The sequence below is a fragment of the Myxocyprinus asiaticus genome, chromosome 47 (genome assembly GCF_019703515.2).
Source record: "Myxocyprinus asiaticus isolate MX2 ecotype Aquarium Trade chromosome 47, UBuf_Myxa_2, whole genome shotgun sequence".
In the NCBI taxonomy this organism is placed as follows: Eukaryota; Metazoa; Chordata; class Actinopteri; order Cypriniformes; family Catostomidae; genus Myxocyprinus; species Myxocyprinus asiaticus.
Genome location: NC_059390.1, coordinates 7,234,072 through 7,351,869, shown reverse-complemented (window position 1 = coordinate 7,351,869; position 117,798 = coordinate 7,234,072). Strand labels below are relative to the sequence as shown.

The 117,798-nt window shown below is 38.2% G+C and overlaps 3 protein-coding genes and 2 long non-coding RNA genes across 13 annotated transcripts; 3 read left to right on the top strand and 2 right to left on the bottom strand.

Annotated features, from left to right (window-relative positions):
* Window positions 1-395: 395 nt before the first annotated feature.
* LOC127436664 (ETS domain-containing protein Elk-3-like) lies at window positions 396-26,626 on the bottom strand. 2 transcript variants are annotated; one of them, XM_051690951.1, is made up of 5 exons: window positions 26,323-26,622; window positions 16,419-16,627; window positions 12,916-13,680; window positions 9,039-9,161; window positions 396-4,061 (listed from the first exon to the last, which is right to left on the bottom strand). In XM_051690951.1, the coding sequence occupies exons 2-5, from the start codon at window positions 16,623-16,625 to the stop codon at window positions 3,957-3,959; spliced, it is 1,200 nt and encodes a 399-aa protein (XP_051546911.1). In that variant the 5' UTR covers window positions 16,626-16,627; window positions 26,323-26,622; the 3' UTR covers window positions 396-3,956. The 2 variants fall into 2 exon arrangements, with proteins under 2 accessions (XP_051546911.1, XP_051546912.1); XM_051690952.1 differs by lacking the exon at window positions 9,039-9,161 and having other exon boundaries at window positions 26,323-26,626.
* Window positions 26,627-31,162: 4,536 nt separating this feature from the next.
* Window positions 31,163-43,043, top strand: LOC127436656 (leukotriene A-4 hydrolase-like). The gene is given in 20 exon segments (XM_051690934.1): window positions 31,163-31,355; window positions 32,302-32,432; window positions 33,683-33,803; window positions 34,387-34,455; window positions 34,601-34,646; window positions 34,649-34,704; window positions 34,798-34,850; window positions 36,652-36,724; window positions 36,909-37,049; window positions 37,227-37,250; window positions 37,408-37,478; window positions 38,329-38,440; window positions 38,574-38,718; window positions 39,040-39,143; window positions 39,577-39,647; window positions 39,931-39,985; window positions 40,130-40,225; window positions 41,483-41,565; window positions 41,687-41,791; window positions 42,102-43,043. Coding segments are annotated over 20 exon segments (1,833 nt in total). The 5' UTR covers window positions 31,163-31,199; the 3' UTR covers window positions 42,223-43,043.
* A 203-nt stretch (window positions 43,044-43,246) lies between these two features.
* On the top strand, window positions 43,247-51,794 carry LOC127436678 (uncharacterized). Its single transcript, XR_007896445.1, has 6 exons — window positions 43,247-43,711; window positions 45,697-46,589; window positions 46,839-47,017; window positions 47,740-47,871; window positions 47,987-48,094; window positions 51,280-51,794. It is a non-coding gene; the product is annotated as an uncharacterized LOC127436678 (long non-coding RNA).
* A 1,740-nt stretch (window positions 51,795-53,534) lies between these two features.
* Window positions 53,535-113,221, top strand: LOC127436659 (transcription factor EC-like). 8 transcript variants are annotated; one of them, XM_051690939.1, is made up of 9 exons: window positions 53,535-53,598; window positions 65,500-65,699; window positions 95,679-95,924; window positions 97,191-97,292; window positions 100,138-100,258; window positions 107,366-107,422; window positions 107,968-108,043; window positions 108,841-108,988; window positions 111,383-113,221. In XM_051690939.1, the coding sequence occupies exons 2-9, from the start codon at window positions 65,523-65,525 to the stop codon at window positions 111,860-111,862; spliced, it is 1,407 nt and encodes a 468-aa protein (XP_051546899.1). In that variant the 5' UTR covers window positions 53,535-53,598; window positions 65,500-65,522; the 3' UTR covers window positions 111,863-113,221. The 8 variants fall into 8 exon arrangements, with proteins under 8 accessions (XP_051546899.1, XP_051546902.1, XP_051546900.1 ...); XM_051690942.1 differs by having other exon boundaries at window positions 100,138-100,183; window positions 111,383-113,219; XM_051690940.1 differs by lacking the exon at window positions 53,535-53,598 and adding an exon at window positions 58,048-58,143.
* On the bottom strand, window positions 78,418-91,895 carry LOC127436680 (uncharacterized). Its single transcript, XR_007896447.1, has 5 exons — window positions 91,809-91,895; window positions 87,785-87,871; window positions 82,461-82,568; window positions 79,502-79,680; window positions 78,418-79,322 (listed from the first exon to the last, which is right to left on the bottom strand). It is a non-coding gene; the product is annotated as an uncharacterized LOC127436680 (long non-coding RNA).
* Window positions 113,222-117,798: the final 4,577 nt, after the last annotated feature.

Below are 117,798 nucleotides of genomic sequence, written 5' to 3'. Positions count from 1 at the left end.
TAGTTTATTTTCTACTGACCGATGTTAATATTGGAGTTGTTTCTGTGCGTGCGTGTGCGCGTGACGCATGGAACTTGTTGTCCTTTAAGCTCCGCCTCCTAGACGCTCTCAGTCCCAGCTGTCGGCTGAATTGACCGTTTAACTCTTTGTACTGGAGATATTTATTTCTCTAAATCAGTGAAGTAAACATGGTCTGTTTCATACAGAAAATGCTCTGTCCTTTGTTATATTTCTGTGTTGTGTGCGTGTTTGTGTTTTAAATTTTTTCTTTTAGAAATATGGAGGTGTTTATTATTTTCAGATGGAAGTCCTTGAATCGCATTCAATGCTTCTTTTATTTTAAAAACACAAGGCACATTTTCTTGACACTTGGAAAGCAAAAAATATACAATTAATACCAGAATACATTTTTTAATCAATTCCTTAATGAAAATAATAATAAGCATAAGCTATAACAAAGCTTTTCTTTCCAATATTGAAATGGAATTTCGTCTATTACTGGAAAATAATACAAATACACAATTCTTATACAAAAAGGCACAGCCGGTAGTACATTTGAAGCACAGTGCATACAAAATGCAATAAAACAATACAAAACAATACCAGACAAACAAACAAATAGAAACCCGGTTCACAGCCTCAAATATATATAAAAAAAAAACTTAAATGAATGTTACGAGTTCAATACAAGTTAAAGGGATAGTTCACCCAAAAATGAAAATTCTCTCATCATTTACTCACCCTCATGCCATCGCAGATGTGTATGACTTTTTGTCTTCCGCAGAACACAAATTAAGATTTTTAGAAGAATATTAATTAATTTAATTAATTAATTTTCTTTATTTATCACACATTATACATTTTGCACATATATGGTGAAATTCTTCTTTTTCACATATCCCAGCTAGGCTGGGGTCAGAGTGCAGGGTCAGCTATGATACAGCGCCCCTGGAGCAGATAGGGTCAAGGGCCTTGCTCAAGGGCCCAACAGTGGCATCTTGGCAGTGCTGGGGCTTGAACCCCCGACCTTCTGATCAGTAACCCAGAGCCTTAACCGCTGAGCTACCACTGCCCCCCATATTTCAGCTCTTTAGGTCCTCACAATGCAAGTGAATGGGTGCCAAAAATGTTAAGCTCCAAAATCCACAAAGGAAGCATAAAAGTAATCCATATGACTCCAGTGGTTAAATCCATGTGTTCAGACATGATATGACAGTTGTGGGTGAGAAACAGATCAATATTTAAGACAGTTTTTACCTCCCTGGCCAACAGGGCGCAATATGTATGAAGAATGATGAATCACCAAAAACAGAAGAAGAATGTGAAAGTTAAAGTGGAGATCGACTGAGCAGGGAGGAGAATTTATAGTAAAAAATGACTTAAATATCTATCTGTTTCTCACCCACAACTGTCATATCGTGTCTGAACACATGGATTTAACCACCAGAATCGCCTGGAGTACTTTTATGTTGCCCTTATATGGATTTTGGAGCTTCAATATTTTGGCACCCATTCACTTGCATTTTATGAACCTACAGAGCTGAGAAATTCTTCTAAAAAAAATCTTTATTTGTGTTCTGCAGAACAAAGAAAGTCACACACATCTGGTATGGCATGAGGGTGAGTATTAAAGATTTTAAATGTTTGGGTGAACTAACCCTTTAAGGTCTATCGACAGCATTAATATCCATTACCACAGAAAATAATTTCAACTCGTCCCTCAGTTTTTTTATTAAGCAAGAATTGTGGTTACACTAAGACATTTAAAATTGAAGTACACTGGGCAGGACAAAGTTTAAAGAGCAAAATTTCTCTCCTCATTTACTCACTCTCCTGCCATCCCAGATGTGTATGACTTTCTTCTGCAAAACACAAACACATTTTAGGAAGAATATCTCAGTTATGCAAGTATATACAATACAAGTCAATGGGGTCCAAAACTTTGAAACTAAAAAAAAAAAAAAACATATAAAGGCAGCATTAAAAATAATCCAGGTCTTCATGAGTGATCTGATAGATGTTTAAGAGAAACAGCTCAATTGTCCTTTTTTTTCCTATTAATTCTCCTCCCTAAAGAAACAAAAGAAAAATAACTTAGGAGGGAAGAGTGCTTAGAAGGGCTGTTTGAATGTGGAGATTTATAGTATAAAAAAGGACATATTGATCTGTTTCTCACCCACACTTATATTGCTTCTTGACAACTTGAGTCATTTATCCTGCCTTTGTGCTTTTTGGAGCTTCAAAGTTTTGGCCACCATTTGCTTGCTTTGTAAGAACCTACAGAGCTGAGATAATCTAAAAAATCTTAATTTGTGTTCAGCAGAAGAAAGAAATTCATACACATCTGGGATGGCACGAGGGTGAGTAAATGATGAGAGAATTTTCATTTTTGGGAGAACTATCCCAACTATCCTTTATACGTTAAACTACAGTGATTAGAATTGCTTGCTGACCTTGTCGGTGTAAAGTTATAGCCTATCCAGTCTTTCAACTTCGTTGTCATGATGATGTAATGCCATCAGAGCCAGTAACGTGTACGATACGTGCAAGGATATGATTGCAAACTCCACCTACAGAATACGTTGGTGACGGATAATTAGAAGATCATGCACCTAGAAAAGTAGTCCCACTTAAACAACTTTTACATCTCAACAGTAAACAGGGTTTTACTGTATAATTCATTTAAGTGCTTTAACAAAAATATGAATTTTTGCACATTTTTGCATTTAAACCCTCCGGAATGCAGGCCCTTTTTACTTCCATTGTAAGTAAATTACTGTAACCGTATTTTTTTATTTTATTGATTTATTTTGAGGGACGTGTCAAAAATAATTTATGTTGTAATAAACATTGTGCCAGAAATGCTGTCGATAAAGCTTAACTTGTACTGAACCCAGAACATTACTATTTAAAAATGCTAATGAGATTCCTATAACATTGTTTAAACTTCTCTTTGGAATATTAACTCCAGGTGTTACTGTACTGGTCAAAAATAAGGAGAACATTCCAGTTGGAGCACCTTATTTGTTGTTAATGGAGAACCGTTGGGAACACATCAGAAGTTTTGCTTGAAGAATTATTGGGCCGTTTTGTGAGGTTATGGAGAGAGTTCTGTGTTGAAAGTACGAGCACTGCATTTTGAATGTGTTTTTACATTGATCACAATCCAGAAAGGTCCTGCATTGCAGTTCGTTTCTATCTGCCAATGTCGTTAAAGAGACATTAAAAGTAACTTGCCAAAAAGGCAAGTCTCAGACGTGTTTTCCAATAAAATGAGACTACAGATTCTAAGACTGCTTTTCCAGTGACTCACCATGTCCTCAGAAGGACACTTCGTGTTCTTTGGCCTTATGTCATAATAATTCCCTATTAAAAAGCTTTAGAGAGGAACTTGGTGAGCTGTTTGGATTGCAGCCAGAGTTAAAAATTGTTTTTTTTTAAATCACACAGTTTGCTGGTCCGTTTCAATATTTTACAGTACATACCTTATTCACGCTAGCGCCATCTTGGATTTTTAATGGGAATGACAACGAGGCTGTGAGGGATAGACTTCCAGTCTCTTCAATGGGCTGTACTGCACTTTAAAGTGTTTTTGGATCATTCCGCGGACAAAACATTAATAAAATATCTGTATGAGAACATTCAGTATACAAAGAACTCATAAGCTGTGGAAAATCAGATGCGATATAGGAGCTTTATACAGCTTTACACCGTTCCATTGAAGAGATGGTAAGTCTATCCCTTACAGCCTTGTTGTCATTCCCATTAAAAAACAAAGATGGCGCTAGCGTGAATAAGGTTAATAAAGAATCTTACATTCAAGGGCGCAATAGGCGTAGGTGGCCACAAGGGGGCGAAGTGAGTAGAGTCGGGCTCAAAATGACTTGAAGGTCCATAATTCCTTAGTGTAAAAGTATAGGTATAACTGAGGAAATACAGGACGAACTGTCCATTAATCAGGATTTCTGGGAGCTGGAGGACAGGAGAAGAGAAGAGGACGATGAAGATGAGTCCAGGTTGGGGAGAGGCATCGGAAGCGGTCCGTTCAGCAGGGTGGGGAACTGTGAAGAGCAGAAAGTAAACAAACTACTGAGGTAATGCTGCCACGACAGTCTTCAAACACTGATATCAGGTAACTGCAGAGCTAATGTTTTATAAAGTAAATAAACATGCTAATTAATTTATGAGGGAGCAGGGCCGTAGCTAGTGGGGTGAAAGGTGGAAAATATTCAAAGGGCCCAAAGGTCCAGGGGGGCCCACAACAAATTTGAAACTGTATTATTTTAATAAGTAAGGGGCCCAGAGCAATATATAGTAAGGAGGCCCAGAATTCCTCACCACGGCCCTGTGAGGGAGTATAGGCAACTGTAGTGCTAAATGGAAGGTCATATCAGGCAAACAGATGTCATTTGTCCTGATCACAATTACAATAGATTTAATCTGACCTAGTGCACTCATGAAGAAATGTCTGAGGCATATTTTACCTTTTTTTTTTTTTTTTTTTGTGCTTAAAGCAAAATTCGACAATTTTTAAGGACCATTCAAGGAATATTCTGAGTTCAATACAAGTTGAGCTCAATCAACAGCATTTGTAGCATAATGCTGAATACCACAAAAAATTTATTTTGATGCGTCCCTCCTTTTATTTAAAAAAAAAAAAAAGAAGAAGCAAAAATCGAGGTTACAGTGAGGCACTTAGAATGGGGACAATTTTTGAAGGGTTTAAAGGCAGAAATGTGAAGCCTATAATTTTATAAAAGCATGTACATTAATTATTCTGTTAAAACTTGTGTATTATTTGAGCTGTAAATTGTTTAAATCAGTGTTTATATGGTCATCATGGCAAAGATGTAAAATTGGATATAACTGCACACAGAAAGAAGTGATTTTATCACACTAATATCATGTTACCACGCATGTTGTTTACGTCTTGTGGCTATACTTTTGAAACAGCGAGTATTTTAATGTTTACAGATTTGCCCCATTCACTTTCATTGTAAGTGCCCCATTGTAACCCAGATTTGTGCTTTTTTTATTTTTATTTAAAGAAAATGATGGGTTCAAGTCTAAACTAATTTGTGGAAATCAACATTATGCCACAAATTCTGTCAATTGAACTTTACTTGTACTGAACTCGGAATATTCTTTTAAGTGTTTTTTTTTTTTTTTTTTTTTCATCGTGACATTATTAATATTATGACAGCTGAACACATTTCCCTTCCAAATTTTCATTACTGTAGTGCAAAGAAAATAAATAAATAATAATAACAAAAAAATCTTATTACAGTAATGAAAATCATCCTTTCTGATTTTCTTAAATCAGCATAACAAATTCAGTACAACAAATCCATGCCACTTGTAACTGTAAACGTAGCAACTTTACCATTTAAATAGCCTAATATATATAAAAAAATATTACATTACAGTAATCAAAATTTCCTTAATTGCCTTGATGATAATGGCAAAAACCTTAATTGGTCCTAAAATAGGCTTCATTTTCTTGAAGCACAATATAATTGCTTAACTCTTTTAATTATTATTATTATTATTTTGCCGTGAAATATGACCCGGACATTACACTTACGCCTTAGTTAAATCTGCCCACACAAGTCTCTCTCTTTGTGCTTCAGCATACGTTCACACAAAACAAACACGCTCGTAGTCACCACTAAGTCATCATGGTAATGCTTGGAGAGGAACTTCCTGTTACGTGAGAGCTGACTACACTGAGTCTTTTTCAGTTATCACCCCCTCCCTTTTTTAACAGGAAGCTGCCCCCCCCACCTATATCCAAAGCAGAGGGGAAACATCTGTAGCTTATTTCCAAACCCTAACACACACTCATACACCAGTAAATCCATTACCTGGAGCGGCCAAAAAACTTGATACAGATGAATTACAAAAATAACCATGCATGATCCTTGCATTTTTTTTTTTTCCAGAGCCTGTATAGAAATCAGCAATAACTGCGGGATCGACAACCATGTGACCAACCAGAAAACTCCCACTATGGTCGCCCAGGGAGGAAGTGAAAGTGAGGGAGTTAGTGTATGACTGTGTGTGTGTGTGTATATACAGCAGCACAGTAAATGTGCACATCACAAACTGTCACTGTTCAAGTGAAGGCAGAGCCAAGCAGTCGCCGTGGTTACCTTAATCGTTTCCTGCAGGGGAACGATGTTTACAGTAAAGACTGGACCCTCCCCTCAAAAAGCAAGATGAGCATAAATATATATTTTGCTCTCTGTCTTTTACTCAGTCACACACACACACACACACACACCTCGCTACACACTCTTCCCCTGGGCCAGAACAGGAAGTATCCACAGGATTTCCCCTCTCGCTCACATAAAGACTGAAACACAACACCAAACACAAACACGCTCACTGAGAAAAGACAAGCTATCACTTACTTTTGCAAGCACACTTATGTATGTCAACGCTAAAATGAAAAACATATTTAAAGTGACATAAACAGTCTTTGTTCCTTTGCTGGCCATGATAGGAAACAAAGATAAACAGATGGAATCTACAGACTTTTTGCATTTTCTATACTAATATTAGGGTAAAATCTGCAGATTTATATGGAATGGATGTAAACAGTCAAATATGATACATTGAGTACTACACTCTTATTGATAATCTCCACCCAAAGCCTATTGGCCTTTTGATGCATATTGCAGACAAAATTGGAACATTCTGTCGACTGGCTGGCTTAACACAGCTTCAGAGAAAAAGGGTACATCAGTTTTATATCAGTCTGCTGGGAAACAAAGTCGTGAACTGAGTTGACATAACCACTGTTGAAGATGAAATAATTAGTGGATTTGACTAAGTTTCTACATAAAATCTTTAAAAGATATTTGGAATTTTGTTTGAGGCAGTTAGAAGAAAGTAAACTAGATATCTACATGCCGATCTGTATATTCTGCTTTGTCTTAGTTAAATCTGAGAAAGTCTGAACTTATTTTCTGTCGTGTAGTGTACTGTTTTTCCATGTGTTTTCTGTACAATTGTTAAGAGAGACTTCTGTACTATTATTTAAATAGTTTTTCCCCCCATGCTGATCTGTTATTGATGTATATCCCCTATAAACCCACCCCTCAACGGCACCCAAGAACAAAATGAACCGTGACTGATCGCTTTACATGTCAGTCACATGGTCTCTTCCTATCTAAGTGGGCAGTTCTTGGCCAGAATAAGCTGCTATGTGGACCAGTCTTTTAACTGTTTAGTCAAAGGTCTGGCTATGCGAGACAAAATGTGTGAAACTTTGTAAATGTCTGGCATTCTGCACAGAAAACCGCCTAACAGCACAAAACATTTCCCCACCTTCAAACACACACGCTGCCTAACATATTAACTGTGTATCTTCTCTTAACTTCCAGATTCCTTTTTTTTATTGTACAGGTGCATCTCAATAAATTAGAATGTCGTGGAAAAGTTCATTTATTTCAGTAATTCAACTCAAATTGTGAAACTCGTGTATTAAATAAATTCAATACACACAGACTGAGGTAGTTTAAGTCTTTGGTTCTTTTAATTGTGATGATTTTGGCTCACATTTAACAAAAACCCACCAATTCACTATCTCAAAAAATTAGAATACATCATAAGACCAATAAAAAAAACATTTTTAGTGAATTGTTGGGCTTCTGGAAAGTATGTTCATTTACTGTATATGTACTCAATACTTGGTAGGGGCTCCTTTTGCTTTAATTACTGGATCAATTCGGCGTGGTATGGAGGTGATCAGTTTGTGGCACTGCTGAGATGGTATGGAAGCCCAGGTTTCTTTGACAGTGGCCTTCAGCTCATCTGCATTTTTTGGTCTCTTGTTTCTCATTTTCCTCTTGACAATACCCCATAGATTCTGTATGGGGTTCAGGTCTGGTGAGTTTGCTGGCCAGTCAAGCACACCAACACCATGGTCATTTAACCAACTTTTGGTGCTTTTGGCAGTGTGGGCAGGTGCCAAATCCTGCTGGAAAATGAAATCAGCATCTTTAAAAAGCTGGTCAGCAGAAGGAAGCATGAAGTGCTCCAAAATTTCTTGGTAAACGGGTGCAGTGACTTTGGTTTTCAAAAAACACAATGGACCAACACCAGCAGATGACATTACACACCAAATCATCACAAACTGTAGAAACTTAACACTGGACTTCAAGCAACTTGGGCTATGAGCTTCTCCACCCTTCCTCCAGACTCTAGGACCTTGGTTTCTAAATGAAATACAAAACTTGCTCTCATCTGAAAAGAGGACTTTGGACCACTGGGCAACAGTCCAGTTCTTCTTCTCCTTAGCCCAGGTAAGACGCCTCTGACGTTGTCTGTGGTTCAGGAGTGGCTTAACAAGAGGAATACGACAACTGTAGCCAAATTCCTTGACATGTCTGTGTGTGGTGGCTCTTGATGCCTTGACCCCAGCCTCAGTCCATTCCTTGTGAAGTTCACCCAAATTCTTGGATCGATTTTGCTTGACAATCATAAGGCTGCAGTTCTCTTGGTTGGTTGTGCATCTTTTTCTTCCACACTTTTTCCTTCCACTCAACTTTCTGTTAACATGCTTGGATACTGCACTCTGTGAACAGCCAGCTTCTTTGGCAATGAATGTTTGTGGCTTACCCTCCTTGTGAAGGGTGTCAATGATTGTCTTCTGGACAACTGTCAGATCAGCAGTCTTCCCCATGATTGTGTAGCCTAGTGAACCAAACTGAGAGACCATTTTGAAGGCTCAGGAAACCTTTGCAGGTGCTTTGAGTTGATTAGCTGATTGGCATGTCACCATATTCGAATTTTTTGAGATAGTGAATTGGTGGGTTTTTGTTAAATGTGAGCAAAAATCACCACTTTTAAAAGAACCAAAGACTTAAACTACTTCAGTCTGTGTGCATTGAATTTATTTAATACACGAGTTTCACAATTTGAGTTGAATTACTGAAATAAATGAACTTTTCCACGACATTCTAATTTATTGAGATGCACCTGTAGCTGTTAAACCTAAAGTTTTTGCGTATTTGGGAGTGTTTTGTGCGTACCTGAAAGAGTGAACCGTGTCCCTGTAGTCTCGCCGGACTGAGAGGGGCTACGGGGCTCAGGCTGCTCCAAAAATGAATGGAGGACAAGAGAGGACTGGGTGTCAACAGCAGACCAGAGGGAGTCTGGAGAGAGACAGGGGCAGAACATAAGATGTTTTTTTGTATTAATCATGGAGGACATGGATCATGAAATCTCAATGTCTTTTTGAAATTTGAAAAGACGAATATGAGTTTCTGCATGTTTGGGCACGTCTGAGTCTGTTTTTGCTTTGGTTAGCTGGCAATAGCTTGTAAAGCATGTCATGCAGAAATAAAGTCTGAGAAGCCCTTTAAAAAATTATTTAAAAAACAATGTTTTGAGTAGCAAATTCTTTTCACCCTAACAGGACAAATCTGGACTGCAAACTTGAAGGGTATGTAGTGCAAAGGAATTGCCTGTAAGTGGTAGCATATCTGACTCCAACTCAAAGTTGATATTTTATAAATATCTGTGCTAGCAGATGGAGCATTTTGCTCAAGGCCCAAAACGCACATAAAAGTAGTCCATAGAACTTATGCACTATATTCCAAGTCATTTGAGGGCATATAGCTTTGTGTGAGGAACACACAAAAATTTGAGTCATAAAGTCTGATTTACATTTTGGCACATTCAAGTCTAGAACACGAAGACATCAAACGTCATTGGTTCTTGCATTAGGTTTGAATTTGCGTAAGAGTGAATGAGATTTGCAGAGGAGAGGTTTTACTGTTCAATGTATTTAACCCTTAGGACATTTTTGTATTTTTCGTTTTGGCTGTGTTAATGCCAACGGCATTAATTTAGCTAAAGGTGTGTATTTTTGGGGGAATTTTGATATTTCAACCTCAGTTCCTAAAATACATCTATAATACACTGTGTACACAAAATAGTTACACTCAGGACCTTCGGGACAAAAATGTCCCCATTGAAACCGCAATATTTTATCCCAGTGCCATTAAAGCATAAAATCATGAATTCTATGATATTATGCTTTCATTCTGGAACACTGGCGTCAAAATTAATTTTTAATATTTTCCACCAGATGGCGCCATTTTTCTCATGTTTAGCCTATGGAGCAAATACATGCTTTTTTCCTATTTTCTGTTTGCTGTATTATATAGCACTGTAGGCCAATTTAATAAACGGTGCAGCTAAAATTGTGTTGGTATGGATGCCAGAGTGTGTATTGTATGTGTGTATTGAGCAGTGTGTGTGTGTGTAAAAAAACAACAGTGGCATTATATACACAAATATTTGGTAGTTATGATCAGGACTGATGTTGATGTAAATTAGATCATTGAAAGTGGAAAATAATATTAATGTACAATATTATTATGGCAGTTTTTTGACGTGGACATTTTGTCCACGAAGGACCTCTGAGTAACTTTTTTATTGACGCACAAGTGTTAAAAGAGCTGTGTAAACATTCTGTCACACTTCTGTTTTTGTGTTTTACTGAAGAAAGAAGGTCATACAGTTAGGAATGACATCAGAGTGAGTAAATGACAGAATTTTCATTTTTGGGTGAACTAGCCCTGAAAGAGAGAAGTCTATATGAGTGTGTTGCTTCTCATGGGTCATGGACTGTGGATCACTAGGTTACAGGGCAGCATATGAAATCAATTTACCTCTCGTGCTGTTTTTCTGTCCTGTGTCACTATGCTGTAGTGTGCAAGATTATAGACATAAGGCTTTTCTTACAAGTCTCTCTTCTCTCTCTTATGCCCTGCTGTCTGTCTTTTCCTTCTCCCTGTCTCACACTCTACCACTTTTTAAAAAACTGTCTGCCTGCCATACATTTCTCCTTACATGCCCAGCAAAGACTGATACGCTTAGTTTTGCTGTAATACCAGTACAGGTGTGTTTCTTGTGTATTTGTTTCCCGTTACAGGTTTTAAGCAGTGCTGGAGAGGGTGTTTTTGTGTTAAACTGTAGCTCTATTCCTAAACCTAGTGAGCTACCTATATAGGCAGTTGCCTTCTAAGGCAGCATCCTAACTGATATTAAACCTTGTAAGTAACTTATTTGAAACACTCTACATAAGCAGCAACTCTGCACCACAAAAAAATAGTACTCTGCATGTAAAGCACACAGGAGTTTTGACAGAGTTTAACGATAACATGTTGCTAAGCTAAAAATGCAAAACTCTAATGAATTCTTAAAATACATAGCACAAATAATACACATTATATTAAATATATATATATATATATATATATATATATATATATATATATATATATATATATATATAAAATTAAATTGAATGAAGTATACTTAGAATGTTACAGTATAAGATTATATCAACTCATCCGGCATCTTAAATGATTTTTTCAGTGAGCTAGTCACAATGCATTCTACATGAAGGACACATATGAAGCTGCCTTTAGATTTGGCCAAAATAAGATATCTTAGACCTTTTGGAACAACCTTTGTGCCAGGAGTGTGCCTATGATGCCTTAAAGGGATAGTTCACCCAAAAAGGAAAAATCTCTCATTATGTACTCACCCTCATGCTATTACAGATGTGTATGACTTTCTTACTTCTGCAGAACAGAAATTATGATTTTTAGAACAATATCTCAGCTCTGTAGGTTCATACAATGCAGGTGAATGGGTGCCAAAATTTTGACGCTCCAAAAAACACATAAAGGCATCATAAAAGTAATCCATACGAAGTGATTTGATATGTGTGGGTGAGAAACAGATCACTATTTAAGTCCTTTTTTGCTTGAAATGCTTCTTCCTGCCCAGTAGGGGGCAGTATGCATGAATAATGTGAATCACCAAAAACACAAGAAGAATGTAAAAGTGATCCACACCTATCATATAGCTTCTGAAGATGAAGATTTAACCACTGGAGTTATGGATTACTTTTATGCTGACTTGTGTGATTTTTGGAGCTGTTGGCACCCATTCGCTTGCATTGTATGGACCAAAAGAGCTGAGAAATTCTTCTAAAAATCTTCATTTGAGTTCAGCAGATGAAACAAAGTCATGCACATCTAGGATGGCATAAGGGTGAGTAAATGATGATGTAATTAAAATTTTTGGGTGAACTATTCCTTTAAATCAAATTTCCTTTAAGCTAAATTAGGTCACTCGACAGCCTTTGTAGCACTTCCGGGCAGCTATTTTCTGTCTCTCTACTGGATACAAGCGGGACACACATACAGCTCCTATCTACTTGAATGGGGTTAGAATGAAATCTCTAAAACTTTTGGTCAAGATTACAAACAAATAACACATTTCAAGTCAGCCATAAATACTGACAATGGTATCACAATTTTTGCTTCTATAGCTCAAAGCAAGCTAAAAACGCTAATTTTCAGACCAGTCTAGCTAATGTGCATGCCTGTTCTTGATGAAAATGTACAGGTGATCCCTCTATAATATAGGTGATTGCCTATAAAAAAGGTGATTGGCTTTTTTAACTGTAGAGCCAAAAGTATACTTTGATTTTGACGTGAACGCTCAGCGTCTGTATAGGTGAACGCACACCTGTCAAATTATTCTTCATTTGACAGTGCACGTATACACAGGCGGTTGGCGCATGTGCTACGACTGTATGAGACGTGCGTATTCAGTGCTCAAGCACTCTGTTGATGACGACAATTGCGTCACGCATCTTGTAATGTTTGACTGAAGTATACTTTGGGTTTAAGGTGGGACTTCCACTTCTAGAGCTCCCATGTTTGGCATTATGATTTCTCTCATTCAGCTATACCAGTGACTCATCTAAGATTGTACAGTCCATACTTAAATGCTGGCTTGGTAGGCAGCTCACTTAAGTTTTCTAATGTATATGTGTTAGGCTGTGTGGCAGTACATGTTTGTACTAGTGATGTTGCATCATACCTGTGCAGTGAAGAAAGCTGGTGTAAGAGACCCTGAGGGCAGTGCTGGGCTGTTGAGGGCGATGGAGCCCAAGTCACTTCCTGAAAGCAGTATGGAAGGGGCGGAGATTTCCAGCCCTTTGGGTTTCCGGGCTTTGGGAGGAAGTCCATTGCTACTGGTCCTCCTCTCGTGGGGCATTGCCTGGTTCTGGGCTCGCTCCCTGTGGCCGGATGATAAGTTCAGAGGCTGAGCGCTCTGCTCTAATTCGTCTATGTGAGCCTCTTGGCTCCGCCCCGGTCGCAGCGTATAGGTGGGACTATAAGAGGGGGAGGGGCTACGAGAAGAGCAGGGGGAGGGTTTTGATGTGAAGAAGACCTCCGCAGAGGTGGGTGGCGGTGAGGAGGGTATCACCTTCTCTGACCGATTTGTGACAAACCGTATCACCGTTGGTCCCTCTTCCCCTCGCTCATCCCCTCGCTGTTTCTCAACTTTGATTGGACGCAGCAGCGGAGGTGGGCTTTGGAGGGAACTGACTGTGAAAGATGAGTATAGACCTGAGTGAAGATACTCGTTCCTACAGGCGGGGCTTCTAAGCGATGACAGCGACAGCTTCGGAGACTCCTCCCCCTCACCAGAATCAGACTCAACCTCCTGCAACATGACGCCCCCTGCGACATGACCCCCATCCCGACCGAGCTCGACTGCTTGAGGATCCATTTTCAAAATGTCAGGGAACGAGACGAATTTATAAACAAACTTCTGACCAATCACTTTCTTGATGATATTCTGCAAAAAAGAAAACATAAGGCGGATTTGGTTGATCAGGCACTTGGCAGGTACTACTATTATTAGTGATAAACCGATATGGGATTAAATGCTGTTATCGATATTTTAGAGAGCAGGGTTGCCAAAGGCGATAATAATAATAATACAATATAAAACTGATATACATACATATACACACACACACACACTGACAGCCAAAAGTTTGGAATAATGTACAGGTTTTGCTCTTATGGAAAGATATTGGTACTTTTATTCACCAAAATGGCATTCAGCTGATCACAATGTATAGTCAGGACATTAATAACATGAAAAATTACTATTACAATTAGAAATTTTCTTTTTCGGAACTTCCTAAACTACTTCAAAGAGTTCTCATCAAAAAATCCTCCATGTGCAGCAATGACAGCTTTGCAGATCCTTGGCATTCTAGCTGTCAGTTTGTCCAGATACTCAGGAGACATTTCACCCCACGCTTCCTGTAGCACTTGCCATAGATGTGGCTCTCTAGTCGGGCACTTCTCATGCACCTTACAGTCTAGCTGATCCCACAAATGCTCAATGTGGTTAAATGCATAACACTCTCTTCCAATTATCTGTTGTCCAATGTCTGTGTTTCTTTGCCCACTCAAAGTGTTTTTTTCTTTGCAATTCTTCCCATAAGGTCTGCACCCCTGAGTCTTCTCTTTACTGTTGTACATGAAACTGGTGTTGAGCGGGTAGAATTCAATGAAGCTGTCAGCTGAGGACATGTGAGGCCTCTATTTCTCTACTAGAGACTCTGATGTACTTATCCTCTTGTTTAGTTGTACATCTGGCCTTCCACATCTCTTTCTGTACTTGTTAGAGCCAGATGTCCTTTGTCTTTGAAGACTGTAGTGTACACCTTTGTATGAAATCTTCAGTTTTTTGGCAGTTTCAAGCATTGTATAGCCTTCATTCCTCAAAACAATGATTGACTGATGAGTTTCTAGAGAAAGCTGTTTCTTTTTTGCCATTTTTGACTTAATATTGACCTTAAGACATGCCAGTCTATTGCATACTGTGGCAACTCAAAAACAAACACAAAGACAATGTTAAGCTTCATTTAATGAACCAAATAGCTTTCAGCTGTGTTTGATATAATGGCAAGTGATTTTCTAGTACCAAATTAGTAATTTAGCATGATTACTCAAGGATAAGGTGTTGGAGTGATGGCTGCTGGAAATGGGGCCTGTCTAGGTTTGATCAAAAATGACTTTTTCAAATAGTGATAGTGCTGTTTTTTACATCAGTAATGTCCTGACTATACTTTGTGATCAGTTGAATGCCACTTTGGTGAATTAAAATATCAATTTCCTTGCAAAACAGCAAAGACTTTTGGCTGCCAGTGTATATATACAGTGGATATAAAAAGTCTACACACCCCTGTTAAAACAGCAGGTTTTTGTGATGTAAAAAAATTAAACAAAGATAAATCATATCAGAATTGTTGCACCTTTAATGTAAAAATGACAACCTGTGCAATGCCACTGAAAACCAAAGTGACACATTTCAGAAAAAACAAAAAACAAAAAACAGAATAACCTAACTGCATAATTGTGCACATCCCTGAACTAATACTTAGTTGAAGCACCCTTTGATTTTAATACACACAAAGAGCTTTATCTGTTTGGATAAGAGTCTATTAGCTTGGCACATCTTGACTTGGGAATATTTTCCCACTCTTCTTTGCAAAAACATTCCAGATCCGTCAAATTGCATACGGCCCTCTTCAGGTCCCCCCACAGATTTTCTATAGGCTTCAGGTCTGGGCTCTGGCTGGGCCATTCCAAATATTAATCTTTTTTTGCTGAAGCTATTCTTTGTGGCCCATGGCTCTTATAGCAGCATGCAACCAAGAAGATATCAGAAAAATTCTACAAGAACAGCTGAGATTTATTTGGAGTTAATCAGAGACACTTCAGGTGAAGACAGGTGTGTACTATTTCACATGAGCTTGACGATTGGTTGATTCTAAACAGCCACATACCCAATAATAAAAGGGTGTGCACACTTATGCAGTTAAGTTATTCTAAGTTTTTTATTTGTATTTTTCTCCCCCTGAAATGTGTCACTTTGGTTTTCATTGGCATTGCATAGGTTGTAATTTTTACATTAAAGGTGAAAAAGTCTGATATGATTTATCTTTGTTTAATGTTTTACATCACAAATACCTGCTGTTTTAACAGGGGTGTGTAGACTTTTTATATGCACTGTATATGTATATATATATATATATATATATATATATATATATATATATATATATATATATATATATACACACAAACTATATATATATATATATATATATATATATATATATTATACAATTTACATTTAACATAAAAAGTACATAAAACACACAAAATTGCTGAATTTAAAAACACTTATTTTACAAAAAATTATATTTGAAAACAGAAAATGTGCTAGATGGTGCTTGTGTAATGACAACTTTTGATAGGAGCAGTTCATGCCGCATCCATCTGCGCTGTTTTTTAATAGTTTTTCTAAGTAAACATACACTAGATGGGTATCTTTGACCATTGTGCTGCATCTTTGTTCAGGCCTTGACACTATTTAAATTTAAAAGAACTTGAATGTTTAAAATGTGTTTCTAGACACCTGCATTCTGTGTCTAGGTTTTTTTTATTTGGTCTGACGATATATCGGTCTGTCACTAGCAGTCATACAGTATGTGATATTTGAGGGCTAGTAACCTTGTCATAATAGTAGCGTAGTGCTCGGCTTAGTTTATCGTAGTTCATGTTGGTCTTGTTCTTGCGAAGTCCCCAGAGTTTGGCCACCTCTTCGGACTTGAGTAGCTTGAACTCGCCATCATTGGACGTCCAGCAAATCAGGTGCTTGTGACTTTGGTCCAGCAGCAACTGCAGCAGAAACTGCCACAGCGTGATTGCACTCTCCATATCTGTCGTACAAGAAAGATGAAAGAGCTGAAATTCTGTTTAATACCCTTTTCGTAACATAATCAGGCTAGCATTAGCTCTGTTCCAAAACCTAGAGAGCTGCCTTGCTGTTTACTAACTACATTTGCAGCTGCCTCCTAAGACAGCATCCTGCCTCAAATGCACCTCAGAAGTGACTAATTCAAATGCTCTATAGGCAGCAACTCAAATCACCACACAAACATAGACAAACAACTGTTTTCTTTGAAATAAGACTAATTTTTTACAACAAAGAACAAAGTAAATAGGGTTGAATTTAAAGTGGTCTGTATCATTTGGTCCGTTCATGTGATTTCTGTGGTGTAAGTTTTGTACCACTGCTCCAGAGCTTCGTCTGATTCAAATTAGCCAAGGTTACACTGTGTGAGCCGTATGCTGTGTGTTTATTGGGCGAGTAAAGGTAGCATGAGGACATCATCTAATGATCCTAACAAGGTTTAAGGATCTGTAGGAAGATCCTGTGGTACTACAAAACCAAATTTAGTTTGTGTGTGCATATGTGTGGACTGGAGCTTTGTTTCTGTTGATCTAATATTCAGACACATATCCTTCCAGGAAGAGCCATGTGTAATTTGTTCAATGCAATCTTCCAGCTCAGAATTCTTTCAAAAGTTCATCAAATGTTTTTGCAAAAGCTTAAAATAATAGTTCACCCAAAAATGAAAATTCTGTCATCATTTACTCACCCTGATGTTGTCCCATATGTTTATTTTTTTCATGGAACATGCCATACAAGACCATGTCTTTTTGAATTCTGTATGCGAACGTGGGATAGACGCAAGCTTCGGCAGAGGTGAAGATTTTTGGTGAATAATAACTTGAATATCAGGATGTTTCTCACACATAACTATCATATGGCTTCAGAAGACTTTTTGGAGCTTGACAGCTGTTGTCACCATAAACTGTCATTGTAAGAGCTGCACAAAGAGTCTTTCAAATATTCTCCTTTTGTCTTCCACAAAACAAAATAACAGCACACGGGTTTGGCACAACATGAGAGAGTAAATTATGACAGAATTTGAACTTTTGCGCAAACTATCCCTTTAACATTTGCCAGAGCAGCATCCGTGCAGGTTTCTAACAGGAAGTGGTTGCGGGAGAGGCAAGAGCACCAGTCCACTAAACACTACCACATTAAAGAACACCTCGTTTGTGCCCCTGATCCGGCCTTAAAATCTAGCATACGATGAGTATGAATCCATCCTTTTAATTCCCTTTTCTCTCTCAACTTTTCCTGTCTCTCCATGAGCAAAAACTTAATTCCTGGGTGCCCTCCCACAAACTCAGCAAGCACTTCCTGTCCTATTGTACATTAACGCACAGGCTCATAAACAACAAAGAGCTTTGAGCCAGAAGCCAAACGCTGACACAGGAACGGCTTCACCTCCTGTAAACAAGCACTGTACTGCAGCATTGGCCTTCTTACTGACCTCAGGTCAGCTTACATGCTGAGCCGACTCGTACTGAAAAGTGGTCCAGAGGTTTGCAGAGATAAGGTTTTTTATCTGGGATAGAGGTGTCCACTCAAAGGTAAGCAAATACACCCACACTTGGACAGAGATTACTACTTCTGCAAATATGGAGTTTGTCCATTTGTAGTGAGACCCTGTTTGTGAACATGAAGTAAAGAGACCAGGAAGAGATAAGGAGGTTTAAGGGGTTCAAAATAGTTCTCTCAGATGTCCCAAACCAACATAAATGATAACTTAAATGGTACGACTTGAAGCGTGGTGTGATTTCGCTTTATAAGCAATCAAACTTACGATTTGTGCTTGGCGGACCATAAAACTAGTAAAAAGAAACCCATAGACTTACACTGAAAAAGAGACCCAAGCAATATCTAGGGACAAGGTTATCATAGAGACTTGGAGGTGAGCTCTTTTGACATGGGCCAGTAAACAACCACCTTGTAATATCCTAGAAAGTGTATAACAAAACACTTAAAGTCCCTCAGAACACCTTCACTATCACATAGAACCCTTGCATCTGTTAGCAGGATTTGCATGGGCAAGTAAAAATCTAGTTTATAGTAACTTCTTTTATAACACACACAAACAGATCTAAATCTGAGCTGATCATTTACTTTTATTTTTATTTTTATAAAAAAGTACCTGCTGATCCAGAATAAAATGGCAATATAACATGAAGTCAAACACTTCCCTTGATACTGTCTGTTGCTAATACCGTGAAACTTCACCCAGTCATGATCATACCCTAATACTGACAAAAGTTGTCTTAACACACTTTACACACTGGCTAATAGCCCACCTTGAAGTTAAGCCTAGCAAGATTTGTGAATGAATCTCTGAACAGGGAACTGCATAAAACTGCATAAAAATGTTCTTTATACTCTCGCACTGAGATCAGACACAGACAGGAAACCACAATCTCACAAAACAGGATTTCCACAAAGGTATCTACTTACATTCCATTGTAGCGCTAAGAAACCTTAAACATAACCAATATGTGACCTGTATACCACTCCCCCACCCCAAATAAAACATTTCCATTTGTTTTCTCCAGCTCACAAACTCACACAGTTGTAGACAACAGAGTCGCCACTCCAATCAACCAGTATTTTCATTGTCTGCCATAGCAGTCAATATGGAAGTGGATCCATTGAGTGTAAGATAAGGATTGTCCAGCAAATAGGAAAAGTTCCTTCATGCATGGGATCTGGGATTGACTCCAACAGGAAGGAGCAGTGGTTCAAAGTTTAAAGCCCTAAAGTACAGGAAGACCCCAGTTTAAATCTACCTGTGTCTACTGTCGTCATGCCCTTGAGCCAAACACTTAACCTTCATTTACTCTTATGACCTTTTCTTTCCATCCCTGGTTAAAATTCAAAATGTTGCCAAGACATGGAATGTGAGTTTGTAGAAGAGAGATTGAGAGCAGGAAGACCTTGGTAGAAGACAGAAAGGACCTCAGGTTGAGGTCTGACAGCTTTCTAATATACATGAGGAAACCAAAATTCAAAGCTGTCAAATATTTGAGCACACTCCTTAGTTTTAACTAGCATTAAATCATGCCCTTTGGTAACTGTTAGTTAGTCAAACAGTTTGGGTTGGCTTTTACTGCAGCTTTCCTGCTGTCTGAGACACAACTCCCCTGAGAAGGAGCGCTGGATGGAGGGAAAGAACAAGGCAACTGTTGAAGATGGGGAAAAGACACAGGCTAACTCACTAGTGTGGATAGTTCTGACAGTTAACATGTTTTATTGGCCAAGAGGAACACCCTGATTGCAGACGGGCTTATTTTAATTAAATCATGTCATAATTCTGACAATGAAGCACAAGCTCACACTTTCACCAGTGAATGTCTTCACTACTATTTCGCTCATCAAACTGACAGCTATGGGTGACTGAAAGAATGACTGCCCAGGACTGTCAACTAAATCAGAATCAGAATCAGCTTTATTGCCAAGTATGCTTTCACATACAAGGAATTTGTCTTGGTGACAAAAACAGCAGCAAAAACAGCAGCAAGACATAGATAATAATACAAAATAAAAAATAAAACTAATTATACACATACATACAGACACAAACACACGGGTAGTGCACATCTAATAAAATCTGTTATGTACAGTGCAAATGTTTTTTTTTTTTTCAGAGGAATGAAATGGCAGAAGAGGTTGGATGTGTTGGATAAGTATAAAAAAGACTAAACTGTGTATTGCACATAGTTATTGCTCAGTGGGGCAGTTTTAACTGTTCATGAGATGGATAGCCTGAGGGAAAAAACTGTTCCTGTGCCTGACGGTTCTGGTGCTCAGAGCTCTGAAGCGTCGGCCAGAAAGCAACAGTTCAAAAAGGTAATGGGCAGGGTGAGTGGGGTCCAGAGTGATTTTTCCGGCCTTTTTCCTCACTCTGGAAGTGTATAGTTCTTGAAGGGGGGGGCAGGGGGCAACCAATAACCCGCTCAGCAGTCTGAACTGTCCTTTTGTAGTCTTCTGATGTCTGATTTCGTAGCTGAACCAAACCAGACAGTTATTGAAGTGCAGAGGACAGACTCAATGATTGCTGAGTAGAACTGTATCAGCAGCGCCTGTGACATGTTGAATTTCCTCAGCTGGCGAAGGAAGTACAACCTCTGCTGGGCCTTTTAAAAGAGCAGATGAGAAATGATTTCTGATGCCAAAGTCCAGTAGGAGAGGTGATGATCTACACTATCTGCTTTTAAAGGGCTCTTGATAATTTAAGTTTTTTTTAGTTGTTGTTTCTTTTTGGGTGAATCTCATGAAGAAATGTTTGGGTTATATTTAACCACAAAATCAAAAGACAAAAATTGAAAGAAAGTGAAGCCTATTTTCAGGACCATTCAACACACTCTCATGACGAAATCGTCAGGATTCATTTGACATTTCTAAATTTGGCTAATTCGTATGATATCATGCGACTGCACTCGTTTGAATTCCTACGACTATCACTACAGCCAATGACATCGCCGAACATCGTTTCCATCAAATATGCGACAATTACTTGCTTCTGTCACACACAACAGCTTTCTATCATGTTTACACACTCTAATGAATGTTTAAATTTAGATAAGGGGTTTGGGTAAGGTCATAATATTAATAAATATGTCCTTAACGTGCACGGAACTTGCGCTTACTTCCACATAAGACATCCAGGAATTTGTCGTACGAGTTTATGCGAACAACATCGTGCGAGACCATACGAAATGGCCAACTCGTAAATTATGTACGATTTTTAATGAGATCGCTCTCGGACCATTACAGGACATTACTTTTAAGATTACTTTTGCATTTTTACAATTATTTTCATGACAATTAAGCACATTTAGCCTCAAATTCACTCTGCTGCAACACATAAATAATTATTATTAATATACAATAATGAAAGTCCTATCCAGACAATTTTTTTATAGAAATCAGCATGAATTAAAGTCAGTACCTAGAACCCTAACCCCCTGAATATCTTCTTCTTTTTTTTTTTATTTGTTTTTAGGGTGAAAAAATGACTGACATTTTCTTGACAGTTTTTGTTCTGAGATTCATATATATATATATATATACACACACACATACTACTGGTCAAAAGTTTTGAAACACTTACTCATTCTTTATTATAATTTTTTTTTTTTCACATTTAGAATAATAGTAAATCATCAAAACTATGGAATAACATAAATGGAGCTATGGGAATTATGTTGTGACTAAACAAAATCCAAAATAAATCAAAACTGTGTTATATTTTAGCATCTTCAAAGTAGTCACCCTTTGCCTAGATTTTGCAGACATGTACTCTTGACATTTTCTCAACCAACTTCTTGAGGTATCACCCTGGGATGCTTTTTAAACAGTATTGAAGGAGTTTCCATCTATGTTGGGAACTTATTGCTTTTCTTTATTATTTGGTCCAAGTCATCCATTTCAAAAACTTTTTTTTATTTTTTATTACATTTTAGTTTTTATAATGAAATAAATTAATATGGTGGCACAATTATATTTTTGTCTACAAAACTAATTTCAAACATACGCCTTCAGATCAAAAGATTTTTGAGATCATGAGAAACATTTCAGTCAAGTGTTTCAAAACTTTTGACCGGTAGTGTGTATTTATATATATATATATATATATTGTGTGTGTGTGTGTGTGTGTGTGTGTGTGGAAACTCTGAGTGTAAGTGACACAAACAGCCAGATACACTCAGGCCAGACCTGTGGTGACAAAGGAGGATGTGCTCCGAAAACATTGTCAATACAGACTGCAGATATTTATCAGGAAGTACTGTGCAAACACATACTTTATATCTCAAAATATATACACATTTTTACCTCTATAGAAATTCGCACCTCCGCTCTACTCTACAGTACTGGTAAAACACTGTCCCTATGTTTTTTTTTTTTTTTTTAAATGTCAAACCCTGAAAGAAGTGATATTTATTTATTTATTTTTAGCGACATGTCAGCAACAAGGCTATCCACAGGGCGAGAACAGATTAAATATTAAAAAACATAACAATTGAAAGAAGTGAAATAAAACCATTTCCTGCTACAGCATCCTCTGAGCAGAGCATCTGCATTAAACGACTGTAAAACTGTCTATATCAGGACTTCCTCCAATTCTCCTTTGAAGGGCGTCTTCCTGAGAATGCCGATCCTGAACTGAAAGGTAGGAATTCCTGCTGTGGGGAGCAACATGGGAATGTGGGTACCACATGGCACAAATGGGAGGTTTCCTCTTCTTTTTTGTGCTGGTACCAACACCACCTCCCTCAGCAACCCCATTCTAAGACAGCTGGACTAAAAACTCCATTTAGGCACTTAAAGAGAACGGAACAACACTGAATCTTTCACCAGCAGAATGACCTCCGTCTCATGACACACAAATGAATAATAGACAGTGTGCACTAAAAAGACACACTATAGAGTCATCTCAAACATAGCAAAGCCTTGGCTCTGTTCTTACAGTGATGTCTGGCATGGATCACCTTCATGATCACAGACTTTGTGAAATGCAAATTGAGCTTAAAAATAGTTCAAAACATTTTAATATACAGCAAAAATAATGGATAACTGTTTAGTAAATTTTTAGAACCAAGCATAGTGTACGATTGGACAATATTGGAATTATCTGTTCAAAAATATTGCCCAAATCAGACCAGCCGTGATAATAATAATAAAAAAAAAATGTTACGGATAGCCGAAACTGATAAAGTCTCTCATATATTGTGCATCCCTAATAATAATGCAGCATAATGTAGATGATTATCCAGAAGTTTGTATAATTCTTTGATGAGGCTACAGGGCATCAGGAAATACTGCAGGGCATATTTTCAGATCCCCTTTAGCAGAGAGCTGCATCAAGCAATCGGCCTCTTATACAAGGATGCAGTCTCACCACCACATGCTTGGAATGAATCGAGGTAGATAGTTATGACTTCAGAGGACGAACAGATGCAAACTCCAACTGTAAGACATCGGATACTTCATATGCCACTGACTGAACCTTGGATTTAGGATGAACCCCACCGAACCTCACCGAAATGACCTGCAGTTTGAACTGCGATGGATCTCATTAAGCCTGGTTTCTCCCAAGGTTATTTGTCTCCATTAACCAACATCTTATGGAGTTTTGTGTTCCTTGCCACAGTCGCCTTTAGCTTGCTCACAGGGGTTCTAAATACAATTATTATTTATTTATTTTCTATACGCATTTTACAATCATATTTAATCAAACTACACAATGATCACTGTAAGACTTTATAGATATTACAGTTTCATTTTCTGTTAATGCATGATTTCCTGTAAAGCTGCTTTGAAATGATGTGTGTTGTGAAAGGTGCTCTACAAATAAAAATTACTTGACTAGATTGGAACTTATCTCCAAACAATGTCACAGGTAAACATCAAGAAACATGCATACCAGCAAATCTACCCAAAAAAATCTAACCATACAGGAAGTAGATAAGAGGAACATGAACTTCTGTGAAAGTGCCTGTGACCATGGCAGTGAAGGGCTTCACAGACAGCAGTGTTTGTGTGAAGGCATCTCTTGAGAAAACTGGCTGCAGGCCAGCTTCCAAGGTGCCTTGATGCCTTCCTACCTCTAGGTACTGTCAGTTGAGGCTGCATTTTTAAGGTTTCGGACACAACCAGTGTGTGTGTGCGTGCGTATGGGTGGGGAAAGACGAGGTTCTCTAAGGTGAGTAGTAAGGTATGCATACGGTGTGCTCCAGGTACAAAGTGAAGGCTCCCACCCTTCTAGACTCATGCAACTGACATGCATGGACAGTTTGGAAAGCAGAACCCGCAGCACAGTGTTTTGAATGTCCCCCTGGCACCTTTTAAATGCCAAACTTGCCACTGTGTGCACAAACCTCTCCACTGTAGTGCCAGCGGAAACTCGTAATGAGATTAGTTGGTGTGCGCAGACATTACTTCGCCATGACTAAATGTGCGCTCTTCCTGTGCTTAGACTGCAGCAGTGGAAAATTCAGGGAGCTCCGGCAAAGGAGACTCCTTCCACAACCACATCTCTCCTGAGAGAGCAACAGTGCTTGAAATTGCAGACGGATCCGGGAATGTCTGTGGACGTTCTGACCTGCAGAGTGGCTCCAAAAAGTATTTGGACAGTTTATCCATGCTTAAAACTATTTTATTATTGCAAAATAATAATATTATTGCAGCTCTGAGAAAGAAGCTAGCATCATTTGTTTGCAGATGCTACTTGGTTTGTAGCATCTGCATTTTGTTCTCTAATACAGTGACATTTGTACATTGTCCAAATAGCAGAGGTTGTACTTCCTTTGCCAGCTGAGGAAGTTCAACCTTCCACAGGAGCTGCTGACTCAGTTCTACTTAGCCATCATTGAGTCTGTCTTGACTCGTGTGTACATCTATAACTGTCTAGTTTGGTTCAGCCACCAAATCAGACGGAAGGAAACTACAACGGACAGTAAGGACTGCTGAGAGGATTATTGGTGCTCCCCTGCCCACCCTCCAAGACCTGTACGTCTCCAGAGTGAGGAAACGTGCAGGTAGAGTCACTCTGGACCCCACACACCCTGCCCACTCCCTCTTTGAACTGTTGCCCTCTGGCCGGTGCTACAGAGCACTCAGCGCCAGGACATCCAGGCACAAGAACATTTTTTACCCTCAGGCCATTTACCACATGAAAAATTAAACTGCCTTCAGGACTCCCCCATAGTGCAATAATGTAAATACATATCTCATGCACATATGTAAATGTACTCATATTTAACAAAATAACTGTACATACCCCTACCTTGCACATACCTTACCACTTGCCAGGGGCGGACTGGCCATCGGGAGAACCGGGACTTTTTCCGAAGGGCCGGCCGCCATAAGCTGAAATGGGCCGCCGCGTTCTGCAGAACGGGCCACAAAACGGCGCCGCGATATGCCGAAGGGGGCAGCGACACCCCGCCCCAAAATTCCTTGTGTATGTGAGAACACTTGATTCTGAAATACATTTTGGGGCCACTGTATATCACCCCAAATATCGATCTTCCCCAATCACAAGAAAAATCCAGATTCACGGGTAACACCATCTCTAAGACTGAACTGAAGTTTCTTTGTTTGCCCCAATGACTCATTTTCAAGATGCTGTGCTGCCAAATTCAATCCGGAAAAGCATGTCAATTAGTCTGCTGCTGTTTCCAGACAAACCAGAAACTCTACTAGTGCGTTTAAAGAGCCAGGAGCCAAATTTCAGCCTTGCTTGTCAAGCAGCCTTGCTTTCAATGTAAAATCACCAAATGTTTATGAATATATATATATGATAAAACAATATATATAATAAAACATCAGGAGCTCAACAGGTATCCAAACGTTCATCTACAGTGCGTGCGTAAATTGCGCATAAATAACTGGAACTTTAGTGTGTCTTGTGTCTTAATTACTGATAGAACAGACTCTTTCATTTCTGTACATTAAGTTATTGATGTTACCTGTAGAATTTAATCATTTTAAGACTTAAAAATAATTACTGAACATTTCAGACAGCTCGTTCCTTTGGATAGGTCCATTGTGATGACCGACTTTTTGGGATATCAAGTTTCACTCCTGTACTTTGGAAGCGTTCTTTTTTAAGGTTATTAACAACTACATCTGTATTTATAAACATGTATAAAACATTCAGATAGAATCGATAGGTTATTCACATACCTGTGCGTAATGGTCGGGCGTTTTTTGGTTCCTTTTTCACTTTTCTAAAAAGAATTCCGTACAATGTGCTGTTTTTCCATGCTGTCGGCCGTCTCGGCAGCTCTCAGTCGGACTGTAATGGGATCCCGACTGTTTTCTCTCTCTCTCTGTCTCTCTCTCTCTCTCTCTCTCTCTGAGCAGGAAGTTAGTGCAGGCAGACAGCGAGCCGGCTCACTTCCTCTCGCCGCGCGTTATTCCCCAGGCGCTCGGCCCGTCAGTGTAAACACGCTTTTCCTCCTCCAGCCACCATCCGCGGATGCGCGACATTCAAGAACACGCGCACGCACGCGGATACGGGCGCGCGCACTCGCTAATATACTGTAACCTGAATCTCCTGCTAGGGAGTATACTGACGTCACCACCTTCCTGCCCGGGACCCGTCGGGAGGAGTCCGGGTTCCTTCCTCCACACACATTTTGTTTGTGTGGGTGTGCGTTTCTAACCACTTTTGGGACCAAATTGCTAAATGTACTAAATTTGGAAAAACAATGCATTTGTGAAAAAATTGTGCATAAAAAGAAGAAATGTTTTTGTTTACTACCAAAAAAATTAAATAAATAAATAAAATGTATTTTTGTGTCTGGTTAGGGGTTGTGTCTATTCTAATGACAATTACTTTAATTTAATAACAGTAAAAGTTAGGTAATGTCTGTTATTTTAATGTGATTTATAGTTACGATTAATTAGATTTTTATGTGATAACTGCTTAACAAACAACTTATTGGCAGGATGCAGAAAATCATAATGAGCGAAACTGCTTAAATGCAATTGAGGGATGGTAATAAAGTTATGAGCCGTTTTAGGGCTTTAACATGTTTCATCCAAAAACCAATGAATGGGCTGCAACTTAAATTTGATTTAAGGTAGTTTTAGTTTATGATTGATATGGGGTTCCACAGTGGGGTGGAACCATCTTGCGATTTCCTGGAGGGATATCCACTGACAGGAAGCTATATCCTTCAAAACACACACACACACACACACACACACACACACACACACACACACACACACACACACACACACACACACACACAGGCATAAGAAAAGCTTTAAAAAGCTGCTTCATTTAAATATCTCATCTGCACAATATGTTTAATTTTGTGTTTAAGTTTTAAATTAATGCTGATATTAACGAATATGTTTAGATGTGTCCACTTGCAACAGTATATGAGGGAACATATGAAATCAATTAAAAATCTCAGCATTCCCAGCATTTCTTTTCGTTCTCTGTCCTCTTGTGGCAAGAGAGGGTATTACAACAAGCGTCAATGAAGCGCCCTCTTGTGGCAAGAGAGGGTATTACAACAAGCGTCAATGAAGCGCCCTCTTGTGGCAAGAGAAGGTATTATAACAAGCGCCAATGACACCAATATGTTTAATTTTGTGTTTACGTTTTAAATTAGTGTTGATATTAACGAATATGTTTAGATGTGTCCACTTGCAACAGTATATGAGGGAACATATGAAATCAATTAAAAATCTCAGCATTCCCAGCATTTCTTTTCGTTCTCTGTCCTCTTGTGGCAAGAGAGGGTATTACAACAAGCGTCAATGAAGCGCCCTCTTGTGGCAAGAGAAGGTATTATAACAAGCGCCAATGACACCAATATGTTTAATTTTGTGTTTACGTTTTAAATTAGTGTTGATATTAACGAATATGTTTAGATGTGTCCACTCGCAACAGTATCTGAGGGAACATATGAAATCAATTAAAAATCTCAGCATCCCCAGCATTTCTTTTCGTTCTCTGTCCTCTTGTGGCGAGAGACGGCATTACAACAAGCGCCAATGAATCGCCCTCTTGTGGCAAGAGAGGATATTAAAACAAGCGCCAATGAATCGCCCTCTTGTGGCAAGAGAGGATATTAAAACAAGCGCCAATGAAGCGCCCTCTTGTGACAAGAGAGGGTATTAAAACAAGCGCCAATGATGCGCCCTCTTGTGGCAAGAGAGGGTATTACAACAAGCGCCAATGATGCGCCTTCTTGTGGCAAGAGAGGGTATTACAACAAGCGCCAATGAAGCGCCCTCTTGTGGCAAGAGAGGGTATTACAACAAGCGCCAATGAAGCGCCCTCTTGTGGCAAGAGAGGGTATTACAACAAGCGCCATTGAAATGCTCTCTAGTGGAGGTAGAACGCAGTCCTGGTTCCTTCCTCCACACACATTTTGTTTGTGTGCGGGTGTGCGTTTCTGAAAAAAAGTTCTCAAACGTTTAACTTTGTAAAAGCATTACAGCACTGTGCTTGTCTAAAAGCGCTACAGAAAGCTAGAGAGATGCTTAGCTAATTTTGATAATTGAAATACAAGCATTCGCAAGTAAACAATGGAATATAAAAAATGTCCGTATTGAATATAGAGTTTTATGTCAGTAATTGGGCAGTTCCTCTAAAACCATTTTAAACATTTAGCTTATTCTTGTATAATTATTAAACCTATAATTGTAACGTATAATAAACGTATAAGATATAATTATTATGAGCAGATATTATTAGAGAGACTACACAGAATATTTATTATATATATAAAAAAATCTTCACACCGCAGGACTTCTGAAGTGAACTGCAAAAATGAAAAAGAAAAAAATGGGAAAAGTGGTTAAATGGTGATGGTGAAATGATAAGAAGTGAAACTATCACACAACTACCACTTTTCCATAATAATAATAATAATAATATAAGCATAATGGTCTAATATAAGTTACAGATGCTAAAACTACTACAAATTAATGTTAAATATGTATACACCTCTGGAAAAAATTAAGAGACCACTGCAAAATGATCAGTTTCTCTGGATTTACTAGTTATAGGTATGTGTTTGAGTAAAATGAAAAAAAAAAAAAAAAAAATGTATTCTATAAAGTACTGACAACATTTCTCCCAAATTCCAAATGAAAATATTGTCATTTAGAGCATTTATTTGCATAAAATGAAAACTGGTCAAAATAACAAAAAAGATGCTGTGCTTTCAAACCTCCAATAATGCAAAGAAAACAAGTTCATATTCATTTTTAAACAACACAATACTAATGTTTTAACTTAGGAAGAGTTCAGAAATCAATATTTGGTGGAATATCCCTGATTTTCAATCACAGCTTTCATGCGTCTTGGCATGCTCTCTACCAGTCTTTCACATTGCTACAAAGACAAATCTGCTCAATTCCAGCCTTGCTGAAGCACCCCCAGATCATCACTGATCCTCCAGCAAATTTTGCAGTGGGTGCGAGACACTGTGGCTTGAAGGCCTCTCCAGATCTCTGTCTAACCATTAGACGACCAGGTGGATGATCGGTGATGATCTGGGAGTGCTTCAGCAAGGCTGGAATTGAGCAGATTCGTCTTTGTGAAGGACACATGAATTAAGCCACGTACAAGGTTATCCTGGAAGAAAACTTGCTTTCTTGTTCTGACAATGTTCCCCAACTCTGAGGATTGGTTTTTCCAGCAGGACAACGCTCCATGCCACACAGCCATATCAATCAAGGTGTGGATGGAGGACCACCCAATCAAGACCCTGTCATGGCCAGCCCAATCTCCAGACCTGAACCCCATTGAAAACCTCTGGAATGTGATCAAGAGGAAGATGGATGGCCACAAACCACCAAACAAAGCTGAGCTGCTTGAATTTTTGCACCAGGAGTGGCATAAAGTCACTCAACAGCAATGTGAAAGACTGATAGAGAGCATGCCAAGACACACGAAAGCTATGATTGAAAATCAGGGTTATTCCACCAAATATTGATTTCTGAACTCTTCCTAAGTTAAAACATTAGTATTGTATTAATAATACATTAATGTACAGTACAATATTAAAACTTGATATTAAATATCTATTTAAATTAATAGGTTTGATTAACTGTTCTTTTAATTAACTGTAAAACGGGTAACACTTTATACTTTAATTAATCAACTAGACTGCTGGCATGTCAGCATTTCACTGTGATGCTAGAAATGTCCCGCCCCTTATTAAAACGGAAGATATGATTGGTTAAAAAATATCTACTCGCGTCTAAAACGAACGTTCTGATTGGTAGCTCAGCTGAGTCGACCTGTCAATTCTGACTGTGCCAACGGTTGCGGTCCCGCCTCCCGCTGCTCCGTGTGCGGTTAGAGAGAATCTCTGTACACTAAAAAAAAAAAAAAGAAATGAATAATAATCACAATTCCCTCAACGATGCTGCGGCATCACCTCAGTATAATTAAAAATGATGGGTCAAAAGCGTTCTCGCTGTTCTGGCGGCCATACGTATCATAACTCATTTTAGGTGGGCATACGCAAAATCCTTTGAAAGATAGGCGGGCTTACGGCGTATGCTTGCGTATGAGCTAGACTATACTACTGTCTAGAACTAATAAAGGCATGTACAAGTCTTTCTGCATCAGGCAACGAGAGAAAGGGCCTGATCCTGGCAATAAAAGGCGATTTTAGAAACACTCTTGATGTGTGCATCTAATGTTATCTGTGCATCAAAGATAAAGCCAAGGTTTCGTGCTTGATTGGTGGGAAGTACCAGGCTATTATCAACTGTCAGTTTAAAATGATTACTCTTCTGAGTAGCTGCTGGTGTACCAATGATTAGAACCTCGGTCTTAGAACAATTTAGTTTCTAAAAGTTGCATCCATGTTTTTATTTCATGCAAAAAGTCAGTAAGAACTGTATACAGTATATAAACGAAACACGAAACACAATAACAGCCGCAAAAGTGCAGTAATACATCGTTTTCGGGAATTCCCATGTTGCAATGTACCTGCCGGTGTCACGTGACTCACATGTCTCGCTTAAAATCCAAGCTCAGCGCGAGCCGACTATTCGTTCTCTCTTTCTCTCCCTCAACCATGGTTCCTGTTTCAGACCCGAGCTCATTCTCGTCTCCTTCTAGATGCTCTACCAAGCATTTACATCTCATTTATCATGTCGATTTTGACAGGCATGTGCTCAAAGGGAAGGTCGCCCTGACTGTGGAAGTTCTGGAAGATAAATTCTCTTCTCTGGTATAGTTTTCATTTGGTTCATCAAAACTGTCAATGTCCATGCTTTTCTGTTTCATTCTAGTGCATAGACATAAGTGTGCCGTGCGTTTGTATTGCTTTGATTTGGACTGAAATGAAACTGACACAGTAAGAGTAGTTTGAACAGTAGATCAGGACTGGGTTACATATTCACCTGAACTTGATACAGTTATGATGATAACCAACAGATTATTGGATGACTTCTCATAATATTTGAAGCCTATTGTTCATGAATTGGATACAATAATCTGTCATTTTATATGCAATTTGCATTGATTGTCATATTGATTTGCAAGGAAGTCTGATCATTAATGACATTTATTTGTCATGGACCGTGTACCTGGTTTAATGCACCAGACATGAACTTTGATTTCAGGAGCTGACAAATCACATTAATGAACTTTTTACCTGAACTTGACAGACAGGCGTACAAAGTCAAGAAGATTTCAGAGAAATGTGCATTTCCATTTATGGCTTTTGCATATCAGGTGGTGCACAGTGCAATTAAATATGTGAAGAATATGATTACTTTACATCACGACAAGATGTAATTTGCACTATCAAGTGAAATCACCCCTGTTGACTGGAACAGTGCAGTTGTATGGTGTCAAATAATAGACAATAAATGAATATTTTCTTGTTCAAATGTATTTATTATTTGAATTAGAGAGCATCTTTATCTTAAGAATAATTATTGTGTATAATTATTCCTTGTATTCCCATCTAATAAAAACTAATAATGTCTTTTGATGTGGGCATCTCTGTTGCATTTTCATTTAGATTTATTCATTCATTCATCCACAGTGACTTTAACAATGAGGAATGCCACAACATAAGCAATAAGTACTCTTAGTAGTGCATGAAACAGATCCTTAACAGATAAACTTAATGTTTGAGACTTAATATTCTTTTCTTTCCTTCTCTCTAGACTCTGGACTCCAAGGACCTAAAGATCTTCAAGGTTTCTGCAAATGGCCAGGCGGCTCAGTTTGCTCTGGGGGCTCAGCACAAATTTAAGGGAACCCCTCTGGAGATCACTCTGCCTTTTCAGCTCTCACGGTACTGCCGCAAACTTCATGCTGTTAGTGTTGCAAACTAAAATTTGGCTTTAGAACCAGATAGTCCTGCTGTCACTAACTTTTAAAGGAATGTTCCAGGTTCAATACAGGTGATGCTCTATTGATGGCATTGCTTGCATTATATTGATTACCACAAAAAAATCATTTTGACTCGTCCCTTGTTTCTTAAAAAAAGAGAGGCAAAAATCAGGGTAAGAAAAAAGGACTTGTAATGGAAGCAAGAGCATTTGGAGGGTTTAAAATCAAAAATATTTTTGCAGATATTTTTGTTAAAGCACTTATGCGCATTATATTGTAAAATTATTATTATTATTATTTTGTGTGTGTGTGTGTGTGTGTGGCATTAATGTGATTAATCTCAGATTCTGATTTTGCTCTTTTCTTGAAAAATGTGGTGCATCCTGTTTAAATATCAATTTTGATGCATTTATTTCAGTTTGAGGCATTCAGAAAGAACTTAAGTAACAAAGATTTTCAGACTGTGGCAAAAGTTTTGCAAAATGATATTACGATGTTTCTTAAAGGGTTAGTTCACCCCAAAATGAAAATTTTCTCATCATTTACTCACCCTCATGCCACCCCAGATGTGAATTACTTTCTGTCTTCTGCAGAGCACAAATGAAGAATTTTAGAAGAATATTTCAGCTCTGTAGGGCCACACAATGCAAGTAAATGGTGATCAGATCTTTGTAGCTACAAAAATCACATAAAGGCAGCATAAAAGTAATCCATGTGATTCCAGTGGTTACGTCCATGTCTTCAGAAGCGATTTGATAGGTGTGGGTGAGAAACGGATCAATATTTAAGTCCTTTTTTACTGTAAATCTCCACTTTCACTACCACATTCTTTCTAATTTGCATTCATCGTGCAAATCGCCACCTACTGGTCAGGGCTGTTCAAAGGTGGAGTTTAATAGTAAAAAGACTTAAATATTGATCTGTTTCTCACGCACACCTATCAAAGCGTTTTACTCGTGATTTGTGTAAAAGTGAATAAAAGTAATTGTTGTTTTAGTGCCTCTAGTGTTCAGTTTACCAGAAAAATGCTGCGATACGTACAAAAAGCCACATAAAAATCACTTTACAAAAATATAGGTGCAGTAATATGATTCTATCAGACCAGATCGAAGACTTTTGCCATTTAACACCTCAACTTTGGCTGCCAAATTTAAATGTTCTGTTTTTCATTTTGTTTAAGGCTGTGTTTAAGTTGACTTTGTATGCTTTTAGTGGGCAGCATGTGATTGTGGAGATTGAACATGAAACCTCGCCTAGTGCCACAGCACTGCAGTGGCTGACTCCCGTGCAGACTGCTGGAAAGAAACATCCCTACCTTTTCAGCCAGTGCCAGGTATCTCCTTACCATCTCACAGATCATTTCACAATCATAGTCTGTGTATGCGTGTGTTCATATGTGCAAAGAGTGTGGTTACAGTGCAGTTTCCTTGAAATATAAAAATTTGAGTAACCTTGCAGCAGAGACCACAGTGCTACACACTCATTCTATGCCAGTCTCCTTATAAGGTGCTCATTACATCCAGACTGTCTGCATTTTCAGCCTGTGTCTGCACGTTAGGGACAGAGACATTCTAACAGTATTGACGTCCTCAATTGGAATAAACAGTTCAGAAATAAAATAGATAATTTATATAGTTATTTGCAAATTATAAAAATGCATAAAAGAAAAATGCATGTTAAGGTTAAGGTTTGTGTTAATATGTAGTCATTATAATTAGCTTTATATAAAAGCAATAGGAGTCTTTGTCCTCATTTATATAATTTGTGTAAGTTTCCTTCTCCCTCTCTCTCTTTCTCTAATTACGTAAATGTGTGCATGCATACTTTTGTTTTCAAATTGTGGACCTGAAACAATATCAACTTGGTATTTGACCACTGAGAGAGAGAAGATCATGTTATATGTTTTGTTAAAACAGGCCACTCACTGTAGGACCATGGTGCCCTGCCAAGACACTCCATCAGTGAAACACACTTACTATGCGCAGGTAACATGCATGAACAGAACAAATTACTAATTAAACATTCAATGATGTGAACCCCAAGATAAACACTTAAACAACACACTAATTAAAATTGACAGTTGTTCTGCATGAGCACTGAATATATTTTCTGTTTGTGTGTTTGTTTCAGGTGTCTGTCCCCAGAGAGCTGGTGGCGTTAATGAGTGCATTGCGTGATGCCAGGAACCAGATCCAGACGACAGCAGCAGAGTTATATATCGTTTCAGGCAGCCGGTTCGTTTCTCTTCCTCTTTCACAATTAAAAGTTTAAAGACCGAAGCATTCTGTCTTTAAACAGCACAGATTGCTCTTTTTGCTTTCTTTCAGGTCCCCATGCCCTCTTACTTGATCGCCATAGTAGTTGGTGCTTTGGAGAGCAGGTGATCTTTCATCTCTTTAAAACTTGCTTCACTTTTCCCTCTTTTTCTCTGTCTCAGTTTATTTCTCACTTAGTTTATCCTGGTGTCTTAAACATGGAAAACCATTTTTTTTTTCTTGTACTTTTGAAATAAGAGTTTGATTCACTACTTGGACATGTTCTAAAGTTCACAATGCAGAGTTCTGAAAATCGTCAGAGACATGTCACGTATTAACGCCTGTTCAGTATTCAGCAACTTGTTGTTTTTGCTGCTCATTTTACATGCAAAGAAGTTAGTCAATCATAACAGGTCATTTACAAATAAAAGTCTTTAAGTTACAGGATCAAAAACAGGCTTGTTGATCCTAAAGCCCAAAGTATACTTCGGTTTTGTTAGCGTCTACGTACAGTCGAACCCTAGCCTTTCAAAGTATAGTTCGTTTGACTGCGCGCACATATACAGGCAGATGGCACATGCACGCTACGGCTGCAATGGAACACCGGACGACTTCTGTTCAGGAGTTTAGACCTATAAAGATGTCCTTCAGACTTGAGTTATACAAATGGTGTCTCCTGACCTCTTTACACATGCGCTCTTGATGTGCACATCCACTGTTGTTGTTTTCACCTTCATCACTTGTTGTTTAGCAGCTATTACATCATCTTCTAGTGCTTCTTAGTGACAGCAATGGCTAAACTGTGAGTGTTGCCACCTTGTGGACCCACTAATTAGTGCATATAATTCCAGGCGCATGCGCATTCTGCATGTTCAGAGTACGCGTGTTTAAGAAATCGAGAAAGGTCTGTCTGTGTCCTGCAAGACTACAAGTTCCAAGACCCACGACAAGGCACGCCCACTACAAGTTACACCCCCTCCAAATACCCAGCAAAATGTGAAGGATTGGAACCGTTGGATTCCACATTCTTATACTGTGAATGTTGTGTCCCGCAGCAACCCTACACCTACACCTATCCATAACTCTAAACTAACTACCATTAACACAAAGATTAAAAAAAAGAAAAAAAGTTTGTAAAATCATTAAATATACCGCACATTAAAAGTTCTTTTGAATACAGTCATACCGCCATATCAATGAAGAGAAGAAGCTAGCAGTATGCTAAGCTAATAGGCTAATCGATTAGCTTGTGAGCTAACTGGAGAAAACGGAACAGAGAAATTATTATTTTAACATTTATATATTTTTTACATTATTGAAAAAGCAGAAATTGTACAAATACCTTCAGGAATACAATAAAGAGCACTTCCACAACATTTCACATTAAACAAGGTAGTTTTCCATTTACATCTTCAGTTTAATAATATATATGACATATAATTACAAATGTATTCCTTGTCATATTTAAAGAGTTGAGCGATTGCATAGGATTTTAAAAGTTCTTGTAGCCAATAGAATCGTTTTATGATCCAAGGGGGGCGTTACGTGTAGTGGGCGTGTCGTGAAGTGGGTGTTCCATGTAGTCTTGTAGGACGCAGACAGATACACTTGGAGAAATCGAGCAACACACGTTCAGTGCTCGAGCACTGCTGATGATCAAATTTGCATCACGGGTCCTGTACACAGATGCCTAGCATTCGCGTCTGACCGAACGCTTTTTTTTTTTTTAAATAAAGTGCTACGAAAAGTGCAAAATAGGACCCTTTTAATGCATCTTGCAACCATGGGTTCAGTATGAAAGACTATCACACCTTGTGGAAACCAGTAACTTCTCAAAAACTCATTATTTTCTCACTCATTCTTTCTCTTATAAATTCACAACATTTACATTTTAGTCTATATGTGATGGACGTGTTATGTTTTCAGGGAAATTGGCCCTCGGTCCAGAGTTTGGTCTGAGAAGGAGTATGTGGATGAGGCAGCCTTTGAGTTCTCAGAGGTGAGATGGTTCTTTTATACTCTAGACTCTTATCTCGATGGTGAGTATGTAGACATTTCAGATATGTGTGATTAATCTGGTTATCCACAGACTTTCACAACTACTAACTACTATCTGTCACTAACTGATGTGACTGGCAGATAAAGATATCACTCTTTTCTCTCTTCCATTCTCTCTTCCTCAGACTGAAACCATGTTGAAGACAGCTGAGAGTCTGGCCGGGCCGTACGTGTGGGGCCAGTATGATTTACTGGTGCTGCCTCCATCTTTTCCATACGGAGGCATGGAGAACCCCTGCCTCACATTTGTCACCCCGACTGTCTTGGTCGGTAGTATAATCCAACACTCACATGCATTCTTTTTATCTGTTTCTTGCTTAAAATCAACTCAAGGCACCAAATAGACATTACTGTAGTATTTACGTTTATGGTCGCCATAAAAAATAATCAGAATCAAAATTTCAGCAATGCTGTGAAATAAACTGTTTATTTCTGTCTTTCAGGCTGGAGACCGGTCACTCGCTGGTGTAAGTTATCTGTGTGCATTTACAAGGAATGCTAAAAACAATTGTTTAGTTTATGTGCACGAAGAGTATTTTATTTGTTCTAAACCAGATACTGTATATTGTGCTGATGTAAAATTGCTTCATGCTCATTATCTTACGTGCACCTGTCCCACTACAGGTAATTGCTCATGAGATTTCTCACAGTTGGACAGGGAACCTGGTGACCAATAGGACCTGGGAGCATTTCTGGTCAGTTCGCACATATTGAGCTTTCAACCAATATGCAAATGAGACACCCAGACTCCACATCTTTTGCTGTTCTGTTGGTTGCAATGGTCATTATGCCTGAAATAGAAGTTGCATACTGGGTGGGAACTTAGAGGGGAATGTTCTCCACTTTTCTCCCCATGAAGTCCATGTAACACAGCCCTTTGTAGGTGTAGAAAGCAGGAAGCGGGAGCCATTTTATTTATTACATTATTCACTCTGAACAATTAAACTCTGTTTGGGCTTTTCAGCCGTAGCACACACACAGGCTCAGTTCTCTTCCCCCTCTGGGCTTCTCGTCTCCCCTTTATCTCCCCAACGCCGCTCACTGAAACACAGAACAGCTGTTAGAGAAATTATACACGGGTGCGAGTCCTTCCCATTCATTCCTCTGGCCTCGCTTTCCATTCACAAAGCAGCGCTCGGCCACACCCCCATCACCACAGTCCATTTTCTTGCACCTTGTCTTAATTTAGTTTTTCATGACCATTTCCACCCTTTCTCTGACTCCTAAAATGTAATTGGCTGTTTTTGCTACTGTACCTACTACCTTTAAGATATCTTTTTCTAAATGACCACTGTTGAATGACTAACCACAACATGCTATATTGGCATAGTTCACACTGTTGTTCTTCTGGGCGGCCAATAGCAGAAAACCGTATATGCTTTGAAATGTAATGTGGCTGGACTGGGGAGGGAGCTTTGCATTGTGAATGAATGTTAGAGCTTGTCTACATAATACAGTTAACTCTTTATTTCAGAAGAGCAACAGAAATGTTGTTTTCCATAATATGACCCCTTTAATGTGTAACAACTCTTTCTGTGTCTCCAGGTTGAATGAGGGTCATACGGTGTATATTGAGAGAATGATTGCCAGGTGCATGGAGAGTGAACAACTCCGGCAGTTTAAAGGCATAGGAGGATGGAAAGAACTTCAGGAATCTGTAAGATCAACATGCACAAAAACAACAAATATTCATCTTTTCCAATTATGCACTAAACTGCTGTATCTACACATTTTCTGATGCAGTTTCATTGTAAAAAATAAGTTACTGTGGCATTGTTGTTGTACTGTAGGTGAAACAGTTTGGAGCAAATAATGTCCTCACAAACCTCGTCCCAAACCTGCATGAGGTGGACACGGATGAGGCATTCTCATCTGTGCCCTACGAGAAGGGATTCGCTCTGCTGTATCATCTCGAGGAACTTATGGGAGGTCCAGGTATGTAATAGTGATGCTTCATGGATCATCTTTTGTGGGGTTTGAATCTACAAACTTTTCGTTACCAGCCCAGATCTTGTACCACTAGGTTAAACCACCTGTGCACATGTGTAACACCATTTTACGTGTGTGTGTGTGTGTGTGTGTGTGTGTGTGTGTGTGTGTGTGTGTGTGTGTGTGTGTATATATATATATATATATATATATATATAATAATGGTAGACCCTGTCTGTGAATTGCTAAGATTTGCTATTGCTATTTGATGCCCATGCAGGAAAAAATGAATAAATACATAAGTCTTTCAACTCTTGTATGAATTAGAGGTCTTCATGGGATTCGTAAAGTCCTACATTCAGCTGTTTGCCTATGGCAGCGCAACCACAGAAGAATGGAAGAACTATCTATTCACTTACTTTAAAGATAAGGTGAGGACCACTACAATATGTATACATGTATGAATAAATATATACACATGCATGTATCATTCTGTATGCAATAAGCTCAATAAGATTTGGAAATGTAAGAATTGTCTGTAAGGACTTTATTGATTCCAGACCCTTGTCAAATAATCGTAAAGCATTTCTGATGGAATTTCATGATTTCATAATCATGATTTGTTACCAATGGGTTCAAATGAGATTAATTTAATCCTCTTGTAAAGATTAAATTAGATTCCACAAGGTAAACTGAAATTCTAAAGTTTAGTTTCAAATAGGTCAGAAGGATAGTTTTTCTAGTTGTGAATCGGTTATTTGGAAACTGTTTATGAAGTTGTAACTAGTGCAATTCAACAAGTTTAAGGTTTTCTTTATGCTCTGTTTACCGTGTAACTGATCTCTCTTTGATTCTCTGCATCAGGTGGACATCTTGAATAAAGTGGACTGGAATGCATGGATGCACACTCCAGGAATGCCTCCCGTCAAGCCACAGTGAGCTCTTGTTTGGAGTGTGTGTGTGCGTGTGGGTTTACTTAGCTATACTTTGGGAACAAATTTGTCCAGCTCAATTTGACAAAAACTGCCATTGAGGACATTAAGGACGTCCTCATTTGGGAAAATGATTCATTAGTAAATGTATTTATTTATTTTATTATTATTTTTTTTCTGAAAATGCAAGTCCTTTTTAGGGGTAGGGTTATAATTAGCTTTATATAAAAACAATGAAACGATGTATTTCCAAGGTAACTCACTTGAACTCTGCCTTTGTGCACAGGTATGACACCACCATGGCTGACGCCTGCACTTCTTTGTGTCAGAGATGGGTAAAGGTGAGGCTTTCTTAAAAAACAAAACAAAAAAAAAACTGTTCTTTTAAACAATACCAGTGCTTCAACATAAGAGCTTCTTTTCAGATACGTAAAGTTTGAGACAAAGCTCTCTCTTCCTTTTTCCCTCTGTATGTGTGTCTTCAGGCAAAAGAAGGAGATCTTGCAAGTTTCAGTGAGGCAGATGTGAAGAAATTAAACTCTCCTCAGCTTATCGAGTTCATGGCTTTACTACTGCAAGAGGTACTTAATTAGTTGCTAACGGAAGCATCACTATTACTACTGCTCATACTTAAGGTTAGGGATTAACCCTAACCTTAAGTATTAAGGCCCAGGTATATTTCGTTTTTGCGTGTTCCAGATCGCCTCGCACCTGGTCGATCGTGTTGCCTTTGTAAGTATACCTTTCTGACCACGAACAAATAGGAACGCGTTCGAGGCATGCACACTACAACTGCATTGTGACACTTTTAGTACAGTCAATGGCCAGCACATGCGCAGATGATGTGCACAACCGAGGTCAAGCCACATACTGTGCACGGAGCATACCGCAACACGCACACCCGAAGTATACTTTGGCCTTTAAGCTTTGGCACATACCATGTCCTGCACCTTTGTACTATGAAAATAAATGATACCTCAAATCATGCAGCTTGTTAAGGAGAGGTGAGCTATTACTAATAAAGTTTCTAATAAATAAAACATTTGAAAAGAACCTGATGAACAGACAATAATGGAAGGACTCCAATGCCTAGTTGCAACAACCCTTTAGGTTAAGAACATCCTTAGTTATGTTAGCTTGAAAAAGCCAACATACTGTTCTACACTTTAGGCTGTCTAGGGTTTTCTCAAAATTCCCAAACGCAGACCAAAATTTCCAATTGTAACCTTTCTCAAGCTTTCAAGCTAAATCCACCAAATTTGGCACAGACCTACAGACTGTTCTGAATTGGGTTGCTTTGACTTTTCTTTCTGATCTGACATAAAAATTTCCCTGTAACGAATAATCAAAAATCCCATAGACTTGGAATGTTCAAACATGCCAAAGAATGTTCGTGATTTCAAAATCCAATTGTCAAACAATTCAAATGTAAATAGACCGTCCATCCATCTATCCATCCATCCAGTAAAACCTTCAAATATTAAGCTTTTAAAACTATTTTAAACTTCAGCACTCAAGGCTTTTTCAAGTCAACATCAAAGTGTTTGTCTTGATAAACTTTTCCTATCTAGGTATAACTTTAAAGATATTATAATTAAGGGTTGCCTTAAGGGGTTTGTTGCAACTGGCTCTTTTGACTTGGATGGAGACATTTTTGTCTATGCCAAATGTAAATGGAATTGCATACCCAATCAGTAATACAACTGATCATGACGCATGAAGTGGCTAAGTATAAGTAAGCTTTTAGAACTACAAATGTATACTATAAAGGTAACGAAAGCAGAAGTAGTCTTGAAATGTGTCTGTCTGTCTTCTCTACATGTGTGGTTTTGCATCAGGAACCCCTTTCTCTGTTCCACATGAAGAGGATGCAGGAGGTATACCAGCTGAACAGTGTTAAAAACGCAGAGGTCCGCTTCAGGTAAGCAGGACCACTTGCTTTGATTATTTGACTTTGAAGTGTCATGCTATTAAAATAACAGTGAATGATCATTTACATGCATCTGTGACCTCAAATTGTGTTTGTGTATGTATTTATACAGGTGGTTGCGCTTGTGTGTCAGGGCACATTGGGAGGAAGCTGTTTCACTGGCACTGAAGATGGCTACTGAACAGGGCAGGATGAAATTCACCCGTCCTCTCTTTAAGTAAATTATCAGTTTCTGACAATTCATGATTTGACCAGAAAAATTGGTCACTTGTATAAAAAAAAAAAAAAAAATGTAGGCAGAAAATTCACTAAAGAAGAATACTAGGAACAGGATATTACAGACCAATTGAGAGTCTTGTAATTTCCTTGTTGCAGTGATCAACATAGCATTTGCTTGTTTGCAGTCTTGGATACACTTCTTTTTTTCAAGAGTCCAGTTTGTTGTTGCATATACAGTAGGTGCTCAGCAATTTCAAAGTACTTGCTAACTTTCTGTCTCTCCCCCTCTCCCCTCTTCTCTCTTTTAGGGAAGTTTACAACTTCCCAAAGTACAGTGATGAGGCAGTGAAGACTTTTAAGAAGCACCGTGGAGCATTGCACCCCGTCACAGCAATGCTGGTGGCCAAGGATCTGAAAATCGATAGTTAAAACATTGGATTCTGACCATCTCAAATACCAGCAGTATTCAATGTGCAAAATTGGCCTTCAGATATTATAACTAGGTAAATGTGCATAACCGTTTTCTCCTGATTATTCAAAGCTTGCACTTTTTATATATATCTTGATGTTTCAGTCTCAGGGTTTTTGAAAGGAAAGTGAAGAATATTTAATTTTTCACTTTTTCAATTTCCAGTTGTTCAATGTTTAAAAAAAAAAAAAAAAAAAAAAAAAAACCATACCTTTTAGTATGAATGATCAACTATAGCCTTTTATATGACCTCCTATGTAATACTCTGTAATAAACATATTGTCCAACAAAAAATACCCAAACAACTTAAGTTTGCTTATATCTGGCTGAACATCCATGTTCACCACCCACCTTGTCCCTACCATCTAAAGTTGGTATTGAATAGACACTTGCTTAGTCAAAGCATCTTAAAAGACATCTACTCTGAAAGGAATCGGTGCTCTTGGGATTTGTACTTGGAAACTTTAGATTACAAGTCTGGATGAATGTCCACCTCCCATCTCTTCGTCGCCCTGAAACAGACCTTTGGTACGCAAGTCAGGAGTGGGCCCACCATCCTATTATCCTCTCTGTCCCTGCCGACTAAATTCGGTATGTTTCCAGACAAATACATATCCAAGGAGTCTTACAGTTTTTCCTCAATCGATTTGGCATATTTACTGAAACAAACTTACAATTGTCAAAACTCTAGTACAAGCAACAACTAATACAATCCTCACATCACATGGTACATTCAGCACACCACTCTGTGACCTGCAAAAGGTGATTACGCAAAGAAATTAACTCTTGTTTCAAATGTGATGGATTTATTTAATGAATAAATCATTGTCATCAAAACAAAATTTCCTTTATCATTGCTTAGACCAAGACAGTCAAAATGCAAAGACATCTTGTCAAATGACAGTGTACTCTGAAAGTGTGATAGTTACCTACTATGTAATATTGTCCAATTGCTAACATTGTATACTTAGGCTGCTGAATAGTATTGATTTCAAGAATTCATGGCACACACTATACTTTAAACATTTATTCAAACATTTCTCATCATTGTATGTACACACTTTACAGCCAACCGAAAATACGTTAAGAAAGCTTGCACAGGAAAAAAAATAAAATAATAATTCAGGAACTACAATATGTGCAAGAAAAAATGCAAGTTAATCAGCCTCATGGGTGTTCCAATCTCTCTCTGTCTGGCCACAACATTTCATCTACATCATAGCTGATATCCTCCCTTGCAATGCAATGCGGGAAAAATCTTTTGGCATGACGCAGCCACTCCCTACAACAATCTGCTGGGATGTCCTCACAACCATCCATTGCACCCAGTAAGGACAACTGGTCATGAGGACGGTGATCATAGACCTTCCATCTCCACGCAGAAATGAACTCCTCAATGGGATTTAGGAATGGAGAGTATGGTGGGAGAAACTCCATCAAAAAACGTAGGTGAGCAACAAACAACTCCCTGACTGTATTTGAACAATGGAAACTTACATTGTCCCAAACTATAACATACGTTAGCAAGTCATTTCTTATCAACCCCCTCTCATTCTCAGGAATGAGATCCCTGTTAAGAGTTTCCAGGAAATTGAGAATTGTGTGTTATAGGGGCCAATGATGGGAATGTGGCATGTGAGAATACCATGCACACATTGTAATGTTCCCTCCACGCTGGCCTGGCACTTCAACAGTGGCTGGTATTTAGCAGGACATTTTCCCTAAAATCCACATTTGGCTGTGATAGAGGTAGACATACATGCTCTATGAACTGAGCAAACTCAGTGGTTTATTAGATAAACAACCATCTTTTCATCTACTGGATTTACTCTACTGTGTCAGAGGCCAACCCAGATGTTTGACTAAATTCACACACTCATCCAGCCTCTTTCAGCAGATAAGACAACTGATTTGATCAGATGCTCCTTCAACCTTCATGATCAGGCTAGGTTTCAAACAGGGATCCTCCACACAAGGAGAACATGCTCATACCACTGAGCCATTTGCATGTGCTTGTTTTTTTTTTTTTTACAACAGGGCTGTACTTACACTACTGAGCCATTTACAAGGATGTGTGGTTTTTGGAGTTTGTGTCAAACATTTTCAAACAATTTTTTTCCTTGACTTGAATGAGAAACAAACTAAGGTTTTCTGCACAAGAGACAAGCACTTTTATCACTGAGCCACTGTCACAGTTTAGAGGTTTATTTTAGAAAGGTTTGTCTCAATCATGTACAAATCAAAGAAATGAAGTTCACCATGTTTTTTTATTTTTATTATTTTCTCCCCTTTTTCAAATGCCCAATTCCCAATGCGCTCTAAGTCTTCATAGTGGCATAGTGACTCACTTGAATCCAGGTGGCAGAGGACAAATCTCAGTTGCCTCTGCATCTGAGACCATCAATCCACACATCTTATCATGTGGCTGTTGAGCATGTTACCATGGAGATGTAGTGTGTGAGGAGGCCCACGTTATTCTCTGCAGCATCCACGCACAACTCACCACGTGCCCCACCAAGAACCACACATTATAGCAACCATGAGGAGGTTACCCCATAGGACTCTACCCTCCCTAGCAACCAGGCCAATTTGGTTGCTTAGGAGACCTGGCTGGACTCACTCAGCACACCCTGGATTCGAACTCACGACTCCAGGGGTGGTAATCAGTGTCAATACTTGCTGAGCTACCTAGACAACCACAAATTTACCATGTTTTGACAGGGATTCGAAATGAGGCATTACACACAAGACAACAAAATGTATACCACTGAGCCACTGGCATTTACATGCATTTGTTCATTTTTTTTTTTTTTTTGGGAGGTTTGCCTTAATAATTTGGCTGCTATTTGAACTATGGTTTTCCATGGAAGCTGACCATGCATATACCACTGAGACTATCATACATGTACTGAACATGTTTATGGGAGTGGTTTCTCAATCATTTACAAACAGAAGAGATAGTGCAAATTCACCATGTTTTGACTGGGAGTCAAACCAAGGTTTTCTTGTGTGGACAGGCCTTGGTTTTCATTCCAGTCTGGACATGGAAAGTTTGTAAATTTGTAAATTAAGGTTTGTTGCTTGCTATTGGAGACAAGCTATATATACACAACCCCCCCCCCCCCCCAAAAAAAAACATGGCATTGAGTAGAAGTACCAGTGGCTCAGTGGTAAAGGTGGGGTTTTTATGTTTAGGATCCTGGTTTGAATACCCATTTTGATTTTTTGAGTTTGTAAATGATTGAGACAAAGTCCTCAATAAAACAATCAGAAGATTGCAGATGAGCATGTGGCTTAGTAGTACAGGTGCTGTCTTGTGGTGTAAAAAGCCACAGTTCAATTCCCAGTCTCAACAGGAAAATTGTGCTTTATTTCTTCGGTTTGTAAATTTTTGACACAACTTTCTCTTTCTTTCTTCCTCTTCTGACTCCCAGATTGGTACATCGGACGTCCTCTTCATGATTCCTGCATCCCGCTCTTACTTGAATTAGTAGCTAAAGGGATGGGGGCCCCTCAAGTTTTTTTTTTCCAAAAATGTCATTGTAGTCTGCTAAGCATTGCCAATCATTGGGTGAATCTCGATGTGCGTTCTTTTGTGTTCTTAAGTTCTCGTGGACTTGTTCTATGTCATCATCCACTGCCGAAGTTTGATTCCAATCTTTAAGAATGCAAGTACTGAGAACGCAGGAAATTACCCGGATGTGCCCTTGAAATCAAGGATGCATCGGACGGTGACTTGTGGGCAAGAACTCGGTACTATGGTGGCAGACGAAGGACATTTATCGTTTTGTTTTTCCTCAAGAGTTTCCACTGTAATCTTGCTAAAGTCTGACGGCACGTGAGAGTACTCCATCAACATTTGTTGTTTTTTGGGCATCATTTTAATACAGTTATAGACATGTAGAGAACGAGTGTTTACAGACTTTATTCTTTTAACGTGTCACTAGTCCTGCAAAACCTCACTGGTGTGATGATATTAATGCTGTCACTGGTGTGATAATGCCATTAGTTCTCTCACTGGATTCAAATGTGCTGTGACAGTTAATTGCGCAACAGGAAGATCGCAGCATATCTCAAAGCTCGCAATAGATGCGTTCTACGTCCTCCTGTCCTCCCGAGTTCGTTCTTCCAAGGATGCTTGGCAAGACTGGTCTTCATAAGAACACAAGTCTGTTCACAGCGTTTTTTGAATTGAGATTCACCCATTGGTTTCAAGTGTCGTTGCAGTAAACTACTGTTGTTGCCGCCCGCGGGGGTTCCCCAGCTTTGGGCCCCAGGCAACTGGGCCTGTCCCGTAGGACCGCCTCTGCACAAGACGCATGTTAAGGTGATTTAAGTGTAATAAAACAGCTTTTCTTTTTCTACTTTGTTGTCATGACGACGTAACATTGTAGGCTAAACACTGTAATTCTGCAAAAACTATTTAAACAACATAGCTCAAATAATACACCAGTTTTTAAAGAATCATTCACTTTAGTGCTTTTATAAAATTGTAAGCTTCACATTTCTACTTCTAAATACTCAAAAATGGGCCCCATTCACTTCACTGTAACTTTTTTTTCTTCTTCTTTTTTAGAAAAGGATGGACAAAACTAAATTGTTCGCTGTTTGTCGTGATCAACATTATCCCACAAATGCTGTTGACTGAGCTGAACTTGTACTGAACCTGGAATATTTCATTAAAAGATATTGAGAGATATAACTGTAATTTTACTCTCCAGTGTGAAACATATTCTATACCACAATATTTTTATGGTGAGATGTTCCACTTGCTGACTACTTATAAAAGTTTAAAACAATGAGCATTTTGCACAGCACTGTAGATCTTTTGTGTCAACCACTAGAGGGAGACATTACATCACAGGAACCCTGTATTGTTTTTGCAGTACAGATATCACTGGTTCACTGGTTTCAAGGATATAATTCTGAATGGAATAAATGAAATGCAATATTTCAAGACATTTTTAGAAAACACAACACACAACACACATAAATGAACAATATAAACCAAAATAAACAAACGAATAAAGCCATGAAGCCAGATTTAATAAAAGGCCTACAAATGCATTTGAGTATATTAACTAGTCAGAGGTTTGTAAGATGTAAATGTAAATGTAAAAACATTAATAAGCAAACACTATGACCAGGGCTATTTTTTATATTTAAATGATATTATTCTTGTCTAGTGTGTATGTCTAAAGCCAGTCCACCAGACTAAACCAGCAGTGTTAAACTGCTGGTTTAGGCCAAATGGAGTGACAGTGTTTAACTAGATCTGGCTCTCCAGGATGAGGCAGAAAAAAACATACCTCTTCTGTCAAAGCCAGACAAAGCCCTACAGACCTTTAAGTGGGCAATTCAAAATTCTAAAGGGGAAGTTTTCAGAAGAAAAAACGGGAGGAAAAAAGTTATCTAAGCCATTACGTTCCTTCACAATAGCTCTGGTTGAAGTTTTGCCTCTTCTGATCTTCTCTCAGCTGGACTTCTGCTTTCCAGCCTGTCTCCTCTGATCTCCAGTCATCCGAAAGGCCTCTGCCAGCCTGCGAGCTGTCAAAGTAGCGCTGGAATCAAACGCCACTCCATGCTCAGCTATGATCAAAGCAACACAGGTAAGGCAGCCACAGAGACACATACAATTGCCATCTAAATAAGTAAGCTGTCCCCCCCACTCACCCCTCCTTCCCTTTTCATTTTTTATCTCTTGACTACCCTGACACCGAGTAGAAGCATGGAGCACACTGATCAGTATAAAACAAAGTGATAAGGTTTTGAAGAGGTGGGGGAAGTTTGTTCTCGCCAAAACTTTTGGACAAAGGGAATGTTGGAATAGAGGTGAGGTTGGTGTGTAAAGGGATATTTAGAGGCATGAGATTTCACAGCAAACTTTGAACATTTTTTTTAACCAATCTTCTAAACAGCAAGGCGTCTGTCTTGTGTCAAACACATCAGTTTTTCTTGGTGAAATAACCACACGCACAAAATACAGGGCCCCAAAAAGTCTTTGTAATGAATGACATTAATTATGGATATGATTCCAGAAGTGTGCAAATTCTTGATTATCTTAATTATGAACAGTGTATTGTGCATCTTCGGCGAAAGTGTGCTTGTGTTATCTTTCTTTAAAATAAATGTCACTTGGTTTAATATTTGGTTATGCAAAACAAATGCAATGCCATCTTTACATTTTAAATGTGACTTAAAAAGACAAATTTACCATGGTGGTACTTGATGTGTTGCTGCCCATTACTATATTTTCAACTCAGTTTTAAAAATGATGGTGCTTTGTAGTTTTATTGGTGCTATTAGTATCCATGAAATCCATCTGTAAATCAATAGCCTATATAAACACTTGAGATTCATAAATATAGTATTAATATAATACAACTTGATGTTACTTGATGTAATTTACTTGAATTTTAACATAAATATACATTAACACTAATATTTTTATGTATTGGAATTGGAGAATAAAGTAGTGGTCAAGTGTTCATTAATCTACTTGGTACTTGGTCTGCGTGGCAGTGCACTATAAGAACACAAAAGGTTAAACAGAAGGCCAAATGAAATGTCTAATCTGGCATTTAAGGACATTTAATATCATATTAGTAATGATGACTCATTTGACATTTCGAGTAGCCACAGCCAATAGGCAGAACATAAACTAATATGAACAGTATGTGGTTTGGCGTACACCAGCAAGACTAGCAGGAAATACACATGGCACAGTGAACATTTAATAAGTGATAAAATACACCCTGAATGACAATATGACAATATTACTGAATGACAAATATAGTATAATGTAGGCTAATATCCTCCAATAGGACAGTCACACAGGGACACGGAACTGGAATTTGTTTTTGTTTTTTAACTCACAAAAAACAACAACAACATAATATTAGAGATATTTACCATACTTAAAGGGATATTCACCCAAAAATGAAAATTCTCTCATCATTTACTCACCCCCACGGCATCCCAGACATGCACAGAACAGGGTCTACAGGGGCGCAAGCCCCTGCCCCTTTCATTCTGAAGGGGTGAATTTTCGAAATCCTTTTATTTTTACAAGTTATACCTTATCTTTTATTGTCCTCACTTATTCTTATTATATTAATCTATGTTATGTTCTCTTTTCCTAAAAGGTACAAGTAATATATATGTGATCTGAGAGATGACTGAGGGTTTGGCCGATGCCAGGAGTGCAGTAACAGTTATTACTCATTTAGCCCGGCTTCTGGAGAATATACATTTATTGTATCTCGTATTTATTCACAAACATATGTATATGTTATAATTATTATATATAGTGCATCCGGAAAGTATTCAAAGCGCTACACTTTTTTCCACATTTTGTTATGTTACAGCCTTATTCCAAAATTGATTAAATTCATTATTTTCCTCAAAATTCTACAAACAATACCTCATAATGACAACGTGAAAGAAGTTTGTTTGAAATCTTTGCAAATTTATTAAAAATAAAAAACGAAAAAAAAAAAAATCACATGTACATAAGTACTCACAGCCTTTGCCATGACACTCAAAATTGAGCTCAGGTGCATCCTGTTTCCACTGATCATCCTTGAGATGTTTCTACAACTTGATTGGAGTCCACCTGTGGTAAATTCAGTTGATTGGACATGATTTGGAAAGGCACACACCTGTCTATATAAGGTCCCACAGTTAACAGTGCATGCCAGAGCACAAACCAAGTTATGAAGTCCAAGGAATTGTCTGTAGACCTCCGAGACAGGATTGTATCATGCACAGATCTGGGGAAGGGTACAGAAACATTTCTGCAGTATTGAAGGTCCCAATGAGCACAGTGGCCTCCATCATCCATAAATGGAAGAAGTTTGGAACCACCAGGACTCTTCCTAGAGCTGGCTGCCTGGCCAAACTGAGCGATCGGGGGAGAAGGGCCTTAGTCAGGGAGGTGACCAAGAACCCGATGGTCACTCTGACAGAGCTCCAGCATTTCTCTGTGGAGAGAGGAGAACCTTCCAGAAGAACAACCAGCTCTGCAGCACTCCACCAATCAGGCCTGTATGGTTGAGTGGCCAGATGGAAGCCACTCCTCAGTAAAAGGCACATGACAGAGATTGAACTCTTTGGCCTGAATGGCAAGCGTCATGCCTGGAGGAAATCAGGCACCGCTCATCACCTGGCCAATACCATCCCTACAGTGAAGCATGGTGGTGGCAGCATCATGCTGTGGGGATGTTTTTCAGCGGCAGGAACTGGGAGACTAGTCAGGATCGAGGGAAAGATGAATGCAGCAATGTACAGAGACATCCTTGATGAAAACCTGCTCCAGAGCACTCTGGACCTCAGACTTGGTTCATCTTCCAACAGGACAACGACCCTAAGCACACAGCCAAGATAACAAAGGAGTGGCTCCGGGACAACTCTGTGAATGTCCTTGAGTGGCTCAGCCAGAGCCCAGAATTGAACCCGATTGAACATCTCTGGAGAGATCTGAAAATGGCTGTGCACCGACGCTCCCCTTCCAACCTGATGGAGCTTGAGAGGTCCTGCAAAGAAGAATGGGAGAAACTGCCCAAAAATAGGTGTGCCAAGCTTGTAGCATCATACTCAAAAAGACTTGAGGCTGTAATTGGTGCCAAAGGTGCTTCAACAAAGTATTGAGCAAAGGCTGTGAATACTTATGTACATGTGTTTTTTTTGTTTTTTTTTAAATCAATTTGCAAAGATTTCAAACAGACTTTCACGTTGTCATTATGGGGTATTGTTTGTGGAATTGAGGAAAATAATTAATTTAATCCATTTTGGAATAAGGCTGTAACATAACAAAATGTGGAAAAAGTGAAGCGCTGTGAATACTTTCCGGATACACTGTACATAATTATCTATTCTATAACCATTTGATTCTATTTTATTCAATCATTATTAATTGTATGCGAGCGAGAGATTTTAGTTTCTTTAATGTGATATTATACTATGTTTTGTTTGGCCTTGTGTATGTTTTCTATGTGCTCTGTCTTAATGTTCCACAGATGATGAGGCCCGACATTTCAGCAAGTCTTAGGAGTAGGCCTCTATTCTGGAGGAGAAGATAGCACCGATACATTAAATGTCTAGATAACTTCTGTCTATGAATTATTTACGGTTTTTGTGCCTTCTCAAACATGACTTTGCCATAGTCGAAAAACAACTTCCAAGGATTTTAATTGCTGTCCTTGGTACCCCTTTGATGTAAAGAAATGAGTAGCCATAACTGATAGCTAACCTCTGATATCTGATCATAAGTTTGTCTCAACCAAGGATGGGACCTCGATTCATGTTGTGTCTAACAATTATTGTTTGCACGAAGACGGAAACAGTCCATATTTGTAATATGTTAAAATGTTTGAAGCTGTTGACCTACCAGAATGCTAGAAAGTGTGGTACGATGACACCCTTAATGTAATTTGCATATGACTATAATTGCTTTGGAAAGTTTGTAAAACTGCACTTCAACTTCCTGTCTTTCTAACTGTTGTATCTCATCGACTCGTGTTGCCTACTGAACCTGCAGAGAGCAATCAGTAAAATATCTCTCATTTGATTATTGCAAAACCTGACTCTTGAGTTTTATTCTTCAGTACACATGTTGAGGACCCAGCTGTTACAGTTCACAGATGTAAATGTGCCCTTTTAAGCAGAGGTGCCTTTAAGAGCACAAAGATTTAAGATGAGGTCTTTTTACTACAGACAACCCCCCCCCCCCCCCCGCCCCCCTTTCAAACATAGTCTCCTCTTCTCTTCTCTTTTCCTCTCAGCTCGTCACGTCTCTTCTCATGAATCTCAGTCTCTCAGATAGCTGGAAACAAGAATAAAGAAGTGCTTTTGAATTCTCGTCACTGAGTGCCGTGGTGATGATGACATGTTCATGATATTGATGGTTTGAATATTTTTAGGGCGTCTGTTTGTTTCCATCTCATTATCTTTAAGCACTAAGTGGATATTCAGCCTCCTCTATCATCATGAGAAAGCCATGAAGATGTATATGAAATTGTGCTCTTCCTCTGACAGCACAGATAGGTTCATTCTTTTTTCTTTTCTTTTTTTTTTGTCCCCTTTTCTCCCCAATTTGGATTGCTCTAAGTCCTCGTGGTGACGTAGTGACTCGCCTCAATCCGGGTGGCGGAAGACGAATCTCATTTGCCTCCGCGTCTGAGACTGTCAGTCTGCGCATCTTATCACGTGGCTTGTTGAGCGTGTTACTGTGGAGACGTAGTGCGTGTGGAGGCCCACGCTATTCTCCGCGGCATCCACGCACAACTTGCCACGCACCCCACCGAGAGCGAGAACCACATTATAGTGACCACGAAGGTTACCCCATGTGACTCTACCCTCCCTAGCAACCAGGCTAATTTGGTTGCTTAGGAGACCTGGCTGGAGTCACTCAGCACGCCCTGGATTCGAACTTGCAACTCCAGGGGAGGTAGTCAGCATCAACACTCGCTGAGCTACCCAGCCCCCCCGATAGTTTCATTCTTAATCATACAGATGTAAATAGAGGCATAGATGTTTCATTTCTGTGCTGGACACTGTGAGGTCTCTCTGATGTTTATGTTTTGAAGAGTTCACTTGTACTTGAATCATCTTTTCTTCTACTGATGATCTGATCAACCATTCTTGGCCCTTGCTTACCATGTGTCCAAGCAGAACGTTATTTGGGGAAACGTTTTTTTTGTAATGGTGTTACAGAGGATGTTTTTGAGGGCGGGACAGAGATAAAGAGGATAAAGTACCTCCAGATAATCACCAGAGAAAAATGAGCAAATAAAAAAATCCCAACAGTTTGGTTGCATCCAATAAGAAAACACTTACAGTCAGACAAAAGAGCATCTCTATCATGTACTTCAAGCTGATGTAACAAACTCAAATGCTGTAGAAGGACTGCTTGGAAAAAAGATCAACTACTGTATATAACAACAACCTATTTTACAGGCATTTCTTCACAATAATAATATAAACTGAAACAAGAAAAATATACCATAATGCCACTGTGTATTTCAGAGGACAAAGAACAAACTCCATGCATCAAAACGAATTTCATGAGAACCACATAATCATGCAATATTTCATTTCATCAGGTTATATTGCATAAAAACTTCTTGCTTTCTATGTTTAAGATTTCTGTGAGGATATGTAGTAGGTCATAGCATATAGACTTCCCATTTGCACCCGGTTCCATTGACGAAGAAAAGAGGAAATAAATAAAGATTTATATAGGACAGAGTCTTGCCGGCAAAGTCTAAAAGCAAGAAGGCAATCGCTGACTTCACAGAAAAGAATCTGACCTCCAGGCCTGCAGCCACCAATCACAGGTAACCTATGTCTTTCATTCAACTAGACACAGTGACTATTAAGGTAACACTTTACAATAAGGTTCCATCTGTTAACATTAGTTAACAACATTAATTAACATGAACTAACAATGAACAATACTTTAACAGCATTTATTAATCTTAGTTATTTTCAACAATCAAATCAAAAGTTGTATTTGTTAATGTTAGTTAATACACTATGAACTAACAATGAACAATTGTATTCTTATTAACAAATAACAACAAAGATTAACAAATGATGTAAAAAATGTATTGTTAATTGTTTGTTCATGATACCTATTGCATTAACTTATGTTATTGAACGGAACCTTATTGTCACGGACAATTAATATTGGTGGCAATAACTGTCATGCTTGCTTATCATTAGAAAATATTACATGACATGACGTTTCTGTCCTGTCAGCAAATGGTTTTAGAATGCTTGTGCATATTTTAGTTAGGTGATGTTCAGCGAGACCTGAGCAATACTAAACAGCACTCTTTTATGCTCTTATGGCCTCTTTTACATTATGAGATTCAGTCTCTGGTGTAACGTTTAAAAAAAAAAAAAACATTAATTCAGTATCAAGATCTGCGATTTAACTGATATCATACAGATCCAAACCAGCAGGAACATTAATCAATGCTGAATGATGAACAATTCTAACACAACTAAACAGTGAGTTGGCCAAAAAAGTAATTGGACACATAAGCCACACTTAAATTTAACTGCATTAGAAACAACATAAATTAAGTGGCATCTGCATACAAATGATGCAAGACTTTTTCTCAGAATGAACTTAACTTTTCTTGCCATTTTTGCAGTTACTTTAAAGGAACTGGTCATTTTTAGTGGATGTAGTGAAGTCAGTTTTTCGGTGGTATCCAAACAGAGTAATAGGGGCATTTTCATCACATTAACTATGGACATGTTTCAGTAAGTTTAACCAGAAAATGTCCAAATACATTTTAAACATAATTTTACACTTACAGTATATAGATAGGTGATAGGTTAAAATTGTATAGCTATAGTTTAATCATTTTGAACCTTTGTGCGAAATGTGTTGCTTAAAAATGTGTGCTAGTATGGGGGCCTGGGTAGCTCAGCAAGTAAATACGCTGACTACCACCCCTGGAGTCACAAGTTTGAATCCAGGGTGTGCTGAGTGACTCCAGCCAGGTCTCCTAAGCAACCAAATTGGCCCAGTTGCTAGGGAGGGTAGAGTCACATGGGATAACTTCCTCGTGGTCACTATAATGCGGTTCACTCTCCATGGTGAGTTGTGCATGGATACCGCTGAGAATAGCGTGAAGCCTCCACATGCACTACATCTCCGTGGTAACACACTCAGCAAGCCACGTGATAAGATGCACGGATTGATGGTCTCACACACGGAGGCAACTGAGATTTGTCCACCTGGATTGAGGCGAGTTTCACTACGCCACCACAATGACTTAGAGCGCATTGGGAATTGGGCATTCCAAATTGGGGAGAAAGATTTTAATATATTTATATAAAAACAAAAAAAAAAATAAATAAAAAAAATAATAATATGTGCTAGTGTTATCATTCTTTAAAATAAATGTCACTTAGTTTGATATTTTGAAATGTAATAGAATTCACAAATTTTTAAGGGCAACTGTAGACTTAATTCCATAAAAGTCATTTAATTCTTATCTTTTACTTCTTATCTGGTGAACTGGGTAATTTAAAAAGTATGACATTTCCATTATAATAATTACTACCGTCTTTTATCCTTGAATTCATTCTAAAGACATATTCATCAGAATTTTAATGTTAATTCATGAGAGCAAAATATCCCATAATTAATAAATAAAGTTGTTGGAAGGCAAAGCACATAAATAGTTAACTAAAAATGTTTGTTGATATGATGTCTTCATATAAGATATCTACATTTATGCATTAGATATACGTTTTTGTTCCAGTAGTTTAACTGTTAGATAATGGCGCAAGCAATGCCAATGTCATGAGTTTGATTCCCACATAAATGCAGTAAATGCATAGTAAATGCAGATATGTTCTTCATATTTGGTGTTTATGTTGTTAAACTGCTCTATGGGGATTTAAGACATTATAACACTACAGTATGATTTTCTGTAAAGCTGCTTTGAAACAATGTGTATTGTGATAAGCACAATAAAAATGACTTATCAGGCCTTAAGTAATGCATTTCAAGTACTGTGACTCTGTTAACTAAACTTAGATGTCTACAGTGACAAAGTGACATAGCAAAAAAGGAAAACTATAAAAATAAAATAAAAATAGAGAGAAAAAAACGAAGTAGCGGCATCCACCACATTCTCAACAAAAACTTCCTCTATTTGGGTCCCAATGCATATTTTGTTTTATGTATTCAGGAAACTCCATCTATCATGGGATTTTTGCACCCATTTGTTGAGGATGTGGTTTCTTTCGCACTAATTTTAAAGGGTGCCAGTTATGGGGGCGGGGGCATTTTCAATAGAGCACATGAGCGACTGTCACAATCACAACACGAGGTATGACTTTGCAAAAACAGCATGTTCATTTTGTATTTGTTTGTCAAAATGGTCGTTCAAGATGACAATCTCTCTGCAAAGAGTGACGGATTAGCATATGCCTACATACAGTAAATAATACACTACATGTCCAAAAAAGTATGTGGGCATCTAAACCACGCCCATATGGAATTATTAAATGAATTATAAAAAAGGAATTATTAGAAACATCTGTTAATTAGAAGGGGTTGTCCACATACTCATAGCTACTCCAGATATTACACATTGTAGCATGACAAGAGTGATATAACCTAAAGGAGAAGTGAAGAACAGTCGACTGGCATTAGTGCTGAGCATTTGAAACAGCTGCATATAGGAATCTCTCATTAGACCACAAACATGATGTGGCTTGAGAAACGCAGACAGGAAATACTCTTACCGGAAACGGTGCGAATGAACAGAACACACAAGGAAATAGAGAAAGAGAAGAGTGCCTCAGAGTAGGGAGCCAATCAAAAGATTCATGTAATTTATATGGAGAGAGAGAATGAGTGAGAAAATGAGACAGAGAGACATTCACAGGTGTTGATCAATGTTAGGTGGAGTGAGGGTCATTTGTGTGGTGGCACGCAGAGGAGAGGACAGGTGATCTGGAGATAGACAAAATGCAAATTGAGAGGGAAAGATATCCAACATTTGAATGACAACGAGATAACGGATTGACAGATGTGAAAAATCAGCAGACACTAGATGTAGGAGAAGAAATTAGGAAAAGTGTGCATAAAGCAGAGCAGTACAGACCTCCAACATGAAAAGGGTCAGCTGCCATGACAGAGGTTCTGATTTTACTGTAAATATTCTGTAACTTTTAGATTCATCTATTGAAACTAAGCTCCCTTTACTGTTGCATATCCTTCCAATATTAGGAAAGAGAAGAAGGTCCCAGTTTGTGTGGCCCATTTCAGTACAGAATGTTTTGTCATAATGTGATGCAGGCTTTGTAAAGCTTGTTTAAAGGAATAGTTCATCCCAAAATAAAAATGATCTCATCATTTACTCACCCTCATGTCACCCCAGATGTGTATGACTTTCTTTCATCTGAAGAACACAAATGAAGATTTTTAGAAGAATATTTCAGCTTTGTAGGTCAATACAATGCAAGTGAATGGTGGGCAGAACTTCAAAGCTCCAAAAAGCACATAAAGGCCACATAAAAGTAATCCATATGACTCCAGTGGTTAAATCCATGTCTTCAGAAGTGATAGGTGTGGTGTGGGTGAGAAACAAATCAATATTTATAAATCTACACCTTTGACCAGCCCGACCAGTATGTGGCGATTTGCATGAAGAATGTGAATTGCCAAAAAACAAAAGAAGAATGTGGAAGTGAAAGTGGTGATTTATAGTAAAAAAGAACTTAAATAATGATCTGTTATTCAACCACATCTATCATATCGCTTCAGAATGCTCTTATGAGTCTTATGGATTACTTTTATGCTGTCTTTATTTGCCACCATTCACTTGCATTGAATGGACCAATCGAGCTGAAATATTCTTCTAAAAATCTTTGTTTGTGTTCTGCAGAAGAAACAAAGTCTTACACATCTAGGACAGCCTGAGAGTAAATGATCAAGGAATTTTTAATTTTGGGAGAAACTATTCCTTTAAAAGCATTAGAAATGGTCACGAAAAAAACAACAACTAAAATTTCACTTTTTGTAGTGCAAAAACTTGACTGGCATCATAATTGGACATTGTGAAGAAAATGATTAAAAAAAAAAAAAAAAAAAAAACATAACATGACCTCTGTCAAAACAACATCAAATGTCACAGAACTAATGAGGGATGTGTGCAATTCATGGAGGGATGTGTGCAAGATTGTGAGAGATAGAGAACGAGAGAGAGTGAGTGCCGTGTGTTTTGTGTTCAGAGGAAGAAGGGCAGTGTGCCAAGGACGGCCAGCGGGCTGTGCTCACCTCTGATTCAGCCCTAATTCACAAGACTGCAGTTTCTCAATATCTGACGATCACCACCCATCTCTGAAAGGTCAGTCACATGATCACAGCAGCAGCCTTGTTGGAGCAATGAGACAGAGAGGCGTGGAAAGATGCAGAATTATCTGTTTTAGCTAGTATATGAGATATGAAAATGAATATCAAGCCAGCTATTTCAACAAACAATGTTTATCAACAGTTATAACAGTACTACAGTAATTAACAGTTAACTATACAGTTTTCCAATTACTAAGACACATTTCATGAAAAGCTTCAGCATGGTATAGGATAGGATAGGACAGGATAGGACTTGATTAATCCCCTTTATTTATTTTTTTTGAAAATTATATGATGGTTTAGGATGTTTTTGTGCAAGCAACTGAGAAAAACTTTACAACAGTCCAAACAGTGACCTCTTGTGGGCGTACAATGAACTACACTTGAAGCTGCAATACCCTAGGTTCCTCACCAACAGTCAAGTCTAATAAATTCACCCAGTCCAGATAGGTTCATAAGGGTAGGAGTTGAAGATCTCAGCATTCGCATTCCAGACTTCATATTGCTTAATGACAGGGAAAGAGTCTGAATTGTCTCGTCGAGGAGAGGCGGTTTTTGGCACTCTCATGAGTAGTGCTATCTTGCCAGTATAGTGATGAAGGAGCTCTCCAAGTTCTCTAAAGCCAAGTGATGGTTTGAGGGCCCTTGAAACCAAGCTCACCCTCCCTGAGACAATCACTCTCTGCATGTCCCACATCTGCGTGGTCCACAGAGCGACTCTCGTATCATACAACCAGCGTCTCACCCAAAGCAGGGTTCAGTTACAAGTGAGGCTTGGCTCACCTCGTCCAATCAGTCACTGCGGAGGGGTTCAGCCGAAGGTGAGGCGCTGCTCAACCTTGGCCAATCAGAGATGACATTGAATGGCTGCTCTCTCCCCTGCCCCTGGCTCTTGGGGGTGACGGAGGCTCCATGTCTGCTGTTTTTTAGTGAGGAGATTGGCTCAAGAGGAGCACTGGCTAGACAGACACAAACACAAGACTGTCTGTCTCTGTTAGACCATCTAGGAAAAGATGCAAACCTACAGTAGCCCAAAAAAGTATTTGGACACTCAAGCCACACGTAACTGTGTATGATGTCATCAGTGCTGGGCAAATTACTTCTGAATTGTAATCTGGTACTGATGAAAAATCACATGACTAAAATTGAAGCCAGTAACGTTATCTCTCAGATTACAGTTTTAAGGTAATCTAATCTGATTGTTTTTGGATTAATTTTGGATACTCTTGTTTCTTTGATGTCACATGCAAAAAAACTGAGAAAAAAAAAAAAAAAAGTCTAAAAAAGCACATTCATGTTTATTTACAAAAGTACAAAAGCAATTTTGCGAAACTAAAACTAACTTAACCGTACTAATGCAATCGTTAGGCAACCCCCCACCACCCTTCATTCGAAAACACTCAAAAACTTGCCAAACACTAAGAATGAAAATTTTTTTATAAATAAAATAAATAAATTAAAAAAGAAGAATAATTTGAGGGATCAGTAAATAATAATTTACTGCCTTTGCCTGATTAATATGTAATCATGCAATCTATAAAAAGTAACTGTAATCTGATTATGAGTATTTTAAAATGTAATTTGATTTAATTACAAGTATTGGAATTTGTAATTTTATTATATAATCCAGATTACATGCAATCCGTTTCTACCCAGCACTGGATGCCATTGCATTATATTATGAAATATTAAAACAACTGTTTAAGTACATAAAATGAATACAAAATATATAATAAAGTACTGTATTTATAACAAAATTCGTAAAATGTTTAGACAAACTTTGATATTGTCTTAAAAAAAGCCTGGCCAGAAAGTTTAAAAATAAATTAAAACTTGAGGTTTGAAGGTTTAACAGACCTTACAGTAATACCTGTCAGATAGAAAGAAAAGTATTTTTAGAAGAATATTTCAGCTCTGTAGTTCCATCTAATGCAAGTGAATGGTGACAGGAACCTTGAAGGTCCAAAAAGGACATAAAGGCAGGATAAAAGTAATCCATAAGACTCCAGTGCTTAAATCCAGGCCATCTGAAGCTATATGATAGGTGTGGGTGAGAAACAGATCAATATTTAAGTCCCTTTTCCTACAAATCTACACTTTCACTTTCACTTCCACATTCTGGTGTGGAAATGACTTTCACTTTCACATTCCGCCACCAACTGGTTGGGGCTGGTCAAAGGTGGAGATTGATAGACACAAAGGACTTAAATATGGATTTGTTTCTCACCCACACCTATCATAACGCTTCAGAAGATATGGATTTCACCACTAACATTAGGTCAATGTAAGACTATGGGATTTTTTTATTTTTGATCACCTGCTACGGGAAAACCATATGTACGATTAGTTAGAAAGTCAGAACAATCTGAAGGTCTGTACCAAGTTTAGTGGATGTAACTTGAAAGCTCTATGAGTTACATTTGATTATTTTGGTCTTTAAGATTGGGATTTTAGAAAACCCTAATAAACCCAAAGTGTTGAACCGTATGTTGTCTTTTTCAAGCCAAGATAATTAAGACAAAAGGTATTTGGACACTTTGTAGTTGTCAAACTTAGTTACTCTCCAACACTGGAGCACATACACTAAACACCATTCTAGGTCTGTCTGTTATCCAGACTCAGTGATTCAGGACCTGAGCACAGGCAGAAGACCACCTCAGCCCTGCTCGGCATCTGAGGGGAGCCAGCGAGAACAGAAAGCTAAGAATTAGCCGTGAAAAGAGCAAATAAATATGAGCTACTACTTGGAAGATCTGCAACAAAGCCTTTTGAGGACTTGAGAAACAACATGCGAAAGAAAGGGGGAGTGAAAGAGAGGAAACAAGTGTTTTGTCTTTCGGCCCCAAGCTGAAAGGCTGCTCGTGGAGGAGCAAAGCGCCACACAGGGCTGCTTCTGAAGGAAAGCTTTTAATGAGGCCTGGGGGAAAGGAGAGCTCATCAGACTGAAACACATCCTCTGAAATCTCTCTCTCACACACACAAGATTCACATCACTTAGATACACATACATACAGTCAAACTGTTCTTCCTCAAGACTTACAAACTTATAACAACAGTAGAGCTGGATTTATACTACTACTCCTCCAGTCTACCCGAGGCTATGATTCTGAAGTATTTCCTATACATCCTTGTCTCCACACAACCAGCTAACCATCCCTGCAAAGACTCATAAGCCTGAAGGCTTTTATACACTGCAAATCACAAGTTAAATCTTGACAGTGTCTTGTTGACCCTGTTGACCCTATCCTGACCCTGATGTCACCCACAAATAATCCTAAAAGTGCTGCCAAAATTATCCCTTTGCAAATCACATATCAACCTTTAGGGGAAAAGCTATATTGTTCTATCATGAAAAACTAGATTTCTGAAGAAAACTTGTGAAAATTGCATTGTAGGTGGTTTTCAGGGCATTACTATGCAGTTGTTAAGGTGTTCTGAGTGGTTTATAGCATGTTGTGTTGTGGTTTCCAGGGTTCTGGGTGGTTGCTTGTTACTTTATACAGTTATTAATACTGAATGACAAATTTTTTATGGAAACATTGTATATTGCTATACGGTTGGTATGGTGCTTTGGGTGGTTGCTACTTGGTTACATTAAGTCAAAAATCAAATCCAAAAGTCCCTTCTCAAGTTTGTATGATATTGTAGTCCCTAGATTTGGCTCTGGTCCCTCCTTTAATGCAAGTCTGATTAGGTTTTTAAGATTAATGCTCTATCGAGTTTTAAATAATCAAAACAGACATCCCTACCCAAAAACCTTAAACCTAAACTCAACCAATAGTGTCATATAAAGCAAATGTGACATGAAAAACCCCATTGTTGAAGAAACCACATCATTTTGCGGTGCTTTTATGACGCTTTCGGCTCATGTGTTGACTGGCGTGCTCTTGAAACCTTCGTACCCTGGTCGGTTGAGCTGCTGCGCAATTTGATCGCACTCAAACAAGCTTGTAAATATAGTTGGTTCTGTAATGCAAACATTAAAATGTATCGCCTTACTAGTCATCACCGTAAAAGTGTTTTGATGTGATATGATAGCACTGTGTGAGGAACACTTTGAAAAGTAAGTGTTTATTAACTGATAACCTGCCCTTTCACTCAAACAAAGTTGTTGTTTTAGCACCTCTAATGTTCATTGCACCAAGAAACTGCCATACAACAAGCCACGTAAAAATGTAGGTATAGTAACTAGTTTCTATGAGACCTGGTTGGTAACAGCACACCTCTCCTCAACAAAGCTGCAAAATTTGTATGAGCAAAACAAGCAATCATAGCAATAATGTACAAATCAATGTGAGCCAAAGGAGAAATAATAAAAAGTAAAAGCAAGCACATTTTAAAAAAAAGCAACACACTAAAGATATGACAAGAATGCCAAATGCTGCAGGTTGCAGCATAAAACATACCCGTTCAGCATGCATTCCCCTTGCATCCCGATGAACTCCAAATATAGGCTCTTACTGTTCGGTAAATTGCAGTAAATGGAAAATGGCTTGGGATTTTTTTTTACCTCTGAATGTGTCAAACAGTGCCATTGGTACCGCCTGTGACAAAAGCCCTGGTTTAGTGTTATTACCTAACAGAAAGATGCCTCATTATGGTATCAGCACTATAAAATGCCCCTGTTGTTAGGGAGGAATACTTACTAGCCTCATAATGGAAAGGCTCACACACAAATAGTGGCCCAGTGTGGACAGAGACCCAAGTGAAGCGTAAACAGAGACAATTGTCTTGAATAAAGGAAGCTTAAACCAGCTCTGTCCTTGGAATGCTGACTGATGGACAGGAACATTGCTTTAGCAGCATTTCGGTCAATCTCAAAATCTGACTTGTGTCTAGGATAGGACATTCTACAGTAGCACTGTTCTGCAATGCTGCTGACAGGAAACAAGACATAATGAGAGAGAGAGAGAGAAAGTTAGAGAGAGGCAATTTAACATCACTTGCACCATGCATGGAGGTAGAGAGGTGTGGGGAAGAGGAGAAAGACTTGTCAATTATGTTATTCTCAACCTCCTGCTCCTCCATAATGAAGCTCTTCCCTTTCATAGTGTGGTCTGGCCCTGTGATTATGAGGGGCCGTTACTATCTCAATGATCTGTCTCAGTGGTTCCAAACCCTGCTCCTGGAGGCCCCCCAACACTGCACTTTTTGTATATCTCCCTTTTCTGACATATCCAATTCAGGTCTTGGCTGATGAGCTGATGAGTTGAGCTGATGAGTTGAATCAGGTGTTTGATTAGGGAGATATCCAAAATGTGTAGTGTTGGGGGGCCTCCAGAAACAGGGATGGGAACCACAGATCTGTCTGATGAAAATAAAAAAATAAAATAAAAAACTCTACACTTTACTGACATGCTGTATTGTATAGGTATCTGAAATAAATGTATATAGTAGGTTCATACAGTACATACTAAGAAAATTAATTCATGCATCATATGCAATGTGGTAAAAAAATGCTATTCATTGAAATCTAGTTTTATAAGGTGTAGCTAAGTTAGAGATCTGGTAGACAGGTTAAGAAGGTAGGCACAAAAGGAAGGAAGGAAGGAAGGAAGGGAGGATTGACCAACCGACCGACCGACAGACAGACAGAGAGACAGACAGATAGATAGGTAGATTAACATTACTGACCTCAATAGAGTAATACCTAACAATTTTCCTCTGTCTGGGTCTTTATTGTCTCTTGGTGTGATGTTCTTGTCCAGTCAGTTGTGAGGACCCCTGTTTAGCCCTTTAGTTCTCCCAGAGTTCTGGCACATGGCCTAATCTCCCTGACTCTTCCTCTGGTCCTCTTTGCACTGTCATTGTGTCTGTCAGGTTCATTAGCCCAACATTATTCAGGAGAAATGGTCCAAATCACCATCTTCGCTAGCAGAAAATACATGTTCTCAAAAGCTCATTATGAGATCCCAGAGAACTGAGAGACATCCACCAGCAACAGTCATGCCACAATCTCAGGAATAAAGTCCTCTCCTCAGGGCCAGTTTTGATTTAGAACAGGATCAGTGTGAAACCAGCACTGAAGAACAACAGGCTATTTGCAGCCATTTTCCAGCTTGGTGATACAAGTGCCAAGTCTAAAGGCCTGTTCACACCAAATTTGATGTGACTAAACGAAATGATTCACAAACACATTGTATGATGCAGAATTTTAGACTTTCTCTGAAAAAACTTTGCATTTCTGAATGAGTTGCTTGACTTCAGAACGACTTCAAATTTTTAGCACAAAAAACTCTGCCAAGCTGTAAATTGACCAAAAGGTTCATTCACCTGATAATAATAATAATGCTATTATTTACTCACCATCATGTTGTTCCCATATGATTTTTTTTCCTTTGTTTAACACCAAAAGAGATATTGTGATGAATATTAAATTTTTTTTTTCTTTTCCATACAATAAGAGTGAACTGTGTTTGGCAATTTTTTTTTAATGTCGTATGGACTACTTTTTTATAATGCTATGTTTTCCATGTTGGACCTTAGCAGTAAAATCACCATTCACTTTCATTGTATGGAAAACAGCAGCTTGGGCATTCAGCAAAATTTCTTCTTTTGTGTTCCATGGAAGAATAAAGCCATCTGGGTTGGTAATCAAATGAGGGTGAGTAAATGTTGACAAAATATTTGGGTGAAGTGTCCTTTAATTATTCATCATTCTGTACAAAGTTGAAATGGACAAATTTCAGTTATTCAGTTAGGCTGGAAAAATGTTACATAAAGGAAAGCCACAGAAATGTATGAAAATTCAGTCACGCTGCAACACTAAAAGCGTGTTAAAAACATTTTCATACCATCTGTTACTTTCAGCTGGGGAACTGATGCTATTAAGAGAAGATAACATTGCAAAGGGGAATTATCTCATGAGTTTGTACACTAAAATCATTGATTGGGTTGCATGTCAACTAATAGTGTGTGACAGCTGAACTGAGACACTTTATCAGAGGCACGCTGCCCTTCATTATTTCAGCTCTGTTTTAATAATTTCATACAGCATTACTATTAGTCTGAACAAAGACACATTATAAAATCTGATCACTGGCTAAAAGAAAACCACTTAAATGCGATATGAAATTACCCTTATGGACAATACATTCAACCAACAACTTGCAATGCTGTTCATTTATTATAAATTGGCTTGAAAATCATAAATGATTCTGACTCTACAAATTCCAGTGTCACATTGGTTTATTCAAGATGCAAATCTAAGTGACAAGTCATGATGATGGCTAAATTTTAATTAAGCGTGTAGTTCTAAAATGTTATCCTAAATAACAACTGAATGAATGAGTGTGAATAGAGTGACATATCACATTTCACTGTTCTCCTATCTCTGATGTTGTGTTTTCAGTGTGCAGCATTAAGAATCCAGCGATGTTCCAGCCATTCTCTGGTGTTCAAATGGCCTCCATGATTAATGGAGCAAACCAGCAGAATCAGTGGGCCCCGGGGTCCTCATTCTCTTCCTGCCCATACTCTTACCACACCAACCCAAACCCAGGCACCTACCACAGCAATCAGCCCTCCACGTGGCCATGCAACCGATGGAAGGTAGGTTCAATTTCTGCCATATCAGTATTATTTAAATAAATATCATATGAAAAACAGCCAGGAATACATTCGCACATGCTTTTTGCCTAATGGCAAAAAGAATCGGGTGACTACTAAGGTATCAATACAATTCTGATGTGACAACTGTTAATGTGAAATGGCATTCACAGCCCACTGTGAGTTCCCATTGTACTTCCGTAATATGACCTTTTTTTAATGAGTTAAACAGGATATTCAACAAGAAAAAAAAAAAAACAACAAAAAAAAAACAATTGGCTGGGACTTTTATGGATTGCAATCTGATCATGAGTATTGGGTCTCCCATACCAGGATGGCACTAGTTGGTTGGAAGGTAGAGGTTGAAAAAGAAGAGACTGTAATGTTGACTTGAAGTCAGTCTTCATTCACAGTGTTTAGCAGAGCAACTGAGTTGAGAGTTGTTAGGGTACTTACAAGAGTGTTGGCAGTATCATTAGCGCTGGTCTTAATTTAGTTACATGCACCATAACACAAATTAAATGGACCTCTTGGTGGGGAGGGGGGCACTTGCACATGATCTGAGAGAGAGAGAGAGAGAGAGAGAGAGAGAGAGAGAGAGAAACAAGTGATATGTACAGTATATGACTGCTATTGAATTAATTAATTAATGAAATAAGGCTTTGATCCATTTCAGGTTGATGTACATATTAAAATATTTGAAAATTCATTTTTAAAGACATGAGTCACACCAAGCACCAATTTCATGCACTTTCTTTATACTAAATAAAATAATACAATTCCACCAAATACAACAAATACATTTAAAATAAATGTACAAATCTTAAATAACTGTAAAAAAAATAAATACATGTAAAAAAATAAATTATATGAATGAACATTAAACCATTTATCATAATTATTTTATCATAATCATAATAATTTTATTCTCCTTTCTGCCGCATCGACTAAACCCCATAATGTGATTATAGATGCATGCAGATGTCCGCACATTTGAGCCAGAAACCACCCAAACAGCACTCTGTGTCCCAGGGCTCATTTGTCTGGAATTCCGACGCTGTGGATTTGGTGGAGGCATTGTTTCAGAGAATAATTACATACTATGTGCTGACAGAACACAAGACCTATGCTACTGTAATACTAGACACATTCGACAAGTGTTTATTTTGGCTGTAAAAAGCACAAGGTCCTGATCTAGGGTGAGAGTCTATTTCTATATTTGATCCACACCGTCTTATTTTTATTCTTTTTGGCAAAGAATTAAGAGATTTTAGCCTGTTTTGTGAGTTCTAGGACAAACAAATTTGCTCAGATGTAGCTTTTTCATAGCTCAGGAGACATAATGGAGCCCCCATTTATTTTTCATTACATAATCAACTTTGTCTCAGATGTTTCTCCTAAATTTCCTTAAGGGAAAGAAACAAATAAATGTTGAAATACAATAAGAGTTTAAAGCTCTTAAAATATATAAAATGCTACATATAAATAAGTACCATATAAAATATACATAGCATAGCTCAGAAAATTTGGTCTTGGAAGAATTTAACGCAAATGCTTGAGTTCATATAAAACTATGGACTGATGTCTGTGGTTTCTAAATCTCTATTTAATCTTATTGTTTTTTGGGGGAAAAAAGAGGTGGAAGAAAAATAGATATTGCAGCTTCCCTTAAAGACAACTGTCAAACAAGAAAGAAAGAAATCAGACTGAGAAGGGGCGGGGGTAATAGCATTTGGGGGTGCTGAGGCAAGAACTAGAGGCTAGAAGACATCAAAGCTGCCTTGTGTTTGCTCTGGTCCACAAGAGGCATATCATGTGATAATGTGTGCGCGTCTGTGTTTTGGAGTCAGTCTGTGTATTTCAAACAACTGAATAAGAATGCTGCACTACCGATGTTTGGAAGAGAGGCTTGCCTCTGAGAAGCGTGCTGTCCCCTGAGGCTACGGCCGACATACAAACACACTTTCACTCAAGAAGAAATAGATCTATAACTGTGTATCTACACACCCCCTACCTATCAAGCTGGTCCATTGAGTGTGTCTGAGACAGGTAGGATAGAGTTGGGGGGTTAAAGGAAGAGGTATTGGGCGGAAGGGTGGGAGGGTGCTGTTTGGAACCCGACTGGCTTATGAGACCAAAGCGGACAGCGAGGGAGACCACCCACTCTGTTTGGCTCAGAGCCAAACTCAGTCTGACAACCTGAGGCCCACTGGACTGATGGGAGGGTGGGCAGGTCAAAAGATGTGTAATGGGGACAGACAGTTGTAGCATACACTGGCATGGGTGTCCATAGCTGTGCATACATGGGAAAGGCACAATTAAAATTCTCTGAACAGAGCTGGGCATGCGAGAGTGTGGGTCAGTGTGTTTCTGAAGTATGCATGGGTAAAAGGGAACATAGTGCTCTATGCTCAATATAGTCTAACAGCAAAATGATTGATCCACATTTCAGCTTATTCTGGAAAAGAACTGCCAGCTTAGACAGGAAAAGTCTGCCTGACAATTGAATGTAAAGTGACCAATTACAGTTTGTTTGTTTGTACATTACATTTAAATGAATGCAAATCTCTCATTAAAAACTAATTAAAATAATGGAGCAGCAATCTTTGTGAAAAGACAACACAAGAAAATAGCAGAAAATCTCCCACCAGCTATGAAACCAGCTATTAGGTCTTCCGTGATAGAAAGAAAGAAAGAAAGAAAGAAAGAAAAAAAGAAAAAATGAAAGAAAAAAGTAAGGAAAGAGGGAAGAAGTGGTGTTCTGATCAGGAAATTCGATACCAATCACTGATTTTTTTAACACTAAGGTCGGCCGATACCGATTTTTAAAAAAAGTGCCTGTGACAGGTATCTTGCTCTCTTTATTAAGGAGGAAGCAGGAGCTGGGTAAACAATCCACACAGTCTTTCATTGAGAGCACTTTTCAGTGTAAAACAAAGTATTGGCTTTTCAGCACAGCATGCACCCACAAAACGAACTCGGCTGCGTGCGTCTCTTTCTCTCCCCTCCAGCAGTCTGGACACCCTTTTTATCCCCCTCCAGCTCTCACTGAAACACAGAACAGCTGTTAGAGGTAATTTCCCACAGGCGTCAATCCTTACCGTTCTCCTTCTCTCGGCCTCGCTCTCCACAGACATCGCTCGGCCACATCACCACAGTGCCCTTAGTCACACTTTTGCAAGTTATATTCTGCAGTTATGTTTATGCCCCACACAGTAAAATTACATTTATTGTGAATTGCTAACATTTATTTGTATTGAAAACAGTTATTAATAGTTCTGTTGTCAATATCAAAACGTCATTGTGATATACTGGCAACCAGTAAAAACCATGAGGGCATCACACACAGCAGAGATATGTTCAAAAATAAGAAAGTTGTCTATTAATAGCTCCAAAACTGATCCTGTGAGGAATCATTAGTATTTATGATTTATTAACCGCCTTTGGTGCTTTGTTGCATGCAAATCACAAATTATTAAGCAAATGCATGAAGACGCAGTGCTGTTATTTAAGGTTAAACAATTGTATCTGTTATTAGTGGCATTGGGACCAACATCAGTCTGATTTAAATTGGGATTCTCAATTAAATTGGTAATAGCGTTGAGATGAGAGACTGATGAGATATTGAGAGCACCTGAAGAGCGCGCATGTTTGATTGACACCGAGAGCGCTCATGTTGAAGGGGGAGAAGCTAATAGCACTCATGATCGCTCAAACAGTCTCTATCGCTCCACACACCGTCTGATTGTCATGACTCACGATACATCACGTATACTCAGATTTGTATTCACATGTTTGTTGTATAATTTGTTTTTAAGCCCATTTGCAGTCTCTTTATCCTCTCCATGCTCACAGTGCAGCGAGTCAGAATAACTACCATACTGACTCTAGAAAATGGGCAGCTTAATATTCATACACATGTTATTCTTACATGTTTTAAAACAAACCGGCATATTCATCTAAATTACAGCATGTCTGAAAGTTTAAATTTGTGAATGCTTAGAAATGCCACCAACTCACCCTCCAGTGGCCACACTGTATGCTTCAAGGGCTGAGCAAGCGCTCATTCATTAGAGTAGCAGTGTATGCATGCTGCAAAAAAGAATAGCCCTGAATCTAGGCACGATCGGCCAATTGCCGATCATGGATTTAAGATGAAAATTGGGTGATTTAGCGAAATCGTAAGGATTCGTATGACTTTTCTAAATTTGGCTAATTCGTATGATATCGTATGACTGCACTCAAATGAATTCGTACGACTTTACAGCCAATGATGCCGCTGGACATCGTTTCCATCCAATATGTGACAATTACTTGCTTCTGTCACACACAACAGCTACCTATCATGTTTTCACACTCTATTAATCAGTTAAGTTTAAATAAGGGGTTTGGGTTAGGGCATAACATTAATAAGCATGTCCTTAACATCTCATGTGCGGAACTTGCACTTTCTTCCGCATTAGACATCCGGGCATTTGCAGGTGATTAAATCATACAAATAAAACAAAGGGCAATAAAAGGAAAGAAAGAAAGAAAGAAATAGAGAAGGAAAGAAAAGAAGAAATGAAGGAATAAAGAAAAAGCAAGAAATGGATGAGACAAAAGGAAAGAAAGGAAGGAAGGAAGGAAGGTAGAAAAAGACAGGTAGGAAGGAAACGAAAGGAAAGAAAAGAAGAAAGGAAGAAAAAGCAAGAAAAGGAAGGAAGGAAAGGACTGATGGAAGTAAGGAAGGAAGGGAGGAAAGAAAGAAAGAAAGAAAGAAAGATAGAAAGGGGTGTGTGAGATATGTAAACAATGTAAACCAGCAGTGAAAGGAAACTTGATTAGCAGCACTGATTATGACAAACTGCCTGCCATCAATTCCAGCATGAGCGGTGTTTTTTCAGGACAGCAGAGTGACCCAGTGCTTGTGATGTGCTTCTTTTCGGTCAGATGATTCAAACCCTGATCCAGTCATCAGAACACTTGATTAGGCATCAAGCAGAACATTCCAGGATGTACCACAAGGACTGATTTGGACCTAAAAGGCTGTTCCTGTTGTTTTACAACCCTGCTGTTTGGTGGCTTGTGTTATGTTGCTCACTCCTTCTATCTCGTCTCTTTGATCCATGAGGGTCATTCCCTGTTAATAGGATTAAACCAGCAGTCTTTTTAATTCTATATTGTGGGTAAAAACTCATTGTGGGTTGGAAACCTGTTTATCTGTCTGACCTCTCTTGATTACCCTCTGTCCAGATGCTCCAGACATTCCTTCCTCTTTTCCCAGGAAAACAAAAAGGAAGGAATTCAGGGGCAAGACTACATACGATTCCAAGAAAAGGTCAAAAGAATAATGTCCCATTTGCAGATTATGTTAATGCTTTTTCAAAGGATGTGAGTGAAACAACCAGGCAGACACATACCCCCTTTTGACCAACACGGAGTCACCAATCTGGCACCATTCCATGTGTTTCGACTAAAGAAAAGGCAGTTCTAGGCCGAACAAATTTGCTCCACATCAGGCCCTTGAACCTACTTAATAATGTCCTCACTACTTACAGTTTTCAAAACAACAATAATAGACTGATGTGACAAAATTAAACTGCTCCCATTGTAAAAGTGAAGTCTACATTGCAAGTGGCCCAAGTGGTGCAAATTTTGTTGCTTAAATTTTAATGCAACTAATTTTGTGCCAACTTGATGCCCCACAAAGAGTTCTAAATAAAAGAGAAAGTGATTTTGCGTTCGGGTTCAGTCTATAAATTTGACAGTACCATTTGAGTCAGGAAGGGCCATGTGGACTAATTTGCAGTCTCATTTACTGTACCTCTAGTACTAATACAGAACTATTAGTAGCTACTCCAGAGTTTCACATTTAATTTAATCTACAGCCAACAATAAACACCATTATGACCCTGCACACGATAGGCTAACCTGAGCTATAAAACTGAAATGTCAGTTATAAAACAGCCACATGAAATAGTTCACCCAAATATTAAAATTCTCTCATGATTTACTCACCCTCCTGGCATCCCATGTTTGTGATTTTCTTTCTTCAGCAGAACACAAATTAAGATTTTTAGAAGAATATTTCAGCTCTGTAGGTCCATACAATGCAAGTGAATGGGTGTCAAAATTTTGAAGGTCCAAAATCCACAAAGGGAGCATAACAGTAATCCAGTGGTTAAATCCATGTGTTCAGACACGATATAATAAATTAGGTGTGGGTAAAAAACAGATCAATATTTAAGTAATTTTTTGTCATAAATTCTCCTCCCTGCCCTGCAGGGGGCGATATGCATGGAGAATGTGAATAACCAAACACAGAAGAAGGAGAAAGTGAAAGTGAAGGAAAAAAGGACTTAAATATTGTTCTGTTTCTATCCAACAACTATTATATCACTTCAGAAGATATGGATTGTCTGTAGTACTTTTATGTTGCTAATATGTGGATTTTGGAGCTTCAAAATGTTGGCACCCATTCACTTGCATTGTATGTACCTACAGAGCTGAGATATTCTTCTAAAAATCTTTGTTTGTGTTCTGCTGAAGAAAGAAAGTCATACACATCTGAGATGGCATGAGGGTGAGTAAATTGTGAGAGAATTTTCATTTTTGGGTGAACTATCCCTTTAAGGATAAATGCTACTCAGTTTGATATTTCAATATTTAATGCAATGACATGCCTAAATTATTAAGCGTGGCTTACATGTCCAAACACAGAAAGGCACTGTACACACTGATATAATGATTGATATATTGCCAAATAGCAGGGGACATACAGTATGGCAACAAATAAGGCCGGACCTAAGCAATAGCAATAAGTCATTTTACCACAAGCTTCATTCTTGCCCCAACAAAGATGGCAAATGAAGTCCTGGCATGTGCAGCCCCCTAACAAGCCCACATATTCTCCTTTATAAGATTAATGCAGTACATGCAGCAGGTGTCTGCCAAAATTCCTGTCTTATTTAAACCGCCCAGCCCATACCAGCTCTGTAATCCTATTAGGTCTAATTGAGTGAAGTCGGCAGTCTTTTTCAGTTAAAACTAGTTCAGCCACTAATAGGATTCAAAGTACTGTAGAAAGGTTCAATGCATGTAATATATGCTAGTGTGGGCTGTAGCCTTGAGCAGAGCATATCGCTGTGCCCCGAGGGCACCTGTGGGGCTTGATCTGGCCAGAGGGCCAGACAGGGGATGTGAGGAAGATGGGAAGGGTCTGTTTGGGTATGCAGGAATTATTAAGCAGTAAAGGTTTAACCTTTAATATTTTAATAAGACAATCTCACTAAACTTCACAATTTGTACTTCTATTAAAATCTCCCTTGCTGTTTTTGCTTAGTTATGAATGTGAGCGAAAGTTTATTTCTTTATCATGTTCAGGCCACATTTCACGGCAAGTTATAACAAATAAAAATAAATAAATATATTGCATGAAGAAAATGAAGCAATCTAACGATTTAGATTTTTTTTAACAAGACTTTAATTTAATGACAGCTAAGCAAATTTCTCCACCCAAAAATTCTCATTACTGTAATAATAATAATAATAATGATAAACATTGTAATCATTTTTATTTATTTAAATCAGCATAAATTAAAGGCAGTACAAACAAACACTACTATGATGTATAAATATTTTACTATTTAAATTTATTTTCGCATTACAATAATTTGAATGAGTTTTTTTGCATTATAATGATAATGGGGGAAAAGATTTGCATTTGCACAATGCAAACAAATTTATTTGGTCGTCTAAATAAATAAGTAAATCTTTAAAATGTTCTAAAATAAATAAATAAATAAATAAATTCTTGACAGGTTTCGTGAGTTTTGATTTCCATCTATAAATTTATAGGAAAAAAGGAGTGACATCTTTTAATTATTTACTTTCTAAATAAAGCATCAGAGCTGAAAAACTGATTGTATGAAAGGTGCTAAATAAAAATTATTCTTATCATTATTAATGATAATATAATATAAATATTATAACTTTTTTTATAACTTCTATAATTTTTTGACAATACAAGCATTTTAGGTCCAATGAATATACATTAATTTGTGGAAGGTAACTATGAAAACATAGTCGTCTGTTGTAATGAGAGAGAACTTGCACATGCTTTTTCCAATACATAAAGCCTCTTTGATTGTATTGATAAAATGCTTGAAGAAACGACTTCACAGAACCAGGCCTACTAGACTCTTCCTGTCTTTAAAACTCTATCTGCCTGTCCTGATTGACCTTTGGCTTCTGATCAGAGTGAGCCCATTTCTGCGTTTGATGAGACTTGTGTCAAACAGTGCCACTGTGGCCCTTAATGTGATGTATCACCAGGGGCCCTCACAAACCCCCCAGGCCAACATCTCAGCATCATGGCTTGGCTGCACTGATTAAGAGCTGGCGTCTTTTGGTCAGAGTGCCTGAAAGAGATGTTCTTTACTCAGGAGTTCCTCTCCAGTCAGGGTATGCGACTCTCTTGTAAAGATAATCGACCATGAAGATCGACTTTGATATATCTTTATCATGCCACATACATTCCACTGAGGGCACTGTGGGTGTATTCCAAGATTGACATGGACTGCTTGTATTATGTAGAGTAATACAAGACAAGCCGCTGTTGATAGAACTTTTCTTAATGGTGATTATTGAAAAAATGACTTTAATTCAGTGACTTTAAAATGCAACAAATACAGGGGGCCTGGGTAACTCAGCAAGTAAAGACACTGATTACCACCCCTGGAGTCACGAGTTCAAATCCAGGGCGAGCTGAGTGACTCCAGCCAGGTCTCCTAAGCAACCAAATAGGCCTGGTTGCTTGGGAGGGTAGAGTCACACGGGGTAACCTCCTTGTGGTCGCCATAATGTGGTTCGCTCTCGGTGGGGTGCGTGGTGAGTTGTGCGTGGATGCCGCGGAGAATAGCGTGAAGCCTTCACACGCGCTACATCTCCGCGGTAACACACTCAACAAGCCACGTGATAAGATGCGTGGACTGACGGTCTCAGACACGGAGGCAACTGAGATTTATCCTCTGCCACCTGGATCGAGGCAAGCCACTACACCACCATGAGGACTTAGAGCACACTGGGAATTGGGTATTCCAAATTGGGGAGAAAAAAATAAATAAAAATGCAACAAATACTATACATGACATATACATGATGTATAAATTCAGTACGAATTACACATTATAATGTTAAAGCAGGATTATACTTAATTGCCATGAAAATAATGTTACAATGCAAAAAATCTTAAAGGTCCCAAAGCTTTCATTATCGTTGAGCAAAATATACTGTTTTATCTTTTGATTTTGTGGTGAAATACAACCTGGAAATTTTCTTAAAAGGTTTTTGAGACTAACCCTAACCTTAGCTGTAATGCACCTAAAAAGCTTACATTTACAGTATCTAAAAAGATCCATTGTAAGTACTGAGCTAATAATGAGCCACATAATCTAATGCTGTAGGTTTTTAAAGCAGATTGACTTTGTCTGGTCAGTTCAGTAAAACATTAAAGAGGCAAAAAGTCTGTTACATTCCATTCTCTACACATACCAGTTCCCCGATAGATTCTGATACCATTTACATCAAAAGCAGGGCAGGGGATAGAATAAGCCATTAAGGACAACCAATTCTTCCAATAGGAAGTCAGATAAATGTCAATCAAGATCAGAGGAAAACTTCATTAGTTGCGTAGCATTCCCTAATCTCATTCAGATTACTCTTTTCCTCCCATTGAAGAAATGTAATCTCTAGAATAACATTTCTTTTGTTTTCTAAATCCTTGGGGATTGTGGAGTCCTCTGAAGTGTCAATGAGTGGGGTTTCTCCTCTACCCTATTTTATTTATAAATCAATTTGTTTAGACCAATTTGCTTACATCTACTGCCTTTAATGGGCCTTCTGGTGGCAGAGATCTCTATTTCTGCTGATCTACATGATGATGCCATAGATATTAAGTCCAAAACATTTAATGGGAAGTATCCTGGTGAGAAGGAAGTCCCTTTTACAGCTGTAATGGGGGGTGAATCAATTCTAATAGGTACGCTTAACTGGCTCACACTGTGAAAAAGCAATTTGGTGGTCAGGACTTTGTTGTGGGAAAAAATACAGCCAGGATGAAAACATAGAGGCAGGGTAGAAGAGAAGCCCAATGACATGGGTCTAAAAACGAATGAGCAATTAACAGAATGAACTCTCAGTTCTGTTCCACTGCTCTCTTGTTGGCTTTTCACACTTTAAATTGTCAACCCAGGCTCACTTTAACCCTAGGTTATAACTTGTTTCATGTTTTACACTTTTCATGCTTTACCAAGGGTTTGTAATCACCGTATACCTATGGCAATGCAATTCGGGGGTAACTTACCCCATCCTAACCCCTCCTGCCATTCAACCCCAACTTAAAGCACCTCTGCTACTATGACTCCATATCAAAATTAAAAGCTGCTTAACCAAGTGTAATAGTTAGGTACTCTAAATAGCATGTATACGGATTCATTAAATCTCTCAGTACCTTAACTCGCACCTCACTGGCAAATCGTGAGCCACAAAAAAAAAAAAAAAAAAAAAAAAAAAATTTCTAGATTAGTTCAGTGAGAAAAACAGAGAAGACAAAACACTCAAATGAAAGTGATAGGAGAAATTGGAGCACTCAATATAGTGGATGTAGAAATGAAAGTTCTGCCTGTCAGTAAACATTGAATCACCTTATTGAAAGAGTTAATTTACTCTAACATATGCATACATTTTAACTGGACCAGCCTGAAAAATTCAGTTTTTTAGTGTGATTTGCGCTTAAGAAGAAAAATTATTCCATTGCCAGATTCTATTGCTTATTTGAAGCATATTATTGAATCGTAATCTTGACAAACAGTTTTGGAGATTTCTGTCTTTCCATATTAATCAAGATAGGAGCTGTACTTGTCTATTATCAACATAGAAACTGCTTGTCCGGGGGCGTTACATAGATGGCCGATGAGCAAACTGATTTACTTCTCTTGAAGGGACTTTGAACATGGTCAGTTACGTCATCAAATAGCTTTTAAGTGGAAACGCAAGCCAGTTTCAGCACCAGCACAATTTTGGTGAAAAAAAATAATAAAATGGGTACATGGCACCTGCACACTGAACCATAAGTTACTCTTGTGGCCCTACAGTCTCCCAACCAGTCCAAGACCCCCAACAACTCTTGGAGCTACAGAGATTATAAATCACAAAGGGAGAGACAGAAAGAGAATTGAACAAGAGAGGAAGAGAAAGACAAAAAAAAAAAAAAAAAAATCAAAGACTTGGATTAATTGGCATAATGCAAGGTGGCTGAGCACAGCGAGTGAGTGTGTCAGCTTTTGGAGAATCACTGCCTTTCTCAAAGCTGGACCGTCTGCACAATTAGCCGCCAATCTCTGACCCCAAGCAGAATAATTAATGAAAAACAGAGGATGAAGACAAAATGTGCACAGCCATTTGACTGAGTGAGGGAGAATAATACATCAAAGAGTGTCAGTAATTGGCCCTGTGGCTTTCATTCCTTGCCCCATTTCTTTCAATTCATTGACTCAAAATAATGGGTTCAGGTTCATTATCAACAGGTCGTAAGCTTAAGAGTGCTAAACTTCAACAAGGCTGTGTGGCTCTCTGTGTGTATGTGTGTGTGTGTGTTGATGGCTTTGTGGTACCCGTAAATGGGTCTGCACTCAATTTCTGGGTGATATTGTTGTGCCATAGAACAGAGAGCAAAAGTTTGGGCTTTGAGAGTGATTTTCTGTATCATCAAAATGCTGGAATATAACTGGTATGGTCAGGTAAGTCAATTACACATATGATTCTTTATATTTTAGAATTATGTTACAACATTCTGAAGTTTATCTGAAGTTGGAATGATAGACTGCTTGTGGACAGGTTTATCTGACCATTTAAAATTTATTTTTTGGGGCTAGTGTCAATATTTTACTCTAACTGCAGTAATCACACAATTACAACAATGCACAACTGCAGTTCAGTGACAGAAGTTGACTTTATGCCTAATGCTAATTGAGCACCACCTTACTGTAAATTTTACACATCTAATCTATCCCATGGCATCAAAATGTATCTGTAATTACCAATCACATTGCAAAATATCTGTATAATGTAAAATTTAGTGTGATGCTACATTTGACAAAGTAAATTCAAGCTGGTTAATTCAGTTCACATAATTGTATCATTGGTGTTGTGTGCGTTGCAGTGACAGGCCATTTTATGCTTCATATTTTTGACTAACTGCATCCTAAGGTAAGCAGGCGAGAGACTAATGTGGTGATGAATAAAACAGATATAAGATTACATCTGTACATTCCTGACATGCTCACATGCATTTTTACATAACAATTAGAGAAAACAATACTACCTACTGCAACTAGAAGCAGATGATGTAATTTTATTTTATAAAAACTACATCTAAAATAGATAAACTGCATTAAACAGCATTTAAGCGGATACATTTACAATAAATACCACCAATAAAATTATAATTTATATAAATGAGTACAAAACGATTAATGGCAGCACTTAACTATGTATTATATTAGTTTGTTAAATTATTGTTATTATAATATACATATAATATATACATATATATGCAGCACCAATGATACAATTATGGGAATTGAATTAGCCATCTTAAATATACTTTGCCAAATGTAGCATCACACTAAATTTTACATTATACAGATATTTTGCCCCCCCGCAAAAAAAAAAAAAAAAAAAAAAAAAAAAAAAGAAACAAAACACAAAAGAAAACACTGTTATACATTTAAGTGACAACTAAAATTTATTTGACTTACACTTAAAGTAAGAGTTCAAAGTCAACATCCACAGTTGGACACATTAAAACATTTATTGGCAGAGATAGAGAAGCGAAACCAGAAGAGATTTCTTGACTGCGGCCTATACCTTGCATGAAAACTTGTGTGTAAGCAAAAGTATGTGCATTCATGATAGTATATTACTCTGGTAATTCATCATCTTCGCTGTTAAACAGGACGTCAAAGACGATCTATCCCTGCGTAATTAGACCTGTTGACGCACATACCTCTAACAATACTGACTAAACTCAATTGCCGGAGCCTAAATGTTAAAGCTGCTCGCACGTGATTGGGTAAATTACCTTATAACAGTTAAATACAAACCTAACATGCTTAGACGGACCCCAAACCAGCCCCCATCCCGCTTACACCCAGCTTCGGTCTGACTTGCTAAGATTGACTTTGGTGGTTTTCCCATACCTGGGTGTGCCACATCAGGAATTTAATAACCTGATAGCCAAGTCAAGTAAATTCATTTTTATTTGTATAGCGCTTTTCACAACACAATTCTTTTCAAAGCAGGTTTACAGGAAATCATGCATAAACAAAATAAATAAAAAAATAAATAAAATAAAAAATGAAACTGTAATATCTATAAAGTCTTAGAGTGATCATTGTGTAGTCTGATTAAATATGATTGTAAACTGTGTATAATAATTAAATAATTAAATAATAATTGTATTTAGAACCCCTGTGAGCAAGCTGAAGGCAACTGTGGCATGAACACAAAACTCCATAAGATGTTGGTTAATGGAGAAAAATAACCTTGGGAGAAACCAGGCTCACTGTGGGGGCCAGTTCCCCTCTGGATAAAAAACATGAATATAATGCCAATATTAGTTTTTTTTATGTGTAGTGCAGGTCATGGTTTAAGATTAGTAAACTAAGTAAGTGTTAAGGTCCAGTGTTTAAAAAAAAAAAAAAAAAAAAAAAATATATATATATATATATATATATATGCATATGATCTATCCGATGTCTTACAGTTGGAGTTGGAATCAGTTCATCCTCTGAAGTGATGTCTGGCTAGCATCGGCTGTAGTTTGTCGTCATCACTCAGCGACACGTAGCAGTGGTGTCCGACACTAAGCAGGAACGGAGCTGGATCTGGCTGGCTCTGGTAACCTCGGGATATGAATCTGTATGAATTTGTTTCCATGAGACTTGGAAACAAATAGGATAATATTAGCGTAGATGCCATTCAATTTTATGCAGAGTTATAGATCATGAAAAATGTTTCTGGTTCTGGCTGACCTAACTAAAGCAGCCTAATTGTGAGTTGATGTATAAATTAGGTGTATGCCTGGCTAAATAGATGAGTCTTTAGTCTAGACCTAAACTGAGTGAGTGTGTCTGCATTCCGAACAGTGTTAGGGAGACTATTCCATAGTTTAGGAGCCAAATATGAAAAGGATCTACCTCCTTTTGTGGATTTTGATATTCTTGGAATTATTAACAAGCCAGAATTTTGTGATCGCAATGAACGTGAAGGAATATAGTGTGTCAGAAGGTCACTTAAGTACTGTGGAGCTAGACCATTCAAAGCTTTGTATGTAGTTAACAGATTTTTAAAATTAATATGACATTTAACAGGTAGCCAATGTAACGACGATAAAACTGGGCTAATATGATTATATTTCTTGGTTGTAGTCAGCACTCTGGCAGTTGCATTTTAAACCAATTGAAGTTTATTTATTGAACTTGCTGGACATCCTCCCAGTAATATATTACAATAATCTAGTTTTGAGATCATGAATGCATTAATTTGTTTTTCGGCATCAGCAACAGAGAGCATGTGTCGTAACTTAGCAATATTTCTGAGATGGAAGTATGCTGTTCTGCAAACACTGGAAATTAGATTTTCAAAGGACAGATTGGTATCAAATATAACACCTATATTTTTTTTGCTGTAGAAGATGACGTAACAGTACATCCATCAAGAGTCATATTATATTTTAGCGGCTTATTTTTAGAGGTTTTTGGTCCAATAATTAGTACCTCTGTTTTGTCGGAATTGAGTAGAAGGAAATTTCTGGCCATCCAATCTTTGATTTCATTGATACACTCTGCTAATTTAAAGAATTGTGAATTTTCATTGTATATGTAATATAAAGTTGGGTATCGTCGGCATAACAGTGGAAACTTATTCCATGATTCCTGATAATATCTCCCAGGGGAAGCATGTATAGGCCCTAAAACTGATCCTTGTGGCACTCCATACTTAACTTTTGTTTGATTTGACAATTTCTCGTTTACACATACAAAGTGGTAGCGGTCTGATAAATAGGACCTAAACCATGCTAATGCAAGTCCACTAATGCCAACATAATTTTCCAGCCTATTCAAGAGAATGTCATGATCTATCGTGTCGAAGGCTCTCTAAGATCTAAAAGCACTAGAACTGAAATGCAGCCACGATCAGATGATAAGAGCAAGTCATTTGTAACTCTAATAAGTGCAGTCTCTGTACTGTGATGGAGCCTAAATCCTGACAGAAATTGTTCATATATTCCATTTCTCTGTATAAATGAACATAGTTGGGAGGACACTACATTTTCTAGTATTTTCAACATAAATGGTAGATTTGAAATCGGTCTATAATTAGCCACTTCTCCAGGATCAAGCTGTGGCTTCTTAATAAGCGGTTTGATAACTGCCATTTTAAAGTTTCTTGGGACATGTCCTAAGGATAGCGAGGAGTTAATAATATTAAGAAGAGGTTCTAAGATTACAGGGAATACCTCTTTTAAGAGCTTAGTTGGTATTGGATCTAACATACATGTTGTTAGCTCTTAATGAACTATGACAGCGAAGGATTGAAGTTGCTAGTGAGGAAAATTATGAGACACTGTTTTCTGAGGTGCTGTGACAGTTGATTGCATAGTTCCAATTTTATTTCTGCTTATTAAAATTTTATCAGTAAAGAAATTCATGAAATCATTACTATTGTGCTGCAACGGAATATCTGGTTCAGTCGATGCTTTAATCCTAACCAATTTAGCCACAGTACTGAATAAACCAGGTTGGTCTTAAGTCAGGCCTTTGGTTTGAGTAGCACCCTGCAGTGATGAAAAGAGACACATCATCTCATGTTAACGTCTCCCAAGTACTCAGCTAAGAGTGAAACAAGAAGAATGAGGGATGAGAAACTAAAAGTGAAGGCCTCATAAAAATTTTGGATTCCCTCCAACCGACTGGATTATTGTTCGTTGGCATGGTGTGGTTAGAAAGATTCGTTATCGCCATATGACATGCATTAGTACCATAACATTGGTTTATAGGAATTCAAAAGACATTTGGGGATGTGAAACATTTGGTTGAAAACTTAAAAACATAAATGACTCAGCATTAATAAACCATGCTAGATCAGTACTGTTGTTTATAAATCTCATGGGAACAGTGCCCCCAAAATGTATTTGGATACTTAAACCACACTTAATATTTATGAATATAATTGCCTTAGATAGCACAATATCAAAGTGGCATATATTTGAAAGAAAGATAGCTCAAGTAGAATTTTCAAGCAAAACATTTAACAAAAATAAGTTTGTATGGTTTGAAATGTACTTTTGAAATGAAGACGAAAAGTATTTGGACACTTTCTGGTTGGGACATGCAGTCCATGGTTAATGTGATGAACTACACCTGTGGTAACTTTGCTAGGGCACCTGTATAAAATTGAGGGTTGGTTGGTTAAGAGTTATCGCAACAAATTTAGCTCTGAGAAAAGTTTTACAGTAGCATGATTTGTTTGCAGATGCCACTTGGCTTGATATTTTATTTTTTATTATTTATTTAATGCCAATAAATGTATACAAGTGTGGCCTATGTAGATTATGCACCTGTCCTGCTTGCTGAAATAATCCTCTCTCTTATTCAAACGGCCATGTTGTGCATGGCTAATTCCCCAACATACCCTAATGTAATACCTTATCTAACATACCACAAATCAGAGGTGATTTCCTGCTTGACAGATGTGAATGGGAATAGGAGGATCCATCCAGAAGATCAGACTCTATTCCAGCCAGACGGACAAGACCTTTCATTCAGCCTTGAACACAAGAGCCCATCACACTGGTTACTTTGTACTAGTGTCTGTTGTGCTTCATGGCCAAATTAAACTCATGCTGTGCTGATTAATCAGTTTGGCCTTTTGGGGTGGTGGGGGGTGGGGGAGGAAATTGCATTTATACAATTTAAAAAGTGGATCATACAATCAGTGTACTAATCTTTAAAGTAATATCTGGATATTATTACTCATTCAATTAAGATGTAATGGTGAGGAGATCTAAAATATGAAATGAAGAGGGAGATTTCTGGTTCACTCTGTTGGAATGCTCACGTATAGCACTGTGTAGTAAAATAGATATTTATAGGTTTTGTAAGCAAGCCTTTGTTTGAAAGCTAGCAGTAGCTAACAGATCGAATTAAAATGCTAAAAGCAACCTAGTCTCATAGAATGAATGTTACTACTTAGGGCTGCAACGGTACACAAAATTCACGGTTTGGTACATACAGTTGTGCTCAAAAGTTTGCATACCCTGGCAGAAATTGTGAAATTTTGGCATTGATTTTGAAAATATGACTGATCATGATTAGGGATAGTGATCATATGAAGCCATTTATTATCACATAGTTGTCTGGCTCCTTTTTAAATCATAATGATAACAGAAATCACCCAAATGGCACTGATCAAAAGTTTACATACCCTTGAATATTTGGCCTTGTTACAGACACACAAGGTGACACACAATTTCCCACACCTGTGGCTTTTTAAATTGCAATTACTGTCTGTGTATAAATAGTCAATGAGTTTGTTAGCTCTCATGTGGTTGTAATGAGCAGGCTAGATACTGAACTATGGGGAGCAGAAAAGAACTGTCAAAAGACCTGCGTAACAAGGTAATGGTACTTTATAAAGATGGAAAAGGATATAAAAAGTTATCCAAAGCCTTGAAAATGCCAGTCAGTACTGTTCAATCGCTTATTAAGAAGTGTAAAATTCGGGGATCTCTTGATATCAAGCCAAGGTCAGGTACACCAAGAAAGATTTCAGCCAGAAGAATTGTTCGGGATACAAAGAAAAACCCACAGGTAACCTCAGGAGAAATAGAAGCTGCTCTGGAAAAGACAGTGTAGTTGTTTCAAGGAGTACAGTATGACGATACTTGAACAAAAATGAGCTGCATGGTCAAGTTGCCAGAAAGAAGCTTTTACTGCGCCAATGCCACAAAAAAGCCCAATAACAATATGCCCAACAACACCTTGACATGCCTCACAGCTTCTGGCACACTGTTATTTGGAGTGACGAGACCAAAATAGAGCTTCATGGTCACAACCATAAGCGCTATGTTTGGAGAGGGGTCAACAAGGCCTATAGTGAAAAGAATACCATCCCCACTGTGAAGCATGGTGGTGGCGCACTGATGTTTTAGGGGTGTGTGAGCTCTAAAGGCACAGGAAATCTTGTGTGCAAGAAAAGCTGCGCATGGGATGCTCTTGGACTTTCCAGCACGACAATGACCCTAAGCACAAGGCCAAGTTGACCCTCCAGTGGTTACAGCAGAAAAAGGTGAAGGTTCTGGAGTGGCCATCGCAGTCTCCTGACCTTAATATCATCAAGCCACTCTGGGGAGATCTCAAACGTGCGGTTCATGCAAGATGACCAAAGACTTTGCATGACCTGGAGGCATTTTGCCAAGACGAATGGGCAACTATACCACCTGCAAGAATTTGAGGCCTCATAGTCAACTATTACAAAAGACTGCACGCTGTCATTGATGCTAAAGGGGGCAATACACAGTATTAAGAACTAAGGGTATGCAGACTTTTGAACAGGGGTCATTTCATTTTTTTCTTTGTTGCCATGTTTTGTTTTATGATTGTGCCATTCTGTTATAACCTACAGTTGAATACGAATCCCATAAGAAATAAAAGAAATGTGTTTTGCCTGCTCACTCATGTTTTCTTTAAAAATGGTACATATATTACCAATTCTCCAAGGGTATGCAAACTTTTAAGCACAACTGTACCTCTTTGGGGTCATGATTCGGTACGGTTTCGGTACAGCAGCGAAAACAAAGAATCTTTCTTTAAATTATTTATTAATTTAAAAAGCGAAAGCCACGTGCTGAGTGACTCCAGTTAGGCTTCCTAAGCAACCAATTGGCCCAGTTGCTAGAGTGGGTAGAGACACGTTGGGTTAACCTCCTCGTGGTCGCTATAATGTGGTTCTCGGTCTCGGTGGGGCGCGTGGTGAGTTGTGCGTGGATACAGCGGAGAATAGCGTGAAGCCTCCACATGCGCTAGGTATCCGCGGTAACGTGCTCATCAAGCCAGTGATAAGATGCGTAGATTGATGGTCTCAGACGCGGAGGCAAAAAAGAATCATCCTCTGCCACCTGGATTGAGGCGAGTCACTACGTCACCACGAGGATTTAGAGCACATTGGGAATTGGGCATTCCAAATTGGGGAGAAAAAAAAATAAATAAAAGCGAAAGCCGTTGGGGCAGTGTGCATGTTGTGAAAAGATCTATCCGCATAAACTTCACATGCATTTATCTGATCCACAGTTTCTAGTGTACAGTTTGGCGCTCTGTTCTTTTAAGTTTTGATTCCATGCGGTCCCGTGTTGCTCCGCAATCTTTTTTCATTTTAGTTCTACCCGGTTTGTGTTGTTCATTATATGTTGTTTTAATATTGGTTTCTGCATGCTAAGATACGTAATAATTCGTGTGACTGCGTGTACAGTACCGCATGCCCTGTATCCGTTCAGTTTGGCGCGGATACATGTACCGTTGCAGCCCTACTATAACTACATTTTTGTAAACTGATCGCCACAGTTTCCTGGTGAAATTAACACTAGAGACGCTACAAGAACAGTGCGTTTTACAACGCCTGATTATGATTTTTTCAAAAATATACTTTTCACACTATTGCTCACTCACTGCTATGTTATTATAATATCGAAACACTTTTACTCATTATTTGAAAAACATTGCATTTAGAATGACAAAGGTTGACAATTTCAAGTGGAAAAAAGCCTGTGTGTGTGTGTGTGCAAATAAGCGGTAAGAGTTATGTGCCCATTGATGTCAGAATGATGAAGAAAAAAAAAAAAAAACCTGCAAAGTTAAATACATTTTACTCCAAAGGCCAAAGGTCGAGGGATGGCTTACAAAGGTCGGGGGATGGCTTACATTCTCAACTCAACTCTCAACTCTAAGGACAGCAGTTGTGCTGATAGTTGTAGTCACATTCCATACACTTGTACATGATTATGCCAGAACAACTTTGTAACCAATTGTGTGTCACCTTATTTGCGACTACCTTTAAAACATCTGATAGCTTACATCTTGCGTTCGGTGGTTATCATAAATCAGGGTTAAGATACATCCTGTAGATTCTTCCAATCAGATATGATGAGAGCCTGTGTTTAAAGGCCTAATTTAACCACCCCCCCCCATTTCAATCTTTCCTGACATTTGAAATAAAATAGATTGATTGTATTCAGTTATCTTACGCTCCCATCTCACAACACAGATGCAAACAGTGACATGAGAGTTCGGGTGCTCTTAAAATTGAAACAGTCTTGTGCAGTAATATAGAGTTTGTAAAATAGTGTTCAGACATGAAAGATCAGTATGTCTTTATATCAATAGTTAGCAGTGCTTGTTAAGGCAACAACCACTATTACAATTGCTCATACTTAAGATTAAGGATTTGAGCAACCTCCAAACTCTAAATATAAAAGTTTGGCATGTAATTTTTCTTGCACTATTTGTGCTATGGAAATGATATCTGATTGGTGTGCTATTACTTTTCTATCTGACTAGATGTACAAATTGTGCTACAAATAAGTATCTAAAAATGTAAATACTGTATCTAAACTATCAGAAAAAAAGGGACTGTTTATGGTACAAGGCCATCACTGGGGCAGTACCCTTGTTTTGGTTAAATATTTGTACCCTTAAGGAGACAACAATGTGTGTTTTTTTCCCCAAGAGGGAACAAAGGTACATAATAGGTTCTTATGGTACAGTTGTGTACCCAAAATGGGTTACATTTTAACTAGAGGTACAGAATAGGTCCCCTTGAGGGTACCATCCCAGTGACAGCTGTTGTGCCCTAAAAATGAAAATTCATCATTTATTTACCCCATGCCATTCTTTTAAAATCCTTTGGTATGACAAAAAGAGAGAATTAATACATTTCTAATGCTGTATAAATTATATGCTGTATATCATAACTTTTTATCCATAATATTTTCACCAAGTTTGTGTGCATCTAAAATATCCTCAAGTGCACTCCTAACCTTAGCTTCCCTCACTGTGATAAACCCTGAAATTAAGATCTGTCGTTATAAACAAACTCTCCGCAGACAAAGCGTAATAGTGCTGGCAAATCCATTTAGGTGTTTCAAAACAGTGATTAACCAAGCCCAGATAAAGTAGCCCTTTCACAAACACAGCTTACCCATGAGCCCTTGCTCTCAGAGTGTTGGGTCCTTTTAGTGAGTCTAGCCTGTGTAGGGAAGTCATATGATGTGGTTTGGTCATTTTATGATTTTAAGGGGATCAGTGCTAAGCGAGGGGGTCAACTTAGAGAATCATGGTATACGGTTAGATGGTTTCAAAAAGTTGACAAAAAAAGTATATTTTCACAACAAAAGCAGTTTATCAATCAATTTCACCATAAGGTGTTTATGATACATGTAAGCCATGCATTTGAAGTGGAAAGTAGCCCGGGTTCAGACTATGAGGAATGTGTTTTACCAAAGTCTTTCTAGTAAGTCAGTCCACTGTCGGCCATCTTTGGAATGCTCTCGGGAGGCTATTTCCAGTCATGATAGTGCAGCTCTTATCTACTTGAATGGGGGAACACCGAAATCTCAAAAACGGTTGGTCAAGTTTACGATCAAAGAACATATTTCAAAGTCATAAATTGTGCTTCTTTACCTCATATTACGCTAAAACATGCAATTTTGCCGTCTTGTATAGCTAATGTGCATGTACGTTACAGAGTTGATTGACAGGTGATGTCTGTATCTAAAAGGTGACTGGCTCTTTTACCTGTAAGGTGGGACTTCCTTTCTACATCAGTTGACTGTTGGGCGCTAGAGCTTTTTGGCTGTGCGTTCCAATTTCTCCCTTTCATTTAAATAGAAGTGGCCCTTCTCTGCTAAATAGTCTCTGGTTTTACAGTCTGTCAACATCTCAGTCTCTGTAAACCCCTTCATCTGTACTGAATGCACAATTAGATCTTACCATTTATAGGGGCTGGTGGGTTGGAACAAAGAAGAGTAGAGTGGAATTCCTCTCAGGTGTATCTCTGAATGGCCTGCCTTGTCGGCCCTGATGGGGGGAGAGGATAATGCAATTGATTTAGATTGAAAATCGCATTAGACATAATCACATCTTTTTCTGGAAAAGACTGGGTGTGGGGGGGGACTAAGTTTCTATTCATCCCTCTCCAAAACGCACAAGCCTATTAGCAACCTATGAAGCTGTTTATATAACTTTGTCTACAGAATATTTAATTTTTTATGCCCCAAACGTGTGTAACCAAGGGTGTACGATCTTGTAAAGATGCTTACAACAGTATTTGGACATGTCACACTTAAAAATGTATGAATGTCATTGCATTAGATAGCAAAATATCAAACTAAGTGACTAAGTTTAAAAAACTAAGTTTATTTTAAAGAAAGACAGTACAAACCCACCTTTCAAGTAAAATATTTCACAAAAGAACTTTGTTTTAAAATCAATAGATATACTGCATACTGTATGTATCTGGACACTTTATGGTTGTCAAAATTAAGAGAATATATATATGCTGAATGTGATCAGCTATAGCTGTGGTAACTCTGTTTGGACACCTTTTTGAATTCAGGGGAACCGACTTCTTACATCCATTTAAATTACCTGGTTAAACGTAATTTCAAAATGTTAGTCTTGCGTTTGTTTTCAGATACCACTTGGTATGATATTTTGTTATTTATTGCATTTATTGTGTGGCATAAGTCTCCAAATACTTTTTTGGGGCTACTGTATCTTAAAACACAAAGCATGTCCAGGTGTGTTTCATGTATTAAGTGAAGAGTTGTAAATATTACATGATTTTGCAAAATTTTTATTTATTTTTGTTGATAAACCCGATTGCACGCTGAGCTCAGGGAGAACAGTTTGGCACTCCTATCATACAGTTAAAAGGAGTGTAATATTTAATTTATATATGAATCATTAAAGTCTTCTGGATATTATGCATTCCTTTTCTACTTGGATAAAACAGCTCTCAGATGTGCGAGCTGGACTTTGAAGTCTTGTCTCAGAAGCGGCCCAACTCTTACAGGAAGTAGCACATGTTTTAAACATACAGTATGTGGGACTAACAAAGGTGAAAATTCAGACTGGACTCTAAGGAAACATGGAAAATGGCCAATTATGACTTCCAGTAAGGGGTAAACAAACAAACAAACACACACACACACACACACACAAACACATTGGTGCAGCTATCCTTATGAGGACTCTCCCCTAAACCTAACCCTCACAAAAAACTTTCTGCATTTTTACATTTTCAAAAAAACATTGTTTAGTATGTTTTTTTAAGCTATCTGAATTATGGGGACACTAGAAATATCCTAATAAAGCACATTTATAGTATAATACCCTTGTAATTACCAGTTTGTAACCTAAAAAGATTTCCTCGTAATTACTTGCTTCTGTCACACACAACAGCTTTCTATCATGCTTACACACTCTACTGATTGATTAAGTTTAGATAAGTGGTTTGGGATAAGGTCATAATATTAATAAGAATGTCCTTAATGCCTCATGCGTGGAACTCGCGCTTACTTCCGCATTTGACATCCGGGAATTTGCACGTGATGAACTCGAGTACGAGTTTATGCGAACAACATCGTGTGAGACCATACGAAATAGCCAACTCGTAAATTATGTACAACTTTTCATGAGATCGGGTTGCATAATACCCTTGTAATTACCAGTTTGTAACCGAAAAAAAAGTCCTCGTAAACCACCCAAACCTCCCCCCCCCTCCCCCCCCCACACACACATACACACACGTTGGTGCGGTTATCCTTATGAGGACTCTCCATAGATATAATGATTTTTATACTGTATGAACTATAGATTCTATCCCCTAACTCTAACCCTACCCCTAAACCTAACCCTCACAAAAAACTTTCTGCATTTTTACATTTTCTAAAAAACATAGTTTAGAATGTATTTTAAGCAATTTGAATTATGGAGACACTAGAAATGTCCCTATAACATAAATAGAAATTACAAAATACCCTTGTAATTACCATTTTGCAACCTAAAAACAATTTCCTCGTAAACCACCTAAACCCACCCACACACACACACACACACACACACACACACACACACACACACACACAGTGCAACACCACCAAAATGGAAACCAAATGACAAACAAAATATCTTGTGGCCAGTTGCTTTATCCTGCTGTTCCTGGTAGAGCAGCACATTATTTTTAACACTTTCTATAGCATCTTCTTGCTATCTAGAAAAGTTCGGATACCAGAAATCTATTGCATTTGAAATACCAGTTTTATTTATCAGTTTTACTCAGTTCTCTTGATTAATGATTAATGAACATTACACCCACCATTATGCCATTATCTGGTGTTGATAAAATTGAGTTTGACTCAGTGGTTTGAATTAGTAGCATAACAGATTTGCAGTGTGCATGTGTGTGTGTGTGTGTGTGTTTGTGTGTGTGTGTGTGTATGTGTGTGTGTGTGTGTGTGTGTGTGTGTGTGAGCGTGTGTGTGTACAGTAAAAGGCATACTGCAGAGTGTGGGAAACAATCTCCATGATGCAATATATAAACTGACTTGATGACAAAAGTTGAATAGAAAACATTTAAAACAATGTACTTCCCTGAAACTTAGCTCAGAGTTTTTTTGCACTTCATGCACTTTTTTGGCCTTGAGTGTACATGGTTGGTTCTGAAGTGTGCACTTGTGTGCACTGACTTTCAGAAAGATCCTAGACTTTAATGGGTGACACTTTACAATAAGATTGTTTTTTGTTAATATGAATTAACAACAAAGTATGATGAACTAACAATGAACAATACTTTAACAGCACTATTTACCTTGGTTAATGTTAATTTTAATATACACATTTTGGAAAATATAAGTTAACATTAAAGTGTACATAAACATTGGTTAATACATTATGAACTAACATGAATTAACAATTGTATTTTATAAATCAACATTAATCAAGATAAATCAAGATAAATGCTTTTAAACATTTTTGTTCATTTATAATTCAAGACAACTAATGCATTAATTAATGTTAATAAACAGAACCTTTTTGTAAAGTGTTCCCCTTTAATGTGTGCACCAGTGTCAGAAATTAACATTTTTTCTTTTTTCTTTTCTGGATATTTTCTGACTAGAACTGATCACTAATTTCTGACTAGAATTGATTTGAGAAATCTAGAATCGATTTTCAGGCTAATTTTTTATCTTTACGAGAGCATTTAAAAAAAACAAAACAAATAAAAACACAGTATGTAGCCCATTTACTTCTAAAATACTATACTTCAATTGAATCCATCAATTTAAATAAACTGTCAGTCTGAACAATTATGGCTGTTGTGTATAGAATTAAAACATCAACGCACAATAAACAATGTACAAGATCAAGATATATCAAATATATAAAATGTTACATGCTAAAATTGTAACAACAACACCAACTTATGAATTAACTATAAAAGCATATATGGGGCATTTTTGCTCCAATATCTATATTTTTTGACTCTGCTGTGCACATGAGTGGGTTAGTCTGCTGTTGGTGTGTGCACTTGTGTGATTCATATGATTTATTTTTTCATTCGTGTGCATGTGTGCGTTAAAGAGATAACCTGTCAGCGGAATGTGCCGAGTAAGCCTTTAAAGATGGCCAGGCAGGAAAGAAGCAAGTACAAAATAACAGCCATCATCCTTTGTTCTGCTCAGTGTCTGTAGCACATGAAATTCTGCCTCTGTCAGGCCTTTGGCTGACCACTAGAGCCGGAACGATCCCGTTCAGAGGAAGCTGGAGAGCTGAGAAAGCTGATGTGTTATGCCTTCCTCTCCAGGCCTGCATTTCTGCACACACAGTGCAGGAAAGCCACACACACATTTATCTTTCTGCTTTCCTGCTTGCATACACACTGGACTGAGTGATTCCAGCACTGAGTTGTGGTTTTAAAGGCAAAGAGCTCTGAATGTTTGTGCATGTATACCTGTTGAAATATCTGCTGTGAAGGCCTTCAAGTGGACCATGAGCCACTGCTGTGTGGTTAAAGTCATCTCTCTCACTGAGATCCAACTGCTGCCGGTATGTAGCTGCAAAAAGAAAAGAAAGAGCAAGAGAGAGATTGCATTAGAGTCAAGGTCACTGCACGAGAGATTAAATTCAAATGCTGTTTGTGTGTTTTGTAATTGTTCATGAGAAAGAGGTTTAAAAGCTTGTATTGGACTGGTCATTGTGGTTAACACAGAGCAAAGCAGTGTTTGTTGTTTAGACTGAATTTCTGTTACCCTAAAACTTTACAATTGTTTTTAAAAAGACGTTAATTTGTGTAGCTGTGGATAAAATCATCTGCCAAATGAATTCATGCACTTGGAACATCTATTTTTTGTTGGTTTTATTGCTTGGCTAAATAGATATGTCAGGGAATAGCATCATATCCAAAAATCATAAACCAAAACCAGGCTTGTTGGAAAAGTAACAATGCTAGATGTGAATGTGATTCATTTCTTTCTTTCTCTCTCTCTCTCTCGTGTGTGTGTGTGTGTGTGTGTGTATATAAGACCTGGTTTAACTTTTTCTTCCCTTTAGAAAGTGTTGTGGTCTAACTGCATTACCTCCTTGGAAGAATATTCAGCATAGCATAACTACTTTCTTGAGGAAAAACAATAAAAAAAATAAGAACAGCTCTGTATCTATAAGTCAAGCCCATATAGAAATAACCTGATTTGACTTCTCCATCCAATCTTGGCTGGCTATGACGCCTAACCTTTTGGCTGTAAAAGGTTTTGTCCATAATTTCTACAGCTGGTAAAAATCGCCCACCTCCCCAGTGTTTCAAAACACAGATTTTTCTGAAGTGAAACCAGAACTTGACTAATCCTGAAACAAAATGATGCAACATCAATGCAAGCACAATATATTACACCTCGCCATTCAAGACACAGTTACAGGATTTCCAGGCATGATATAAACTTTAAATCCATATTAAGGTAAAGGAAATGCTCTTGTTTATATGTCACAAATACGTTAGTTTAAATTGATCAGTACCTCCTTTTGCAACCCTTAAGTAATCATTTGTTAATGAAAAGAATGCAGATAATAGTGTACAGATAAAAAAAAAAAAAAAAAAAAATCGTATAATGTCATCACTCTTTTGCAGTTGGTGGAATAAATTGAATATCGCTGTCTAACTGGATGCTATTAATCTAACAAAAGAAGAAGAGGATGAGTTGTAGGATGTGTCACATCAGGATTTTAGTTACTCTTGAGAGTGCCTGTGTGTTTCACTGGTCTCTGTTGTGGTAGTTTGACTATACAGATTTTCAGCATTCCTTGTCTGAGTGGTTTATTCTGTTAACAGTTATGCAGTTCCAGCTGCACTCTAAGTAGATATTAAATGTCCTGTGTTGCCACCAAGCCATTATGCAATTAAAAAAACAAACAAACACACAAATACATTTTTTTTTGGATGCTTTTGATTTAGTTTAGCATCCAAAGTGACCAAAAAGTGCATGTTTCGTAATGCTACCTAGCCTTCAATTGTTAGTACTTTACTTACAGTAGCATTCTCATATTTATCTACTTTTGGAATTAGGAGTCAGTTTATACATGTAGAAGCATGCCAAACTCATTTACACTAGGTGGTGCTGTAATTCATATCCTGAAAACTCTGTGACGTATTAGTACACAACTAAGACCAACTAATAATCTGCATGCTAAATGTTAAATTAACCCTTTAAAGTGCCTGTACTCTGACCAGCTGTTGCTTTAAAATGCTTTTCAATATATCTTCACACAAAGGCCTTCCATTGTCAGTGCTGCATTAGAGACCAAAATCATTTCAACTTCAATCAAATTAGTGTCTCAAATGAGTTAATAGTCGTATCTCCTGCCTGTGCATCAGAGAAGGGAGATGTAAGTCAAGGACGTGGCTCCCAAACATAATTAGCAGATAACCCTTCCCTTCCCCTCTGCAGAGATGAGCTTTCCGACACACAATGACTTCTTTCACCTTTGCCTGGGATAAGAGAGAAGTTACACTCTAGGTCTTTTTTGAAGACAAATCCAGTGTGTGTAATGAAAAGAGCTTTGCAATGGCTGATAAACTGAGACAGGCCTCCGCTGAACTGTTGAATATTTAGCCAGAAGGGCATGGAAGATCTGATTTGGTCCCCAGCTCCTTGGATTAATCTTTCAAGAGCTTAAATAACTATTTCAGAGTGCATGGGATAATATTTTTTATTTAAAAGTGGGGTTGAAAGGTGAGACAGTTCATCTGAGGCCAGAAACCCTGTGTGTCTTCCAATAAATATTTCTGATTCAGAAAAGCAATTTTTAAAAGGATAGTTCACCCAAAAATATCAAAAACATTTATTTTACAGTAGTGTGCCACATGGGGGAAAAAAGTAATATGGGATTGGAACAAAATAGGGGTCACTAAATGGAAAATACTTTATTTTTGGGTGAACAATCTCTTTAATCGTATCAGTAAAAATTAATTTTTTAATAAAATTAAAAAATCCATATTTATACTGTATAATCAAATAAAACATTACAAAGTCGTACCATTGTCTGTTTTAAGCCAGCAGTCAATAAAAGTTCATAGATTTAGATTTTAAATTTCTCCAAAAATTCTTTGAGCGCCATAAAAGTACCTTAACAATTGTGCTTTTATGAGCTTAGGCAACACAACAGTGACTACTAGGGGTAGCCTTTGTCACCCCAAATGAATGAAACCTTCCTATATTTAGCTTTACGATATGTTGTAGACTAAAATTAGGGGAGCGAACAGTTCACAACAGTTAGTTTTTAAGATCAGATAGAAGACAATGTTGTCTAGTGAGTCTCGTCCAAAAATGGGCCCCTGGGTCATTTAGAAACCACAGAGAACAAGCAGTATTTGTCTGTGACCCCCTCAAGCAGAAGTGGCAGAAGGGGGAAGTCAGGGATTGGTCACTTCATGCAAACAGAAGTGGGCGGTACCACTGAATTAGTGAAATAGGGTAAAGACACCGGCCCTGTGGTGATCAAATCCATCAGATCGGTACTCTAATGGCACTCTGTTTGAGGTGATTACTGCGACCTGCAATAAAAGGAAAGGCCTTGCCCTCGTACTGATTGGGTCATTTAGTTCCTCCTGGCTAGTTTATAAAGACTGGACAGGGACCGGAGAGGACAGTTACTCTGAATCCACTCCACAGCCTGGGATCGTACCTACCTAGTGTTCCTCAGCAGGACAGCAAGTGGACGTATTGGGTTTGAGAATGCCACATTTAACTAACTGTAGTTTCTACAAGATGAGAGACGCAGCTAGAGTTTCCAATGTAAGAATTTGCTATAACTGTATAACTTGCTTTCTTAAGATGTGGGCCAGTTTTTAGCTACTGTTGTCTTATATTGATTAACAGTGCAAACTTTTGGGGATGTTTTAAGACTGATTGAGATAGCTGATTGCGATGAAGAGATAAAGAGCTTGAAAAGGAGATTGATGAGTTGGTGTCTGCTTAATGTATGCTTAAACTGAAAGAAATAATTGCATCAAAACACACTTTTGTATAAGGAGCCATGTTTTTCTAAGGGATATTTTAAGCCGGTTTTGGTTGAATTAGTTTCATTTGTTCATACAATTGACTATCTTTAGCCAATGGTCAATACAAGTTCATTTGATTCTTTCAAAAATACGTTAACTGCCTTAAAAGTAATTTAAATGTTGTGTAACTTATATTGGGAGCAAATTCTTTCCTTATAAAAAGTAATATGAAAGATGTACATCACTGTTTAAACATTTCTATCTAAATATCTAAAGCCTGCAGAGGCTAAACAAGACAAAGGAGATGTATAAATCCTTTTCTTTTCAAAGGTTCAAAGCCATCTGGAGAACTCCAAGTACCACCTCCACCAGACCCAGGCCCAGCAGGTCAAACAGTACCTAACTTTGGGCAGCAAGATTGCCAGCCAGGCCCACCCGATTGCCCACCCTCACCCAGGACAAGCCCTGGGTACCGTGCCTGTCATGCGCAACGTACACCAAATGCCACCTGTGAGTGACAGCAGCACGCCAGGAAGCCCCCTCACCCTGCTCACGCTGGCCAATCACGAAAGCGAGGTGAGTACTTCCAATGATCTCAACCCCTTTCCATTGTCTCTATAGCAGCCGCGGCCCATGCATTTTCAGTCATTAAGAAAACACAGTTTCACAATAAATAAGACACCGTATGCCTATCATACATTACGTGGCAGTCAACTAATAATACTAATTGACATTTTAAAAACACATCCACGCACAAAAGCTAGAACCAAGGAGGTCTAATACCAATAAATTTTGTTTCGTTAGGGTACACGGTTACTTTTCAAAACTTGATCCGACACTGAATGCTCAAGCAGACTAATTTACACTTAGAAAACTCCTGATGTTGCTATAACAATGCAAAAAGCACTCACCAATTTGCTTGAAGTGAAAATCAGTCCTCCTTTCCTGTTTAATTAATCGCACGATCATGCAGAACATATTAGGTTTTTAAATCCATAAGGATGTCTTTCTCAATGGTGATTAGGCAGTGATGACAGCTGACTCGTCAGCAAGATCTCGCGGTCTTCGCTTTCAAATTACCTACATCACTTAAAGCGTGATTGCGTCACTCAAGGCCAGCTAGAAGGCCTGGACTGGGACATATCCTAAAGACCACACCCACAAAACAAATAAATCAATCTGATTGGCTGATGAATCTGACAATCTGACTTTAGATGCCTAATCACTGCAGTGTTGAGGGATTCTGTGGAAATTCTGAAGGCCTGACGGGGTGAAGCTCAGACTCACGCACTGCTTCAGCTAAGGAGCGTGGCTTCGGGCATGTGATTTGCGAAACAGTCATCACACTTTGCCTGTAAGCATAAAGGAATACATTCTGATTGGATAAACTTTTTTGTTTTTTTGCTATTCGTTTGTAGATAAATTAGGAGTGGAAAGCAATTGAAAATACATAGGCAAAAAAGGACAATGAGAATGAAAGGATGAAAAAATATTAATTTATTAGGCATGTTACGCCAGCAGAGAAGGCTTTGCTGGCCCTGAGAAATCGCCACTGCTCTATAGGTACACTTCAAACATTTAAATCTGATCATGTTGACAATGAAAAGTGTCAACTACTCTGATAAGTGGTGGTTCATCTACAACTGTTGCCTTTCTGAGATGATGAATCATCTGTTATTGGATTAAGGACCCAGTTTATTCACATGTCTCTCACTTGCACTCAGCATTGACAAGGACTGGTGGAAATGAAACAAAACCGAAACACAAATACAGAGAAACTGCCAAATTAAACTACTGCTGACAAAGAACAAAGAGTACGCTATAATCACTGTTTTCTTTTAGTTTCCAATGGATGAAGTTATTGATGATCTTATTAGCCTTGAATCCGGGTTCAAAGATGGGAGTTTGGATTTTATGGAGCCAGGCATCATAATGCAAAAAAATGTAAGTATAAGCCAAGTTTATACTTTTTTGTGTGAAACTGTTACTTCCAACTGTTACTTTCCATTTATAATGACCTGTAAAATGTAAGCGTAATTTGATAAATAACCCTGTCTACATGTTATAAACCTGCCAGCTTACCGCCACCTAAATACACACAACTGCAATGTCTAGGGATACTTTAAACTTTAAACATAACTTTAAAGGGGTAGTTTACCCAGAAATGAAAATTCTGTTATCATTGACTCACAAATGACATGTAGGGATGAATGAAAGCCTCACTCACCATTAACTTGTACTGTATGGAAAAAAGATGCAATGATAGTGAATGGTGACTGAGACACCTTTTGTATTACATGGAGTAAAGAAAGTCATATGGGTTTTGAACAAACATGAAGTTGAGTAAATGATAACAAAAAGATTCATTTTTGGATGAACTATCCCTTTAAGACATGTGTGTGTTGCCGTTACAAGGCTGTATGGTGTGCTTGTGTATTTAATGGTGGTTAACTGGCAAGTTCCTAAACTTTACATTGAAAAGGAGGCTTTTTTGGACCACTTTATGCTTTATAACACAGTTATAAGATAATAATAACACATTTCTAACACAAACACGTGCCACTCTTTGGTATGCTTGAGAAAAAGGGGTTTGTCTTTGCGTGAGATCGCACTGAACCCAGCTGAGAGTCAGAGTTCACAGTCTCTGTGGGGAAAAAAATGGGGAAAAGACTTAAATCTCAGGCTTTAAAATGTGGAACAATACAGATTAGTCTGTTAATGACATCGGCATGCAGAGAGGTATGTCTTAGAAGACCCCGACTTATGCGTTAATTAGTGATCTCTTCATAAACACTTCTTTACTCTTTGTTGGAACTTTTAGAAAGAAAATAAAATCCCTTCTGGGGTAGTCAGTGCTAAAATATGATCACTCTCTGCTGAGGAATTGCAATTCAGCAGTGGCCAATGAAAGCCTTTATGTAAGAACCTGGGCATACAAGTAGCTCAAGTATGTGTAAGACCAGCACTAAATTGGTAATGTCATATACAAACATTCACAGCTGGACAAAGAATTGCTTGAGCCATGATTACAGCAACACCTGAACTCACTAGAGAGGTATGCATTACTGAGAGAGAGAGCGACTGTCAAGGAACATTCCTCTAACAAATGTCAGAAATTAACTTTTTTGTTATGGTGCAGATATTTGCCCCAGGAGTGAGTTTTAGGGGGATTTTTATCTTTATGAGGGAAAATTATTTTTCAACCCACTTCCAAAAACTTTGACTTTTGACTAACCACAAATGATTACTTTGAATCAATGTAATCAGTTCATTAAAGGGTTAGTTCATCATTTACTCTCATGTTGTTCCAAACCCCTTGTGACTTTCTTTCCCCTGTGGATAAGCAAAGGAGATTTTAAGAAGAATGTTAGCCTCAGTCAACTTTTACTTTCATTGCATCTTTATTTCTTCCCTACAATGAATGTGAATGGTGACTGAGTCTAACATTCTGCCTAACATCCCCATTTTTGTTCCACAGAGGAAAGATTGTCATACAGGTTTGGAACAACATAAGGAATTTTAAATGATGACAGAATTTTCATTTGTGGATGAACTATTATAAATTTGCAATCTGAATAATTAGATGCTGTTACCTATACATTTAAGTTCACCTATAATTTAACTAATTTCATGTGATGATGTGTATAATAGGCCTAAAATACAACACTAAAGAAAGATGTCACAAAAAACAAATTTAGGAATGCATTACATGGGCATTTTTTCCCCCACCACATATTCAATATCAAAAGCGTTTGTATCACTTTTGGTGGCATTTTTGCTCCTGACTCTGCTTTTGAATCATAAAACAATACAGGAACACTTATATTTAGCGCAAGATGAGAAAGTATGAGATAAGGGATGAGAAAAAATAGTGATGAAATGCATCGAGGAAGGAGAGAGAGAATTTTGTATTTGAGTAAGCACTCAGGCATTGGATTGAGCTAATATCTTCTCTCCCAGTGGACATGTTCAAAAATGATACCATGCTTAAACGGATCAATTCGTTCTAATTAGTCATACAGCACGACACATCACGCTGCTTCCCCATGTCAACATCTCCGCTAACATGATGGGAATGGATTGAAGTAATTACGACGTGAGCAGTCAAGGGGCTGTGGCAATCTTTCATTTTGATAAGTGCGCTTTTCCAGAGATAATGGAGAGCATGTATGAGCAAAAGAAAAACTAGCTGCCAGCAGACACTATAATGTCTGCCGCTTAATGCTCTGACCACCTCTATAATCCATTGCAACACTAGTTCTGAGAAAAAGGATTTCATCCATAACGCTTTGACAAAAACTGGCTTGCCACAGTTCTGGCATGTGTGGAGCTTTTGTGGAGTTGGTACTGGGTAGACGAGATAAAAATAAGCACTGCAGACCGGATTACAGTCCCATATCGAGCATTTCAGCAATGTTGTAGAGTGAACAATAATTTAAGCTTGCAGTGATAGAAATAGTGTACTCGTCGGAAACTAAATGTGCACAGACAAAATACTTCAGCTGGCTCAATATACTGTAGTACCATTGTTTAGCTAAAAACTTCACTTGCTCCATAGCGCCCTCTTTCGTCTCTGCCAATCAATGCATGTGTTAGTCCAGTGCTACAGGAGCTTAATAATAACAAAATTTAACTTTGAGTGCACATAACACAAAACACATTGCATAAAGAATCACATATGCACACAATAACTAAACTGATTAACATCCAGTGTCCCTGCTTAAAGGGATAGATCACCCAAAAATGAAGACAAACTCACAAACTCACACTCTTTCTCTTTCTTCTGAAGGTGTCCCTGAACAACAGCATGCTGGAGATGTACGGCAGTGACCAAGGTATGACTGCCTCTCATGGTGGACTGACACCCCCCTCATGCCCCACAAAGTTCTCAGTTAAAAGGGAAGTCACAGGTATGGAGCACAGCAGGCACAGCTGCCTGTCCCAGCAGGACCTGTGCTGTTAGCAAAGTCAAAAGAAACTTATTTAAGAGCAGTTTAGTTATTAGAAACTATAAGAAAGTATTTAGATCCAAAATCTGTGGATTTCTTTTTAAAATCAGCTCATTTCAAAGAAAATAACTATAGTATATATACTACATACAATGTATTTTATAGGTATGCGGTAGGCAATAAAAATCCTGATCAAAGGATTTTTTTGATACAGTGGTTATTGATACAGTGGTGGTCAAAACTCTGAGGCTGCACTGAAAATCTAGGATTCAAAATCTAATTTAAACCTGGAAATATACAGAAATGTTTAACATTTTAAAACTAACAAACTTTATGATGTAAAATTAATGTCCAAAATTTCAGATACAAACCAATGAACAATATTTTTATGATTTTTATTTTATTCAAGCCTGTTATTATGACGTTTAAGACCTAAACCTAACCATAAAGTCTAATCCCTTTCCAAAACCCTAAACTCTCCAGACCCCAGATATATATATATATATATATATATATATATATACACCGATCAGCCACAACGTTAAAACCACCTGCCTAATATTGTGTAGGTCCCCCTTGTGCTGCCAAAACAGTGCCAACCTGCATCTCAGAATAGCATTCTGAGATGCTATTCTTCTCACCACAATTATACAGAGCGGTTATCTGAGTTACTGTAGACTTTGTCAGTTTGAACCAGTCTGGCCATTCTCTGTTGACCTCTCTCATCAACAAGGCTGTAACACGGTTCAAATGGGCAAGGAGGAGGCGGGTACCGGCTGAACAGTCAAAGTAATATTTTATGAAACAAAAAGACACAAAACACAAACACACACTCGGCAGCTGCGTGTGGCTCTCTCTCTCCTGAACTGCCACATCCGGCTCGGCCTTATCCAAGGTGGGGGGGGGGGCGTGAGTCTGCATGGCCAGCCCCTCAATCGGGCTAATCAGCCGAGGAGAGGGATAAGGCCGAGCCGAATGTGGCAGTTCGGGAGATCAGCAGTTACAGAAATACTCAAACCAGACCATCTGGCACCAACAATCATGCCATGGTCGAAATCACTGAGATCACATTTTTCCCCCATTCTGATGGTTGATGTGAACATTAGCTGAAGCTCCTGACACATATCTGATTTTATACACTGCACTGCTGCCACACGATTGGCTAATTAGATATTCACATGGATGATTGTTGGTGCCAGACGGGCTGGTTTGAGTATTTCTGTAACCGCTGATATCCTGGGATTTTCACACACAACAGTCTCTAGAATTTACTCAGAATCAGAATCAGAATGAGCGTTAATGCCAAGTGTTCTCATGTACACAAGGAATTTTTTATGGTGACAGGAGAAACAAGAGCACACAGACAATTACAGTGAGACACAGAATATAAAACAAGGTAAGAGTATAAATAGACATACAAATAATAGGACACATAACAGAATGGCATATGTACATGTGCAAGTAGGAAAATATATGTATACTATGATGTCATATAATGTATGCAGGGGTATGTACAGTTATTGAATTAAATATGTGAATTTACATATGTACATGAGATATGTATTTACATTATTGCACTATGGGGGAGTCCTGAGGCAGTTTAATTGTTCATGAGGAAAATGGCCTGAGGGTAAAAACTGTTCTTGTGCCTGGATGTCCTGGCGCTCAGTGATCTATAGCACCGGCCAGAGGGCAACAGTTCAAAGAGGGAGTGGGCAGGGTGTGTGGGGTCCAGAGTAATTCTACCTGCACGTTTCCTCACTCTGGAGGTGTACAGGTTTTGCAGGGTGGGCAGGGGGGCACCAATAATCCTCTCAGCAGTCCTGACTGTCTGTTGTAGTTTCCTTTTGTCTGATTTGGTGGCTGAACCAAACCAGACAGTTATAGATGTACACAGGACAGACTCAATGATGGCTGAGTAGAACTGTGTCAGCAGCTCCTGTGGCAGGTTGAACTTCCTCAGCTGGCGAAGGAAGTACAACCTCTGCTGAGCCTTCTTCACAATGGAGTCTAAGTGGGTGTCCCACTTCAGGTCCTGAGAGATGGTAGAGCCCAGGAACTTGAATGACTCCACTGCTGCCACAGTGCTGTTCAGGATGGTGATGGGGGAGTGCGGGGGGATTTCTCCTGAAGTCCACTATCATCTCCACTGTTTTTAGAGTGTTCAGCTCAAGGTTGTTGTGACCACAACAGACAGCCAGCCAGCTGATCAACCTCCCGTCTGTATGCAGACTTGTCACTGTCACGGATGAGGCCGATGACCGTGGTGTCATCTGCAAACTTCAGGAGCTTGACAGTGGGGTATTTTGCAGTGCAGTCATTTGTGTACAGGGAGAAGAGCAGTGGAGAGAGAATGCAACCCTGAGGAGCACCAGTGCTAATAGTCAGGGTCCTGGATATGAGTTTCCCCAGTCTCACTAGCTGCTGCCTATCTGTCAGAAAGCTGGTGATCCATCGACAGATTGGGGTGGGCATGGAGAGCTGGGTCAGTTTGGTTGAGAGAAGATCAGGCATGATGGTATTGAAGGCTGAACTGAAGTCCACAAATAGGATCCTTGCATAAGTCCCAGGTCTTGCAGGATATAATGCAGTCTCATTTTGACAGCATCACCAACAGACCTGTTTGCTCATTAAGCAAACTGAAGGGGGTCCAGCAGGGGTCCAGTGATGTCCTTCAGATAGGTCAAAACCAGTCTCTCAAACGACTTCATGAACACAGATGTGAAAGCGACAGGTCTGTAGTCATTAAGTCCTGTGATTTGGTTTTTTTTGGGGACTGGAATGATGGTGGTGCATTTGAAGCAGCGGGGAACTTCACACTGCTCCAGTGATCTATTGAAGATCTGTGTGAAGATGGGGGCCAGTTGGTTAGTGCAGACTTTCAGATAGGCAGGTGAAACACTGTCTGGGCCTGAAGCTTTCCTAGTCTTTTGTTTCCGAAAGACCCAACACACATCCCCCTCACAGATCATAAGTGCAGATTGAGTAGCAGGAGGGGGGAGGAGGGGGGTTCCAGGAGGTGTTGGTGTGTGTGTGAAGTGAAGATCAGAGCGGGCGATGAGTGTGAGACTGGGCTTTTTAAACCTGAAATAAAACACATTCAGTTCATCAGCCATTAGTTGTCTCTGTACAGAGCGAGGGGGAGGTGTCTTGGACTTGGTGATGCTTTTCAGACCTTTCCACACAGATGCAGGTTCGTTGACTGAAAACTGTTTTTTCAGCTTTTCAGAGTAGCTTCTTTTAGCCACTCTGATTTTCTTAGTAAGTGTGTTCCTGGCCTGGTTGTACAATATTTTATCCCCACTTCTGTAAGCATCCTCTTCAGCATGACAAAGCTGTCTGAGTTTTCCTGTAAACCATGGTTTATCATTATTGAATGATAAAAATGTCCTAGTAGAGATGCACATATCCTCACAGAAACTGATATATGATATCACAGCATCTGTGAACTCGTCCAGGTCTGTGGCTGCAGCCTCAAAAACACTCCACTCAGTGCAGTCAAAGCAGGACTGTAATTCCAGCTCTGCTTCATTGGTCCATCTCTTTACAGTCCTTACTACAGGCTTAGCTGATTTTAGTTTCTGCTTGTAGGTCGGGAGAAGATGAACCAGACAGTGATCAGAGAGTCCTAAAGCTGCATGTGGGACAGAGCGATATGCATCCTTTACAGTGGTGTAGCAGTGGTCCAGTATATTTCTGTCTGTGGTGGGGCATGTGATGTGTTGTTTGTATTTTGGCAGTTCACGGGTGAGGTTAGCTTTAATATAAATCTCCCAGAATAATAATAAGTGAGTAAGGTTTTCTTGCTCCCTGTCTGTGATGTGATCAGCCAGCTTTTGCAGCATTGTGTTCATGCATGCTTGTGGCGTGATGTACACACTCACCAGAATAAACGAGGAAAATTCCCGCGGTGAGTAGAAAGGCTTACAGTTGAGGAAGAGCGCTTCTAAATTAGGACAGTGCATCTTCTTCAATGCTTTTACATATGCACACCAACTTTCGTTGATGTAAAAGCATGTTCCACTACCTCTCGTTTTCTCCGATGATTCCGCAACGCGATCCGTTCTGAACAGCTGGAAGCCCGGCAGATGAAACGTGCTGTCTGGGATGGCTTCATTCAGTCAGTTTTCTGTGAAACACAGAGCAGCGGAGTTAGAAAAGTCCTTATTTGTTTGAGTGAGCAGAAGCAGTTCATCCATTTAGTTAGCGAGGGAGTGGACATTCGCCAGATGAATACTCGGCAGCGGAGTCCTAAAGCCGCATTGCTGAAGCTTCACAAGCATGCCGGCTTGCTTCCCTCATGTGCGTATTTTGGATCGATTGTAGAGCACTGCTGCACCTCCAAATAAGATGTCTAATAAAACGTCTGAATAATCAAACACCGGTGAAAAATGATCAGGTATGCTCTGCTGAATATTCAGCAGTTCATCCCTGGTGAAACTGATCGGGAAAGAGTGACAAAAAATATGACAAACAAACAAAAGTAACAAAAATGCTAGAGAGCTCCACAACGAAGCAGCCATCTGCAGAGCCATCTTGGCAGAATGGTAACAAAAACATCTAGTGAGGGACAGTTCTGCGGATGGAAACGGCTTGTTGATGAAAGAGGTCAGCAGAGAATGGCCAGACTGGTTCGAACTGACAAAGTCTATGGTAACTCAGATAACCACTCTGTACAATTGTGGTGAGAAGAACAGCATCCCAGAATGCTATTCTGAGATGCGGGTTGCTGCTGTTTTGGCGGCACAAGGAGGACCTACACAATATTAGGCAGGTGGTTTTAATGTTGTGGCTGATCGGTATATATATATATATATATATATATATATATATATATATATATATATATATATATATATATATATTTTGTAAGTACACTGTTGGCCAAAAGTTTGGAATAATGTACAGATTCAGAATGTACAGTTTCGGAAGGAAATTGGTACTTTAATTCATCAGTACAGACAATACAGCTACAAAGTGGCATTCAACTGATCACAAAGTATAGTCAGGACATTACTGATGTAAAAAACAGCACCATCACTATTTGAAAAAAGTCATTATCATTTTTGATAAAATCTAGACAGGCCCCATTTCCAGCAGCCATCACTCCAACACCTTATCCTTGTTTAATCATGCTAAATTGCTAATTTGGTACTAGAAAATCACTTGCCATTATATCAAACACAGCTGAAAGCTATTTGGTTCATTAAATAAAGCTTAACATTGTCTTTGTGTTTGTTTTTGAGTTGCCACAGTATGCAATAGAATGGCATGTCTTAAGGTCAATATTAGGTCAAAAATGGGCAAAAAGAAACAGCTTTCTCTAGAAACTCACCAGTCAATCATTGTTTTGAGGAATGAAGGCTTGAAATTGCCAAAAAACTGAAGATTTCATGAAAATGTGTATACTACAGTCTTCAAAGACAAAGGACAACTGGCTCTAAAAAAGACATAAAGAGATGTGGAAGGCCAGATGTACAACAAAACAAGAGGATAAGTACATCAGAGTCTCTAGTTTGAGAAATAGACGCCTCACATGTCCTCAGCTGACAGCTTCATTGAATTCTACATTGACAACAGATAATTGGAAAAGAGTGTTATGGATCTTAAACCCATTGAGCATTTGTGGGATCAGCTAGACTGTGAGAAGTGCCTGACAAAACAGCCACATCTATGGCAAGTACTACAGGAAGCATGGGGTGAAATGTCACCTGAGTATCTGGACAAACTGACAGCTAGAATGCCAAGGATCTGCAAAGCTGTTATTGCAGCATGTGGAGAATTTTTTGATGAGAACTCTTTGAAGTAGTTTAAGAAGTTCTGAATTTTTTTTTTTTCAAATTGTAATAGTAATTGTCCACGTTATTAATGTCCTGACTATACATTGTGATCAGTGGAATGCCACTTTGGTGAATAAAAGTACCATTTTCTTTCCATAAGAGCAAAATCTGTACATTATTCTAAACTTTTGGCCACCAGTGTATGTATATAAGTATAAGTATATAAGTATATACACAGTATATATATCACAATACAATCTTTTATTATGAAAAAAAAAAAACAAAAAAAAAAAAACAGGGACATACTGTAAATAGATCTAGCAAAGCAAACCAGACAGACCCGCTCCACATCTGTTATTCCAAATGGCCCGGGATGTGAAAGCCAAACACATCTCTGTATGTTTCATGTTATTATCCAGCTGTCTCATTTTAAGAGTCAGTGTGTTCTATGTTTAGCTCGGCATTGTGTTCCCCTCATTCTTCATTATTAATTCTTCAGTGAGCGGAATATGGTAGTATGTATTCTTAGCATGATAGACATGGCACAATGCGTCCTTTGTTGGTGCCGTTTTTTCTTATGAATGTCATGCATCAAGTAAAGCTAATTGATTCAGGAAATAGAAAGGATGCCTGGAGAACTCTTCACTCCAGCAAGAAAATAAGTGCATTACTGTCTTTCTCATATAAGGGTGCTGGAAAGTGCTCTTGTTTGGTTACGCATGGCTTAAATGACCTTATTGAATCAGCAGAAATGAATTCAGAAATCCAATCACTGCTCTCAATTATATAATTTGGAAGAATGTGAATGTGAATATGAATGCTGAAGTATTTTGCATCCCACTTCCACCCATTCTAGGATGTCAGCAGATTGGTTAAACTTTTAATTGTAGGGTCAGGAAGGATTAAAGGAAAACACACAGCTTTTTCTGCAATAAGACAGAGATCTGGTTATGACGAGTCTGGGGTGAAAGATAACAGCTTTTTTCAGGGACACAAAGAGGACTTGTAGTGATGTGTGTTTGCGTGTGTTGGGTTTAACAGAGGTTAGTTTTGTTTTATGGGTACTTGACCGAGGTCATGATTCTTAGGGACTAGATCATTTGAAATGGCTAGGAAGCTGTTAAAACTAAAGAATCTGGCATTATTAATTATTATAAATAGTTTTCCTTAAAGACCCATTGATTACAAACCAAATATCAGTATGGTGTTTTCCTTACTTCTGGATCTGCTTTACCACACTGATTAGTTTCTTCAATGATAATCTTCTCTGTTTTTTTTTCACTTACAGAACATGATACCAGAGTCTTGGCCAAAGAAAGACAGAAAAAAGAAAATCACAATCTAAGTAAGCTTTTTTTTTTTTTTTTTCATGTATTTTTTTTTTTTTTTTTTGGCTATCTTACATTTGTTGTCTGGGTTCAGGCACTTTGGGGTCTAAGATGCCTATTAAAAATCTAATTTTCCCCAAACAAACATAAGAAAGTAACATTTCTTTAAAATGATTAAGGGTTAAACCTTCAGTAATATTTGTTGAATGGGTCATGGCTAAATCAGATGAAAATATTTGACATATCTGAATGAAAAATCGAAGGGTTGAATTCAAAATTACTGTTATTATTTATACATGTACATCACTGGGGTCTCTAGGACCCCCAAACATAAAAACAGTTTAGTTAATCTCCACAGAACATGAGGGTTAAAAATTGAACATGTTTAATTGAATTATTCATATTTAATATTATACTTTTAATATATCTATTTGGTAATTATAATAGATCATATAATAGATTTAATGATTTATGTATAAATTGTTTATGTTTTTAATGCTTTATATTTTATATTAATATCTGGCAAATGCTGGATAATTTAATTTGTTCTATTAATTTCCAGTTGAAAGACGACGGCGATACAACATCAACTACAGGATCAAAGAGCTTGGAACGCTGATACCAAAATCAAATGACCCGTGAGTTAAAATCTTAGTGAATTCACACAGTAACAGTAAAGTTAAACTCTAAAAGTCAAACTGCACCTGGAAAAGAAAGAAAAAACAATTCCATCAGATAAAGACTCATGAAGGGAGAGCAAGATGACATTAAATCAGAGTGAAAATGACAGTACAGTACTCATTTTTCAAGGGAACACCTACAAAGTGACAGACCACCTCAGAACAGATCACCATTTGAATGATGTAAATGAGATTCAAGGCAAAGTATGGACCATTTGAACCAAAGTTTAAGCACAACTGAACCCCGAGATGAAGTACAGTAAAGAGGGGAAGTCCATTGCTCCAAGCTTAATGGAACTTTTTATTGAATTTAAATGGAAGGCTACTGCTGTCACCTTGCCATTAACACAAGATAAAGGAGATTATTAGCCAACATCTTATTCCAAAGAAAGAGACAATTTCATGACACTTTACTCCATTTTATAAACTGATGGTGTCAGGAATGACTGCACTTTAGCTCAGCTTCCAAAGTCCATTTTTTTTCCTACTTCTTCTGACACCTATTTTTGCTCAGGGATTAATTTTACCATGCAAGGGCCCACAGAATGGACTTTTCTGCAGACATACTTAACTATTCCATTAAAATTCCTATTCAAAGGCAAGGTAATGTCCGAGAATGAATAATTGGCCATGTAAATCACAGTTTCTTAGTCCTGAAAAAAAGGAGACCCTTGTGAGGCTTTTCTCTGTGCATGAAGGTTCTGCTGACGCGAAAGTGGTGTTGAGAAAGGTTATCTTTTACGTTTTTCCGGCAGTGATATGCGCTGGAACAAAGGGACGATCCTCAAGGCCTCAGTGGAATACATTAAGTGGCTACAGAAAGAGCAGCAACATGCCCGTGATATGGAGTGCCGACAGAAGAAACTAGAGCAGGCCAACAGAAGACTTATTCTACGAATCCAGGTAAAGAGACCAAAAGAACAAAAGAGCAAGGAAAGATGGCTCTGTGAGAGAGAGTGACAGACCTGAACTGACCTGAGAGAGGGATGTAGCCCTGTTGAAAAAGGACTAGTTTGGACAATCTTAAAACTGAGAATTTTTTTAACTGGTTTTAGATGGGCAATGCTGGCACAAGCTGTGACTGGCACAAGCTGATTAAACTGGTTATTGTTGCAGATAGATCATCTTGACTAGTGTTGCCATTAGCACTTTGAAACAATAGCTTGTTAGGCTTAAAGCTACTTATAATTTAAAGTAGTTCAATTTGGGTATTTAATTATAATATAATGATCAGATCATTTATAAACTGCAGTCAGAGCAGTGTTTAATTGGCAAAAAAGAGGATCTCAATTTGGTGACAGATCAATTTACACTAAATACCACCAATAATAATAGACAATACAACCATTTATATTAATGAGTCGAAAACTCATATTCTTATATATAAAATTATTTTATAACTTTTTGTAATGAATATTTTAACATATATTCAGTATATCACTACAAACTTAAATGCTGAACAGGGACTCAAATTAATCTATGAATCGTTTTTGTGTGAAACATTCAACTGAAGCCTCTGAACACATTGTTTCAATAAAACTAAAAAATACTTAATTTGAGAGGGAGTGGTAGATTATGCAGGTAGACTATGATGGGTTATCAGCTAAAATTAGCATTAAAATGTCCAAAAAAAAATGGGTTTAACTGTTCCTTTAAGTCGGTTACCAGCTAAACCAGTAGGGAACAGAAAAAAAAGAGAAACGGATAGACTTCCATCTCCTCATTCCCCTTCCCTTTGTCCCTGACAGCTGAGCGGTCTGCTCCTATTGATGTTTGTAACTGCCTTTCCGACTGTGCTTTAAAGCACGGTAAGCTGAGGTAATTAACTAATTAATAAATAGTGAACTACAGCTTCGTCAGGAGCGGAATAGGCCTGGAATTAGATTATTAGGGCTAATAACTTTGAAGAGCCGGCCTTCTCATCTTCTCTCTTCTAAACTAATGCATTACATTCCCACAGTATTGATATATTCATGGACCGGGCACGAGTTGTCTTCAAACATGTGAAGACATTGCAATTAGGCCTCAAAGTAATTACCCTGAAGCTCCCTTTCCAAAAGCTAATGCTAGTAATGTTTCAATTGAGCGTCTGAAGATACCCACATTGAAAGGCAATGCAATAGCTCATTTAGGCTGCCTACACCACAGATAATGTGTGGGAGTACTAGAAAAAGCAAAATATGAAACCATGGCACTTAAGGTCGACACTTGCACAATGTTAGGCAACTAAAAGAAGTGACACTACTAACTTACATTTTTCAGCATGACAGTAACTAAATGTTTTGAAAATAGTATTGCTTTTCCAGTAACAAGCTACTTTTTCCAATAAGTAGCAGTGTAGCATGAACAAATTATATATCTACAACTCTACAACATTTTTAACATTACATTATAGACCTACTGTATTACACATGAAGCAGGTTAAGGAAATAACCAAATACAAGTTTTTGGTAAACTGTCTCTCTCATACAGTATGTAATGTCTAAGAGTCTAATGTAGAATCTAATTCTTTCTAGTGAACTATTTAAAAAACAAGTCACCGATTTAAGCATTATAGGCATACTTTTTATACCTAAATCCGATAGTTATGCATTTTTAAAAAGAATATTGCTTCAATGTAAATGCTTCAATGTAGTTAGCTACTTTATAAGTAGTTTGTAGTGTACAGGAAGCTAACTACTTTTTCAAAAGAGTAACTTCACTGTAATTTAACTACTTTAGTTTATGTGTAGCTTGTAGCTTGGCAAACTATAGTTTCAAAGTAGCTTTACCAACACTGCAATCGCAAGAGTTGCAGGTTAGTAGGTTAGCCGTACACATTCACACACATTTTGATCACAAATGGCCTGCCACTCGCTACTGTTGTGGTGAGCCGAAGGTCTTGGTGAGTTAATGATTATGTGATACACTTTGTTTAGCTTTGGGACATAGAAATGGAGCTGCCCTGCTTTAATGGAATGCCCTCCTGGGTGTAGGGGACCGCAGAATATAGCTCTCTGATGGATGAGTGTTTGAAACTGGATACACCCTGTCATGTGTTTATGGCCCAAACTCCCCTGTGGGGCCGGTAAATGCCTAAAGTAAAAAAGAAGTAGAGGATACAGTATGTAGAGCGAGAGAGACAGTGGTAGACAAAAAAGATGAATAAATTCTGGTCAAATTAGGGAGCTATTTAAGACCATCAATTATTTGCTGTCAGGGTTTGCCTTCAAATGCAAAGTGCCAAAGATGCTATGAAATAATTGTGAAATAACTTTGTGAATAATTGAAATAATTTTGTGTGTGTGTCTTTGACAGGAACTGGAAATCCAGGCTCGTGCTCATGGTTTACCCAATATGGCCACCTCATTGGGAGTTGTGGAACTTTCATCTCACCTCCTAAAACAACAACAGCAGCAGCAGCAACACCAGACCCAAATCCCAGCAGTGCCTCCAATCACCCAGGGGCCACTGCAACCTGCTCAGCCAACTCTCTACACTCAAGAGGAAATGAGTAGCCCGGAATACATCCAGAAGACACCCTTACCAACAGATATGGGTGCTGGGAACACCGGAGAACAGACTGATGGCTCCACAACCTTCTCTGATCCTCTATCCCACTTCACCGACTTCTTCAATTCCTCCTTGAAAGAAGAACACCGACTGGAAGAGATCCTGATGGACGATCCTCTCTCGCCCTTCGGTACCGACCCGCTTCTCTCTGCTGGATCGCCCACAGCATCCAAAGGAAGCAGCCGCAGGAGCAGTTTTAGCTCAGAGGAAGCAGATGAACTTTGACTGTCTGGACGCCAACTTGAGGCCTCAACATGGGCCTTCATATCTGAAACACTGTGTAACTGACCTCCCATTTTCCATTGGACTACAAAGATGACAGGAAACCAGGCCCGTCTTGTGCCAGTGTTGAGTCAGATACATCAAAAAAAAAAAGGGAGACTGACTGATCTACTGACATTGATCTACTGTATAAAGGACTGCCTTTTTGGCAATAACACTGGCTACATATACCAAGCGGATTACCAAATGTATATTTCGGAAACTTAATGTCATTGTTGATATGGACCAATTTTAAAGGAGTTAGAAAGAGATCATTTTGTGCCTTATCCAAAGGTGGCTAACTTTATTACCACTGAAACCCTAAAGCAATGAAAAAAAATAAAATAAAAAAAAAACCTAACATGTCTTTCTATGTTTCATATATAATGTATTTTTCCAAAAGCATACATGATCATGTATTTATGTTTTAATCCTTGTATTCTTAAAAAAAAAAAAAAGAGATTTCTTAATCTAACATGTTACTTTTTTATATGACTTCAGGGGCGTGGGACAACACAATAAACCCCTTTTTGATAAAATGAAAACAATGTCTTTCATTAATTTCTTATACTAATAAGTAGGGGTGTTAAATGCATTGATGCATCTATTAAAGAAATTTCAATGCATCGAATTTGGAATTTAAGAATCGATTATCATTACTATATTAATACCCGTCTCATATTACACAAACCTTCTCGCAACAGACACGGAGCATGCAAGATTGAAGGGAAAGAAATCGCACTTTGATTAAGAAAGTTTGTGCAGCCGAGTTCACTTGCAAACCTACATAAGATAAAATGGATGGAGGGATGCTGCCGAGTTCGGCTTTCTGTGTCATTATCTTTTGCTGTGTGTGCCACAAACAGTACTGCATGAAAATGTGATTGAATTCTTGTGAACGAACAAGCACCGGCGCCTTCGTTTAGCGACCGGGCGCCTCTCTCCCTATCCCAAAATGAATAGGGAACTCATGGTTACCATATCCCATGTTTAAACACCTTTACTTGCTACTTATAGATAGTTTTAATTTTATGACCCTGCTCGATTTAAACATGGATCTTATCTGCCTGCACATGACATTTCATCTTTAATTATTGGTGCAATTAATCTTAACGTTACATGATATGCAAATCTATTTCGCCTAATTCACGATTTACCATCTTTTTGTGTGTTTGCATCAAACCATTATGTTGCATCAGACATTATGTTATCCTATATGTATTATGCATGTACCATATCTATATGTAATATATTATGTCTACATATAACATAATCATATGTATAATGCATATCATGTAATGCATCTTTTTGTTAATATACTGTATGCAGCCACATATAAGCCTTGTATTATATTTGCTTGGTTATCTTTTAAGCTCTAATGCTTTGGAAGACCTTCTTAAACTAATTTCCTAAGGAGGTACATTCATACACAAACCACTGCCTGCTTATTCTCTGATGGGCAGCGATGCAGCTGCCTTAGATTTCGGACGCAGCTACAAATAAGTGAAAATTGTGCAGGCCTACAGAGTTATAATGACACTGATGAGATCTTGTGGCTGAACGTTTGAATGACATGTTGATTGACCACTGATGGGTATGACCCCTACCACAGGCCACTAATGACATGGAAAGAACCCCTAATTACACGTTAGCGGCCATTCCTACAGCCACTAAAACAAAGACCTTTCGCAGAAGAAAATTTACCATAGACTCGCACTAGACTTTAAATCCCAAACGAAGAGAGTTCTATTCCATACACAAACACTAACTATCATAAATAGTTAGCAACAACATGTAAGATGTCTCACACGGCTGCTCTGAGCCTAGTCAAGCTTATTTAAAGTTTTATTTTAGACTCTTTAAGATCCCTAGAATAGGCAGCCTTCTAAAGAAACATTTCATTAGCAGACATTATTTAACCAAAATCAAAAATGAAATAACACATTAATAATACAACAAACATTTGCAAGCTAAAAAAAAAAAAAACATGTCAATGCATTTCAGCAGATACTGTAGCGCATGCTTCATCAAAGCCCAGCTAAATTAATGTTTGAGAATGTTATTAGCTTATATGTTTCTCTGTAATGAAATTGAAAAAGCTTCGACTTTGCATCTCCGCTGCGTACAGAAAATAAAAATTGAGCTGCCACATCATTATCAAATGTAGATACTCCAACTACAAAGTGTTGAGTGATGTTTACGCTTAATTGGCCAGAGCAATTACCAAAAGTAAATATGGATTTTCATTAAATTACAAACATAGAGAGGCCATGTGGAAATGATTTCCATGGGCACAATTCCCTACTTCCTTTTGCTCAGCCACTTCCAAACCACATTTCATGCGCAAACATGACCATTTTATTTCTTTCAAATTGTTTGAGAATTTAACAAAAAAGGAACAAATATTATCTTCAGCAAAATATGCAATCATACTATCGTACAAGTGTTATCATGGTCCCCCTTAATACTACTTTAAAAGGCTTTAAGTAGAGAGATAGATCTCCAATTTGTGTTGTCGGATGAGAAAATGGAACTAGATTTTTACAATTACCACCACTATGTCAGGGTGTTGTGGGTGGTTCTCAAGTCATTGCTACAGTAGTCTTCAGATTGTTTATTAGCATGTCGCTTTGCAGTTGCTATAGTGTTGTTCCTGTCCCAAGTCAAATAGCCCACCCCCAAGTGTAAAATATTATAATCCCTATGGCTCTGTTCCTTCCTTCATTGTAAATCTATGGGATTTTGTAAATCTCATGACAAGTCGTAATAGCGTACGACTTTTACTCAGAGATAAATAAACAAACTAGTGAATGATGTTAGTATGACTTTGTTGTAGCGCAAATGGTGCAGGATGAGTTACACAACAAAATATGATAATTTTAGGGTTAGGGGTGTTGAAAAATCCTTAACGCTCAGTATAAGTAATAGCGATGCTTTCCTTAGCAAGGCAACTAATATTTGAAGACACTGGTCTAATGAAGAGCATTATCAAATTCTAGCAACAGCCTGGATTCCACTGACATGGATTCTACTATATATCAAACAGAATTTCAAATTTACACATTCAAGCAAAACAATAATGTATTATGCAGCGAAAATCTTAAAAAAATCTAAAGATCTTAAAGAATAAATCCTCAAAAATCTATTTAATAATAAATCCTAATTCACACATTTCTGGGGGCCTGGGTAGCTCAGCGAGTATTGACGCTGACTACCACCCCTGGATTCGTGAGTTCGAATCCAGGGTGTGCTGAGTGACTCCAGCCAGGTCTCCTAAGCAACCAAATTGGCCCAGTTGCTAGGGAGGGTAGAGTCACATGGGGTAACCTCCTCGTGGTCGCGATTAGTGGTTCTCGCTCTCAATGGGGCGCGTGGTAAGTTGTGTGTGGATCGCAGAGAATAGCATGAGCCTCTGCGTGCTGTGAGTCTCTGCGGTGTCATGCACAGCGAGCCACGTGATAAGATTGACTGTCTCAGAAGCGGAGGCAACTGTGACTTGTCCTCCACCAACTGGATTGAGGTGAGTAACCGTGCCACCACGAGGACTTAGTAAGTAGTGGGAATTGGGCATGCCAAATTGGGGAGAAAAGGGGATAAAAAAAAATTCATTTAATGCCTTTGACAACTGACTGGGAAATGATCACAGTTATTAAAGGAATGGTAACACTTATAATAACAGTACATGAATAATCATGAATTAATCTCACCGAAAACCGATTGGACAGCTTTAGAAGACATGGATTAAACCACTGAAGTAATATTGATTAGCCTACTTTTATGCTGCTTTTATGTGCTTTTTGGAGCTTAAACATTTTGGTCATCATTCACCATTTTATGAAACTACAGAGCTGAGATATTCTTATAAAAATCTTTGTGTTCTACAGAAGAAAAGAGAGTCATACACATCTGGAATGGCATGAAGGTGAGTAAATTATGAGAGAATTCTCAATTTTGGGTGAACTTGTCCTTTAATGATTGCCACCAATAATTATTATTATTAATAATAATTGATCTCAACCCATTCTGTGTGATTCTCCATTCCTTTCCCTACATACTCGCCCTTCCACTATCTGTCCTACCACTCAGTTCACTCGTCATCCATACGCAGGCCATGTCCGCATCTTAGCTTTTACCTCATGCCAAACCAAATGATGCTAAACAATATGTGATTTGAAATTAAACGAAATACACTTTTATTGTCCCCAAAGGGAAATTTGTTTTGGACTCAATATGCATTTACATTGACAAGTACATTGGATCATAAATAGCAATACAAATAAGAACAAATACAATAAAAACATAAATCCCTAACCTTAAAAAAAACAAAAAAACAACTTTTACTCATTGTTTAACATTTTAATAAGGTAGGTATAAAAATTTTTTTTTAAACTATTATACCTACACATTGGCAATCTGTACCATCTTCCAGAGGTTAACAATTCATACTCTGAGTGCAATATATGCAGTGGGTCAGCTAAAATTGTATGTGCTTCCCTGAGAACTGACTGTTCATACAGTGACTCAAGGGCCTGATATTCCCTTTTCCCTGCAATCTTCATTGCAGTTTTAACCACGGGCTCAAGCTTAGATTTAGCTTGAACCATAAGGTTACCAACCATACTGTGATGCCATATCTAATTAAGCTCTCTACGACTGCCCGATAAAATAAACACATAATTTTCTGTTCAACTCCATACAGCCTAAGTCTACGCATAAAATACAGTCTCTGCTGCACACGAGAGCAAACTGTGTCCACATGAATCCCCCAGCTAAGTGTATTATCAATATAGATACCAAGGTACTTGTAGGAACACACTTGCTTAACTGATGTTTCATGTATAATCACTGGTGTATGATCGCCTACTGATCTGGGGTCAAAAATCATCTCATCTGTCTTTTTTGTATTTATAATTAGATGATTTAAATCACACCACTCTACAAACCTTGATACCTCTAAAAAATATACTGACGGATCAGAATTTTCATACAGAAGGCTACAGCTGTATCGTCTGAGAATTTTACAATAAAATTATTCTGATTACAACTCGAACACTCATTGGTATACAATGTGAAAAGTATAGGAGAACTGACACATCCCTGTGGAACACCTGTGCTAATACTTTTCAAGTCTGATAAAGTATGGTTGACTCTAACCTGTTATGTCCGATTAGTTAAGAATGATAAATACCACCTAATTAAAAATGGGTTCACATTCAATATTTTTAATTTATGAATTAAAAGTTGGGGCTTAATTGTATCAAAAGCAGAACTAAAATCCACAAATAATAGCCGTGCATAGTCTTTTGTATTTTCCAGATATGTAGTAATAAAATTGGTAACCGTATTAGCCGCATCTTCTGTACTGCGTCCCTGCCTATACACGAACTGTAATGGGTCAAGAACTGGATTAACTTCTGTCTTTAAAATGGACACCATATACTTCTCAAAGCTTTTCATTACACAGGATGTCAAGGCTACTTGCCTAAAATCATTGTTCTCACTCGAACCTGGTTTCTTTGATAATGGAACAATAATTGATTTTTTTCCAGAGATCAGGTATAATATGAGTGTCCACAGATTGCTGAAAAATAGGACACCATACAGCAGTAAGTTCCTCTGCACAAGATTTTAACAATAGAGCTGAGATACCATCAGGACCTGTGGACTTTTTAGTACACAGTCGACTGAAAATTAAACAAACTTTTTGTGGTTCAACAATGACCTTTCAGCATTCCAGTGTACAGTCCTGTGTATCAAACCTGAGGTAAAAATAATTGAACTCATTTGCTTTCCTCAGGTCATCATTAGTGTTGAGACACTTATTATTTGTGTTCATATTAGTCATGATTTTAATGGTGTCCCATAATTTCTTAGGATTAGTTGAAATAAAACTCTGTTCC

Excerpts from the sequence above, each read along its gene's own strand:
- LOC127436664 (XM_051690951.1), bottom strand. The coding sequence starts at position 16,625 with ATGGAGAGTGCAATCACGCTGTGGCAGTTTCTGCTGCAGTTGCTGCTG. Across the intron at positions 13,681-16,418 it reads TACGCTACTATTATGACAAG|AATATCATCAAGAAAGTGAT; the intron begins GTTACTAGCCCT and ends TCTTTTTTGCAG. Across the intron at positions 4,062-9,038 it reads GACACGGTTCACTCTTTCAG|TTCCCCACCCTGCTGAACGG; the intron begins GTACGCACAAAA and ends TGCTCTTCACAG.
- LOC127436659 (XM_051690939.1), top strand. The coding sequence starts at position 65,523 with ATGTTCCAGCCATTCTCTGGTGTTCAAATGGCCTCCATGATTAATGGA. Across the intron at positions 108,044-108,840 it reads ATACCAAAATCAAATGACCC|TGATATGCGCTGGAACAAAG; the intron begins GTGAGTTAAAAT and ends TTTTTCCGGCAG. Across the intron at positions 108,989-111,382 it reads GACTTATTCTACGAATCCAG|GAACTGGAAATCCAGGCTCG; the intron begins GTAAAGAGACCA and ends TGTCTTTGACAG.